Source organism: Schistocerca gregaria, chromosome 1 (assembly GCF_023897955.1).
Source record: "Schistocerca gregaria isolate iqSchGreg1 chromosome 1, iqSchGreg1.2, whole genome shotgun sequence".
Classification (NCBI taxonomy): Eukaryota; Metazoa; Arthropoda; class Insecta; order Orthoptera; family Acrididae; genus Schistocerca; species Schistocerca gregaria.
The window spans coordinates 420,433,184-420,547,551 of record NC_064920.1 but is presented as its reverse complement, the minus strand read 5'-3'; the positions used below and the strand labels follow the sequence as shown (position 1 = coordinate 420,547,551).

The 114,368-nt window shown below is 39.8% G+C and overlaps 1 protein-coding gene across 1 annotated transcript; it reads right to left on the bottom strand.

Annotated features, from left to right (window-relative positions):
- Window positions 1-45,393: 45,393 nt before the first annotated feature.
- On the bottom strand, window positions 45,394-108,905 carry LOC126350334 (actin-binding protein IPP). Its single transcript, XM_050002506.1, has 9 exons — window positions 108,386-108,905; window positions 108,029-108,264; window positions 107,806-107,950; window positions 107,235-107,373; window positions 98,512-98,677; window positions 86,441-86,590; window positions 65,694-66,234; window positions 55,379-55,599; window positions 45,394-46,512 (listed from the first exon to the last, which is right to left on the bottom strand). The coding sequence occupies exons 1-9, from the start codon at window positions 108,408-108,410 to the stop codon at window positions 46,282-46,284; spliced, it is 1,854 nt and encodes a 617-aa protein (XP_049858463.1). The 5' UTR covers window positions 108,411-108,905; the 3' UTR covers window positions 45,394-46,281.
- Window positions 108,906-114,368: the final 5,463 nt, after the last annotated feature.

Sequence of the window (114,368 nt, the reverse complement as noted above, 5' to 3'; positions counted from 1 at the left end):
CTACCAAGGAGAAAAGAAGGAAGGAATAAAAGAATGAAGGAAGGAATAAAGAAGGAAGATTGCATTTAACATCCCATGGACACCAAGGCGATTAGAGACAAAGCACAGGCACAGATTGTGTGAAAATTGAGGAAGGAAATTGGCTGAGCCCTCTCAAAGGGACCATCTCGGCATTTGCCTGGATCGATTTGGAAAAATCATGGAAAACCCAAATCTGATGGCCAGACATGTGTTTGAACCATCATCCTTCCAAATCCCAAATGCGAGTCCAGATGAAAACATCATCAAGTGTGGGCCTGAGGACTATAAATTCGGATTACCAAGTCATTTGCAGCTCAAAGCTTGATGGGCGAGCCAGCTGGCATGTGGGATGATAAACAGGGTTGTGAATTTCTGACTTCTGAGACGGAACCAACCAGATAGTGTTGGCCACTGATGTGTTATTTGAGTACAAAGGATCTGCTGTCGTAATGAGAGCAAGGCGGATGAGGCCAGTCACCATCTTTGCGAATGTCTAGTTGGCTTAGATATTTGACACGGTTTGGTGCACCTTCTGTGAACTGTGCAGTGAGGTTGGGAAGTCACCTGATGAATGACAGTTGCAAGCTGGTTCACCAAACGTGCATGGTAGCATCAGAAGCAATTCTGCACAAGTGTAGTGTAGTGTGGTTGGTAGGGCTCTGTGCAGGTTCACATGCAATTTGGTTGGCAGTTGGGTGGGAGTTTGTTGTGGTGGTGCAAAGGTCAGGCAGAGTGATGTAGGGTCAGCAGAGATTGGGCAAGATTGGCTCAGGTCGTGGTAGGTGAGAGGTCGGTTGTGTTCCCAGTGTGGCTGCCAGTCACATTTGACACCACTATTATCAGTGTTGTTAATACATTGCTGATGTTGAATGATAGAAATATTCTATCTACACTTTTGAGTCGCACATCTAGTGGTTCTTGCTTGTGGGCAACCAGGGCCAGTTGCACTTATGTGGGAAGCTTGATGACTCATAATGCCCATAGAATATGATCAGACATGAGATGTAAATTTGAGTGCATAAGCGATGCCATAGTTGTGACAGAGTCCTTTCTTTTAACCGTTCATCGTAGATGACGCAGTCTAACTGTTCCTCTGGGAATGAGTGAGACAGTAAAGGAGTGCCATTTTTGCAGCCTCACATTTATTGTAAGCAGGTGGGGCAAGGATGATACCACTGATCATATCCGTATGTTCACCTGGGTGACCAAGCAATGTGACGAATTTTGACCTACCACTGTAGATACCACTTGAAGCAAAACTGCTGTCCACAATGACAAATTGCAGGGTTGGTTAATCAGGCCAAAAAGGTGACAGCTTGCAATGGGTTCCTGGACCATTGGGTTGTCTCAGTGACATCCATGGAGGAAGAATGGCTGTGTAGTTTCTGTGTGGGGCACAACTTGATATAGGGTAGGCAAATCGCAAAACAATGCAGCCAGCTGCATGTGATCCAGAGTTGAATGAATTTGCACATGGCGTAGATGACTCCTTGGCAAAAGGAAGCAAACACAAATCAAACTGGTTGGATTAATGTAATGTGGAAGCAGCTTTGCTTACAAGTTCAACAGAGTGCATTCCAAAATAACAGAGTAGGCTGTCCAACACACTCCACGGTTCAGCACCATTGTTCATTGTCAGAGTGCTGTCTTGAAGAGTGTCACTATCACTTTTAATAACTTGAGTTGCAAGGACGAGACCACTGCGTGCAAGCACAAAATGTTCAGTACAATTGAGATTAGGCAACAGCATTGTAGTCAAGCAGTATACATAAAAATCCCATATCAAATGCAAACACAGCCATCGTAGGTCATCATTGTTGCACTACACTGCATGGATAGTATGCAGGATAATAATACTGCACAGAGCTAACAGAGCACACTTTTTATTTTGCTTAAGGCTGTACAAGCCAGATACAACTGCACACATAGAAGACATTAAGTGCAATAACTGTCAAAGATTGCATGCATGGTCTTGGTTGACTGCCAGTGATGATTTTTGTAGTTGCAGAGTTGCCAAGTGTTAAAGGGAAGCATATAGCATTAGTATATCCAAAGTACATCTTTTTATATTATAACTATCATTCTGGATGTAGAAAACCTTCAAAAACAACCACCAAACTGGTTGGTAGAACCAACTCTTAATAGTTTATGACTCAACTGAGATGGCCTTCATCTCCGTGGTTAAGCATGTTATTTTGTAGAAATGGCAACTGTATCATGAAATTCAAACTCTGTGATTGGATCTCATGCAGGGTTGCACCCCAAATAGTTTAAAAAGGTCTAAACATCTTTTTGAACTTGACATTTCCTCTCATCAAGTGTGGAAATTTGTATTTTTTCTGTATTTGGGCTCACAAATGAAGTATAGGTGAGTACTCATATATTAGCATGACTGTGTTCTTCACACTCTATTACAATCACTCTACCATGTAAAACTGAATCAATTCCCAGAAAACCTTGATGGATCAAATTCAAACTTCCTATTGAGATTAAGATGTGTGCACGTGAACAAGTTGTTCTTGTGGGAGTTGGAGAGGGGCATTGGGCAGGTATAGTGCTTCCATGTTTCTGCTGGGCTAGGTTTTGGAACTGGTCCTTTCTGTAGCTCATGAACAGCTGTACAAGCAAGCAGCATAGAAAAGACTGGGTACTATATTTTGGCAATGTTCTGTAAAGGTTCACACCCACCAAGTTTGCAAAACAGTGCTGAAACCGCCACCTTGGCAAGAGAACACTATGATTTCCTGTGAACGACCTGACAACCCAAACAACGTAGTATTTACTAAAGCCACAGTGCCAGGCTTTGCATGTGGTTCATTAAAATCAGAGAACCATTTCTGCAAATCTGTGAGAATTTGAAATTAACAGTAACTTTACCACAGACTCCAGGAGGGCACTAATGCCCCCTCTTGCCCCCCCCCCTCCCTTCCACCACCCCCCATTCACATTGAGGAGGTCTATGCCTGTGGCATATGGCCTTCTGTGCACTGTGTACTGTATGGGGAGACATAGTTTTCACATGGTGGGCACACCATAATCTAGCTAATGACTTGGACTCTATCTGTTCTATGATGTAAAATGCATTACCACTAAGTATATCATCAAATTCTGTTTCAGTAGCCAGTTACTACATAAAATTTCAGGAAAGAACACATAGTTACCATAAATGCTCAAACTTGCTGTAATAGATGACGTTTACACACCTACAATCTAGAACTGGCCTTAATGTTTTAAAAATACACTAATGGAAAAAAAAGTCACAACACCATTAATGCAGACTAATGAAATTTCTCTCCCCCCATGAACCATGGACCTTGCTGTTGATGAGGATACTTGCATGCCTCAGCAATTCAGATAGCTGTACCATAGGTGCAACCACAACGGAGGGGTATTTGTTGAAATGCCAGACAATTGTATAGTTTCTGAAGAGGGGTAGTAGCCTATTAAGTAGTTGCAGGGGCAACAGTCTGGATGATTGACTGGTCTGGCCTTGTAACATTAACCAAAATGGCCTTGCTGTGATGGTACTGTGAATGGCTAAAAGCAAGGGGAACCTACAGTAAAATTTTTCCTGAGGGCATGCAGCTTTACTGTATGGTTAAATGATGATGGCATCCTCTTTGGTAAAATATTCCAGAGGTAAAATAGTCCCCCATTCAGATCTCTGGGTGGGGGCTACTCAGCAGGAAATCATTATCAGGAGAAAGAAAACCGGCATTCTATGGATCGGAGCGTGGAATTCAGATCCCTTAATCGAACAGGTAGGTTAGAACATTAAAAAAGGGAAATGGATAGGTTAAAGTTAGATACAGTGGGAATTAGTGAAGGTCAGTGGCAGGAGAAACAATGTTTCTGGTAAGGTGAATACAGGGTTATAAATACAAAGTTAAATAGGGGTAATGCAGGAGGGGGTTTACTAATGAATAAAAAAAGAGGAGCAAGCATGGATAAGCTACTATGAAAGTATAGTGAACATATTCTTGTAGCCAAGATAGACATGAAGCCCATGCCTACCACAGTAGTACAAGTTTATATGCCAACTAGCTTGGCAGATGATGAAGAGATTGAAGAAATGTATTATGTTATAAAGAAATTATTCAGGAAGGAGAGGGAAAGACGAAAGGATGTGGGTTTTAAGGGAGAGGGTAAGGAGTCATTCCAATCCCGGGAGCGGAAAGACTTCCCTTGGGGGAAAAAAAGGACAGATGTACACTCGCACACACACACACATAGCCATCCGCACATACACAGACACAAGCAGACATATTTAAAGGCAAAGAGCAAGGGCAGAGATGTCAGTCGAGGCGGAAGTACAGAGGCAAAGAAGTTGTTGAAAGACAGGTGAGGTATGAGCGGCGGCAACTTGAAATTAGCGGAGGTTGAGGCCTGGCGGATATCGAGAAGAGAGGATATACTGAAGGGCGAGTTCCCATCTCCGGAGTTCAGATAGGTTGGTGTTGGTGGGAAGTATCCAGATAACTCGGACGGTGTAACACTGTGCCAAGATGTGCTGGCCGTGCATCAAGGCATGTTTAGCCACAGGGTGATCCTCGTTACCAACAAACACTGTCTGCCTGTGTCCATTCATGCGAATGGACAGTTTGTTGCTGGTCATTCCCACATAGAAAGCGTCACAGTGCAGGCAGGTCAGTTGGTAAATCATGTGGGTGCTTTCACACGTGGCTCTCCCTTTGTGAAAACACCCACGTGATTTACCAACTGACCTGCTTGCACTGTGACGCTTTCTATGTGGGAATGACCAGCAACAAACTGTCCATTCGCATGAATGGACACAGGCAGACAGTGTTTGTTGGTAATGAGGATCACCCTGTGGCTAAACATGCCTTGATGCACGGCCAGCACATCTTGGCACAGTGTTACACCATCCAAGTTATCTGGATACTTCCCACCAACACCAACCTATCTGAACTCCGGAGATGGGAACTCGCCCTTCAGTATATCCTCTCTTCTCGATATCCGCCAGGCCTCAACCTCCGCTAATTTCAAGTTGCCGCCGCTCATACCTCACCTGTCTTTCAACAATTTCTTTGCCTCTGTACTTCTGCCTCGACTGACATCTCTGCCCTTACTCTTTGCCTTTAAATATGTCTGCTTGTGTCTGTGTATGTGCGGATGGCTATGTGTGTGTGTGTGCGAGTGTACATCTGTCCTTTTTTTCCCCCAAGGGAAGTCTTTCCGCTCCCGGGATTGGAATGACTCCTTACCCTCTCCCTTAAAACCCACATCCTTTCGTCTTTCCCTCTCCTTCCTGAAGAAGCAACCATCGGTTGCGAAAGCTAGCAATTCTGTGTGTGTGTTTGTGTGTTTTGTTCATGTGCCTGTCTGCCGGCGCTTTCCCGCTTGGTAAGTCCTGGAATCTTTGTTTTTAATATATTTTTCCCATGTGGAAGTTTCTTTCTATTTTATTTACATCATCAAAGAAATTATTCAGATAGTTAAGGGAGACAAAAATTCAATAATCATGGGGGACTGGAATTCAATAGTAGGGAAAGGAAGAGAAGGAAAAGTAGTAAATGAATGTGGCCTGGGAGTAAGGAATGAAAGAGGAAGCCACCTGGTAGAATTTTGTGCAGAGCATAACTTAATCAACACTTGGCTTAAGAATCATGAAAGAATGCCGTATACATGGAAGAGACCTGGATACATTGGAACATTTCAGTAGATTATATAATAGCAAGACAGAGATTTAGGAACCAGGTTTTAAATTGTAAGACATTTCCAGGGGTAGATCTCGACTTCAACCCACAATTTATTGATTATGAACTGTAGATAGAAACTGTGAAAAAGTAGGAATTTAAGGAGATGGGACCTGGATAAACTGAAAGAACCAGAGGTTGTAGAGAGCTTCAGAGAGAGCATTAGGGAATGATTGACAAATACAGGGGATTAGATTAGATTAGTTTTTTGTTCCATAGATCCGTGTTGATGAGATCCTCGTGGATGTGGAACATGTCACCTTTTTTTTTTAATTTTTTTTTTTTAAGCTGAAATAACAATACTAATAGTATAAATATATACAACACATCATTTGTTTCTATTGAAAAATTCGTCAATGGAGTAGAAGGAGTTGGCCACTAGTAAGTCTTTCAGGCTCCTTTTAAACTGATCTCTATTTGTAACTAAATTTTTTTATTTTTGCTGGCAAATTATTGAAGATGAGTGTTTCTGAGTAGTGGACCCCTTTTTGAACTAAAGTAAGTGCTTTTAAGTCCTTGTGCAGATCATTTTTGTTCCTGGTATTGTATGTATGAACTGAGCTGTTTGTTGGAAAAAGAGATATATTATTTAGGACAAATTTCATTAAGGAGTAAATATACTGAGAGGCAGAAATCAGTATACCCAGTTCTTTGAAAAGGTTTCTACAGGACGTCCGTGAGTTTACTCCACAAATAATACGTATTACACGCTTTTGGACACTGAAAACTTTTGTTTGACTTGAAGAGTTACCCCAAAATATTATACCATATGACATTATGGAATGAAAGTAGGCAAAGTATGCAAGCTTTTTCACTTTTATGTCGCCTATGTCTGCTAACACTTGAATTGCAAATACTGATTTGTTAAGGCGTTTCTGCAGCTCTGTGGTGTGCTCCTCCCAACTGAATTTATTATCAAGTTGTAATCCCAGGAATTTAAGACTGTCAATCTCTTCTATCTGCTCTTCTTCATACTTTATGTATATGCTGGGAGGAAAGCTCTTACAGGTTCTGATTTGCATATAGTGAAAGAAATACAGTATAAGAAGGATGCATAGCTTTGAGAAATGAAATTGTGAAGGCAGCAGAGAATCAAGTACGTAAAAAAGATGAGAACTAGTAGAAATCCTTGGGTAACAGAAGAGATAATGGATTTAACTGATGAAAGGAGAAAATATAAAAATGCAGTAAATGAAGCGAGTGAAAAGGAATACAAATGGTTGAAAATGAAATTGATAGGAAGTGCAAAATGACTAAACAAGGATGGCCAGAGGACAAGTGTAAGGATGTAGAGGCATATATCACTAGGGACAAGAGACATACTGCCTACAGAAAAATTAGAGACCTTTGGAGAAAAGAGAACCACCTGCACGAATATCAAGAGCTCAGATGCAAACCCAGTTATAAGCAAAGAGGGAAAGCAGAAAGGTGGAAGGAGTATATAGGGGGTCTATACAAAGGTGATACACTTCATGGCAATGTTATGGAAATAGAAGAGGGTGTAGATGAAGATGAAGTGTGAGATATGATACTGCGTGAAGAATTTGACAGAGCACTGAAAGACCTAAGTGAAGAAATGCCGTAAGAGTATACAATGTTCCATTAAAATTACTGATATCCTTAGGAGAGTGAGTTCTGACAAAGCACTACTAGCTGGTGAGCAAGATGTATGAGACAGGCGAAATACCCTCACACTTCAAGAAGAATATAATAATTCCAGTACTAAAGACAGCAGTTGTTCACAGGTGTGAAAATTACCAAAGTATCAGTTTAATAAGTCATTGCTGCAAAATACTAACACGAATTCTTTACAGACAAATGGATAAACTGGTAGAAGGTGACCTTATGGAAGAACAGTTTGGATTCCTTGGAAATAATGGAACATGCGAGGCAATACTGACACTACGTCTTATCTCAGAAGACAGATTAAGGAAAAGCAAACCTATGTTTCTAGCATTTGTAGACTTAGAGAAAGCTCTTGACAATGTTGACTGGAATACTCTCTTTCAAATTCTGAAGGTGGCAGGGGTAAAATACAGGAAGCAAAAGGCTATTTACAATTTGTACAGAAACCATACTGCAGTTGTAAGAGTCAAGGGGCAGCAAAGGGAAGCAGTGGTTGAGAAGGGAGTAAGACAGGGTTTTTGCCTATCTCTGATGTTATTCAATATGTATATTGAGCAAGCAGTAAAGGAAACAAAAGAAAAATTTGGAGTAGGAATTAAAATCCATGCAGAAGAAAAAAAGACTCTGAGGTTTGCTGATGACATTGTAATTTTGTCAGAGACAGCAAAGAACCTGGAAGAGCAGTTGAACGGAATGGACAGTGTCTTTAAAGGAGGGTATAAGATGATCATCAATAAAAGCAAAATGAGGATAATTGAATGTAGTCGAATTAAATCAGTAAGGGAATTTGATCAGAAATGAGACACTTAAGGTAGTAGATGAGTTTTCTTATTTACGGAGCAAAATAACTGATGATGGTCAAAGTAGAGAGAATATAAAATGTAGGTTTGCAATGGCAAGGAAATAATATCTGAGGAAGAGAAATTTGTTAACATCGAGTATAGATTTAAGTGTCAGGATGTTGTTTCTGAAAGTATTTGTATGGAGTGTAGCCTCAAATGGAAGTGAAACATGGATGATAAATAGTTTAGACAAGAAGAGAATTGAAGCTTTCCTAATGTGATGCTACAGAAGAATGCTGAAGATTAGATGGATAGAACACACAACTAATGAGGAGGTATTTATTGAATAGAATTGGGGAGAAGAGGAAATGTGGCACAACCTGACTAAAAAAAGGGATCGGTTGGTAGGACATGTTCTGAGACATCAATGGATCACTAACTTAGTTCAAAAATGGTTCAAATGGCTCTGAGCACTATGGGACTTAACATCTGAGGTCAGCAGCCCCCTAGACTTAGAACTATTTAAACCTAACTAACCTGAGGACATCACACACATCCATGCCCGAGGCAGGATTCGAACCTGTGACTGTAGCAGTAGCGCAGTTCCGGACTGAAGTACCTAGAACCCCTCAGCCACAGCGGCTGGCTCAATTTAGTATTGGATGGAAGTGTGGAGGATAAAAATCGTAGAGGGAGATCAAGAGATAAATACTCTAAGCAGGTTCAGAAGGATGAAGGTTGCAGTAGTTACTCAGATATGAAGAGGCTTGCACTGGATAACCCTGCATCAAACCATTCCCTAGACTGAAGACCACAACAACAACAACAAGAAAAATGAAATTTCAGTAATACATTTGTCTAGGTAATATATTTAAATAATTAACATTGCAAGATCACAAGTTAATGTAAGCATGAGATAAGCCATTGCAAATGTGAAATGCTGGTACACTGATAACTGGTGTAACTGCCAGAATGTTGAATGCAAGCATGCAAGTATGTGTCCATTGTGTTGTATGGGTCCTGGATGTCAGTTCGTGGGATGCAGTTGTGTGCTTGTCGCACTTGGTCAGTCAATACAGGGACGGTTAATGCTGGTTGTGGGTGATGCTGGAATTGTCATCTGATGATGCCCAATTGGAGGTAGATCTGGCAACTGAGCAACCCAAGGGAACACATTAACACTATGTTGGAAAACAGCCCCTGGAACACTGTTCATGAGTGGCAGCACATCAGGTTGAATCACCAGACTAACATACAAATTTACAATCAGGGTGCATGGGATGATACTCGTGAGAGTGCTCCTGTTGTCATACAAAACTGTACCCCAGACCGTAACTCCAGGTGTAGTTGGTTGCTGGCCCTCAACAGGCCTCCTTCTAATCAACATATGACTATCACTGGCATCGAAGTACAAGCAACTTTCATCAGAAAACATAACAGACCTCCATGCTGCCTTCCAACAAGCCTCTTACTTGACACCATTGATGTCACATGTGGTGGTGGTTTGGGGTCAGTGGAACACACACTACAGGGTGCCTGACTTGGAGCTGTCGCTGAAGTAACTGATTTGTAACAGTTTGCTGTGTCACTGTGATACCAGCTACTGCTCAGATTGCTGCTGCAGGTGTAGTACGATGTGACACAGCAACGTGGCCCTCCACATCCCAGTCTTCTTGTGACAGCAAATTCTCGTGGCCTCTGCTGCCAGTAATCATGTACAGTGACTAAATTCCTGCCAAATCTTTCTGCAGTATTGCAGAAGGAACATTGATCTTCTCATAGCCTTTTTGCAAAACCTCATTCGAACTTAGTGAGATGTTGATAATAGCGTCTTTGTTGCCTTACAGGCATTCTTACCTAACTGTAATCACTATTTCCAATTTCAAAGGTTGGGTTGTTTGGGGGAGGACACCAGACAGTGAGGTCATCGGTCTCATCGGATTAGGGAAGGATGGAAAAGGAAGTCAGCCTTGCCCTTTCAAAAGAACCGTCCCGGCATTTACCTGAAGTGATTTCAAAAGTAACTAACCCTCATGACTGTTACAGCACGTATTTAAAACAATCCTGATTTGTATCCTTTTAGTGGCACTACTAGTGCAACTGAATATGAATAGACACTATCTTTCAGATGTAGAAACATGCCTATGAACTTTCATTTATGTTGCATAACTCCTTCTTGGTCATGCGATTTTTTTTCCATCAGTGCGTTTTTGTGCACTTTACCTTTTTAACCAATTTACTATTATATTCTCATAGTTGGTGTTTTTAGTAATTTCATATGCTATTTATTGTATTGTAAAATTCATCCCATAAGAGCAAAGAGTTATTTCGCCATTAATGAACCAAATCCCTACCAATGGGTTGGCGAGATAGGATCCCACCAAGACTGTGGGCACAGATGGGGCACAAAAATTGACAAGAGAAAGAATAAGAAAGGAAGGTGATTTGAGAATAACCTGGAGTGGTATGTGAGTTCTCTCACCCTTTGTATTCCTGTCTTCTACTTCTAGAAGAAGCCTTTCTCTATGACTGTAAATGTAAGCTGTCATTAGTCAAAACTACATTCATGGAGTAATTTATTACCCGATATTCCACTCCCTTGTTTACAATTAGGTTCCAATTGCCACTCAACTTCCATGTCTCCTTCATACTTGCTGTGCTTTTGCATTGTGCAGGTTTGTGCTAACTGGCAACCATTAGTTTCATAGATACATACCAGTTGTGGTTGAAATCTACTCCTTATTTGTCATCACAAATTGTTTTCATTTGTTTTAGACAGAATGGGGGAACATTTGAACAATGATCAAATTTTGTAGTTATTGTTAGCAAGTGAAGACTCCTGATTCTTTGGATACACCAGATTCCTTTCAAGATGCAGCAGAGTTTAATGACAATGAAACAGAAACATCAGATCATGAAACAGAAGGCAAAATAAAGGATGATGAAGAGGTAAAAGAGGGGAATATTCACAAAGAAAACCAAGAAAAAAAGACAATCTGGCTATTTTCATGGAAAAAAGTTATAAATAAGAATAGCAAGATGGTGCATCTAGATTTGTAAAATAACTTGGAATGGCTTTAATCAAAGCAAATGTGAAAGAGGGGAAAAAGAATTCCAGGAATTTTTTAGGGACTTACAGACTGCAGTGGACAAAGTTGACAAAGTTCTTTGAAAAAATTTTGGAAATGATAGCAGGGTCAAGGAATCTGCAGTGCAAGTCCAGGTAGGACCAAGTCAGCCAGAAAAGTCAAATGTCAGATCTTTCCATGCATTAGAGACACAAAAACTACCACAACATGTTATAAATATTGAAACTACAGATGAAAAATGATTTCCGTTAACAAAAAGTTATTTATAGATTCCAATGACAGAAAATAAGTGCAATACTGATTTGTTCATGTACCTATTGTCATTTTTATTGAAAGTCATTGTTTACTTTTTCTTTATAGTTTAGCTAAATGATTATTATTTGATGTGAAAATGTGTTCCTGAACACATTTAAAGTAGTTTTCTTTGTTTTTTTTTTATGTTAATTCCAAAAGCTCTGTTTAAGAGGCCATTGTTAATGTAAAAACATTAATTGTAGGTAAAATCATGTTATATTTTTTAATAAAGATTGATTTTCATAAATACAAGCCTTTGTTGTATTGATTATTTAACAACATGTTAGAGAAACATAGAAGTAAATAAGTTTCTAACAGTTTTTGGTTTTGGGGTTGAAAACTACCCCATAGGTTATTAACATCAGTCTAAATAGTGAATGTACTTAAGGGTTGAAGAATGGAAATAAGCGTACAGCATTGTGGGCTGAGAGTCACCCATTCGGGAAAGTTCGGCTGCTGAGGGCAAGTACTTATTGCATTCGACGCCACATTGGGTGACTTGCACATCAGAGACGGGGATGAAATGATGATGAGGACAAACAACACCCAGTCCCTGAGTGGAGCAAATCTCCTGACCCAGCCGGGAATCGAGCCCGGGCCCCTTGGCATGGAATTACACCACGCTGACCATTCAGCTAACGGGGGCGGATAATTAAGGGTTAAGTTTTTAGGACAGCCACAATCCACAGTCAATACTACCAATGTCAGGGACTATTCTCTGACATCAGCAATATAATCAGCCAACTAGTCTCAACTGTAAATTCCACTGTTTCTGACTATCGTCTTGTTAAAATGAGTGAAACTGGCCAACAAAAAAATATTGACTATGACTTACAGCTGGCTTACTAACTTAATTTCAACAGTCGCTATTTCCCCTAAAGTCAATGTCTGTTCTTCCAAGTTTTTGTCACAGTGTCATTTCGAGCAAGCAGCATCATAAAGAAATGACTACTATCAAACAGATATCTATTGATAATATGGACTTTGTTACAACAGTATGATTTGTCCTCACAGCCTGCAAAGGAACCGAATAAAATAAAAATGTTGTTTGCTAAAATTAAGCTTTCCAACAAGTTGATTTCATAAAAGAATTGTTCTGTATCTGCATGAATAACAAACTGTAATTCAGGTTAAAGGCACTGTTCATAGAGCCTCTGAACATATGTCTGGATTTTCTGATAGCTGGCTATGCTTAAGTCTAGGGACTTACCAATTCATTTGTTGCATTAGCCATAAAAAATTTGGTCTCAAAGTTCAAATAAATGCAGGAAGAAATTTGCTGTGAAGAATAATGTCCACTACTCACAGTGCTTTTGAGATTTAACAAAACTGAGTTTATTCAGTTCACTGTAACACTTATCACAGGCTAATCATTGAATTAATGAATGTCTGAGCAAGTGCTTAGATCAAAGTGGAGCAATATATATATTATATTATATGTTGTGTAAATTTCTAGAAAAGTTTTGGAAAATAATCAAAGTTTGTTTCCTGCAAGTTTAAAGTTCCGCAACTGTGAACCAATTGAATTAAGAGACGAGATTACTCACAAACGTAACTACAGAAAGGTTTTAGAGTTCAGACTAGTTCACCTAATGTGAAATAATCAAAGTCCACAAGTTGAAAATATTTCAGAGTATTCACTAGTGACATGCATGAAAATTATAAGTCCACGGCTCAACACTGATGAGAAATTTTGACACACCTGTGATGCGATCTACTGCCCCACATACACACTCACTCCCTCTGTTCTCAGAACTCTGTTCCAACTGACCTAAACCAAGTGTGTAGCACAAAGTAGCTGCTGCCTACTAAGACATCGCTTTGATGAGAGTCAAGTGCCAACATTTCCAACTTTTGCTATATATGTGAAAACCATAAGTTTAATGTTATGTATATGCAGTTTGTACAAAATTTCCTCACAGTTATACTGCTGTCCTTGGCTTTTCTCCAAGTTAAATAGTTTATTAAAAATAGTGATATTGTCTAAATAAACATTGCCTTAGATTGTTTTGTCACTAATAAATACAGACAATTAAAACAAAGTATATTCGTACATCCTTATTTATGTTTATATAGTAATGTTGCTGCTACTTTCAATATTTCATTTATTATTGAGGTAAAAAATCAGTTTTTGTATGCACAGAATGCACATTTCAGCCTGCAATTTAAAATAAGTATTATTTATTTTTTTTTAAAAATGATTGCAGTCTCCCGGAAGTGCTCAATGAGACCTATCCATAAACATTTTGTTTGTTAAAACTGCTTTATGTGCTGATGAAATATTTAAGTTCGTTTTGTACATGAAACATTTAGCATTAAATAACTTAAAATTACACTTCAAATCAAGGAGGTTTTTTCACCCATGCATTCATCTTATTCCTGTCTTTGTAACCATGTTACAGACTTGTCTATAACTATTCAGATTCCATTTTTTTTATTAGGTTCAGTATTATTTAATATCTGTCCTGGTCACTCAGTTCAGCCATGGCAGTTGCCCTCTCCATGTTTCTCACCAGTCACCAGATGTGCATGTCTTTCCAACCACAAGGCCAAAGCAGACATTTATCTGCTGGCACCTGTCCTGTGGACTTGGTAATTCTCACATTCAGAGTGCCCACCAATCACTAAGGCTCAAAGTGTGCTGACATCAATTGATGACACCATGAGACATGCGTGTGTCACAGAACTCTGCCCAGCCTGGCCAACCCACCCTTTTGGCTATCAAAACACACCCCATCCTGGCTGCACCTGATCTCAGTGTCACAACATGACATGTCTGCCTTTTTAAAGCTTCCAGTCACTCTTACAATACACGGATACTTAACCATGTCCGATAATGGAGTTGTTGTTACTACTTCACTGTAGTCTAGTAGGATCTCAAACGTTGCTGAGTGAATGCCAAAGCAAACATGCTATTTACCTGAAGGCTTCAGATTCTTGCCAATTTCTGTTGTCTGAAGAGTAGAGTGAGACTGTTAGAGCTGAAATGGTTCAATACATTTGATAAATGAATAAGTGAAATGGAAAACAGATTTCACATGCACTAACTGATCAAAAGTATTCAAAGACCTATTTGTGAACATTTATATGGGTCATGTCCATCCTTTGCCTTTGTGATGGCTTGAACTCTGTAAAGGACACTTTCAGTAAGGACTGAATGCCTGTGGAGGAATGGCAGCCCATTCTTCCTAAAGAGCCAAAGCCAGAGAAGGTAGTGTTGTCAGATGCTGGGGTCTGGCGAGAGCTCATCCCAAATGTGTTCCATTGCATTCAGGTTGGGACTCTGGGCAGGCCAGCCCATCTCAGAAATGTTACTGTCTGCAAATAATTTCCTCATACTTGCAGCTTTCTGACAGATTGCAATATCATGTTGATACACATTATCACCATCTCCAGATGTGATGGTTCATCTTCTTTTTTCTTCATTTGTTGCTTCATTGATTGTCCTCAGTGTCGACATACTGGCTGAAAAAATAGCGCGGGGGGGGGGGGGGGGGGGGGGGGGGAAGTGCAGTACTGTCTACTGTAAATGATGTAGACGGCAGGTGCAAAGCTGTGTTTCACAGTACTTTAATTTCACTGTTCACAACCCCCCAATAATACACAGTTATATGGGCAGTGCACTATTATTTAACTTTTGATAAGCCTCATTAATAGTTTGCAGGCAAACCTCCACACACTGCTAAAATTGTTTACTGTTGAACGTCTTTGTGTAGTAAAAACCTAACCACAACATACACAGTTCTTGAAGAATAGAAAGGTACGTATGAAACTTTCTGGCAGATTAAAATTGTGTGCCAGACCAAGACTCGAACTCAGGACCTTTGCCTTTCGTGGGCAAGGGCTCTACCGACTGAGCTACCCAAGCACAACTCACACCCCGTCCTCACAGCTTTAATTCCGCCAGTACCTTGTCTCCTACCTTCCAAACTTCACAGAAGCTCTCCTGCGAACCTTGCAGAACTAGCACTCCTGGAAGAAAGGATATTGCGGAGACGTGGCTTAGAATGAAATATTCACTCTACAACGGAGTGTGCACTGATATGAAACTTCCTCGCAGATTAAAACTGTGTATTGATTCTAAGGTACGTATGGATCAGACACTGCCATTGTTTTCACACATGGCCTAATTGTGTAACACTTATTTCACATGTAAGTTGAAGCATTGTTGTTCTAACCAACACAGGTTTCTCGTCTGAAACTCAGCCATGGAGTGACTGTCTCATGACTAAAAATCAGTCCCATATATCATCACAAGAATAGGCCCTGAAACTACACATTGTTCAATGTTTACTTTACAGAAATTACAATTAAAACTTAACTCATTAAATTAACTTAATACATTGAAAATTTGGTTCTTTTTAACAGTTTCTTCTATGAAAAGAGTTAAGCTGAATTATTTGTTTAAATCATGGAATTAACATATATAGTTAAGCAAACAATACATTTGACAAAACTGTTAATTACTTCGGAATTAATTAAGGCCTGGCTTTGCTAACATGTTTTCGAATAGAGCTAAATAAATACTTAAAGAGTATTTTGTCCTCCAAATGTTTCTAATTATTGTAGAGTTTATATTTGTTTATACATCAACAATAGAATTTAAGTTACGAAAAAATTACTGATTTCACCCTATAACAAAAGATACTAACTAGTTATAGTCAAAATAAATTATCAAATCAACTACATACATAAAACTAAGCCAAAAATTAGATCTGGTGTTATATTATTTAAAACTGAGGGCCAACCTTTCTCTTTTATGGAAATGCAGATTATACTCATGTAGATTAATAGTAATTACTTAAAAGTGAAAAAAAAAGAATTCTAATGAGGCAGATGGTAAAACAAGAGAGGAAGTAACAAATATCCCTGCTTTCTTCGACACACATACTGTTTCTCTACTGTATGTCACTACACAATGTTGTAAAATATACTCATATTCTGCATTTTTTTAAAGTGCTGTTTGAGGACCACACCCTAGCTATGAAAAACACTCCCATACTATAACATCACTTCTTTTGTACTTCACTATTGGCTCTACACATGATGGCAGGTAACATTCTCCAGACATTCACCAAACCCAAAGCCTTTCATCGAACTGATGAAAGGTATAGCATAATTCATCACTCCAGATCACTCTTTTCCAGCTCTCCACTGCCCACTGTTGGTGCTCTTTTACACCATGTCAAATGTTGCTTAGCATTGACTACAGAAATATGTGGCTTATGAGGAGCTGTTTGACCATTGTATCCAATTCTAACTCCCTATATACAGTCATTGTACTAGCTGGACTGTTGGTAGCACTTTAAAACTCATAAGTGATTTCTTCTGCTGATTTCACACTATTTTTAAAAAACACCCTCTGTAATGCTTGCTGGTCCCTGTCTGCCAGCATGTGAAGTCTGAGTTCCAATCTCACAATCACATTACTAACAGTTGACTTGGGGAGCTTTAAAAGTGTTGAAATGTTACTGATGGATTTATGACTCTGGTGACATCCAATTAAGAGGCTGCATTCAAAGTCACTGAGCTCTCCTCTGCCATTACCGCTTCTCTACTTAAAACACAATACTCTCTGCCTCCTTTATACTGTCAGCTCTGCCTCTAATGACATCTAGTGCTCGATCCCATGTTACATGGGGGTGTCTGGATACTTTTGATCAGAGAGTGTATGTCACACTGTTTAATTCTACTTTAATTCTTGGTCAGGATATGCCTTAAGCGCTCTGCATCTTATCTCGAAAGATATGCAGTTTAATTTGGTGCCAAATATAGCAGAAATATTGATACAGTGTAGCCAGTCAGCAAAATAGGTGCTGTCACTTCTGGATGAAAGAGTTGATCAGGAGCTTTGATACAGCTCCCCATTTGGATATTTTGTCTTCTTATTGTCCTCCTCCTCTATCTTTCTCTCTCTACATTTTTTCTGAAGTATGGATTGAGAGATGCTTCATAGCTTTGATTATATTTAGGATAATGTCAGTTACTTGTGAAGACAGTATCAATAAATTAACATCAAATATGGGCACAAGCAACTGTCAGATTTTGTTGTCTTGTTGACAGACGCAGTTGCTAAACTAGACTTCAATGGCATAATCAGTGACTCTGCCTAACTCAAATTAAGGAAATGCAAAGCAAAATTATAATAATAACAACAAAATTCCTGGAAAAGGCTATTTTCTCATCTCTTAATCACAGCCCATTTTCTTTTATTCCTAATCATTAATTCAATCAGTATTAATAATTTATGAGGAACAAATGAAATCTATTCTCTATGAACACCATACTAAAACCAATGTACAGCAGCTGCCCTAAGCAATAAGACATATCTATAGTTTTTTAGAAAGGTTATACAACTTGTAGTTGATATGCTAGTAATTTACTAACTACAGTTAACTAATTTGCTGTGGTCAATATTTTATTCCTATATAGTTTATTTAGACATTCATTGTTCAATAAAGCTTCATTTTTATTAAGCCTAGATACAGTGAAAATTATAAGATTTGTTAACTCTGAGTAGAAAAAATTACCAAAAGATAGTTTTGGAAGGGGGAGATGGGGGGCACAGCTTTAGCATTTCTGCCGGGGTGCTTGATCACCTCAGTATGGGTAGCTCCTGCTGTTAGGTACCCTATACACTGAGGTGACAAAAGTCATGGATAATGAGATGCACATATACAGATGGCAGTAGAATCACCTACACAAGGTACAAAAGGGCCTTTACTAACAGCATGACGGCACCTAAAGTGCCTTCCCTAGGCTCACAATCATATTGGCTGGACCCTAGAAGACGGGAAAACAATGGCTTGGTCAGATGAGACCTGATTTCAGTTGGTAGAAGCTGACAGTAGGGATCAAGTGTGGTGTGGATCCCATCAAGCCAGGAACCGAAGTTGTCAACAAGGCACTGGGCAAGCTGTTGGTGGCTCCACAATGGTGTAGGCTGAGATTACATGGAACTGATTGGGTCCTCTGGTCCATCTGAACTGATCATTGACTGAAAATGGTCATGTTCAACTACTTGTAGACCATTTACAGCCAATTAGGGTCTTCGCGTTCACAAACATAGAAGGACGTTTTATGGATGACAATGCACCTTGTCACCAGGTCACAATTGTTCATGACTGGTTTGAATAACATGCTGAACAATTTGAGAGAATGATTTGGCTATTCATTAACACTTATGGGACATAATTGAGAGGTCAGTTCATGCACAAAATCCTGCACCAGGTAACTTTCACAATTATGGATGACTATAGAAGCAATATAGTTCAGTATTTCTACAGGGGACTCACAGTGCCTTTTTGAGTCCATGCCATATTGAGATGCTGCATTATGCCAGGCAAAAGAAGGTGTGACATGATATCAGCAGGTATCCCATGACTTTTATCACCCCAATGTACAAACAGCAATGATATTACTCATTCAACCGATGTGCAAAGCATTGTGAACATTGCAAACCATATGATTGTATGCATGTGATGAGGTAAGGAAAACATGGGAACAGAGGAGAAATGAATGGTGAATTATTCTAGGATGCACGGATATAAACTTTGACAAAGGTCAATATTGTTACGGTCCAGCTCCTGTGAATGAAGATTTCGGAAATGGTGAAGCTGGTCAACTGCTCACATGTTACTGTTACAAGTATCTATGAAAAGTGGCTGAGGTATGATGACAGTACAAGTAGGTGGATGTTAATTCATTATGGAATGTGGTCAGAGGCTTGGCCACTCTATAAAGCAGGATAGGCAGTGATCTGTAGCTAACCTGATGACAGAGTATAATGCTGGTGCAGGTATGGTTGTTTCATGGTACAAAGTTCGACACACATGGTTGAACGTGGAACTCCACAGCAGATGGCCCCTTGATCTTCCCATGTTGACTCAGTAACACCACTGATTACTATTTCATTGGTTATGCCATTATCAAGAATGCACCATAGATCAATGGAAACATGTCTCATGGTCAAACAAATAATGAATCTTATTAAGATCAGCTCAATTGTCTATCCGAATACACCATCATCCATATAAATTCTGGTCCAAACAGGCATTGCATCACAGACATAGGCCACTGGGGGTAGTATTAACTACATCTACATCCATACTCCGCAAGCCACCTGACGGTGTGTTGCGGAGGGTACCCTGAGTACCTCTATCGGTTCTCCCTTCTATTCCAGTCCCCTATTGTTTGTGGAAAGAAGGATTGTCAGTATGCTTCTGTGTGGGCTCTAATCTCTGTGTTTTATCCTCATGGTCTCTTCGCGAGATATACGTAGGAGGGAGCAATATACTGCTTGACTCCTCGGTGAAGCTATGTTCTCGAAACTTTAACAAAAGCCCATACCGAGCTACTGAGTGTCTCTCCTGCAGAGTCTTCCACTGGAGTTTATCTATCATCTCTGTAACGCTTTCGCGATTACTAAATGATCCTGTAATGAAGTGCGCTACTCTCCGTTTGATCTTCTCTATCTCTTCTATCAACCCTATCTGGTACGGATCCCACACTGCTGAGCAGTATTCAAGCAGTGGGCGAACAAGCGTACTGTAACCTACTTCTTTTGTTTTCGGATTGCATTTCCTTAGGATTCTTCCAATGAATCTCAGTCTGGCATCTGCTTTACCGACGATCAACTTTATATGATCATTACATTTTAAATCACTCCTAATGCGTACTCCCAGATAATTTATGGAATTAACTGCTTCCGGTTGCTGACCTGCTATTTTGTAGCTAAATGATAAGGGATCTATCTTTCCATGTATTCACTGCACATTACACTTGTCTACATTGAGATTCAATTGCCATTCCCTGTGTTTTTCTCAAATTTCCACAAATCATATTACTGCTCTTAATTCCACATTCTTTTTATTGCACTAATTTTTGGGACTCATCTCAAACTAAATACCACACCAAAAAAATATTTTACACATTTGTCCTATTGTAATCATTGTCTTCTGAGTCTTGGTAATGTTTACATTTACTTGATTACTGTGATAACTAATAACATTGTTGTTAATTCCAAAACTGTGTCTGTCAGTACAATATTTCTCTTGTCTCTCTTTATTTCACAATACTAACCAAGTTAAGTAAATTTGTACAGAATATGTTAAAAGAATGGAAAATATTACATGAGAAAAATGGAGATGGCAGCAACTCTACATATACATTAAAATTATACTCCCCTGTCCCCTACTCACATAATTGAGGACAACAGAATGCCATTCCACTCTGCAGTCAACCCTTTGAAGGCAACAGAGTAGCCATGCTTAGTGGGCTTAGTGGTGTCATGGTATCAGTAGCAGCCTGCCCAGGGGCGTACATGACCTTAATGCTGCTGCAAGCAGCTGGTTCCCACATGGTCTCTGATGACACAGTAGGGGGAATATGTGCCCAGATTTTGTCCCTCAAGGATGTTCGGACAGCAAATGCTGCTCACACATTGTGTTGATCTTGATATTCAACTGTACTATGTAGACATCCAGAAACTGATCTATGGGTGTTTGAGTGTTCCAGGTGTTCCAGAGATCACAACTGAAAGCAGTGACACATCACTGTGCACTGTGCCCAACAAGTGCAGCACTCCATAGATACATCTGTCCAGCTTCCAACAGGCCCACAGTGTGACCCTGTTGAATGACATCCTAATCAGTGGGGCATGACTGTATCCTAGAATAAATGTTGCAAACACTGTTCATCTCTAAACTCAGCACCACGCTTGCTGCTTGCAGAGTCAAAACATAAAACACAGTGGGGTGCTCACCACTTATCGACTACTGTCATGAACATCTTTTCTCTAACTTATGTATTTAAGGATGTGAGACCTGTCATTCAAGGAATGGGATATATCACTACAGGGCATACTGAGGGTTGTAGTGTTAGTGACTCATTCGTCATGATCATCGGGGATAAGATGGTGCTCAGGATCCCATACTTCAGTTGACCTATATCGATCAACTGAAGTATGGGATACAAATTTTATGTAAATTTAATGTATGTCACTCTCCCCACCCCCCTCCTTTACATAGTTAAACTGAGGAATATGATGCTAGTAGTAGCAGAGGAACAAAGCAACATCTGTAACATTTGATATAGGTCAACTGAAGAATAGGGTGCAAATGCTAGCATAGGCAAAGAAGTCAACATACATTAAATTTGCATCCTGTACTGCAGTTAACTTATAAAGATCAGTTGAAGACGGTGATACAGCTCATATATGCCAACTGAGGTACTTCTGTCCCTTATTTGTTTTTTTCCTTTTTTTCCCACTAGTATCCTGTTCTACAGTTGAGCAGGATTCAAATAAGTGATATACTTAACATTCTGTTCCAAATATGGGTGTATGTGATACATGTCTGCCATCTGTTTTCTCTGTCCTGCATTCTTTTGTTTCTCAGTATTCGTCTTTGCTGTTACATCTGTGCAATACATAATCTGCGGTAACGTCTGACGTCATTGGTCAAAACTGACAGGCTGTATCCCATTCTACAGCAACCCCTAGTTGAATATAGGCCCGTATAAGAAAAAATTTATAGCTATTACCAAAATTGTACCATAACAAAATTGGCTATTAGCAGAAGATGAGTGACAGAGATGTATCAAAAATACAAAACCAATAGATGTAGGTACAATAAACAATTTTGAAGTAAATGTATACATACACTCAGGAAGTGAAATTTCCGTTTTGTCAGAATCTTTATTTGATTTTTTAAGACAGAAAAAAGTTTATCCAATGTTTTCTGTAACTGGTATACATGTAGCACACACTATAGGAATTAAAGCTAGACAAATTAAACAAGAAGTACAATTATCAATAACACTGAATAATTTTACGTTTATGCAGACCTTGTACTGTATCTCTGGGGTGTTCATGAATTTGAAATTTGTAAATGCCATGTAGTGACAATTATTGTATGAATAGCTGCTGATGTATGCCAAAGAATAAACAAATGCATTGTGTTGCAATATATTCCATGGACATTCAAGATTCTGTGTCTGAACTTTCTGTTCTGTTGTCTTCTTCTGTCCATAGACTTGAAGAGGAAAGAATGATTGTCTGAGGTTCATCTTGCTGTAACAGTCTATGTAAGATGCAAACGAAACTGAAATATAGTTGTTCGTGACTTCAAACTTGTGTTTGTTACGTAATTATTTGTAATCCTAAACTTTGCTTGTCCTTATTATACAGGGCCTTAATGGAACATTGACCATTGTTAGGCATCATATTAGAAAATAATTAGTAATTTTCTTTCAGCTCATCTTCGAAACATGCCGCCGATTAGAACACTAAACCTTGTTTCAGATGCCACCAGCTATGCAGCCGCTATGAATAATTTAATATATTTCACTTTCAGATATTCGCAAGGTTGCGAGATAACATTCCAGGCAGAAAGGCCTGGTCACAGGATTCAAGTTCTAGTATAAGATTTCATCTACAAAAGATTATGCTTGTTATCTCATATTGGTATTCGAGATTAAACTACGTCCTGGAGTTACGAGTTTTATTACTTCACATTGAACTGACATATGAAATATTATCTGGTATTCTAAGCACATGAATTTTAACTATACCTTTGATATATATTGAGGGATATCCCTGATAATTCAAGAGAGAGACAATTCATTATTTATAATCCCCTAACCACCCTGAGTACTGAGCTAGTTCGCTGATTGCTGATCAGCTTTCGGCTAAATTAAATTACATTACACTGTTCATAGTATTATTAGAGTTATTTCTCTTTTGTTTTGATGTCACTTTATTAAAAGCTATCAAAGCATAGATTTTTTTATTAAATTATTGCTAAGATAATCCTTATCATTACAGAGATGGTTTTCGTCAACACAAACATTGTTTATGTTTTGCATTTATTCAGCTTGATTCATATACACCAACAGCTGATTGCACTGAACACTTGCTTGTGGGGCCAAAATCGAAACTAGAATCCTGAGACCTAAACTAGAATCCTGAGACTTAATTTCATTGTTTTCATTGATTATATGTATGTATAAAAGTATATAGTGAATAGTAATTAACGAATAAAATGTTTCCGTTACATGTATTATACACACAGGAACGACAACAAGCTGACTGAGAATCAGGATGAGGGATCGCAAACCCACACTGTTCCTTATATCGAAGATAGACTGTGAGGTAAGGAACCGAATGCACACAACCAGGTTTCTAAATGAAGCTAGACAGTAGTATCTGGGCACATGCAATTAATAACAAACTTTCCACATAGTTACCTTCTATCATTTCGATTGTAACTATTAGTGTAGAAAGTGTTATTTATTTATTGTCTGATTTTTGCGTGTGACACTATTTACATCAGTTAACACCATGGTTAGACCAAGTACAAGATGTAACCATTTGGAACTCGAAAATTATGAAACCGATACTTACTTACTTTCCGTGCCCGGAACTAGAATTCAGACTACCAAAAATCAGCAGCCAATATGGCCTTGTCATTTGCCTCCCATAAGTCATTCATTGTGCAGGGCTGGTCTAAATATGGACAGATAATCAGCTGTTAAGGATCCTGGACAGAACCACACAGACAGAGAGTGTTCTCATTCACTTTTAGGAAACCCCATTGCTGCAGGTTTGTCTTGCACTTTGGCACTTCTACCCTCCTATGGTTTAGGGTTCTCCAGACTGTGTATGGTAGCTCTCCACCAGGCGCTAGTTCTTCTTTTACATCTTTATGGGTGTTTTTCAGGTCGATTTCCCACCTTTTCAAATGATTTTCTGCAGCCTACCCTTCCAGGGCTCAGGTACGTGACAGGAAACTCTTCCTCGAACAAAGCCATCGGTCAGCAGGCTGGTGTCCATATAAAGGGTGACGCATGTCCTTTTCTTGCTTGGTTTTTTCGGCTTTGGCAGCGATGTCATGTTGTATGTTAGGTGGTGCGAGCCCCATGATTAAGTACATCTTGTGCACTGGGGTTGGCCTCAAGCATCTGGTAACAATCCGTGCCATTTCATTCACCACGATATCAACTTTTCTCGCGTGTGTTGATGCAGACCATACTGGAGCAGCGATTTCCATGGCTGACATACTGAGTGCAAGGACTGAAGTTCTCAGGACATTTGGGTTTGCACCCCAGGATCCGCTGGTTACTTTCCTGGTGATGTTGTTTCTAGTTAAGACTTTTTCCCTTGTGGCATTATGATGATGTTTATAGGTCAGTGTGCGATCCAACGTGACACCAAGATATTTGGGTGTTTTACAATGCTCAGGATGTTCTCCTCTCCATATTACATACAATTCACAATTTGTCTTCCTGTTCTTTAAATGGAATGCACAGACCTGCGTCTTGGAAGGGTTTGGCCTTAGGTGGTTTGCCTCGTAATACTGGGAGAGAGCTTCCAAGGTACTGGTTAATTTCTCCTCTACATCCATAAAACTGTTACCTTGGGCTGCAACTGCAGTGTCATCAGCATACATAAATTGGTGCGTGATGTTTGGCACTGGTTGGTCGTTTGTATATATATTATACAGAGCTGGGCTGAGGAAGCTTCCCTGAGGTAGGCTATTCCTCTGATTTCTCCACCTGCTCACCTTGCCCTGGAGACAAATGAAAAATCTCCTATTATGCAGGCAAGTACCTATCAGTGATGTTAAATGGTAATCTCTTGTCACATTATATACTTTCCTAAGGAGCCTCCGATGGTTTACAGTATCATATTCAGCTGAAAGGTCTATGAATGCCACTCCCGTGATCTCTTTCCTCTCAAACCCATCCTCGATATGTTGGGTCGGGTTCAGGACTTGACAACAGCATGATTTGCCTGGTCGGAAACCTGCCTGCTGTGGGATGATGTGTTGTTCCAAGACGCTTCCTATGCGACTTAGCGTCAGGCGTTACAAGATCTTAAAACAGTGACATAAAAGAGACACAGGGTGGAAGTTTTTTTAATTTCCAGAATCCTTTCCAGCTTTCAGAAGTGCAACCACTTGGGCTTTCCTCCACATCTTTGGAATATGGAGCCTTTCTACACATGTGTTAATTAAATATAGCAGGCACTGTAGGATATTACTGCCAAAGTTTTTAATTTGCTTGACTCTAAGTTCATCAATACCAGGAGCTCTGTTAATCTTCAAGCTGGAAATGGCTGCAGTAAGTTCTGACATTGTAAATGGTGCCTTGAGGTGATGATTTTCCTCTGCCGGATCACATGCTAATGGTTCCTGGTAATTTCTGCTGTGGATTTTGCCATTCATAAGGAGTGTAGTGGCGACTTGGTCTGCCGTGACGTTAGTAAATTTAACACTTGACTTTTTGGCATCACCGTTTAGGTTGTTTAACAGTTGCCAAGCCCACCTACTGTTCAGTTTCATGTCTAGGTTCTCCATGAGGTCACACCATTTGGCTTTGCGGTTCTCAGCTATGACTGACATGAGTTCATCGCCTGCAAGAAGTGTCTCATCACCAACTGGGTCATTATCGAAGAGCCTCTGTATCTTTCCAGTAGTGGCTTTGGGTCCTCAGATAGTCCTGTAATATACTGTGTTCTGCATCCTCATGGTATTGTTTTCCTAGACACCTTCTGAATGAGTTTGACAAAAGAGTCAGGTTGTGGGGGGATTTTTGTTATTTCTACATCAATGAGCTCTCTAACATTCTTCCAGTTGGCCTTTTTAAAATTGAACCTTCTTTTGAAAGGAACTTGTTCAGGCTTAACAACTGCATTGACCGTGCATATTATGGACTGATGCTGCATATATGGGAATTGGCTCCCCAATCAGTTTTCCACATTGGCCAGCGAATTTCTTGCTAACAAAGATGTTATCAGGATTGTACCCTTTCTTCCATCTGCCACTATTAAAGGAGCTTCACAGTTTCGTGTCATGTATGAGCAGTAGATTGTACACCTCAGCCCAGGTCTCTAGTTCCACTCCGCTGCTGTTAGTTTCTTTATAGCACCATGTAGTGCTCTGGCAGTTGAATTCGCCCAATACAAAATTAAAGTCTTGGTAACTGAAATTGCAACGCTCAGTGAAAACAAAATCTGATTCTGGGGGTTTATACACAGAGGTAATGTTATACTGCTGAGTTTGAACAGTTAATATCTCAATGTCTTGCCTGTCAGTCAGTGATGCAGAAGTGACTCTAATTCCTGGCCTGACAAAGATGGCTCTACCGTACTGTTCATGTGGTCTCTCCAAGTTCATCTTCATTCCATCTATTTTGGGTGTAGGTCTTGTACTGCCCTGATTAGTTTCTTGAATCAGGAGGAAGCCACATTGAAATTCTTTACACAAGTCAGATAATAAAACTTCTTTGCCTCTCGATATTCCTTCAATGTTTATCGACATTGTCACAAGTGGCCTTAGAATAGACCGTTTGGGTAGGGTCTTATCAATCTTCATTTTCTCAGAAGTCCATTCAGGTTGTTGAAGGATTAGCTGCTGATAAATCAACGTTGCCCAGGGTGCACCCGATTGTGGTTCCCGTTTGTATCTTGCTGTCGCAATCTTTGGGTAGGCAACTTCATTGCACCCCATGAAACCGATGAACAGGTGGAGAATATTCCTGGATTGTTGGCAGGAGGGACTGTAGTTAGTGAAACTGAACGAACTATGACCCCACATGACAGTGTAGAATTGCAGACTGATATTTGTCAACAGAGTTTACAATCACTGAGGGACAAGAGACTGTCAGACCCGCGGTTGAAATCAGTTGTGATAGAGTAGCCGAAAGTGAACGAACACAGGCACATCTTTCAAATCTAAGTGATATGCTTGTGTTACTATTCCAGAAATTGGAAATCATGGAACAGCAGAGAAAAAGAGAGTGTGAGGAAGATATCCAATGACAAAATGAGTTTTTTGAAAAGGTTGAGACTACCATAATCGTTAAAGTGGACAAGATGTTAATCAAATGCGAACCAGCGTTAGTAAAGAAGTTCAATCGTGCTCTAGGTGTCAGGGATCAGCATATTTTAGAACACATTAATAACAAAATAGGTAAGGTAGAATCAGATGTAATTGAAGTTAAGAAAAGTTTGAAGGATGTACCATACAAAGTAAATAATTTGGCTGGAGAAGTATCGAGGTCAAAGAGGTACAGGAACCTCTCAATGCCAAAGTCAAACAACTAACCATGGGCATTGAGGAGATTTCTTTAAACATAGAATGAAAGGTAGAAGCTGAAGTGAAGTTAGTAATACTTGACCATGTTGGACATAAGAGTCATGAAGGTACAAGCATTAACCACAAACCTTTAAGACCCGAGATTATCAGAAAACCATTGGGTGACTGTGATCATAGAATTATGAACTGTGCCACACCTATTCCAAGCTGCAGTAGTTCATTTAATGTACAGCAGGGTGGAAATAATGTATCAAATCAGGACACATCGGAAATTCACCAGCAAATAAATTGACTGTCAGTCCATCAGTCCATACACAGTAAATGCATGCAGAAATAATCTGATAGATGTGCACAATGATGTACCCACTATTACTACACTGAAACATGAAGAGTCACTGTTGAACCACAGACAATTTCAGGTGTTTTTCAAAGAAAAGAAATCTATTGATCCGGTAATATTCATAAAGAATTTTAAGAATGTGTTACCTGCATCCTGGCAGGAAGGGCAAAAGATACAGTTTGTTATCTCATATATTACTGGAGGTGCCACATTATGGGCATCAGAGATGGCAGAGAACTGTCATTCTTTGAGTAAGTTAGAGCAATATTTTTTGGCCAGGTTTTGATCAGTTAGTATACAAGAAAGACTATGGAAAAAGGTATATAACCCTGAGATCTACAATTTCAAGCTAGGAATGCTCTGAAAATATTTTGAGAAGTATGTCAACAAAATGAGGTACTGGTCAGAGCCGATCACCACACGTGACATGCTTAGGATATTGGAATCCAAGCTGCCTATCTCAATATGGAGAGAGTTTATACATGTACCCGACAATGATTTAGAGACATTCATGTTGGTCATGCACTCTATGGATTTGACACAAGAGGACGCACAACAAAAAAATAATGGTGAAGGAACAAGTAATAACCACAAATGTAGGAATAATGGTTATGGAAACCGACACTAGAATAATAACTAGGGATATGAATGTGTTGGTAATAGCTATGAGAGATCGAACGGACAAAAAGGAGGGAATGGAAACATAGTAAATGGTACATCAAGCGGTAACTGCTCTCCCAATGAAAATAGAAGCAATGTGATGAATTGGAAAAGGAGGAATGAGGAGAATTACAGAAGTAATTTTGAGCTCAAAAGTATGAAACAAGGAGGTGGCCATTGACGGCAGATTATGGCTGCTAACTGGTCAGCACCATCAAATAGACAGGAACACGAAGTCCCCATCAATAATGTCGAAGCCATTCCCATGCCAGCAAATACTTCGATATTGAAATGAGTTAATAACTGTGTCCCACACAAAATAATACTAATAGACAGCACAATGTGCAAATAGTAGAAGTTGCAGATGATAAATGGCCAACAAACTACAGGGGGTCAACGTAAGCCATCAGCACTCGGCTACTAGGAATGGAAGCAAAAGCAGACTAGAAAACGATAATAATCAGATTGCATTGCTGTGTTATAATGACAGCCAGGATTTGTGGCAGGAATTAGTTACAGAACTGCGTAAATGTTCTGACCAACAAACCAAGACCATGCAAGCTGCGGTACATGTAAAAGTGACAGTTTTAATTGACACAGGAGCGTCTGTGTCGGTGATGTCTGAGAATTTCTTTCATGTCATTAACAAAAATAAAATACTGCTTATGTTACTGGTTCAAAATTGTAAAATTACGGGGACAATAAATGGAAAGTCGCAAAATGTCAATGCTCAGGTGTAGGCAGGAATAGGAATAGGAAATGATGTGATATTATGCACGTGCCTCATTGTTTAGAATTTAACTGCAACCTGCATCCTGGGATGGGACATACTGAGGGAAAAAAGTGCCATGATTTACATCCATCAGGGCTTTTGCTTCCTACAAACACCTAACAAGGATTTGCAATTACCCTTGATAAAAACAATGATAAAGCACAATAGGTATTGTTGGTGGTTCGAACATGTAGAAGTGGAACCCTTTGTACTTAATATACAGGATAATGTACCACTGAGGGCATATCCTGAAATAAAAGAACAGTATGATGAAAGAATTGCTAAAATATGAGTTTCAAATTGAAGTAAGGGAGTCAAAATACACTCCTGGAAATGGAAAAAAGAACCCATTGACACCGGTGTGTCAGACCCACCATACTTGCTCCGGACACTGCGAGAGGGCTGTACAAGCAATGATCACACGCACGGCACAGCGGACACACCAGAAACCACGGTGTTGGCCGTCGAATGGCGCTAGCTGCGCAGCATTTGTGCACCGCCGCCGTCAGTGTCAGCCAGTTTGCCGTGGCATACGGAGCTCCATCGCAGTCTTTAACACTGGTAGCATGCCGCGACATTGTGGACATGAACCGTATGTGCAGTTGACGGACTTTGAGCGAGGGTGTACAGTGGGCATGCGGGAGGCTGGGTGGACGTACCGCCGAATTGCTGAACACGTGGGGCGTGAGGTCTCCACAGTACATCGATGTTGTCGCCAGTGGTCGGCGGAAGGTGCACGTGCCCGTCGACCTGGGACCGGACCGCAGCGACGCACGGATGCACGCCAAGACCGTAGGATCCTACACAGTGCCGTAGGGGACCACACCGCCACTTCCCAGCAAATTAGGGACACTGTTGCTCCTGGGGTATTGGCGAGGACCATTCGCAACCATCTCCATGAAGCTGGCCTACGGTCCTGCACACCGTTAGGCCGTCTTCCGCTCACGTCCCAACATTGTGCAGACCGCCTCCAGTAGTGTCGCGACAGGCGTGAATGGAGGGACGAATGGAGACGTGTCGTCTTCAGCGATGAGAGTTGCTTCTGCCTTGGTGCCAACGATAGTCGTATGCGTGTTTGGTGCCGTGCAGGTGAGCGCCACAATCAGGACTGCATACGACCGAGGCACACAGGGCCAACACCCGGCATCATGGTGTGGGGAGCGATCTCCTACACTGGCCGTACACCTCTGGTGATCGTCAAGGGGACACTGAATAGTGCACGGTACATCCAAACCGTCATCAAACCCATCGTTCTACCATTCCTAGACCGGCAAGGGAACTTGCTGTTCCAACAGGACAATGCATGTCCACATGTATCCTGTGCCACCCAATGTGCTCTAGAAGGTGTAAGTCAACTACCCTGGCCAGCAAGATTTCTGGATCTGTCCCCCATTGAGCATGTTTGGGACTGGATGAAGCGTCGTCTCACGCCGTCTGCACGTCCAGCACGAACGCTGGTCCAACTGAGGCGCCAGGTGGAAATGGCATGGCAAGCCGTTCCACAGGACTACATCCAGCATCTCTACGATCGTCTCCATGGGAGAATAGCAGCCTGCATTGCTGCGAAAGGTGGATATACACTGTACTAGTGCCGACATTGTGCATGCTCTGTTGCCTGTGTCTATGTGCCTGTGGTTCTGTCAATGTGATCATGTGATGTATCTGACCCCAGGAATGGGTCAATAAAGTTTCCCCTTCCTGGGACAATGAATTCACGGTGTTCTTATTTCAATTTCCAGGAGTGTATTTAACTAGTGAACAACAGCATGAGCTTTCTCGATTATTGAGTAACTATACAGGCACATTTTCGGAAAAACCCGTACTAATTCAAGGATATGTGTACAACATGCACATATATCCATACCAGGCATTCTGTCATATTTCCCACTCCATGCCTTGGAGTAAACACGAGACTGTGTCAAAGGAAATAACGAAAATGCTGTATTGGAGAATAATTGAACCTGATTTTAAAATGTACATACAGGGAAGGATAAACAGTTAAGAAAAGTAATGTTTGTACCTGAAATGTCATGTAAATAGTAAAATACTTTAGTTTTATATTCATGTGTTAAACTATCCTTGATAGTTTGTAGTTTTATAATAGGGGATTGCATTAATAAGACCTTCAGCCTTAAGGATGACCCTGACACAGAAACAAAGTATAATTGGCAAGAAATAATTGCATTGAAAATATAACTGAGAGAGAGATTTCAATTTTATGTGTATATAGTAGGATAAGAGATTCAAACCATGGCATTTTTAGGGTATAGAGGAAATGACTACACTTCAACCCCAAACAACTGGGCCCCTCTATGTTTCACAACCACAGTTGTAACCTGGAGCTTGCTCCACATAAGGTTGAACACCTTTGACAATCAACCATGGAAGGAAATCTTTTAAGGAAAATTCCACCACTTGGCAACAGCCAGGAAAGACTGCATTCGGATACGGTGGACAGTCACTTGAAAGATAACCTAGATGAGTCGGAGCATCTGAAAATACCCAAAACTGACAGCAGACTGAAACTTAGACTAAAGGCAGGACAGATAAGTAACATAGTGATGCACAATATAAATTCTCTCATTCAACAAGGTAAACTGAAAATTTTGACAGATGAAATGGATAAACAGGGGATTCTGATAACCAGACTTCAAGAAATGAGAAACACTGATCAACAACCAATGGAATTACAAGGATATAGACTTTACAGGGGAATATCAGAGAAAAGAGCAATGAAGCAATGCTTGCAATTTGGAACAGGATTTGTGGCAAATAGAACATACACAATAATAAATGCCCATGCCCCAACTAAGACTGCAGAGAAGATGTGGATGGATTTTGGGAGCTTTGGATCAGACAGCAATGAACATCAACAAAAATCACATCAAAATTTTAATTGGAGACTTTAATGCCCAATTAGAAAGGGAAGAGAGATGCAGAGATGTAATAGGGAAATGGCCAGCACAACAAAGAAAAAAACAGAATGGCATTAAAGTGGTGGAATTCTGTAGAAACCGTGACATGATCTCAAAATCAACATACTTCATGAGAAGACCAAATAAACCTTGGAAACACCCAGACTGGACGAAAGGAGAATGGCAGTTGGATCATGTCTGCAAGGATAAGAACTACCACAAGGAAATCTACAATTTGAAAGTCCTGAGAGAAACTGACACTTGATCAGATCATTACTTGATAAAAATAAAAATTAAATTCACCCCACTGAGAAAGGAAAAATCCCACCCAAAAAAGAAGAGAACCAGTGACCCTCATAAATTGATAAATAAACAAGGAATATGAGGAACAAACTAGAAATATAAAAATAACAGATGATCTGGATGAAATAATTTCCCAATTGAAACAAATAGCTGACAAAGTAGCCCCAATAAATCCAAGGAAAAAACACCAGTCGTGGAATGACAAATGTGATAAAACAGTGGAAGATAGACACCACACCTGGTTAAGGTATCAGAGTCAAAAAACAGAAGAATCTTGCTTGGAACTCACAAAACAAAGAAAGATGACTCAAAAAATATTAAGGAGGGTTAAATGTCAATATAAAAAAGAAATACCTTCTATGATAGAAACAAATAGTAAGAAAACAAATTCGTGATATTACTGCAAAACATTTAGCAGACAACTCCACAGATATGATCCCCCAACGTTAATGCTAAAATATAAAAACAATAAGAGGGCCTGTAGTGAAAAAAGAAATTCAGAAATTTTTGCAGAAACATTTAATGAACTATTAAATTGCGAGGATCCTTCTGAGCTTCTTGAAATAAACACAGAAACTCCAATAAAAACCCCACCAGTAAATATAAACCCACCAACAATTCAGGAACTCTACAAAGCTTTGAACAAGCTCAAGAACTACAAATCAAGTGGAGAAGATCAAACATTTGCCAAACTCTGGAAATATGCAGCAGAACCTGTGAAGATATCATTACACCAATGCATAGTTAAAATCTGGATCGAACAAGACCTACCAGAACATTGGACTACAGCTATCATACAACCATTACACAAAAAAGGAGAAAAATAAAATCCAGACAACTACAGAGGGATTTCCCTATTGGATTGCACATATAAAATATTGTCAAGAATTCTCTACAATCGCTGTAAAGATCAACTTGAAAAGAAGCTAGAAGAATATCAACGAGGATTTAGACCCTGGAGAAGCTACCCAGAACAGATCATCACATTAAAATTAATAATGGGTGCCTACAAAAGGAGACAGAGGCAACTAGTCATAACCTACATCTACATCTACATTTATACTCAGCAAGCCACGTAACGGTGTGTGGCGGAGGGCACTTCATGTGCCACTGTCATTACCTCCCTTTCCTGTTCTAGTCGCGTATGGTTCGTGGGAAGAACGACTGCCGGAATGCCTCCGTGGAGGCTCGAATCTCTCTAATTTTACATTCGTGATCTCCTCGGGAGGTATAAGTAGGGGGAAGCATTATATTTGATACTTCAACCAGAAACGGACCCTCTAGAAACCTGGACAGCAAGCTACACCACGATGCAGAGTGCCTCTCTTGCAGAGTCTGCCACTTGAGTTTTCAAAACATCTCCGTAACGCTATCACGCTTACCAAATAACACTGTGATGAAACGCGCCGCTCTACTTTGGATCTTCTCTATCTCCTCTGTCAATCCGACCTGGTACGGATCCCACACTGATGAGCAATACTTAAGTATAGGTCAAACGAGTGTTTTGTAAGCCACATGCTTTGTTGATGGACTACATTTTCTAAGGACTCTCCCAATGAATCTCAACCTAGCACCCACCTTACCAACAATTAATTTTATATGATCATTACACTTCAAATTGTTCCGTATGCATACTCCCAGATATTTTACAGAAGTAACTGCTACCAGTGTTTGTTTCACTATCATATAATAAAGGATCCTTCTTTCTATGTATTCGCAATACATTACATTTGTCTATGTTAAAGGTCAGTTGCCACTCTCTGCACAAAGTGCCTATCTGCTGCAGACCTTTGTAGACTTCAAAAAAGCTTATGGTTGCATCCACAGATCTTCTATGCAAGACATATTAAGAAATTTTGGGCTTCATCCCAAATTAATAAAAATGATAAAATTAATCCTTGTTGTTGTTGTTGTTGTTGTTGTGGTCTTCAGTCCTGAGACTGGTCTGATGCAACTCTCCATGCTACTCTATCCTGTGCAAGCTTCTTCATCTCCCAGTACCTACTGCAGCCTACATACTTCTGAATCTGCTTAGTGTATTCATCTCTTCGTCTCCCTCTACGATTTTTACCCTCCACGCTGTCCTCCACTACCAAATTGGTGATCCCTTGATGCCTCAGAATGTGTCCTGCCAACCGATCCCTTCTTCTAGTCAAGTTGTGCCACAAAGTCCTCTTCTCCCCAATTCTATTCAATACCTCCTCATTAGTTGTGTGATCTACCCATCTAATCTTCAGCATTCTTCTGTAGCACCACATTTCGAAAGCTTCTATTCTCTTCTTGCCTAAACTATTTATCGTCCATGTTTCACTTCCATACATGGCTACACTCCATACAAATACTTTCAGAAATGTCTTCCTGACACTTTAATCTATACTCGATGTTAACAAATTTCTCTTCTTCAGAAACGCTTTCCTTGCCATTGCCAGTCTACATTTTACATCCTCTCTACTTCAACCATCATCAGTTATTTTTCTCCCCACATAGCAAAACTCCTTTACTACTTTAAGTGTCTCATTTCATAATCTAATTCCCTTAGCATCACTCGTTTTAATTTGACTACATTCCATTATCCTCGTTTTGCTTTTGTTGATGTTCATTTTATACCCTCCTTTCAAGACACTGTCCAAGAATTGCAAGGTCATCGGCAAACCTCCAAGTTTTTATTTCTTCTCCATGTATTTTAATACCCTTACAAACACCAATTCCAAAGTAAAATTCAGAGGAGAAGTATCTGAGCCATTTACGATTAAAACAGGGTTAAGACAAGGAGGTGGTCTATCACCACAGCTCTTCAGCTCTGCTCTTGAATACTTGATGAGAGAATGGTACAAAAAGAATCCTAAAAACATAACAATTGGAACCAAGAAAGATGATATAAACCTAAATTGTTTGGGATTTGCAGATGACTTGGTATTACTAGCTAATAATGTACAAGAAGCTAGAAATCAAATAACGAGCCTGCAAAATACAGATATCTTTCAAAAAGACCAAGATGATGGTAACAGACCGTCTGGTAATAGACTGTGTAACAGTATACAACAGAAAAATTAAAATAGTAAAGCAATTTAAATATCTTGGAGAGATAATAACACAAAACTTGGATGAAAAACCTGCTTGGCTAGAAAGAACCAATAAAATGATAAAAGCTCAAAAACCAACATGGTCTACAAAAACGTCTATCAATTCAAACTAAGTTAAAACACTACAAGACGGTGGTTCAGCCAGAGCTAACATACACAAGTGAGACTCTTTTTAAAGTCACTCAGAGATATAGTGTCGACAGATCACTAAAAGTACAGAGAATAGCTAGAACATCCAAAAATAAAAGTACCAGAAGGAAGGACAATGGCGGATAGTGCCAAAAGAAGTAATGTACAGGGAACTGGAGCTCACCACAGATACAACACATAAAAAATAGGATTTCTTTCTTTGGCCACATAATGAGGACACCAGAAACCAGATTAGCAAGAAAAATGGTGCAGAAACTGTGGAATCTGAAGCAACACATAGGATGGATCAAGGAAATTAAAGAGGATATGGAAGAACTAGATGTAACATCAGATGATCTGCAAAACAAGACAGAAAATCTCAAGAACCTGAAAGACAAGAAAATAAGATTTAAACCAAAAGTAGACAAATGACACACAATGAAAAGGGTCTTTACAGGTTAGGAAAGACAGGAAAGATCAGAACAAATGAAAAGATACTGGGCAGTTAAGAAAGAATGAAACATGCACTTACTGAAGAAGGGGACCAGGAAATGATTAACTAAAGTGGTACAATGAGGCCATAAAAGCAAATATTAACAGTAGTAGTAGTAGTAGTAGTAGTAGTAGTACTTGTAGGATAAGAATTTCTTTTGCATTTTTTGTGATCAAGCAGTTTTATTAAGTAGAAGAATGGTGTGATTTGATAATATTAACAAGTACTTATAGGAGTGCATACAGTGTATCAATACATAGTCGTGACAGTGAATGTAAACAGGCATGTTTTAATTAGAACACTGTTTTAGATCTAATTAAGAGTTTTATTTGCTCCAGTAGTGACCTTCAGCCATGTAATAGCATGTGTCCTGGGGGCACTATCGAGAATTAAAGGAATATATGTTTTCGTGCAGTGAAAGTAACTGTATGGCATAAAGTTTAGAGCCATTATATATAAGGAATGATGCGCGTGAAAGCATGAATTGCACACCTGCAATTGAGACCTAGTTTTCAGGCAAATGATTCCTCACTTAAAATTGTAAATAGTTAAAAGTGTGGATCTGTGATAAGTGATGAATAACACACATGTAAAACTGCTTGAGGATCAGTAGTCCAGATGGCCAAAGGTCTACTTTTGGCATGAAAAGTTGAAGGAAGTCCATGGCATAAAATTTATGCAAGTAACATCAAATCCTAATATGGATTAAATGTTAATGTCATGGCTTGCAAAACTGAAAGATGTAATGTCAATGACAAAGCCAGTACATATAGCAACATAGTGAATAGTGCTTCACCAGAAATCATATGTAAAGCAATTTAATTTGCAAAAGCATCAGCATGTGCTACAAAAGTGAAAAAAGTCTAGCAAACACATAAAGACAGTGAAAGACTATGTCAATGTGCACTTTCTTCAGTTAAAATTTTAAAGAGAAAAGGACTATGAAATCTGAGTATGAAGGCTGGTATAGGAATTATTTTTATTCATGTAAAAAATTTTATGTTTCGTGTATTAAGCTTATGCCTGTGCAGAAAAGTTGACTTTGCAGAATAATATGAATATTAATATCATGTGAAGCTAAAATGTGTTACAGCTAGCGAACACTGTGAACACTATAGTGAGTGTTGACAAAAGTAATTCAACCTTTGGACACCCAACGATAGTGACAGGTAAATAGACTAAGTGAATGTTATACAACTGTGTACGCACGTGTTGTGAACAATGGTACAGAGTTGTAATTTATGTAAAGTGACTACATGAGTTTACAGGACACTCTGAGAGTGCGAAACTTTGCTAGTTATGAACCAACACACTGTGTAATTCTCAAAGGAATTAAACAGAGAATACATCGTGTTCTGAAATCTGGACTAAAGGTTGCTCAGAAAAGTGAATAGATTACAGAACATTAAAATGAACATTCAAGTATGAATATCGGATGAAAGGACCACTAAGTAATTTCATGTTCACGCACCTGCAACGGACACGATACTGAGATGGCATGAGAGCAGAGGTGAATCAGCTGATCAGAGATCCAACTGCCGCCGCTCAACAATCGCATCTGCAGTATCGTTACACCACCATTGTGAGGGTTGAAAATCAGTGATCGATGATGTGTATTACATATGATGAGTGCATGTGTGTTGCAGTAACAAGATTCAGTGGTATCATTCGAAGTGTGAGTTCTACTATAAGTGAAACATGCTCAGCTTATCACCTGCAAGAAGAGGGTTTTTTATTTCCATTTATGTGATCATAGTTTCACTGTTTTCCCCTGTGGCATTCCTTGATGTGGTTCCCTTGGAGAACTTTCAATCAACATGTCCTTGAGTAGAAGCCAAATCGAAAGTGGGATTTTAGAGACACTGAATGAATGTGGCCTTGGTAACAGTCTGATGGCCCTGGGCTGGTTTCTAACTCCTGGATTTCCCATGCCTGCGAAAATAGATAGGGGGTTAACTCAAGTCATTTTCCGGTGAGATTTGTTAATACCTTTCCAGACTGAAACATCTGCCACACGGGTAGGGAAGTATTGTAGTTACCCTCCCTTAGAATTAGGCAAAGCACATATGGTAATTACTATTGTGTGCAAATGATTTTTTAAAAGGTCATTTAAGAAACATACATGAACAATGTTGTGAAATTTGAAACTATAATCGAACAGTACCATGGTCTGACTGGTACGCATAAATAATTTTGTCCCAACCATCCCAGAGGACAATTGCACTGTATCTCCTGGGGGGGGGGGTCATGATATGAAATTTGTAAATGCCATGTAGTGATAATTATTGTTTGAATAGCTGGTGATGTACGTCAAAGAAAAACAAATGCATTGTGTTGCAATATATTCCATGGACATTCAAGATTCTGTGTCTGAACTTTCTATTCCTTTTTCTTCTTCTGCTCTTGGACTCGAAGAGGATAGAACGATTGTCTGAGGTTCATCTTGCTGTAACAGTATATGTAAGTTGTAAATGAAACTATAATATAATTCTCCGTGACTTCAAACTTGTGTGTGGTATATAATTATTTGTAAACTTAAACCTTGCTTGTCCTGATTAGACGTGGCCTTAACGGAACATTAACCATTGTTAGGCGTCATACCAGAAAATAATTAGTAACTTTCTTTCAGCTGATCTTTGAGACGTGCCTCCGATTAGAACACTAAACTTTCATTCAGATTCCATGAGCTATGCAGTTGCTATGAATAATTTAATATATTTCAGTTTCAGATTTTCGCAAGGTTGCGGGATAACATCCCAGGCAGAAAGGCCTGGTCACAGGGTTCTAGTTCTAGTATAAGATTTTATCTGCAAAAGATTATGCATGTTATAAGCTTATGAGTCTGAATTATTGAACGATTTACAAAAAGATGATTTGTACATAATGTTACTAAAGCACATTACAGTATTTTCATATAAAGCTGGAGTACTAGATGATTACATGCATTGTTTTATGATCAAGGATAAAACTCCTTTCTTTTGTAAACTGTATCCTGTGCCCTTGAGTGTATGTCCAGCAGCACATGAAGGAAACAATAAGCTGATTCATGAAGGAATAACAGAAGATAGCTCAAGTCTATGTAGCAACCCATTACTGGTCATGTGTAAAGCCACAGAGGGAGTACGTGTAGTACTGGATGCACGAACTCTGAATAACTTATAGAAAGAGATGGACTGATCAGTACAGATGAGATTTTGACAAAATTTGAACAAGGTAGAAATTTCATTTCATTGGAGCTCACCACTGGGTACTGGCAGGTGAAACTGGACGAGAATTCAAAAAGACTTACAGCATTTCTGTACAACGGTAAGTCATACCAATTTAAAGAATTACCATTTGGACTGAACATCTCAGTATCAGTACTTATTAGAGTCTTGGATGCTGCACTAGGTAAATATTTGTGAAAAGAACTCTGTGTGGACAATATACTTCTAGTATCCAAGAGGTGGGGAGAACATTGTACTTTATGGTCAAGAACACTAACAAAGTTTTGAAGGCATTACTATTAAGCTATCTAAATAATTTTTTTGGTAGGGAGGAGCTAGATTTCTTGGAGACTTAGTAGGTACAAACGGGATAAAATCTGATCCAGAATGAATCAGAGTGGTAAAAAAAATGTGCAGTACCAAAGAATACCAAACAGTTAAACGCCTTTTCAGAATTAACAGTTTTTTTATCGGCGACATATTCGCGGTCAACTGGAGAATAACCCAAGATTGTTAAACTTGTTGAAGCAAAGATCAAAATGGATTTGGAAAAGTGAAGAGTCTAATGCTTTAAATAAATAAAGTAGCATTGGTAGAAGCATCAATTTTAAAACATTCACAATTTTTTAATTTAAAAAAAAAAAACTTGGATTGAAATGTATTATCGTAATAAAATTTTGTGAAGTATGTCAAAGGATGAAAGACAGTAATCAAGTAGTGTTGTAAAAGTTGTATCCGATAATACTCAAGGGACTGCACGACGACACAGCAGTAGATCTTTTTGGTGGGTAGTTGACTTACAAATTTGTAGTAGTAGATTGTTGGTCAAAGTATGCTAAGCTCTATCCAATCAAACAAGCTAACATTGAAACATTAGGTGTTTAAAGGAATACTTCAATGATATAGGAAAACCTTGTAAGATATTGACAGACTATGGACCATCGTTTACCACTCAAGCCTTTAAAGAATTTTTAGGATGGGAAAACATTAAACACATTGCTATTTAAAAATATTGCCCGCAAAGTAACCATTGTGAATGAATAATGAAGGACATTGCTTGGCTCTGTAGAGCCTATTGTTCAAAGCAACATACAGATAGTGCACAACTGATTCCAGAGTTTAAGATGATTATTAATGAACTGCCACACCTAACTACAGGCCTATCAACTATACAAATAATGGAAAAACAGTTTATAGGAGAACCTTTGTTAAAATTCTTTAGTTGGTCAAACATGAAACATTGCCAATATGAAAAATACATTGCCCATAGGAAAAATACATCAACAAGTGACAAACAATCTAATAGACAGTGCAGATCTACGAGTCCAACGATACAATGAGCAAGCGGAAGTGCCACTGTTTAATATTCGAGGTCTAGTGCTAATCATTGATCGTTACATGAGCTAAAATACTAAAACAGACTAGTAAATTTTTTCGTAAGTATGTTGGAGCTGAGTGAGTTCCTCATCCAAAAGCATTATTTCTAGTAGAGCCAACTACAGGAAAAGAAAAAGGACATACGAGATGATAAGAATATTTAAACAATAGAGTATCAGACTGCACAAACCCACTCAGGCATTGTTTTTTACTCTGAACAACGTGAATTAGCTAATTTTTTTAACTTTTTATATTTAATTATTGTCTTGTGGGTGGTTTGTGTTCATTTTGGTGGGATTTGCAGACATCAGAAGTCACACAAACACAATTAACATAACGCTATTGTTGACTCTCCACAGGCATTCCATAGCAGGGTGTTGGACTCACCTTTCAGGGCCTGGGACATTGCCATTCTGTACGGCATATTGACCACTCTGTGTCCTAATGAAGAACCTGGCACAGCTGCTGCTCACCACTCAGAGACAAAGTCCCGCCATCCCAAACAATGCGAAATTTTCTAAGTCATTTCCCTTCCTAGCTGCCTAAAGACTGACTGTCTGCTTTCACGTCTCAATCCAAACTGTATCCTTTGGTGTCCCCAGCCGAACTGTACACTTTGGTGTCTAGACCAGAACTGCCCTCTGCTCATTTCCGACAGCATTCCTGTGTGCCAAACATCTTCGCTCAATTGACTAGTGTAGTTCCCTTTCCTGAAGCCGTCCATCTGATTGGTTACATCTTACATTACTTTACCTTTCAACATATCAAAATAATCAAAGCTTGACCACTTTCATGTTCTAAATAAAATAACATCCGTTACATAATAAACGTTAAACTCTTTTACATAAAATCAGTACAAGTTCCTTCTTAGCTTTGAATGCCACGGCCAGTACCCTTGCACCAATGTGCTTTCTGATAAATAAACAAAGAACAAAAGTAACTATTATGCACTAAACTTTACAACAAATATTCTATTACCTAATGATTCAATAAGGTGTCACGCTGTCGTCGTTCAGTGTGTTTTGTGTGGAGGAAATGATGATTGGATGCTTAACTGAAAATAGTGATAATTTAAATTTACTATATCTTTTAAACAAATAAAATTACAAAGCTGATATTTACCACATTTGTCATTTTAATGATGCGCTTCTATATGTAATGTAGAGCTTTAAGACTGACTAAGTGTTCAGATTCTAGCATTCAGGTCTTTGTTACAAAACTTGTGAATCTCTCTTTAACAGTAAATCCTAAACTATTATAGATATGATCAATATTCAAGTTTCATTGGGTTCACCATGAAAATTTATGGACGATGGCAGATTAAAATTACTATGGCTCGATTTCCTGCACTACTACAGAATTAAATAGTTTTCATAAGTGTTTCCCTTTATGGCCAATCTTAGGCCTGCCATATTTAAGACTGCTAAGTATGCCTGGGCACAAAGCCTTCTACAGGGTTTCCCTATGATGTAGGTTCTCGTCTGTCTCACTCGCACGCTTAGGCCTCAAGAGACAAAAGACGCCTGCGAGTTTCCCCATCTCATGGTGAATCTGGCCCTTTGTGGCATGTGGTCCTGGACAACAGCATTCATTTCACAATTCCTGTCGATTGACTATTTCGGCCATATATTTAAATGAGAGCGCAATGCTCGTTAACTCACAATCACAAGTATCATGAGCAGAGCTTTCGCGGGAATTACTCAATGGATCCCATACCAATCATAACTCCTAACACACCTTATTACTATTAAAATCAAATGTGCCTTAAATTATGTTTCATGCACTAGCTGCTCTACTTGGGATTCAATTTTACTAAATGACAATAATATCTCCTGTCGTGTCATTCTTTCCTTTCTCACCTGCGTGATAGGCTAATGCGTTTCTACAGTCTGCAACAAGTTTATAGAGTTATTGTGTGTGGGTGGCACTTATTATTCATAGCAACAAAGACAAATACACATTGATAAATTAACCTTTGGCAGCAATAGAGACGAACAAAGTAGTATATCTCTATTATTAAAATGCAGAATGTGGCATCAATAGTGTCTCAGCACAAAGCAGACTTAGATGTGGGTAGCATCCCAAACACGACTTGCATGGGTTGGCTTGTGCAAGTACACAGACCATATACTTGTACGCAATTCTTTGCGCACATCCCTCACTCATGCGAATAACTGCTGGTATATTGCTTTGAAATGTCATGCAGCAGAATTAAAACACAAATACACTGTGTAGCTGCATTTGTGTTATATATATATATTGTTTCCTTCATTTTAATGTCTGCTTTTAATCTGGCCAATGAGCTGTTAAAGGACTTCTTAGATCACTACTTTATTCATATGTTATTTTGAATATACTATCCATGTTTTGTGTGTGTCACTCAACTGTAGTTTACTTTGTTTTTGTCTTAATATGCATATTGTCTTTATATAGTGTGGTGATACGGGTCTTTTTTTCTTTTTTTAAGTAAGCACACAATTTTTGAGCATTAAACTGCTTGTATAGCCTTCTACAACAAACCCCTGTTAAGTGTAAATGTGTAGTGTAACAATTTTTTGTAGACAGTGATATATTTTCATGTAGAAAATGAATATAATAGGCCTGGGGTATAATAAGTGTGCCAGATTACCATAACTTATCCAGTTTGTGTCATAACTTAGAGAATCATGCGAAGAAGTGATGCAGTGAACATCAAAGCATAACAAACAGCATATGAGAGGAGTGCAACAGGCATTATACACAAAAGGAACTGCAAAGTGCTTGTTGGTAGTTTATAGAAATTCTTTCTCAAAAGTCAAGTGATTGGCATTATGGACGTGCAAAAAAGATCACTGCTCCCACTGCAGATTTTTTTTTTTTTTTTTTTTTTTTTTTTTTTTTTTTTTTTTTTTTTTTTTTTTTTTTTTTTTTTTTTGTGAAAGTTTATGATTGAAGAGGGAACTTCTAACCAGCTGGTTTTCTGTGCTAGAGAAACACATTCTTCAGCTAAAACAGTGCCCCTACGAGAAACATTGTGGGGCAGTTTACCTTTCTGCAAGTGTGTGACCACTCTGAAGCCACTTGAAGTCTCCTTGAATGGGAAGCTTGTTTAGGAAATGCTGGGAGCTGTCATCCAGCTGGTCCATGAGAGTGTTTACTACATGTGTGTATACAAAAATCCATCCACAATGACTGGCCACCAATGATATATTTTACGCACTTACAGGACAGTTAAGCAGAATGTTGGGCAGCCTGGATCAAGAAAACAAGAGGAGGAAAACTGACCAGGAAAACTAGTGTACTTGCTGAAACTGATACATTGTCAGCCAATGATAAGATTTTACAACAAAATTTTAGCACTCTGGAAGTACAAGAGTGGGAAGACCTGGATCAAACCCAGAGACTCTCTTCAGTAGGGTTATGAGATTTGGTGATCACAATTGGTGGACTATTTCGGTGGAGACACTCAGCGACGGATGAGGCTTCATGGTGATTCTTTTGAGACACTTCATATTGACACTTCATCTTGGTACTTGTAAGTCAGGACTTGCCCTTGGTACTGATCTGATCCCTGTGATGACTTCAGTCTACTTCATGTTGTTCTGATTCTGCTACCACACTTTGATGGATTTCATTCCAGTCCAGTGCTTATTCTTACGAGCATTTGACTTTGTTTTCTGTCTCTCACTTGAGGCTGCTTTTTGCATTCCGTTTCCAATACTGACCTGAGTTCTGAATCTCCTGCCACAGAATCATCCTCATGACCACTTTCATCTGGTTCAAACCCGATTCCTTGGGTGACTATTCTGTAATTCAGCCACATGCAAACTTCAACCCTGCAAGAGATACGACTACTCGTAATTTGATGGCAGCATAGCCCTAACCAGAGGACCATGATTCTTAATTCTCCTGGGCTGCACAAACAGAACAGGCTATTCAACTACCGATAGCTGTCAATCATCCACTGCACACTGCCTGGTCACAGAGATGATGTACAAGACACATGCAGCGCATATCAACGGCTGCAGACAGCCGAATCTACATTGTCAGTGGCAGATCAAAGACTTTGGTGAGATCTAACTGACAAGCAACCTCTCAGAGAGCCAGTTGTACCATGTCTGCCAAATCCAAACAGCTTGAGATACTGTATCTAATACATTTCTTGCTTTGTTGTCTGAATATTAGTATTCGCGTTCAACTCTCAGTCACTCTGATATTTTGCATACATGCAGTGAAGATGTGGCTTTCAATTTGGTTAATGATGATCAATTTTGGCACCCAGCAAACAAGAAATCACTTAAATTTTCCCTACACCCCTGCTGAAAATTCCCATCTACATTGTACAGCTTGACATTAGTTAATATTGGAGTTTAACTGCTCACTGTGACTGGTGACAGTGACCGTATATGTCGGTCTATGCCTGTCACATTGTCACCACTCCTCTTAACTCCAGGTTCTAAAGTAATCTCATCTAAATTAATTATGGTTATTACATTACATTATGAATCAATTATAATGGTGACATCAAATATTTTATTTTTACAGACATGCATAGATCATATAAAGGTACTTCAGTGAAACTGTGAACACTACAGTGTAACTGCATTCACAAAATAGGACTTTTTCTACCATTGACTTCTTACATGTAAATGAATGAACACACACAAGAAATAAACAGTAGAAAATATTACTTAACGTAAACAAATAATTAAAATCTCTCTAATAATTAATCCAAAGAAAGAAGATAATACAGTGACGTTTGTAACAATGTTATCAAACTTTTCAGTGAGATCAAATTAAAAAATGTTATGGTGTTAATACACACTTGCTCTCAACTTTCCAAAGGTCATTCATTCATGGGAACATGAAGTATGAAAGTGTAAATTTACAACAAATGTTATTCACTTTCCAAAAATATATAAAATTTTGTGTGCCACTGGTTATTAGTGTTTGAATATTTACAGCAAATTTCAATAAGAAAATCAAGATAATACTTCATCAATTGAAGTTACATAGCAGATCTTACAACATAGATGATTGTACCTACATTCAAAATTTGCTCCAACATAATTCTCGTTGTTTTTATACAAACACAATTAACAGATAAAATAATTACAAATGAAAATACTGCAAATTGTACAGGTTTCCAACTTTTTAACACAATTCCTTAGAGTCACAGCTCTAAAAGTAGTCTACAGCACCAACTATGCCCTCTAAGACATTCCAGGAGCAATGCAGAAGTGGAAAGAGAATAGGCAATAACAAGTTTGCATATCAGAATAAGATCCAAGCCTAAATGCAGAACAGAATACCATTTTCCAGTCTGTCATAAAACAATAAGTTCCAATTCTTGTCACATTCACTCGCTGGGAAATACTCAATAATTGCATGCTTGCCACTATAAAACCACAGCACCAGCTTCACTACGACTTTCTGGCAATGGAGAGCAGTTGCGCCATGTATCTGATAATGGGTCATAACACTCAACTGATGTTATTGAGAACTGGGCACGGTAAAAATGTACTTCATGAAGCTGGTCGCCTCCAATAACGTACAGAAGACCATCTGCTGCAGCTACTGCTGGTGTAGCACGCCCCACCCTCATTGGTGGTACAACAGTCCATTTGTTCTGAAAGAGGGAAAAAAAAAATACTATAATTTCAGATATGTGCTTTGAAGTCATTTGAGTAAGTCATATTTAATCAAAATGGAAAAATGTAACATGAAAGTCTGCAATGTGGATAACGACAGGCACTATGGGCACATTTACAAATTATGATTTTAAGTCACAATCTGAAATGGGAATACCTCCATTTGCACTTCCTTTGTACCATTCACGATGGCTTCCCATCAAATAATATAGTCACATCCGAACACCAGATACACATATAACATCACTCACATAAGTTTTTCAACGAAAAACTCACCCATGCCAATGCCTCCAATTTCTAAATAAAGGAATTTACCCAAAAGGACACAGTTTCCACCTTCACATGTCACTCCACCCAGTTGTCTTGAGTCTAACCCTGTCTCTTCCTCTCTGCATTTTTTAAAAAAATAGGCTTATCCATATCACTTTATATTTTGTAAATAAAATAGAAAGAAACTTCCACATGGGAAAAATATATTACAAACAAAGATTCCAAGACTTACCAAGCGGGAAAGCGCCGGCAGACAGGCACAATGAACAAAACACACAAACACACACACAGAATTACTAGCTTTCGCAACCGATGGTTGCTGCTTCAGGAAGGAGAGGGAAAGACGAAAGGATGTGGGTTTTAAGGGAGAGGGTAAGGAGTCATTCCAATCCCGGGAGCGGAAAGACTTCCCTTAGGGGGAAAAAAAGGACAGGTGTACACACGCGCGCGCGTGCGCGCTCCCACACACACACACACACACACACACACACACACACACACACACACACACACACACACACACATATCCATCTGCACATACACAGACACAAGCAGACATATTTAAAGGCAAAGAGCAAGGGCAGAGATGTCAGTCGAGGCGGAAGTCCAGAGGCAAAGAAGTTGTTGAAAGACAGGTGAGGTATGAGCGGCGGCAACTTGAAATTAGCGGAGGTTGAGGTCTGGCGGATATCGAGAAGAGAGGATATACTGAAGGGCGAGTTCCCATCTCCGGAGTTCAGATAGGTTGGTGTTGGTGGGAAGTATCCAGATAACTCGGACGGCGTAACACTGTGCCAAGATGTGCTGGCCGTGCACCAAGGCATGTTTAGCCACAGGGTGATCCTCATTACCAACAAACACTGTCTGCCTGTGTCCATTCATGCGAATGGACAGTTTGTTGCTGGTCATTCCCACATAGAAAGCGTCACAGTGCAGGCAGATCAGTTGGTAAATCACGTGGGTGCTTTCACACGTGGCTCTCCCTTTGATCGTGTACACCTTCCGGGTTACAGGACTGGAGTAGGTGGTGGTGGGAGGGTGCATAGGACAGGTTTTACACCGGGGGCGGTTGCAAGGGTAGGAGCCAGAGGGTAGGGACGGTAGTTTGGGGATTTCATAGGGATGAACCAAGAGGTTACGAAGGTTAGGTGGACGGCGGAAAGACACTCTTGGTGGAGTGGGGAGGATTTCATGAAGGATGGATCTCATTTCGGGGCAGGATTTTAGGAAGTCGTATCCCTGCTGGAGAGCCACATTCAAGGTCTGATCCAGTCCCGGGAAGTATTCTGTCACAAGTGGGGCACTTTTGGGGTTCTTCTGTGAGAGGTTCTGGGTTTGAGGGGATGAGGAAGTGGCTCTGGTTATCTGCTTCTGTACCAGGTCGGGAGGGTAGTTGCGGGATGCGAAAGCTGTTTTCAGGTTGTTGGTGTAATGGTCCAGGGATTCAGGACTGGAGCAGATTCGTTTGCCACGAAGGCCTAGGCTGTAGGGAAGGGACCGTTTGATATGGAATGGGTGGCAGCTGTCATAATGAAGGTACTGTTGCTTGTTGGTGGGTTTGATGTGGACGGATGTGTGAAGCTGGCCATTGGACAGCTGGAGGTCAACATCTAGGAAAGTGGCATGGGATTTGGAGTAGGACCAGGTGAATCTGATGGAACCAAAGGAGTTGAGGTTAGAGAGGAAATTCTGGAGTTGTTCTTCACTGTGAGTCCATATCATGAAGATGTCATCAATAAATCTGTACCAAACTTTGGGTTGGCAGGCTTGGGTAACCAAGAAGGCTTCCTCTAAGCGACCCATAAATAGGTTGGCATATGAAGGGGCCATCCTGGTACCCATGGCTGTTCCCTTTAATTGTTGGTATGTCTGGCCTTCAAAAGTGAAGAAGTTGTGGGTCAGGATGAAGCTGGCCAAGGTGACGAGGAAAGAGGTTTTAGGTAGGGTGGCAGGTGATCGGCGTGAAAGGAAGTGCTCCATTGCAGCGAGGCCCTGGACGTGCAGGATATTCGTGTATAGGGAAGTGGCATCAATGGTTACAAGGATGGTTTCCGGGGGTAACAGACTGGGTACGGATTCCAGGCGTTCCAGAAAGTGGTTGGTGTCTTTGATGAAGGATGGGAGACTGCATGTAATGGGTTGAAGGTGTTGATCCACGTAGGCAGAGATACGTTCTGTGGGGGCTTGGTAACCAGCTACAATGGGGCGGCCAGGATGTTTGGGTTTGTGAATTTTAGGAAGTAGGTAGAAGGTAGGAGTGCGAGGTGTTGGTGGGGTCAGGAGTTTGATGGAGTCAGGTGAAAGGTTTTGTAGGGGGCCTAAGGTTCTGAGGATTCCTTGAAGCTCCGCCTGGACATCAGGAATGGGATTACCTTGGCAAACTTTGTATGTAGAGTTGTCTGAAAGCTGACGCAGTCCCTCAGCCACATACTCCCGACGATCAAGTACCACGGTCGTGGAACCCTTGTCAGCCGGAAGAATGATGATGGATCGGTCAGCTTTCAGATCACGGATAGCCTGGGCTTCGGCTGTGGTGATGTTGGGAGTAGGATTAAGGTTTTTCAAGAAAGATTGAGAGACAAGGCTGGAAGTGAGAAATTCCTGGAAGGTTTGGAGAGGGTGATTTTGAGGAAGAGGAGGTGGGTCCCGTTGTGATGGAGGACGGAACTGTTGCAGGCAGGGTTCAATTTGGATAGTGTCTTGGGGAGTTGGATCATTAGGAGTGGGATCTGGATTATTTTTCTTCGTGGCAAAGTGATATTTCCAGCAGAGACTACGTGTGTAGGACAGTAAATCTTTGACAAGGGCAGTTTGGTTGAACCTGGGAGTGGGGCTGAAGGTGAGGCCTTTGGATAGGACAGAGGTTTCGGATTGGGAGAGAGGTTTGGAGGAAAAGTTAACTACTGAATTGGGGTGTTGTGGTTCCAGATTGTGTTGACTAGAATTTTGAGGTGTTGGGGGGAGTGGAGCTGGAAGTGGGAGATTGAGTAGATGGGAGAGACTGGGTCTGTTTGCAATGAGAGGAGGTTGAGGTTTGTTGGAAAGGTTGTGGAGGGTGAGTGAGTTGCCTTTCCGGAGGTGGGAAACCAGGAGATTGGATAGTTTTTTGAGGTGGAGGGTGGCATGCTGTTCTAATTTGTGGTTGGCCTGTAGGAGGATGCTATGTACAACCGGTGTGGATGTGGGAGAGGAAAGATTGAAGACTTTGATTTGGGATAGGAGTTAACGGGTGTGTTCATTGGCCGAGTCGATGTATAGGTGAAGGATTAGGCGGGTGAGGGCTATGGATTGTGCTGTTTGGAACTGGTATAAGGACTGATGGAAAGAAGGATTGCAGCCAGAGATGGGAACTTTAAGTGTGAGGCCTTTGGGAGTAATGCCAAATGTCAGACAAGCCTGAGTAAATAAAATATGGGAGCGTAATCTGGCTAGGGTGAAGGCATGTTTGCGGAGGGAATGTAAATAAAATTTAATGGGGTCGTTGTAGAAATGTTGTGAGGTTGACATGGTATTAGAAGGTGGAAAGGGTAATATGAGGTTAAAGTGAAAGTAAATAGAAATTTAAAAATGAGAGATCCATCACCTTTCTTCATTAGAGTCAATTTAAAATCTCACCTCTCTCTAATCATTTCTTTGCGCCACGATTTTTATGTATTACTCTACCCTCCCAGTCCATTTAATTTTTATATCATTTTATACACCATCCAAAACCAATTTACCATGGCATTGTTACACTGATGCTATTATCATCAGCATTACTATAACAAATAATTAAATTATTCAACTTTATTTGTTTGCATTTGTTCATGGTGCTGTTTTTAGGTTATGTAACTACACAGAGTTCTGAGACTGATTTTATTCCTGGTGTATAAACAATGTCAACTCAGTAACTAGATGGCATCTTGAACAAACAATGTGCATTCAACCAGTCAGCTGTGAGCAGACAGTGTTCAGTAGTGGATGTGTAGCCATAGTGTGTCAACATTATTGTGTCACAAAACACAATGTAGGAACAACTCTAAATCAAGTTTTCAGGGCATTCCCCAGAACGTTTAAAGAAGAAACAAGTTTACAAACCTTTCACAAAACAATAAAGTGCACAAATTCATGAGACAGGGTCTACACTTTGATGACGTAACTGACATCCAAGCCAAAGTGACACATAAATTGAACAATCGTAAAGAAAGGCTTTTCTGACAGTTTAGCATGGTTGTTAATGTTTGGGTGTTACACTCAAGTACGGGGAGAGGAGGGGGGGGGCAGAGGAGAGGGTGACTATTTAGCAAACCTGTACTTGTCTCTACTTTTTTAATAATCCACTCTTGAAATTTTCTGGGCTATCGGGGCATGTATCTCACCTTTATTGGTTCTAGTTTCTATGTCCAGAACTTTGGGTTAGTTTTATCAAACAGCAGCTCCAGCTGCACAACACATAGTCCTTTCCCAAGTGTTAAATCACAGCAGTGGCCTTGTTATATGTGAGAATGCTGAGGGCATACATCTTCGTGTCAGTACTGCACCAGAAATGAGTGATACAGCCTGCTTCATATTTGCTGTTCTGCCTATGAGCAAATCCTATCCTCCATGAAATAGTGAGATATCCTTACGATACACCCCCGTCCCCCCAACTCTGCACAATCTCCCAAATGTAAAAGATAGTGTTGTGCACATGTATCTCTCTTCCGCTTCCACTGCCATCCTCTTTCTAATTAGTTCAAAGTTCTGTAAAAGAAGGATTAAGCATTAATTTTACAGCATTTATTCAACCCTTCCAATACTTCTGTCACATTTCACAAACACTCTTTCTTATGCAGTCATTGTTCTTTCTATTAAATTCCAGTATTTTATTCAACTTTTCAATGTCTTTGAAAGACAACTCAAAATGACTGTGTAAGTTGTTCAAATATTTCTGAAATTTGCATTTTGCTATTGTGTTTTATATTTTATTTGCAAGAATTAAGTACATGCAATTACTGCAAGCATTACAACCAAAATACTTATAAGCCAGCAATCTACAACAAACAGAACATGCCATTTTTCCCATACAACTACTATGTTTTTCAATCTTTCATCAGATCATCGTAATTTGTATTTGGACGTACAACAACTGTTTTCCCAAATTAAAGAGGCTCTGTACAGATGTATTTTTAATTCTCTTCCAGAACAGTTCCAATGCATAAACAAAAACAGGCTCTCAAGTCACACGACCTTATTCCTTGTAAGTAACTTAAGAGGGGACCACTCACTAAATAGCAGAAGCACTGAGTTTCAATAGGTACGTACAAAAGAGAAGAAAAACTCTCTCTCTCTCTCTCTCTCTCTCTCTCTCTCTCTCTCTCTCTCTCTCTCTCTCTCTGATCACCACATTTCATATTTATTATTCATTATTTAATATTGTGTGAAAGAACTGCAGATTACATACTAATTGATACTGAACATAATGCATCATCAACAAAATCACAAATTTTAATAATTTGTAATATGGTAACATGTTTCCAAGTTTATAATTAGCTAAATGAAAATTGTCAAAAGTAAAAGAATGTTAACTCAATTTTGTATCAAGTATTTTCATATAAAATAATCAGTTTTAAAGTTCTAGGGTATTGGCATTAAAATATAAAGACTGTTTAGTAATGTACAACAAAGTAGAAAGTAACTTGCTGAACTAAAAAATTTAGTGCTTATGCAAGAACATGTGTAAGTGTTAGTAATTGAAAAATTGTAGAAAACTAGACATTTTGGGAACTAATTTTCATATTTTTACAAAATTTTGAATGAAAACTAGATCATTTAAGAAAATAAACTGTGTCATAATTTTCCTCATTACTGTGAAACATTACGTTGCACTCAGGTTTTCATGAATATGTAATTTTTTGTTTTAACTTTACAAAAGTAATGTTTCCTGAGTTTAGCATTATGGATTATTATGTTTTCATATAAGGTCTGGTGCAAGGTCAAACAAGTAAAATTCAGACACTATATCACAGTTGGCTACAGCATAAACAAATGAGAACTTGGAGCATACACAACACACAGTGAAGTGCACAAAGCATTTGCTAACTGCTGCAGAGACATTCCTTCTTGGGGCTGGTAGTGCCATAAACATGGTAGTTTAAGCCCACCCTCTACCAGTATCATAACCAACCACAGATTGAACCACCCCCCCCCCCCCCCCCACTGTCTATATAGTGTTTGAATATTAGTTGTTAGATACTTCTTTTATTTCGTTGTGTAGTGTAATATAAAACAACTGCATTTTAATATCCTATATAGAATTTGAATTTTTCAGTAAAGTGGAATCAATGATTATGAGAAATCGCAAATTTATCTATTCCATCAGGAAAGAATAAATGGGAAGAATATATTCACATATTGTCAACTTATTATTTATGATAAAGACACTTGGACCTCTTTACTCAATGTGGAAGTTAATATTATTTTTGCTCTACAGATATCCGATTAATTGGTTGTATGTGATGATACGTTTTGGGTTGCTGTACCAACAAAATCACCTGCTAAATGAGACTGCGATATGTATTTTTGCAAAAGACAGATAATTTTCCATTGAAGTAATCAAAAGTTATTCCAGAATGTCCATCCTGAAGAAAGATAAAATATTTATACTGATATTGCTACATATTTCATTATAACACAGTCAAAAGATTTTAATTCTCTTGGAAGATTGGATTACTTGCAAACTACAGATGATACCTGAATACTGAAGTGAAATGTGGCAAACTGCACTGCCATTCCAGAAGAAGGCCAGAGAAAATAAGTTTTGGATAAGATCTAGATAATTCAGTGGGTGAGCCTGGTGACTGAAGTCAGACATCTTGATTTCAGAATTTGGCACACATTTTTTAATCAAGAGAGTCTTAAAATATAGATGTAATTTGTTTGTTTATTTATTAACCTATCTATGAAATCATGTTCACAATGTGCGACTCTGTCAAGGAGGCACCAATCTGAAGTTGTAGCCAACCTAGCTTTTTTATATATTTTTCTTTTTGGTAGTCTAACAGTATCATTTAATGGACATTTTTCAAGTTCGGAACGCAGGAAAACAATGGGTATAACGATACACTTTCATCAACTCAGCAACTTACCAGGATGATTTAAATAGTAATAAAAAATGATTTAGCCAGCATAATATCTTGTCTCGCATAAAAATGTTTTGTATTCTCCATCGTGACAAGAATGTGACAGTTGCTCATCCATAATGAGGCAGTGTTATGGCTGTGAATGTGACCATAGAGACACACTGCTAACTTTTGCGGGAACTTATGCTGCATATCAATGACAGCATCCATTTTCAATCTCACCTCCTTGGGATGAAAATAACACACAGAGTTTCACAAACTTAATACCTCTAAAATGGTGTTAACAGTGTGACCACCCTCTATCGTCCTATCAACAACAAATTAATGTAATCATTGTTACAAACAACCTTGCAAGAGATTTTAAGAAGAGAGCATTTTGAAACAAAATACAAATCCTAATTATTGAACTGGTGTGAATATTATTATTTACATACAACTTTCATCTCAGCCATTTGTAACCACATGCAGAGGGATAATTCACCTTGTTAGTAACTACTCTGCAAGAGTGATTTCTGAAAATGAATTTCAGAGACGTGAGACCTTAACTTTTCCCGGCGAATCGAATGTTCAAATAACTTATGGGTTTTGCTGCCGGGTGATGTCACCGAATACTGCCGATATTTCGACAGGAGCACACCCTGCCATTCTCAAGGCACAAATGCAAGGAAGAAACAATGTGCAAGCAAATTTAATACCTCGGTTCACAGAGGAGAAACAAGGAAGACACCACACACAGAACAAGTGTCAACACAACCAAAGATAACCAACATCAGAAATATCGATAGTTACTATTAATTAAACAGGTGAAGTCGCACTAATTCTGTCCCTCTGTTTTTTTGGTGAGAGACAGAGCTGGATTCCAAGCAGCATTTAAACAAAATCCACTATCCCTGTTAATAAGGTTGCTTGATAGTCTGATTTCAACAGCTTCCTTAATAATTTGCTCGAGCAAATCCGCTATTGCAGAACATTGCCTTGACACCGGTCACCAGTCATCCCATTGAATACAACAACACGGAGATTCTGGCTTGCACGTCTAGCTATTGGGATAGTGTTATTAAGGAAGCTGTTGAAATCAGACTATCAAGCAACCTTATTAACAGAGATGGTGGATATTGTTTAAATGCTGCTTGGAATCCGGCTCTGTCTCTCATAAAAAAAACAGAGGGACAGAATTAGTGCTACCTCACTTGTTGATTAATAGTAACTATCGATATTTCTGATGTTGGTTATCTTTGGTTGTGTTGACACTTGTTCTGTGTGTGGTGTCTTCCTTGTTTCTCCCCTGTGAACCGAGGTTATTAAATTTGCTGCACATTTTTTCTTCCTTGCATTTGGGCCTTGAGAATGGCAGGGTGTGCTCCTGTCGAAATATCAGCGGTGTTCGACGACGTCACCCGGCAGCAAAACCCATAAGTTATTTGGACTTCAGAGACTTTTGAAGACTCTTTCAGGTTATAAAGCTGGTAGTTACCTCTTGGAAAGAATATTTTTCCACCGACTGCAGCACTTCATTATGTCTATTAGTGCCCCCTACAATATAAAGATGGTCATTCAGGACTGCAACACCCATCTGACTTCGGGGAACCGACATAGGTCGCAAATTTGCCCATTCCTTAGTTACAGGATTATAGCTGTAGAGCTCTCTTCCATGGCGGCTACGATGTGTACAACCACCAACCATGTAGATCAAACCTAAGGAGAAAGAAAAATAGTGAGTTTAATAGTTTCTAGAATAACAGGAAACAACAAATGCAAAACCATTAATTTAGCATTCATTAGAGCAACAAATCTAAATCATGGCAGTGTTTCACTAGACACAGATCCTTGGATTAACTATGTAAGTAGTAGGTGACACACTATAATTATCAGTACTGTATTACCTGTCAGTGAGTTTTATTACTAATCATGGACATCTAAATGATACTTACCTTCAAAAACATGAGTGTATAACTAGAAATTTGCAAAAATTTCCAGTGTCATCTAACAATGTAAAGCATTGTGCTACAGTATTGGCTAAAAAATGGCATCTGACAAAACAACAATGTGATTCTGTAGGAGGACAGAGGAGAGGTCATGGAAAGTACGACAATGAATTTCTACAGAATTGTCTAGAAACAGTTACAGAATCCACATTTGAAAATAATATAAAGATTCTCTGTCAGAAGAATAATATTAAATAGATTACAGCATAATCAGAGCTGTGTGTAAACATCCCAGCATGGAGCTTATAGAATCCACTCATTTAACAAAACACCACACCATTTAAATTAGAAGTGTTGGAACATTATCTGACCTTACATTCTGCAGAATGTATACTTCTCATTTGTTGTCAACAAATAAAATATATTCAATGGTGATTTGCAATCATTACACCACCAACATAGTAAACTGCAAGACTCATCTATCTTGAGGCAATTCAAAGAACTCCACGTAGCTAAAGTAACCAAGAGGTAGCTGGGCATTCCAGCCATTTTTCACCACAGTGGTAGAAATGTGTTACTTGTGATTAATATGTGTATTACTTAATGCAAAGCTCACACAGGTGAAGAAGGTTCCGGGATCTGCTGCTGGATCACATTGAGTACATTTCACAATATTTCACCAAGGCAATAGTTTGACATCATCATTGTGGGGAGACTGGCACTTGCTACTTGCCTGTGGTAACCAGTTGCAATTACCTGGTGATGTCAAGTAGTTGTCTTGAAGAAAAATCATGATCCAGTGGCAGTCCCTTGAGCACATTTGGAACAAATCAATCTGTATGTAATGTCACAAATCATAATTTCTCTTGTCTTATTCTCACAATCCTTATATGAAATATACGTATATTACACATATCCATATATTACACAGTCTTCTAAATTCACCAAATAAGGTGTCATGAGAATAAAGTTACCTCTCTTTTTGGAATTACCATGAAAGTTAACGCTGATCTGCTATAATCTTATCAGCATGGGTTACGCTACAATCCCATCAGCTGAATTTTTTGTATGTCTGCTGCGATGCCTCCTAGGTTAAGTACCAAATACTGAAGTGAAATTACAGAACTGGTGACACTAGTATCCTAATGGAGCATATTCTGAAAGTGTGGTCATTTGTTTATATTTAAATGACGGCAGCCCAGAATAAAGTAACATGAATGCAGTACCTTCTGCTGATCATTTACGAAACAGTAGCAGGCACTGTTTTGATTTGGTTGTTGTTTGAGTGTGGGTCAAACCAGATAACAATGATGGCTTCAACAATTATTGCTCCCAAGAGTTGCTAAGTGTGTGACGCAACTAAATTTGTAGGGGCAAAAGGATCTACCACTGCCAAAATTACTCAAGAGCTGGCCTACAGTAATGGGTGAACAAAAGATTAGACAGTATTCAAGGCTAAAACTGATCATACAAAGTGAATTATGAACAACAAAGCACATGATGAACAACAAAGTGCATGGTGAACAGCAAAGTGGCAGCCCAGTATCCAAACTGATGAAATCATGAAACAAGTGGACCAAAACCAGGGATCACCCTAGTGTAGATATGGGCAAAAATGGGAAAATCCATTGACATAAGCAACTACGCAAAGCCTGTGAACGAGTAATTTGAAAACAGTAAAAACGGTACATGCTACTGTCACGAGCATCTATGGAAAGAGGTAGAAGCACAGTGAAACTACCAATAGGTGCTAAATGGTTGGGTGTCAGTGGTTCTTCACTCGAACATGGGATTCAAAGGTCTGTCTGCTCTGTGAAGCAGGATAGCTGGTAATCTGTGGTATCTGTGCTGAGAGCACAATGCTGGCACATGCAGAAGTGTTTCACAGCACATTGGTCATGGAGTTCCGTAGCAGATCACTCCAACATGTTCACATGTTGACCCAACAACATCATCAGTTACAACTGTGGTGGGCATAGGACCATCGGGATTCAACCATTGATCAATGGAAAAGTGTTGGCTGGTGAATCTCATTTTTCCTACACTAGGTTGATGGTCATCTCCACAAACGCCATCATCGAGGTGACCAGTAGCTCAAAACATGCAGTGTGCCATGGACACAGGCAGGTGGGAGCAGTATTATGCTATAGGAGACATTCTGTTGTGCTTGCATGGGACCTGTGACAGTAATCGAAGGCATGCTGACAGCTACAAACCAGCTACATCTATTCATTTTTGATGTCTTCCCAGATGACAGAGATGTCATTTTCCATCAGTGTAATTGTCGACGTCTTGGAGACAGAATCATGGTAGAGTGGTTTGAGGAGTATTATAGTGAACTCATCTTGATGTCTCATGACCAAATTCACTTAATGCAAATCCCATGGAACCCATTTGGGTTGCTATCGGGCACCATCACTGCCTACACATATTAACGGCCTACTATTTGCACAAATTACATGACATGTGCTTAGACATCTAATGCCACGTATCTCCACAAACCAACCAAGAAACTGCCAAATCCTTGATGTATTTTATTCCAAAGACAGACAAACAAGCTATTAAGCAGATGGTCATAACGTTTTGGCTCATCAGTGTGTGTCCAAGTGAGCAGCACTTATATAAAATAAACAGCAAATTAGGTACGAAAAAATTTATGATCAGTGCGAGAAAATGACACAGATTCTGAGCTACCAGCACAATCCCGCAATGAGGCAGTTACCTATGAGATAATTGGTGTTCAATAAGCGGTTGATCAGGGATCTGATGCAACTGCACTATTTAATGCTTTGAGTGGGTCTTTACTGTGAGGTACCACCTGTATGTGGCCACAGAGTGATACAATGAAAAGTTGATGTTATTGCTGTTTTATTCAACAGTGATTCTGCTCTATATGTTTATCCTGATAACAAAAAGACTGCTATTCTTTCTGTGTGTAATGAAAAACAGTGCATCTGATTGAGGGTTAAAGATAATCTTGGCCTGAGAGCACTGGGAATTTATAGTATTCCTTGCAAGTGTGACAACGAACCAGGTGAAAAAAAACTATGATCAGTGCAAAAAAAATGACTCAGATTCTGAGCTACCAGCACAATCCCACAATGATGCAGTTACCTATGAGATAATTGGTGGTCAATAAGGGACCAGTGATCTGATGCGACTGCACTGTTTAATGGTTTGAGTGGGTCTTTACTGTGAGGTAACATCTGTATGTGGCCACAGAGTGATACAATGAAAAGTTTATGTTATTGCTGTTTTATTCAACAGTGATTTATCTCATACAATGAAGTTTATTTTATCGGTGTTTAGTTACTATAATACACTCCTGGAAATTGAAATAAGAACACCGTCAATTCATTGTCCCAGGAAGGGGAAACTTTATTGACACATTCCTGGGGTCAGATACATCACATGAGCACACTGACAGAACCACAGGCACATAGACACAGGCAACAGAGCATGCACAATGTCGGCACTAGTACAGTGTATATCCACCTTTCGCAGCAATGCAGGCTGCTATTCTCCCATGGAGACGATCGTAGAGATGCTGGATGTAGTCTTGTGGAACGGCTTGCCATGCCATTTCCACCTGGCGCCTCAGTTGGACCAGCGTTCGTGCTGGACGTGCAGACCGCGTGAGACGACGCTTCATCCAGTCCCAAACATGCTCAATGGGGGACAGATCCGGAGATCTTGCTGGCCAGGGTAGTTGACTTACACCTTCTAGAGCACGTTGGGTGGCACGGGATACATGCGGACGTGCATTGTCCTGTTGGAACAGCAAGTTCCCTTGCCGGTCTAGGAATGGTAGAACGATGGGTTCGATGACAGTTTGGATGTACCGTGCACTATTCAGTGTCCCCTCGACGATCACCAGAGGTGTACGGCCAGTGTAGGAGATCACTCCCCACACCATGATGCCGGGTGTTGGCCCTGTGTGCCTCGGTCGTATGCAGTCCTGATTGTGGCGCTCACCTGCACGGCGCCAAACACGCATACGACCATCATTGGCGCCAAGCCAGAAGCGTCTCCATTCGTCCCTCCATTCACGCCTGTAGCAACACCACTGGAGGCGGGCTGCACGATGTTGGGGCGTGAGCGGAAGACGGCCTAACGGTGTGCGGCACCGTAGCCCAGCTGCATGGAGACGGTTGCGAATGGTCCTCGCCAATACCCCAGGAGCAACAGTGTCCCTAATTTGCTGGGAAGTGGCGGTGCGGTCCCCTACGGCACTGCGTAGGATCCTACGGTCTTGGCATGCATCCGTGCGTCGCTGCGGTCCGGTCCCAGGTCAACGGGCACGTGCATCTTCCGCCGACCACTGGCGACAACATCGATGTACTGTGGAGACCTCACGCCTCACGTGTTGAGCAATTCGGCGGTACGTCCACCCGGCCTCCCGCATGCCCACTATACGCCCTCGCTCAAAGTCCGTCAACTGCACATACAGTTCACGTGCACGCTGTCGCGGCATGCTACCAGTGTTAAAGACTGCGATGGAGCTCCGTATGCCACGGCAAACTGGCTGACACTGACGGCGGCGGTGCACAAATGCTGCGCAGCTAGCGCCATTCGACGGCCAAAACCGCGGTTCCTGGTGTGTCCGCTGTGCCGTGCGTGTGATCATTGCTTGTACAGCCCTCTCGCAGTGTCCGGAGCAAGTATGGTGGGTCTGACACACCGGTGTCAATGTGTTCTTTTTTCCATTTCCAGGAGTGTATTAAACAGTCGATTATGACTGTATAAGTTTATCTTGTTAACAAAAAGACTGCTATTCTTTACGTGTGTAATGAAATACAGTGCATCTGATTGAGGGTTAAAGATAATCTTGGTCTGAGAGTGCTGGGGATTTATAGTATTCCTTGCAAGTGTGGCAAATGTTATGTGGGCCAATCTATATGGACTGTTGCTGATCACTGTATCGAGCACCAGCGTCACATTAAATACAAGTATTTCTCTGCATCTGATTGAGGGTTAAAGATAATCTTGGCCTGAGAGCACTGGGGATTTATAGTATTCCTTGCAAGTGTGGCAATTGTTATGTGGGCCAGTCTGTATGGACTGTTGCTGATCACTGTATCGAGCACCAGCGTCACATTAAATACAAGTATTTGGAAAAATTGGCAGTAGTTGAGCACATCATGATGTTATCCAGCCAATCAGAAGCCATCCTCTAGGTACAGAAGTTTGGAGCCTCACCAATTGTTTAACCGTCAGACTTAGCCCCTGACAATGATGATAGAGACAAACATAGAAAGCTTGGGATTTTATCTGAATTTGACACTACAAGTAAATCATGAACTTTTTATGCATTACCTTTCAATTTTTAATGCACTATCATTAAATATTTAAACAAAGTGACAAAGTCCAGGAGTTCATCACTGATCTTTTAACTGGATGTTATTGAGTATTTTCTCTTTATTATAAACAATAGTTGACATTTGTCCACAATCAAGGAAAGCTGCAATTCTATATACAAGCGCAAAATCCTAAGTCATTCTGCATTTCCTTGTGATAATTCAGCATGGTACTTAGCTTCAGGCAACCGCAGTGTTGTGTGTGTGTGTGTGTGTGTGTGTGAGAGAGAGAGAGAGAGAGAGAGAGAGAGAGAGAGAAGGGGGGGTGAGGTAGGTAGGGAGTGGGAGGGGGGGAGGGAGGGAGCGAGAGGTGGGAAGGGAGGGAGTGGGAGGGAGAGGGAGAGAAGGGGAGGAAACAAAATGAAAATACACGGAGGAGGAGGGTATGCGATGTTATTTCAATGATTACAAAGAACTAGAGTCCACTTATCAGTATGATATTGCATCCCATCTGGCCTGAGTGAATGCACTGATCATTGGGAAGGATGTCCTAAAGCTGTTGTATCCTCTCCCAAGGCAATCTGGCCCACAACTGTTGTAAATGATCCTTAATATCCTAGATACTGGCACTGGGATGAAGTTGTCATCTGAGCTGGTCCCACACTTTCTATTGGGATAGATCTGGGGATCTCACTGGCCACAGGAGTACCTCAACATCATGCAGACAGTTGATGGTGACACAGCCTAGGTGCAGATTAGAATTGCACTATCAAAAAATAGCACCACAATACTCCCTCGCGATAGGTAATACATGAGGACTCAGGATGTCTGTGACACACTGCTGTGCCATCAGAGTTCTCTCAACCACTCCCAGTCATGCCCTGAAGTCACAGCCAGCCAATGGGTTACCACACCGTGACAGTAGGAGTAAATATTGGAAGAGTGGGGCAGGTCACTGCTGTACTCTTCAATGATGGTCATCCAGGGTACTGCAGAACTGTGATTGTTCACTGAATACCTTGTGATGCCATTCATCTGCACTCCGTGCTTCCCAGTCACAGTAGCACTTCAAATGCTGCAGTTTGTGTTGTGGCAATCTATGAATGGGATGGTAATTCCCTAGACTGGCTGGTGCTAATATCCGAGCAATGGCATGGAATGACACAGAACAATGCAGGAGTCTGTTACCTGTTCTCGGATAGCAAGTGCAAATGTGAAGAGATTATGATGCTTTTAGTGAACAATACACCAATCCTCCCTTGCAGTGGTTGTCCCCAAATCTTGACGATGTGTATGCCTGCAACATTAGGCCACTGTCACATCTGAATACCCCACAAACCTTGATAATGCACGATTTGACCAGTTGGACCAATGGATACCGACAGGCCCTTTCAAACTCATCTGGTGCTGATAATACTATCTCTTATGGCATTGCTGTGTCCTTCAAAGTGATCACTCAACATCTGATGCTGTTCCCACTCCTATATATCCGGCCAAGTCTGGTAACAACATTCAACATGAACAACACTAATGCAATCTGGTTGCCACTCTACCTGCCACACGAAATTGCAGCTCTAATTGTTTACGTAACCACTGACAGCTGACATCCAACCACGTCTTCTGGGTGCTATGACACCTAATTCTAATGAAAAGTAATGTCCCAGAAAATCCTGACAATAGCCTGCAGTTTAGAACTAAGTCATCAGAAATTAGAGATTTAAAAATAATGTGAAATATCACGAGGTACTTAAAGCAATTCACATGAATATTATATGCTTGGATTTACATAAAAAAATTAATTGGAAGGCAGATTTATAGATTACTTAGCAAAGAGATCAAACAGGATTTGCAATTTTTATATTTTTATTTTATCTGATACCCCTCATATGGACATCAGGAAGGTATTTGGTATGTCACAGTGTTCTGAGATAATTAAACAAAGATAATAATATTACAGGAGGAAACGAACACTAAATTTATGTTGTCCACGAAAGAAAAAGACATCAACTGTTATTTTAAAATACTAACCATTATTTCCTTTGTAATTTTGATTTTGTTTTGCAAAATATCATACACTTGCAAATGTTTGCCTGAAGCACAAGATAAAACTTTAAATTTACCACACACCACTTAAAATGTTTCCTCCATACATCACCATCTATGGTGCCTACAATTTGCAATGAAATAAAAGGTAGAAGTATATTTTATGTACAAACTGAATTCACAGAAAATATTAATTAATGTATTTTCAATAGAGGAAATGTATTATTTCACTGAAACTTTCATTGATGACAGTTTTATATACTGAACGAGAAAGTAAGAATGTTAGTCACTATATTACATGAAATTTCTTGAAACTTGTCAATAAAGTTTCTTAACTCATATTTTGGTATAATCACTCTGATTTGCAACACATTTCACCCACAGTTTTCATGAACCAGTGAGAGGAGTCCTTGGAATTTTGATCATTTGGCAGACTTCAACAGTGTAACCAATATGTCACCATAGCATGCATTAAACAAAGGTTCGCTATGCTCCTGAAAATCGATTCACATAATGCCCTTGAAACCCTACAAGACTGTCAGTATGACTTTGGGAATTGATAGCTGTGACTCTTTCCATTCTGTCAATTATCTCTTACTATCCGATTCCTCTCCCACAATTTCACTGGGAAAAGCATCTCTTCCACACACATAATGGTCTGAGTGCTCCTGAAGCTACACGTTTAGTATCTATTACTTGCTCACTTTTCCATATCCATAACTTTAATGAATAATACTGCATGCAGATGAGTGAAACATACTGATTCTGCTGGCAACACAGATCAACTACTTGCCTGGAGTCTCACTGTCTCACACACACGCACACACACACACACACACACACACACACACACACAGACAGAACTTACAATCAAAAATTTGTTGATGAAATAGTTTCTTAGTCCCTTCACTCTTTTTAATTGTTGTTTTTACTGAAACAACTCTCTCCATTCTGAACTTTTGTTCTGCTATAGAGTCCACACACACACACACACACACACACACACACACACACACACACTGACAATGAACAAAAACATCATTTTCTCTTGTATGGTAGCCGGCCGCGATGGCCAAACAGTTCTAGGTGCTTCAGTCCGAAACTGCGCAACTGCTACGGTCGCAGGTTCGAATCCTGCCTTGGGCACAGATGTGTGTGATGTCCTTAGGTTAGTTAGATTTAAGTAGTTCTATGTTCTAGGGGACTGATGACTTCAGATGTTAAGTCCCATAGTGCTCAGAGCCATTTGAACCGTTTTTCTTGTATGGTTAATACTGACCACCATTAGGCAAATGCTACTGGTCATCTGCCATGACACCTTTGCAGCACATTGTGATATAGCAGTTTGCCAGTACTGCAATAATATTTACACTACAATTATTACTGTGTCAGCTATGGATAAGGATTATGCTCTGCAAAAAAAATGGGCAATTACTTTTTATCTTCGTTTGAATTGGAAGCTTCTAAATGAAATGTCATTTTGCAACCAGTGACGTTAACAATGCACACTTGGTACTTACATGTTCCACTTCCACTTACAGCTTAAGAATAAACACACTATGGGAACAAAACACTGAAATCTCACAGTTGTCATTGTTTCAATAAAACAGCTCTACTTTATATTTCATGGCACTGCCTCTCAGAATTGTCTGGAAATTCTCATTTGTTAGTGCATCTGTACTTGGCACTCTGCTTATCTCCATGAAAGCCAACTGACTCTCGCCCCATCCCCCAAAGGGAAAAAAAGAAAAAGAAGAGGAAAAAAAAAGTTCTGAATTTATGAGCACCAAAATGTTTGTTACATCCACTCCATTGTACAGTCTGTCTTTGCTACAAGTCTGAACGACAGCCCATGGGTGCACATTCACTGTTCCATCTCTTCCATCATGGACAAAGAATAAAGCGACAAACAGACAAGATCATCCCATAGACATGACAGTCCTATAATGTTGCAAAAGTTACATAAACTTATTGGTGAAAGATAAACTTGTTGCAACTCATGAAACAGATATATATAAAACAATTGTTCAACAATCCTGAACCTTTGTATGTGCCCAATGTATTTCAAGAAGTAGAGCCATTTTACCTACGAATTCACTATGGACTCTTTTAAAATTATTTGCTTATATTTTACACGCAATTTATCTGGCGATTGTTTCTCTCCCAACAACGCAAGTTGTCCATTTCATTTTTGATAATTCTGAAAATAACTCCAGTATTAAAATATCTGATGTAACAGAGTAACAACTAAATAACACATCTCATCAGTAACATACAGCAGCAGTGTTGGTGAAGTGGGAGGGTAACGGGGAGGGGTGAGTTTTAGCAAACAGTCACAGTTCTTCATCTTTTGTTAGCTGGTTTTACTGTATGATTTCTTTGGTAATGGCAAACACATGAGGTAAACATTTATGTGGTGCTTACATGTTCCACTTTCACTTATTTATTTTTGTAAGCTATTAACCATCCACCTGTAAAGAAATCGAGAAATGTGCAAGAGCTACTTTGACTATGAAATACTCACCTTCATATGATACAACACCCATGCTGAAACGAGCTTCAGGCAGGTTTCCTTCCAGTTGCCACTCATTTTGCATGGGATCATATCGCTCAATGGAGTCACCAATGTCTTCACCAACCCAGCCACCTAGAGCATACAGGTGACCATCCAGAGCACACAGCCCAAACTCACAGCGCGGCACCACCATGCTTGCAATTTTTGACCAACTATTGTCAGCAGGATTATAGACTTCTCCATTTGCCAGTATTTGGGAATCCTGTTCACCTCCAACAGCAAAAATATGCCCATTCAGAGTAGTAACACCAGGAAGGATTCGACTGATGCCCATTGAAGCTGCAAGTTCCCACTGCTGTAGAAATGTGTTGAATTTTGCCACAGAGTTGAAGGTGCATTCTGAAGAACGGGTCCATGACACCTCTAACTCACGCTTTGAGCCACCAATCACATAGATGTCCTTCTTTGCACACATTCGAGGTTGAACATTCAAAGGTACGAGACTGCCTCGTTTTGTCATTAGGTCCTTACGGATAGAACGTAATGCCACCTGCCATGAGATGTATTGAGCATTTCAGTGTGAAAAAATAATGTAAGCAAATTAAGTTATATATAGCACATCACAGTAACTCTGAATAAGAAGAGTTTAGTGAAAAATTGTTTGGATAGCAGGGAAGTATGGGGTAAACTCTAAAGGTGTCGTTTACAGGAACTAACTAAGTAATGAAATGCTAAACAGCATTTACAACAGTAATACTACACTGAAATGAGTTGTAATAGAAATATACATGCAACAAACATAGCAAAAATTTAGGAAAATACATGAATTATATTATAAACTATTCCTGAGAACTTTACAAATGAATATCATAGTAAAAAAAATCCACCATGTCATTTAATACTACAAGCTACATCTGTCATGAGTTCTGATGTTTCCTGCTGGTAATGCAACAGTGCATGTTTACATACACCATTCCTTCATCACTCAATCAAACAGATTAATGCAATCAGTTGCTCCCTAATGAGACCATAGATTATTTCTGCAGTTGTATAATAGCAACAAGGAACAAAGCCACTCTAGCCGTAAGTCATTTCTTTATAAACATCAGCCAATTGTTTCAACCTTCAATGAGGTGCATTTTAAATCATGACAGAACTAAAATTAAAATGGGGACAAGTAGCATCAAATCGATGATAAGTATACAGGAAAAAAGACATACAAAATGTTTGTATTATTCTGTTAAAATACACCATTTAATAACATAAACAAGCTGAGATTGTAAGTTCAAAATACAGTCAAGACATTGTTGATGAATATCTCTGTACTTTATCAAGACAAGGACTGATGTGGAAATTTTTTGTTTTGTATTTTATTTGGATTAGGCCTTTAATTATTACCCCTACTATTAAATTATTTAACTTTTGATCTAGTTCTGTTATCATGTCACTAAATACTGTTTTTAACAGAATTATTGGAATGTTTCATGTTTTAAGTAATTGTCATTTTACTCTTGTCATGTATGTAAATTTCCTCTAAACTTATCACTGATGTCATACTACTGACTCTCACTTCTTATCCACATTCTGTTACCACTGAAAATGGCTTTACTGAAAGCTGAAAGCAATTACTGATATGTAAACAAACCACTTACAACTGGCTTTTATTTTTTATTCATTAGTACACTATTTTGATCAAAAATTTGTGGAGACTCCACTGAAATTACTCTTCTAATGTTATGCTGTGCATAGGAGGGTATATAACTGAAGAGACAACTCATTAATGTCACAGATCTCTTTTCTTCACGAATTAGTCAGCTCGGAGCAATGTGTTTCAACAAAGCATGATTCTTGGGTCTCTCATGATCAGGCATTCTGTCAGAGAGGTTTCCCAGGTATTTCAGATTCACAGGTGCACTGAGACTGAGAATTGAAATGATATGGGAAGAAACTGAATCGAACAGATGCACAAATACTTAGACATCAACACACCTAAGACGGGTATCAGAGAGTGTAGCTTAAACACTGAAATTCTGCAGCTATGGCATTTCATACTATGCGAGGAACACAAGAGCCTAGTCTATTTTCATAACAAAAATAAGACCCAGTTACTAGCAAATAATGGGCTATAAAATTACTTGTCTTGAATGAGATGAGTTTTATATTGGTCTGTCAGGCAGAGGCACAGCAGCTATGTTGACTGAACATGAACACAGTTGGAGAAAGCATAATTGTGATGCAACATTTGCTGAGCATGTACTGGGTGATGGTCACAGGTGTTAGCCACAGACCATCATCATGCACATAACAAACAAAGGCCAATAACTCAACTTGTTGGAAGCCCTGGAAATCAACAAAAATCTGGCCTGGAGTCCAGATTTAACACTAAATGACCAAACACAGCTCAATACTTTCCCCCTTCTAAACTTCCACTTAATCCTTACAGTTTCCCAATGCTTCCTGCACTGTCTGTTCCTTTCTATTCCTTCATTTTCTGTATTTATTTACTTTAATGTGGCTGCTTTTCTACTCAATGTATTCTGTTGTCACAATTGTCAATTCTATCTTTTATTCTGTTTCTGTGTCATTTTCCATAAGTAATACCTATACAAAATATTCTTTAGTCATCTTGTCAAGTAGTAATTTTCCTTTATTAGGATTGTTAATTTACTTTAAAATGCAATATATGCACTGTTTTGCGAGCTTAGAGATACTGTCTTCCTGGTTTCCTTCCTTTATATTTATTTACTGTTCAACTACTTACCTTTTTAACTGCATATACCTGCCACTATCAAAGATGATATTCACTGTGTTCATGCCTAGATTGAGTAAAATCTTTTCCAATATTGTTTGCAAATACTGTCTTTAATGATGACAGACAGTTACAATATGATGATGACCTAGTACACAAAAACTGGTTAAGTAAATAACCGAATCCTGTAGAATAATGACAACATTATGAAAAGGATAGATTGCTGCCCAGCATATAGAGCAGACATTGAATTGCACACAGACACAAGAAAATGACTGCTACACACCTGAGCTTTCAGCCACAAGGTCTTGCTCTAAGGCAGAAAAAACATGTGCATTCACATAAGCACAACTCACACACAAATGACCATTGAGGTTGGACTGTGCACAGCAATGTGCATAATGGGAAAATCAATATGTGGGTGGTAGGGGCAAGGAAGAGGCAGGGCTGGAGAGGAGGGAGAGCAGCACAGGGCTGAGGGAAATCGTAGGGCACTTATGGGAGCAGGCAGTAATGTGGTGCAGACAGAATAGGCCTGCCACGTGTGCCGAGGAGATTTGAGGGTGGGAAGAGGGGGAGGAGGGGGGGGGGGGGGGAGGTGGAAGCTGAAAAGGACAGAAGTAGAGGAAGGGAAAAAGATTAGTGGGTGCATTGGTGGAATAGAAGGCTATGGAGTGTTGGAGTGGGAGCAGGGAAGAGGATAGGTGGATGAAAGACAGGGACTAGCAAAGATTAAGGTCAGTGGGGTTACAGGAATGTAGGATGTGAAATGAGGCAATTTCGAAGACTTGACTGGTTATATACATAGCCTGACACAGCACGTGAAAATTTGTATCAATGTTGAGAATCAAACGCAGTTTTCCTGCTTACTAGATAGGAGTGCTAGCCACTAAGCTACATTAGCACAGCAGTTCACACAACTGCACAATTACCATGGCATGTCTCTCTGCTTAATCCAAAATCTCACGCTGCCCCAGTCAACTTTAAATTCCCCCTTATACACACAGAACTGCCAAGTCTCTCCATGTTCTGGAACAGCACTTCAGCATTGAACGTAAATGTGGGATCTAGCCGGAAACCCAGGTACAGGTACTTTTACAAATGAAATGACACAATTTCAGAGACTTTACTAATCTCATACAGATATGATATTATGTGCATAGACTGAAGAGGTGAGTGAAAATTTGTATCAAGGCTGGGAATCGAACCCAGATCTCCTGCTTACCAGGCAAGTATGTTAGCCATTAGGCCACCTTGACATAGCAGTCCGCACAACTCCACGGATTACCCTGGGACGCCTCCCTCCTATATTCAAATTCTCACTGCTGCCCCAGTCAACTTTGAAATCCCCATTACAAAGAACATGGAGAGCCTTGGCAATTCTGTTCATGAGAAAGGGAGAATTCAAAGTTGACTTGGATAGCAATGAGAATTTGGATCGAAGACAGAGACATACCAGGGAAATCTGTGCAACTGTGACCATCACTGTGCCAAGGTGGCTTAGTGGCTAGTGCACCTACTTGGTAAGCAGGAGACCTGTGTTTGATTCCTGGCCTTTGTACAAATTTTCACTAGCCGCTTTAGTCTATATACATAAAATGAACAATATATTGCAGTGCAAGTTTCCACCTGTCCAGTTCAGGAAAGCAGTTGTTGATAAGAATGATGGTGATTTTGCAGGTTGTGAATCAGACACTGAAGTGAAACACGTTGTGTTCGGCTGCATGGCCAGTATCTAGATAGTCCAGTTGTGTCTTGGCCACAGTTTGCTGTTCGCCAATCATGCGGAGAGACGGCTTGTTGGTTTCCATGCTCATGTAGAGAGCAAAATAGTGGTTGTAGCTTTGCTTGTAGACCATATAACTGACCATACTAGAGCAGGTGGTGGTCGGAGGATGTATGGGACAGATCTTGTGTCTAGGTCTAATGCAGGGATATGATCCATGAGGTAAAGGGTTTGGAGCAGGTTTGGACAAGGATATTGCATAAGTCTGGTGGGTGGCAGAATACCACTATGGGAGGGTGGGAAGGTTAGCAGGGCATTATGAGACATAGTCAAAACCCTGGTGGAGAATATGATTCATTTGCTCTAGTCTTGGACTCGTCCTGCCTCATTCTCAGGCACTTTCATGTGTTCTTTATTGTACTTTCCTGTATCACATAAACTTCTTGAACCTCAATCTACTAACCCCTCCTTTTCTCCCCCCCCCCCCCCCTTTCTCTTCCTTTATTCCAGTACACATGTACTAACCTCACCTTATTCATTTATATCTGCTCTCCCCTCTCTTCACACATATCCACCCACCAACCGGCATCCTACATTATTGTTTTTTATTGATTTTTCTCTTTGATCTCACTGTATTTTTAGATCAGTTTTAGTCCACTTTGACCTAGTACTGTTGGCCCTGCTCCCTAAGGTTTCAGCTTTGTTCCCCACAGTTCAATTGTCCTGTCTTTTTTGAAAATTTTCCCATGCATTTTATATGTTTTGTGCATTTTTACAATTTTTTCACATGCATTTTTATGTAATTTACATATTTTTTATCCTCCACCATGAACCCTTGCTCCTTCCATCTGCACCAACAAATAAAAAGTTTTCTTATACCTAACCACAATCTAGTCCCACATACTGTTTCTGTGTTGTTACCTAGCTCATGGAATCCTCCCATCAAATTACCCATCTCTGGCTGCACCTGCTTCTTCCATAATGAGCTCCATCTGTTCAAATTATGCCAGTCCATAGCCCTCACCAACCTAGACCTGCATAACCAAGTAAACCAGGCCCAAACCACCTCCACCTCATCTTCTCCATCCGTAAAATTCTCCTGTTCTGCAATCCCAAATTCCTGCATCCCATCTCTGACGCTGACACTCTTGCCCTCCAAGAACCAGAGCAGCATGCACAGCAACACCTCAAAAAACCTATCAAACCTATATGCCTCTTACTCCTGCCTTGGAGTGTCACTATCCAGCACCTCTACAACCATGTCCAAACCTCCCCCACATACCCTCACAGCTGAAAAACCCTGCTTCACACACCTATTACATTTACCATGCCCTCAGAAACTCCCTACCACCACCATACTGAATCCAGAACCTAAACAGACACCAAACATAGTCATGAAGCTTTCCCTTAGCAGCCTTCGCCCCACAGAAGCATCAGTCTTTTCCAAAGGACTTACTTTTCGCCCCATTCACAAATTTAATCATGTTGCACTTCTTAAAGATCTTCTTCCTTCTCCCAGTTCCTACAGTGGAAACACTTTTTACCACCAACCCTACCCATGAGTCTTAACCTAAAACCAATGTTGAACCTTGTTTCACTCAGTTCACTACTCCTACATAGACAACAACCATTTCCTCTACACACTCTCCACAGTTTCTGATCTTTTATCATATGTCACCCTGCTTATCACTATAGATGCTACACCCTGTACACCAGAGGTACCCAACATTTTCACTTACCTGGGCCACACAGGAAGAAGATGAATACTTGCACCACACGTAACAGCAAAAATATAAAATGTCGGTCAGAGGAATATAGTTTATGCATTTAAGCCTGTTACAACTATATTTCTATACATTAGATAGAAAACACTGGCAGCAGTTGCAATCCATATGAAGATTTCTAACGTCTGTACCTTGTAGTGATTAGAATTATGGTGAAAAAACATTCTTTATCACAACTGTAAAGAAATAACACATATTTCCTTGTATTTCCGTAAATTAATTTCAAGCATTATCGGGTCTCTTTTTTTGTGTATTATGTACATCAGTGATATAATAATTCCACAAAATTCAAACCTTGTAAATTATGCCGAAGATACCTCCTTCGTAAGCTGAGCTGTACAAGACAAGTTAGCAGTGGAAAATAATACAGGGAACATTAGCCTCGTCACAGAATATCCACCAAAAATGAATTCGTGCTAAATAAGGATAAGACCATTTTGATGGAGTTTCTGCTAAATGGTACAGCAATGGGTAGCCTCATGGCACCATCCTATGCCAACCTATTCATAGGTTATCTAGAGGAATACTTCCTATGCCCTCAGAATCCCAAATCCCTCACCTGGTTCAGATTCACTGATGACATCTTTATCATCTGGAACGAGGGATGGACACCCTATCCACATTCCCCAGAACCTCAACACTTTCTCCCCCATTTGCTTCAACAACCCAACAAACCACTTTCCTTGATGTTGACTTCCACCCAAAAGCATTAGTACCTTCTTCCAAGTCAAACCTACCAATCACCAGCAATATCTCTATTTCGACAGCCACCACCCATTCCATACAAAGAACTCCCTTCCATACAGCCAAGCCACCTTTGGCCATCACATCTGTAATGATGAGCAGTCCCTCTCTGAGTCCCTCTCTGAATATATCAAGTGCCTCACTGAGACCTTCACAGACCAAAATTACTCGTCCAGCCATATACAGAAACAGATCTCCTGCGCCTTGTCTCTCCAATCATCTATCACTTTCCATATTCCCACTGTCTGGCCACAAAGGAGCACTTCCCTCATGAGAGCACTTCCCTCATAAGTCAATAGCACCCAGGACTGGAGCAACTAAATCACATTTCCTTTAACTCTCATCATACCCTGAAATGAGGAATAACCTACTCACTTTTCTTCCCAGCCCTTCCACAATGGGATTCTGCTGCCCACAGAACCTATGCAATATCCTTGTTCATCCCTACTCCACCCCTTTTCCCAACACCTTGCCTCATGTATGCCCACAATAGACCTAGATGCAAAACTTGTCCCATACACCCTCCCATCACTGCTGACTCTAATCCAGTCACAGGCTTCACTAATCATGACAAAGGCGTGCTGCCTGTGAAAGCTGTCATGTAATCTCCAAACTAATATGTAACCACTATGCTGCTCTTTAGATGGGCCTGACAACCAACAGTTGTCTTTCCACATGAATTGCCACAAACAACTATGAGACAACTGGACCACCCAGGTGCTAACCATGCCGCCTAACACAACATGCTTCTTTTCATTGCAATGACTACTTCACACCCTGAACCATCTGGATCCTTCCTATCAACACCAACTTTTCTGAATTGCGCACATGGAAAGTTTCCCTGGAACATATCCCAAGCTTCCATCCCCCTACCCCTGGCCTCAACCTTCGCTAAGCCCTGTCCTTCACATACCTATATCCTTCCCTGCTCCCACTCCAGCACCACACAGTCTTCTATTCCATAAATGCACCCACTAGTCTTTTTCCCTTCCTCTACATCTCCCCCCACCCCCAAACCTCCCAAATGCTCCTAGCAGCCCAACCCTGCCCCCCGCCACATCCTTGTTTGATACCACAAGCAGCACTGCACCTCCCCCCAACCCTATCCTCTGTTCCTCCCCCTCCTCACCTCAGCCTTCTCCTTACCCCCAAGACCGACAAACTGCTTTCTCATCAGGCACAGCTGCTGTGCACAGTCTGGCCTCAGAGGCCAGAGACACTGATTTTTGTGTGTGTGTGTGTGTGTGTGTGTGTGTGTGTGTGTGTGTGTGTGTGTGTGTGAGTTGTACAAGTATGAATGCGTGTGGGTTTCTACTTTAAAGGAGGGCCTTTTGACTGAAAGCTCGAATGCATAGCAGTATTTTTCTTGTGCCTGTCCGCAACTCAATGTGTCCTGTATATGGCGAGTAGCAAACTATCCTTTTCATAATGCTGTCATTATTCCATCCCAGATTTTCCACTGTTTGAATCCTGTAGAACATACACAATATTATGCTTTTTATTTATATTAAACAACAGTGGTCAACTACATTATGTAACCATATTCTTAGGCATATAAGCTAGGAGGATATTTGTAAGTAGTCAGTATATCATTATACAAGAAACCTTTAAATGTTACTACTATACAGAAGACAATATATTATTATATATTGATCTTCTTATGTAAATTTTATGTATACACATAATAAAAGATGAGAGTTAATAGTGATATGACATTTAATCTTGTTTGAGCTTGGTACATATGTTATTAAATTAAGCGAATTAAAGACCAATTGCATCTGGCTGATGACACTGTGTAGCTACTATAGTGTTTTTCTACTATTAAATTAAGCAAATTAAAGACCAATTGTATCTGGCTGATGACACTGTGTAGCTACAACAATGTTTTTCTACAAAATCTCTCTGAGCCAGTCCTGTTATTTCTGTAGCTCAGATCCTTGGTATACACTCCACTTGTTTGAAAGAGACGTAAATGCCAAAACTATCAGTCACAGTTAAGAAGAATTAACAAAAATTAGAAGAAGTGTGGAATAAAGACCTCCTTGCAGAAAACTGGTATCAGCCAACGATCCAGCAGTAGAAAAGCTATTGTAGAGGATTCTCTCTGAAGCCCAGGTACAGGGTTCAGTTGCAGAACCATTCATCAACAAGCAATAGCATTCTTGTTAAGTAGTTTTGCTGCTGCCTAGAATCCACCACAACATGAATGAATGTGCCACATCACTTATGCTTATGTAAACAAAACAATACAAGGTGGTTTTATAGCATAATGAGAAACAGTACATAATGCAACAAGCAAATATATATTTCTAGCGGCCGGAAGAATGTCTGCCCAGTGTTATTAAACCAAATGTTATGTCCCAAAAACGAAATTTGGCAGATATGTAAAGAAGAATGATGAAGATTAGATGGGTACATCACATAACTAATGAGGAGGTACTGAACAGAATTGGGGAGAAGAGAAATTCGTGGCACAACTTGACTAGAAGAAGGGATCGGTTTGTAGGACACATTCTGAGGCATCAATGGATCACCAATTTAGTATTGGAGGGCAGCACAGAGGGTAAAAATCGTAGAGAGAGACCACGAGATGAATACACTAAACAGATTCAGAAGGATGTAGGCTGCAGTAGGTACTGGGAGATGGAGAAGCTTGCACAGGATAGAGCAGCATGGAGAGCTGCATCAAACCAGTCTCTGGACTGAAGACCACAACAACAACAACAATGATATAATAGTCTGTTTTAGTTCTTCTTGCTCTGGAAAAGTGTTAAAAAGTTCTGGACAATGGCAAATGTACTACTGTGTTTATGAAAACATTTTACATGGAAACAAGCTTCCCACACAGTGGCAACCATTTGGGATAGGTTCTTGTCAGTTGTCCACAAGCAAGGTTCAATGTATGAACTCGATATGCCTGACAGGACTGGCCAAAGATTTGACTTGACCACCATGCAACATTTTTTAAATGGGGTAGGGCTTTAGTTTAGTGCTAGACCATTTGAGTAAAACTCTCAATAACAAATTCACCATGGCTCAGAGCTACAGAAACAAATTCTTCCTTTACAGTACCAGAACTCAATGGATAAATTAGCCCTACGAAAAAAATGAACTTGACACCACAGACGAGAAACATAACCTTAAGAATTTGGTTTGTTCTTAAACTCCTACAAGCTGTGACCAGAGCCTCTAAAACATTGTGGTATGAAATCAAAAAGGACCTCAATATGTTTTGGGGGACACTCGGTTTATGTGGCTTGTGAGCAAATCCACAAATCTGGTTGCTATTGAATAGTGACGAACCACGACTGATCAAAATAACTTCAGTGAATTTAATGGGCAACATGTCAAATAAATGTGTATGCCAGGGTGACATCAGTACCTCTCATCTGAATAATGCTTACACACTCCTTGCCACATACAAATAAGCACTGTTCAGATCAAATATGGCATGTGGAGTTGCATGGAGGATGGACAGTGCTTTGGGCTCCAAAACCTCCCTGGTGTAAACATACTTTGCATTTGTTTGTTGTCCCATTCAAAAACACACAGGCTGCCACATTGCACTCACTATGACAGTACCTAATAAATACAGGGTTATCATTGCAGAACAGGCTGAAATTGGTTCAAAAACATTACATTTTGCCATTCAGCATGTAAAATCAATATTCATGTGCAAATTGCAGGCTGAAGCATATACTGTTTCCCAACAATGGAAACTGATACAGTGGCATTCATGATACCAGCTAGATTGTAGCATTGAACCACTGATGGAAATAGCTGTATCACTGCAGTGGTTGTGTACCTAACACTGTGGTGTATGGTCTGTTACAGTCGTGCAGACAAAATGTCAGTTTCTTATGCTGTGGTCACATTGCATTACCCAATACCCACTCATCACAGCATAGGGCCCTCTTCCATACCCCAATCTTTTGCAATGTCACTCACTCATTATTTGTGCGATGTCCTGCACATCTTCCAAGTTCAGAATTACTAGGGTCATTCGTACTGAATGCTGTAATTTTCTTTATGTTACTCTAGCAGCAATTACAGGTTTACATCAAATTAATTAGATGGAGACACAATAACTGGCCAATATTGCCGAAATTAAAGTTTAAAAGTTGTTGTTGTCTTCAGTCCAGAGACTGGTTTGATGCAGCTCTCCATGCTACTCTATCCCATTCAAGCTTCTTCACCTCCCAGTATTTACATCTAAATCTACATTTATACTCCGCAAGCTACCCAACTGTGTGTGGCAGAGGGCGCTTTACATGCCGCTGTCATTACCTTCCTTTCATGTTCCAGTCGCGTATGGTTCGCGGGAAGAACGACTGCTGGAAAGCCTCCGTGCGCGCTCGAATCTCTCTAATTTTACATTCGTGATCTCGTCGGGAGGTATAAGTAGGGGGAAGCAATATATTCAATACCTCATCCAGAAACACACCCTCTCAAAACCTGGACAGCAAGCTACACTGCGATGCAGAGTGCCTCTATTGCAAAGTCTGCCACTTGAGTTTGCTAAACATCTCCGTAACGCTATCACGCTTACCAAATAACCCTGTGACAAAATGCGCCAATCTCTTTGGATCTTCTCATCTCCTCCATCAACCCGATCTGGTACGAATCCCACACTGATGAGCAATACGCAAGTATAGGTCGAACAAGTGTTTTGTGAGCCACCTCCTTTGTTGATGGACTACATTTTCTAAGGACACTCCCAATAAATCTCAACCTGGTACCCGCCTTACCGACAATTAATTTTATATGATCATTCCACTTCAAATCGATCCACACGCATACTCCCAGTTATTTTACAGAATTAACTGCTACCAGTGTTTGTTCCGCTATCATATAATCATACAATAAAGGATCCTTTTTCTATGTATTCACAATACATTACATTTGTCTATGTTAAGGGTCAGTTGTCACTCCCTGCACCAAGTGCCTATCCGCTGTAGATCTTCCTGCATTTCCCTACAATTTTTTAATGCTGCAACGTCTCTGTATACTACAGCATCATCTGCGAAAAGCAGCATGGACCTTCCGACACTGTCTACTAGGTCATTTATATATATTGTGAAAAGCAATGGTCCCATAACAGTCTCCTGTGGCGCGCCAGAGGTTACCTTAATGTCTGTAGACGTCTCTCCATTGAGAACAACATGCTGTGTTCTGTTTGCAAGAAACTCTTCAATCCATCCACACAGCTGGTCTGATATTCTGTAGGCTCTTACTTAGTTTATCAGGTGATAGTGTGGAACTGTACCAAACGCCTTCCAGAAGTCAAGGCAAATAGCATCTACCTGGGAGCCTGTATCTAATATTTTCTGGGTCTCATGAACAAATAAAGCAAGTTGGGTCTCACACGATCGCTGTTTCCAAAATCCGTGTTGATTCCTACAGAGCAGATTCTGGGTTTCCAGAAACGACATGATACGCGAGCAAAAAACATGTTCTAAAATTCTACAACAGATCGATGTCAGAGATATAGGTCTATAGTTTTGCGCATCTGCTTGATGACTTTTCTTGAAGATTGGGACTATCTGTGCTCTTTTCCAATCATTTGGAACCTTCTGTTCCTCTAGAGATTTGCGGTACACAGCTGTTAGAAGGGGGCAAGTTCTTTTGCGTACTCTCTGTACAATTGAATTGGTATACCATCAAGTCCAGTGGACTTTCCTCTGTTGAGTGATTCCAGTTGCTTTTCTATTCCTTGGACACTTATTTCAATGTCAGCCATTTTTTCGTTTGTGCGAGGATTTAAAGAAGGAACTGCAGCGCGGTCTTCCTCTGTGAAACAGCTTTGGAAAAAGGTGTTTAGTATTTCAGCTTTACGCGTGTCATCCTCTGTTTCAATGCCATCATCATCCCGGAGTGTCTGGATATGCTGTTTCGAGCCACTTACTGATTTAACATAAAACCAGAACTTCCTAGGATTTTCTGCCAAGTCGGTACTTAGAATTTTACTTTCGAATTCACTGAATGCTTCACGCATAGCCCTCCTTACGCTAACTTTGACATCGTTTAGCTTCTGTTTGTCTGAGAGGTTTTGGCTGCGTTTAAACTTGCAGTGAAGCTCTCTTTACTTTCGCAGTAGTTTCCTAACTTTGTTGTTGAACCACGGTGGGTTTTTCCCGTTCCTCACAGTTTCACTCAGCACGTACCTGTCTAAAACGCATTTTACGATTGCCTTGAACTTTTTCCATAAACACTCAACATTGTCAGTGTCGGAACAGAAATTTTCATTTTGATCTGTTAGGTAGTCTGAAATCTGCCTTCTATTACTCTTGTTAAACAGATAAACCTTCCTTCCTTTTTTATATTCCTATTTACTTCCATATTCAGGGATGCTGCAACAGCCTTACGATCACTGATTCCCTGTTCTGCGCTTACAGAGTTGAAAAGTTAGGGTCTGTTTGTTATCAGTAGGTTCAAGATGTTGTCTCCACGAGTCGGTTCTCTGTTTGATTGCTCGAGGTAATTTTCGGATAGTGCACTCAGTATAATGTTACTCGATGTTCTGTCCCTATCACCCATCCTAAACATCTGAGTGTCCCAGTTATATCCTGTAAATTGAAATCTACACCTAAGACTATAACATGCTGAGAAAATTTGTGAAATGTATTCCAGATTTTCTCTCAGTTGTTCTGCCACTAATGCTGCTGAGTCGGGAGGTTGGTAAAAGGAGCCAATTATTAACCTACCTTGATTGTTGAGTGTAACCTCCACCCATAATAATTCACAGGAACTATCCACTTACACTTCACTACAGGATAAACTACTACTAACAGCGACAAACACGCCACCACCGGTTGCATGCAATCTATCCTTTCTAAACACCGTCTGTGCCTTTGTAAAAATTTCAGCAGAATTTATCTCTGGCTTCAGCCCTCTTTCTTGACCTATAATAATTTCAGCTTCGGTGCTTTCTAACGACACTTGAAGTTCCGGTACTTTACCAATGCAGCTTCGACAGTTTACAATTAAAATAGCAATTACTGCTTGGTCCCCGCATATCCTGACTTCGCCCCACACCCTTTGAGGCTGTTGCCCTTTCTGTACTTGCCGAGGCCATCTAACCTAAAAAACCGCCCAGTATACGCCACACAACCCCTGCTACCCCTGCAGCCGCCTGCTGCGTGTAGTGGACTCCTGACCTATCCAGCGGAACCCAAACCCCACCACCCTATGGCGCAAGTCGAGGAACCTGCAACCCACACAGTCGCAGAACCGTCTCAGCCTCTGATTCAGACCCTCCACTCGGCTCTGTACCAAAGGTCCGCAGTCAGTCCTGTTGACGATGATGCAGATGGTGAGCTCTGCTTTCATTCCGCTAGCGAGACTGGCAGTCTTCACCAAATCAGATAGCCGCCGGAAGCCAGAGAGGATTTCCTACGATCCATAGCGACACACATCATTGGTGCCGACATGAGCGACCACCTGCAGATGGGTGCACCCTGTACCCTTCATGGCAACCGGAAGGGCCCTTTCCACATCTGGAATGGCTCCCACCGATATGCACAAGGAGTGCGCATTGGTTTTCTTCCCCTCTCTTGCTGCCATATCCCTAAGGGGCCCCATTACGCGCCTGACGTTGGAGCTCCCAACTACCAGTAAGCCCACCCTCTGCGATCACCCGGATCTTGCAGACTGAGGGACAACCTCTGGAACAGGACAAGCAGCCACGTCCGGCCGAAGATCAGTATCGGCCGGAGACAGAGCCTGAAACAGGTTCGCCAGACAAATTGGAGAGGCCTTCCATTCAGCCCTCCGGAATGTCTTTAACCCCCTGCCACACCTCGAGAAGACCTTCCACTCTACCACTACTGACACCTACATCCTTCTGAATCTGCTTAGTGTATTCAGCTCTTGGTCTCCCTCTGCAATTTTTACCATCCACGCTGCCCTTCAATACTACATTGGTTATCCACTGATGCCTCAGAATATGCCCTACCAACTGATCCCTTCTTCTGGTCAAGTTGTGCCACAAATTTCTCTTCTCTCCAATTCTATTCAATACCTCCTCATTAGTTATGTGATCTACCCATCGAATCTTCAGCATTCTTCTGTAGCACCACTTTTCGAATGCTTCTATTCTCTTCTTGTCTAAACTATGTATCGTCCATGTTTCACTTTCATACAAGGCTACACTCCATACAAATACTTTCAGAAACAACTTCCTGACACTTAAAGCTATGCTCGATGTTAACAAATTTCTCTTCTTCAGAAACACTTTCCTCGCCATTGCCAGTCTACATTTTATATCCTCTCTACTTCGACCATCATCTGCTATTTTGCTCCCCAAATAGCAAAACTCCTTTACTACTTTAAGCGTCTCATTTCCAAATCTAATTCCTGCAGCATCACCCGATTTAATTCGACTACATTCCATTATCCTCGTTTTGCTTTTGTTGATGTTCATCTTATATCCTCCTCTCAAGACACTGTCCATTCCATTCAGCTGCTCTTCCAGGTCATTTGCTGTCTCTGACAGAATTACAATGTCATCAGTGAACTTCAAAGTTTTTAATTCTTCTCCATGGATTTTAATACCTACTCCGAATTTTTCTTTTGTTTCCCTTACTGCTTGCTCAATATACAGATTGAATAAATCGGGGTTAGGCTACAACCCTGTCTCACTCCCTTCCCAACCACTGCTTCCTTTTCATGCCCCTCGACTCTTATACCTGCCATCTGGTTTCTGTAAAAATTGTAAATAGCCTTTCGCTCCCTGTATTTTACCCCTGCCACCTTCAGAATTTGGAAGAGAGTATTCCAGTTAACATTTCAACGGAATCCAAACTGATCTTCCCTGAAGTCGGCTTCTACCAGTTTTTCCGTTTGTCTGTAAAGAATTCATGTTAATATTTTGCAGCAGTGGCTTATTTAACTGATAGTTCGGAAATTTTCACATCTGTCAACACCTGCTTTCTTTGGGGTTGGAATTATTATATTCTTCTTGAAGTCTGAGGGTATTTCGCCTGTCTCATGTTTCTTGCTCACTAGATGGTAGAGTTTTGTTAGGCCTGGCTCTCCCAAGGCTGTCAGTAGTTCTAATGGGATGTTGTCTACTCCCGGGGCCTTGTTTCGACTTTGGTCTTTCAGTGCTCTGTCAAACTCTTCAAGCAGTATCATATCTCCCATTTTATCTTCATCTACAGCCTCTTCCATTTCCATAATATTGTCCTCAAGTGCATCGCCTTGTATAGACCCTCTATATACTCCTTCCACCTTTCTGCTTTCCCTTCTTTGCTTAGAACTGGGTTTCCATCTGAGCTCTTGATATTCATACAAGCGGTTCTCTTCTCTCCAAAGGTCTCTTTAATTTTCCTGTAGGCAGTATCTATCTTACCCCTAGTGAGATAAGCCTGTACATCATTACATTTGTCCTCTAGCCATCCCTGCTTAGCCATTTTGCACTTCCTGTCGATCTCATTTATGAGACGTTTGTATTCCTTTTTGCCTGCTTCATTTACTGCATTTTTATATTTTCTCCTTTCATCTATTAAATTCAATATCTCTTATGTTACCCAAAGATTTCTATTGCCTTCATCTTTTTACCTACTTGATCCTCTGCTACCTTGACTATTTCTTCTACTGTATTTCGTTCCCCCACTCCTGTCAATTGTTCCCTAATGCTCTCCCTGACGCTCTCTACACCTCTGATTCTTTCAGTTTATCCAGGTCCCATCTCCTCAAATTCCCACCTTTTTGCAGTTTCTTCAGTTTTAACAGTTCATAATCAATAGATTGTGGTCACAGTCCACACCTGCCCCAGGAAATGTCTTACAATTTAGAACCTGGTTCCTGAATCTCTGTCTATCTGTGACCTTCCAGTATCTCCAGGCTTCTTCCATGCATACAACAGTTTAAAAGTAGCAAAAACTACTCACAGTCTTCAGAACTTCTTCAGACCTTGTATGATGGTCTTCTCAACCTAGGGTCTGAGTAATACGCTTCCTCTTCACTAACATTCCCCAACCAATCCCTCTTTCATCCCTGAAGAAGGGACAGACAAGTTTCAAATGCTAGTAACAAGTTTCAAATGTTAGTACAAATATTTTTTTTTTTCCTTTTACCTGTTTCTATCAACAGAGCTTGGAATTTCACCTCCTTAAGGTAAGTAAAGACCAAGCATTCTGTTTTCTCAAAATGTAATAGTTTTCTCAACTGAATTCTCCAGCTGATTAAGTACACAGCTGGACAATTTGTAACAAATGGTACTAGGTTTCTTGGAGACTTTTGGTCACATAGTGCATTATGTTTTGCTGTTATTTATATCCAGAGAATAATTTTGGTTACTTTATTGCTTATTGTTAAAATTTAAATTTGGCTGGTAAATTTTGGCAAATCAGGCTGAAAACCATACTTGACAAAAGATTATTTCAATATCATTTCCTGGTACAATTTGTGGTGAATCTGAGGTAGAAAATCATTAACCTGACTTGATGCTACTGTATACCTATTGCAGTTACTTTCCTACCTACCCAGCTAGCCTAGTATGAGTTTAAGAGATCACAACCAGGCCAACAGGAACTTTATATTGCAAATTCACTATGTGGTCCTAGCTGCACTTCTGGTTTCCATTTAGCCATAAACAGCTAAATAATATGTACACAATTTTTTTAAAAAAGTCCATTAGTCTACATTTACAAATTTAATCTATCACATATACAAACAAAAACCAACACACAACACCAATAGCAGCATTTTTCATCATAGCCACTTATAATGACTACTTACAACAGTACCAGAAATAACGAATTTACTTCAGAAAATTAATTATGCTAATGGTCATAAAAATTAAATAAAGGCTTACAATGAATACATGATGTATTACTTGCTGCTTATTCTCTCGGGACTTTTTACCTTCATGAGCAACTGGTACTGTCACAGACTCACATTATATTGCTGGTAATGAAATGGAGTCAAGCCAATGGCCAGAGATACAGTGTATCTGATTGGTTTTTGATACACACTATGGCCCAAATTCTCCCTGTCCCTTGTAACCAGTACTTCTACAAAAGGTTGATGTTAATCCTTTTCTGCAACCATAATAAATGTAATGTTGACATGGAGACTGTTCAGATGTCTTGGGAAACAACCAAATTGTTCCTCACCAAGGCTCCCCACAAGATGAAGGTGTTGTTGACATAGCAGTAAGCACACCTTAGGTTTATAAGGTGCCACATTCAGCACTTGTTGTTTGAAATGCTCCACTGGACTAAATGGACTAATCATACAGAAAGTTTGTAGAAATTTCCATTACACACACAAGAGCTCCTGATAAGACACACTCCTGTGAGACACGCAGAACTAGCTCAACTATTACACCAAGGGACAGAAGAAAAAGTATGAAAGATGCAGAAAGCACACCGACGAGCGGATTCCTGACATGCCAGGAACTGTGCTCAATCTCAGAGAACAGTCAATGCATAGGAGGAACACTGTGTTCAAAAAAAGGGAATCCATAACCATACAAAAATTTTATCCAGCACTGAAGCAGCCACTTGGAACTTTCCATGTGAAAAAGCTGTAAAAATACACATTGAAACCAAACAGATATTGTGTCAAGCAACCTGAAAAGAGAAGAGTCTCAATGCAGACAGGAGCACACTGGTTCTGCTTGCCAATGAGAGAAATGTGACCACTGTAATGAAGACTGAAGATCGTGATCAGAAGATGTGTGACGTGCTAGGCCCAACAACATTATAAAAGCCTAGCACAGGGCCAATACAGGGGATTGCAAAGAATAAGAATCAGTTAATCAAGGTGTCTTCTCTCTATGACATACAGAGGAGCCTGTACAACACAAAAGCCCTACCATCTTGGTTGTATTGGTTCCCAAAAATTCCTAAAGATGGTGTACCATTAAAGCTGACCATTAAGTGCTCCAGGCTTACTGATGTATAAACTGGATAAACACTTGGTCTTTCTACTTCAGTCACATTTGGGAAATGTTGCAATATACATAAGGGACTAGGACAGCTCACTGAGAAGTTGAAAAACTAAAGCTTGGACCAAACACCCTTCTGATCAGCTTTTATGTTGCTTCTTTCTTTGCCAAAGTGCCACCTAATGACACTCTGGAGCATATCAGTTTCATTATTCCTGCTGGATGTCATCAGGCTCTCACAACACGTGTATCTTACTGTGAGTTACTTTCCAACAATGGTGATTTTTACAAAAGGGCTGTAAGGTACACTGATGACACCTTTGTTAAGTAGAGCCATTGTGAGGAACATTAGGGTGACCTCCTAAGATATCTAAATAGTCTCCATGCCAACATTAAATTTACAGTGGAAGAAGAAAAGCATGTACAGCTACATTTTTCCTGATGAACTGGTTACAAGTAATTGTGAGAACCTCGGCCACAGCAAGTATTGTAAACTGATAAACTGATATACACCTATAGACACCTGCATGAACTTTCATATCATCACCCTTGTCAGAAAAGAGGAATGGTTAATGTACTTACAATGCATGCAAGATAAATGTGTGAGGTGCAGCACCTCAGATGCAAGATGAAGCACCTGGATTGCACTCTGATGAGTAATGGATACTCCACCAGTTGCATAAGAGGTGTCACACACCTGGCAAGGTAACACATTGGTAGAAGAAATGTTGGGTACAGCCTTTGACTCATACAGTCCCAGGATGACACAGAATGGCAGCATACTGTGCAAACATGGCATTAAAGCCCCATTTACAAACAGAACAAGAAGATCAAAGAATGTCTCAGATTGGCAAAGAACAAAATGGACTCACTCCTAACATCAAGAATATACAGTATAAGTTGGTATGTTGGAACAACTGGGTGATACTATGATATCAGGACCACCGAACAACAACAGTGCACGTTAGGACAGTTGGAAAAATTGGCATGTGCTGTGCAAGACCAATCACATCATAAAATTCACTTACACACAGGTTGCAAAGAACTGCCATGACCATTTGTTCAGTAAAGCATAAGAAAGTCACAAATATGACAATAACTTTAACAAGAAATAAAAAGACTCAAAGTAAGTGGATCCTGGATTCCCGTGCTGAAGCTAACAACTGTTGCGGGTGACAAGGGGAAGAGCCATCAGATGTCAATGTGACAGGTTGCAGTTTGTTACAAGCAACAGAGTGCAAACCTTTAACAATGCCACCCACTTATGCAGCCAAAATGTCAAAAAATTTGTTAACAAATGTTGGCCTAAGATGAATGCAAAAGTGAAAAAAAATTCTGATTATCACTGAGCATATGCTGAAATGGAACTGGTATGTCTCTTAATGGATCACAGTTATTATCAGCATACAAAAAGAGGACTTATTCCATTACAAGAAAAAGAAGTAATGTAATTAATGAGGCTAGTACTATTTAACTTCTGATCACACTGCCAAGAAGGGCTTTAGCATGTGATTTCTCGTGTTTTTTTCACTATTGTTTACATTATTGTTTAATTATCAGTTCAATGTCATCTAAGACAGACAACCGCTGTTCTCTGCTAATCCCAACACAATATTCATACGCAGCACATCCACGGAAGTACATAGTTTGACATGGTTGCCAGATTTGATCCAAAGTTAATGAAGGCATAGTCCTGGACAAGTTAATTATTTCCTTTCCCTGAAATGCTTCTTTATTGAATCCACATCAATGCTCAAAATCTACACCAATGATCTATCACTTACAGAAATTTGTCACTGCACTTTTCTCTATATTATTTGTAAAAATACTATAACAAAGTACATTAAAATTGTTTACCTCTAAGCTGCTGTCAGTGCACTCTGAAATAGCACGATCTAGAAGACACAGGGAAAGCAGTGGGAGGCGCACTTTAGACAATATCTCAAACACGTAACATCGTCGCTGTACAACATCATGCATGATCCAGCGCATTGCAGCTTGAAATACCTACATAAGAAAAAGTACAGTCTATAAACATTTTATGCCCTCTTCTGGTATATGATCATAGGATTCACAGACAATCTTTTTTCTTGGTAAAATGGGCATGTTTGACTTCAATCTGCTTCATGAGTATTTATCTGCAATTACTCCAAATAACAACAATATTGATTAATATTGTACTTTTTCAGAAGCTTTGAAAGCTAGGAATAGTATTTACTAAGTTTAAGTATATACTCATACCTCTCAAATATCTTGAAAAGTGAGAAAACAGTGTGCGCACACTTACATGTTCCACAGATCCTGATTTCCAGAAGCATCTTCAAGGATGAATGTGATGCACAAAAGCAAAATGGAAAACTACTATAAATGGCATCTGTATATATCTCAACTACGGTCCATCAATGGTGAAAATGCTATTTTTAAAAATCTCCACATATTATTTTCTATATCCATTTATGTGTGCAGAAAATAATTAGCTTGCTCTGTACTCCATAAAGCCACTATGTCACCATAAAAACCTGCTGATTTGCTGTTTGTAAGCATGCTAGTGTTGGAAACTTAATTACATGGTAAGTACAGAAGCTTATTTTATTGTCTTTGAACAGCAGCATAAAAACTAGTGTGTGAATTTTGTGTAAGTGAGACCTGTAAATTTTTGGATTACCTATTCTACAGGCTGAATAGCTCATGGGTTTTTAAATTTAATTAAATAACAACAGTTATGGCAGTAACGGCAATGCATTTGAGAGAAAGGTATGTAATTGTATGATACAGATACATCTACCAATTAATTGCCTTAAATAATTTGAGGAGATAGGATAACAACTCAATGATTATTGAGCTGCTGAGCCATCAACAGGAACACAAACAAGACTGAGAACATTGTTAGTTCTGCAATGTTCTCAGGCTTGTTTGTGTGTCTGTGACAACTATATGGTTAGTTTTTACCTTTACTTTAGTCCTTTCAGGCTTTCTTTTTCATTTCTGGGAAGAAAATTGTGTAATTTAGTGTCCAAGAAGAGCTTAATTAGAAACTTTTTTCATATAACAGAAACCAAACTGGGCCATCGAAATATATCTTATGATTTGTCCAGTACAGAGGACACTGGGACTTAAAGGTATAACACAGTTATCAGAATATTTTATTGCATACATTTAACCTCTAAATTTATTGTGACATCTGTTTTTAAGGGAGTGGAATGTTTAAATAATATTATTGTAAAATACTTATGAAAATTTAATCTTTCCTCGCTCCTCCCCTTTTCTGCTCGGTTTTCCCCACCTCCCTGCCCCACAGCCTCCCGAGACTGCACCTGTTGGCAGTCTAGTCCCTGCACACTCAGCCAAACAGCACTCCTCTCCCCCCCCCCCCCCCCCCAATACACTGCATTCCCTTCCTCTTTCCCTTCCCCATCCCCTCCAGATTGCTGCGTCCATTCCATGTGACAGCTGCATTCTGTTCTGAGCTGCCAAAGTTGGTGGTCATGTGTGTGTGAGGGGTGCTATCTCGTATGAATGAATGGTGTGTGTTTCTCTTTCTTTTTCTGGCTAAGGCTGTGGTTGAAAGCTAATGTGCATGTGTCTTTTAATTGTGTATGTCTGCAAATTAATGTGTCATCTTTAAAGAAAGTAGCAATCTGCCACTTCCTTACATTGTTAGTTATGAAAATTTATAAGAAAAAGCTTTACAAAAGTGAAATTAAGCTGTTACACTGTGTTTTCATGCAAAGATTATTTTGTATGTAATTTTAGAAAGCAATTGTGCCCTCTTGCTATACAGAGATAGAGCTTGAATTTGGCATACTGCATATGTGTTATAGCTCTCCACCCAAGATTTTTACATCTAGATGCCCATTTCTGCTGCTCAAAGGATGGTAAATGGTCCATAGAATCATATCTCATATCCTCTACAGTTTCCATTCATTTCTACACTTTGCTTAAACATATTCTGGGGTAGCTTGATTTCAAACTCTGACTCTCTCCTTCATAGTCCACTTTCATGTCATAATCCACAATTCTGTGATACATTCATGGCAGTTGCCTGGATCCAAAGTTCTCTCTTCAGGAAGACCAAGACATTTTACTGATAACCTCCTGCAAAAGTACTCCTGGTTCATTTTTCTTTGTGTATGCATCAGTATACGAAAATCAGGCCAATCATCATGATTATCTTCATCTCAACTTTCCTCCTTGACACAACCCAGTATCTGGGAAAGCTCGTCATAGCTGTCAGTCACTGAAGAAAAACATCCAAGTTCTTCAATAGTGAATATGTCACTATTTTGCAGAATTTCTACACTCTCCTCCACAATGACTTTCTCTTTATAGTTCCTGATCATTGTTGAAACAATGCCGAGTAGTTACTTACAACACACTATTGTAAATATGAGCGAAAACATTTCGAAGCAACACACAAGCAAAACATTGTCATACCAAACCAAAGTTGATGATGGTGTTAGACATTTTGTCCACTGTCGCTAACAATTTTTTGAGACTTTGCCATGGGAACCGTTATTTTGCTAACTTCTTGTTGATGTTGTTGTGGTCTTCAGTCCAGAGATTGGTTTGACACAGCCCTCCATGCTACTCTATCCTGGGCAAGCTTCTTCATCCCCAAGTAACTACTGCAACCTACAGCCTTCTGAATCTGCTTTGTGTATTCATCACTTGGCCCCTCTACAACTTTTACCCTCCACACTGATACTAAATTGGTGATCCCTTGATGCCTCAGAACATGTCCTACCAACTGATCCCTTCTTCTAGTCAAGTGGTGCACAAATTCTTCTCCCCAATTCTATTCAGTACCTCCTCATTAGTTACGTGATGTACCCATCTAATTTTCAGCATTCTTCTGTAGCACCGAATTTTGAAAGCTTCTATTCTCTTATTGTCTAAACTATTTATCATCCATATTTCACTTCCATACATGGCTACACTCGATACAAATACTATCAGAAATGATTTCCTGACTATCAGCTGATTTAATTTGACTACATTCCATTACCCTCATTTTGCTTTTGTTGATCTTCATCTTGTATCGTCATTTCAAGACACTGTCAATTCCATTCAACTGCTCTTCCAGGTCCCTGGCTGTCTCTGACAGAATTACAATGTCATCAGCGAACCTAAAAATTTTAATTTCTTCTCCATGAATTTTAATCCTACTCCAAATTTTTCTTTTGTTTCCTTTACTGCTTGCTCAATATACAGATTGAATAACATCGAGGATAGGCTACAACCCTGTCTCACTCCCTTCCCAACCACTGCTTCCCTTTCATGCCTCTCGACTCTTTATAACTGCCATCTGGTTTCTGTATAAATTGTAAATAGCCATTTGTTCCCTGTCTTTGACCCCTGCCACCTTCAGAATTTGAAAGAGAATATTCCAATCAACAATGTCAAAAGGTTTCTCTACATCTACACAAGCAAGGAACATAGGTTTGCCTTTCTTTAATCTATCTTCTAAGATAAGTTGTAGTGTCAGTATTTCCTCCCATGTTCCAACATTTCTACAGAATCCAAACTGATCTATCCCCAAGGTTAGCTTCTACCAGTTTGTCCATTTGTCTACAAAGAATTCGTGTTAGTATTTTGCAGCCGTGATTTATTAAACTGATAGTTTGGTAATTTTCACACCTGTCAACATCTGCTTTTTTTGGGAGTGGAATTTTTATATTCATCTTGAAGTCTAAGGGAGGGGGAGGGGGGGGGGGGTTGCTAACTTATGATTCTAAATGGTTTTGAAATTATTGAAATGATTTGCTAACTTATGGTTCTAAATGGTTTGAAATTATTGAAACCTCTTTCAACAGGAAAGAATACCAGACTTTCACTGAACATTTAGAAAAAGATGTGCAGAATTCTAAAATCTACGTGGTCACATTTAGCCACGATCTTTGAACAACCAACACTTTGTTCACATCATGGATGTTCGAACATCGGTGAACAGGTGGCAGAAGCATGCAGACGTTTGGAAGAGAAAGTCCACTACAAAGTATGCTTTGCCCAGGGCCTTACAAAACTTTTAGAAAGTGTATACCAACTGAAAGCGAAATCACCCACTACAGTGGACAAATACGCTGAAAAATTAAATTATTTATATTTCACCAAGGGCTTTCCATTCCCATATTTATTCAATACCTCATCCACAGACATCACATATCTATTGTACAGTCTTGGCACTCATCATCTAGAATCTAATGCAAGCAGTATTTCCAGAAAACTAAAAAAAGTTGTATAAAATGTGATTAATCATTCGCTTCCTAATTTAAATTTAGTTCCAGCACTGATAATAATTGGTGAAATTAAATAGAAAATTAAAAAGGAAGAACCAATGGAAACCTTCAAACCAGGGTACTACATTTGGTGATTATTTACACTACCATCACAACAGATGGCTTACTGGAAGTCCTGAACTTAGCCACTGGGACACCTCAGGGTTAATGAAGTTATATTTTTCAGTAAGACCTTGTTATGGAATTGTATAGCTATGACCTATGTTAGCATTTCTTACATTTACTCAAGTGGGTGCCCAGTTTCTGTCAACAACAAGCTAAATTTCTAGAACTGGAGTTCCCACTGCACATCAGCCTTGAGACGAGAACTAATGGTGAGGTAGTGCAATGATCTGCAGTCCCAGTGGAGCCCACCAATGTGACTTAATGGGTCCCCCCTCCACAGCCTGTTCTTGCTGTGAGATGTTCTAAGATTCTACAAAGAGCAGTCTTTTGTTTAAGGGTTGTATAGTAGATTATGGTTGAAGAGACGCTAACCTAGCTGCCAGGTCAGAATAGAATTTTATGGGGATTCCATCAGATGGGAGAGCTTTGTTCAGTTTTAGTATTTCAGCTGTTTCACAATGCCAAGGACACTAATCTTCTTCAGTGAAACAATTTTGGAAAAATGGAATTAAGTTTTCTGACCTTATCTTTAAGCCTTTAAGCCACTGTGGTCACCAGAGGTCTGGACAGATGGCTTACAGCTGTTCGTTTATACCTTAAAATCACACATAATCAATAAGAATGTCCTATGCCCATGTGGAGGTAAGAGGCAATTGTGTTTTTTGAGTAAACAAAGTTTCAGAAATGTATCTTCCTTTGTTGTTGAAAACTGCCATGAACAATTACCTGGAATCTTTTCTATTCTTTCAGTTTCCTGCAATGATTAAACCAGCTTCTGTGTGTTTGAAGATGATAGATCATATGCTTCACAGCTCGGTACTCATCCTTGATATGACATCAACCCATGGCCAAGTCGTTTATCAAGTTCTCCACAGACAGTTCTTTTAGTCCTGAAATCATCCTGACATCAGTTCATGCCAGTCTTTGTCAAACATCTACCTCTGTCACTGTTCTCATCCTGCCCAATGTTACGTCAACACAGCAGCTTTTTCAGTTCGTCCTTCCCCCACTTGAGTTATGGTAGGCTTATAGGTCATGGATCCTCATCCACACTATTCATACTAACGGTCTCTCTCACTCTTGTACGCATCAAGCTCTTCTTCCCTGGTAAGTTCATGGGAATCATACAACTACTGCTGCTTGCATCTGGGTGAGCATTCTTTGGCACCATATTCCTACCGTATTCCCTTATGTTCCATTCTTCCCTTAAGTCTAACCATTCCTTTCCTTTCACCTTTTCTATTCCGTCATCTATTCCATGTTCACCCCACCTACGCATATATGCATGCAAAAAATTGAACTATTTACATGTCTTTTACATGAATGCCATGTGCTTTACTCAGTGTCTTCACTATCCACAGTCAGTTGTTTATTTTAAGTAACAAATTGAATGCCTAACCACAGTACAAAGTACCAAAGCCTTTGAATAAAGCTCAAAAACATGATTCCAACACTGGCCTTTGAAGGAGACTGGTGACGATAACTTAAATAAATCTTTGAAGTCATGTTAAGAGTCACATTTTATTTTATCTCAAGAGATAGGTTTATACATCTGACCATGGCTGTAAAGCCACAACTGATTACTGGTTCAAATCAAATGTGACTGTTAACACTTTATGATTAAAGGACACCACTCACCAATACGCAGAAGTGTTGAGTTTGTTGACAGGCACACACAAAAGTTTTTAGATTTTATCCTTTGACAAACTAGAGTAAAACAAAAAACACATACATCTAAGCCCCTGCATGGTACAAGCTAGACTCACAGTGCCAATGCCTTTTTGCAGCAGGTAGACTGGTTGTGGTGGGGGTGGTGTTAGGTGGGGTAGGTGGAGGGAGGAGTAGGCAGGAAGCAGGGAGACAGACTGGGAGTGGCTGGTTAGTGGCAAGGAGGGAGACAGCCCATTAGCTGGCTAGGAATGGGCGCTGGAGAGGTAGCAGGTATATGGACAGTTGATGAGAAGCAGCGTACACTGAGGCTAATGTGGGGACATGAATTGATAGGGGGTGACAGGACGAAGGAAGGGGAAAGTGTCGAGTGGAGGGTGTGGGAACAATGGGTTACCTTAGACTGAAGCCAGGACAATTGTGGTAGCGGATGATGTGTTGTAAGGATAGCTCTCATCTGTGAATTTCTCAGAAGATGGTGGTGGAGGGAAGAATCCTGATGGCTTGGGCTCTGAAGCAGCCACTGAAATTGAGCATGTTGGGCTAAGCAGCATGTTGTGCCACTGGGTGATCAACTTTGTTCTTGACATCAGATTGACAGTGATGGACAGTTGGTCAACAGTCATACCAACATACCAGGTTGCACAGAGTTTGCAGTAGAGCTGGTATATACAATATAGCTGCTTTCACAGGTAGCCTGGCCTCTTAAGGAGTAGGCTAAGTCTGTGACAGGACTGTTTGTAGGAGATACTGGGTGGGTGGATTGGGCAGGTCTTGCACACTGGTCTGCCACAAGCATGTGGCATCTGTGGAAAGGGGTTGGAAGAGAGGCTGGCATAGGAATGGACTAGGATGTTGTATAGGTTGGGAGGACGATGGAATACCACTTAACAAGGGATGGGAAGGATCTTGGATAGGCTGTCCCTCACTTCAGGGCAAGATGGGAGATAATCTTTGTGCACTTCACAAAACAAAAAAAGTAGTATCGTATGACTATAATATCAATGTGTCACCGTTGGAATCAATCAACTCGTCCAAATACCTGGGTGCAACACTTTACAGAGAAATGAAATTTAATGAACACACAGGCTCAGTCATCCGGAAAGTAGATGATACACTTTGGTTTATTGGTAGAATACTGGGGAAGTGTAGTCAGTCTACGAAGGAGATTGCTTACAAATCACTCATGCGACTGCTTCTAGAATACTGTTCAAGCGTGTGAGACCCCTACCAAACAGGACTACAGAGAAAGGCAGCAAAAATGATCACAGGTTCGTTTGACCCATGAGGTACTGAAGGAACTGAACTAGAAGGCTCTTGAAAATAAACAACTAGCCCAAGAAAGTCTATTAACAGAGTTTCAAGAAGTGGCTTTAAAAGAAGTGTCTGGTAATTATTACAACCCTCTATGTATCACTCACATAGGTTTCATGAAGATAAGATTAGAATAGTTACTGCACTCACATAGGCATTCAAACAGTCATTCTTCCTGCACTCCATACATGAATGGAATGGAAAGAAACAATAAATGGTACAATGGGACGTACCATCTGCCATGCGCTTCACAGAGGTTTGCAGAGTATAGCTATAGATGTAGATGTAAATCAAAGCCCTGGCGTAGGGCTGCTCCAGTCTGGGGTGACACTGGATGACAAGAGTCGCACTCCCTTGTAGATGATTCTTATCTGTGGTGGAAGGATTGGCCATGTATGAGGATATAGCATGGGAAATATGTTTGTGGACTAGGTTTGGGAGGTATTGCCTGTCTGTGAAGGCCTGTGTGAAGTCTTTGGCAAGGAAGTTATCATCACTGCAGATGTGTCATCCAAGGGTGGCTAGGCTGTATGGCACAGATTTTTTGGTGTGCCATCCCTCATCATCTTCAAATAACTATTGCAACCTATTTCCTTTTGAATCTGCTTAATATATTCATTTCACGGTCTCCCTCTATTATTTTTACCCCACACTTTCCTTCAATACTAAATTGGTGATCCTTTGATCTCTCAGAATGTGTCCTACCAACTGATCTTTTCTTTTAATCAAGTTATGCCACAAATTTCTTTTCTCTCAATTCTCTTCGGCACCTCCTCATTATTATGTGATCCAACCATCTAATCTTCATTCCCAAGCAAGGCTACACTTAATACCTTCATAAAGGACTTTGTAGGCCTTGAATCTGCCTTCAATTTTAACACATTTTGTCTTCTTCATAACGCGTTTCTTGTCATTGCCAGTCTACATCTTATATCCTCTCTACTTCAGCGATTATGTTATTTTACAGCCCAAATAGCAAAACTTATCTACTACTTCAAGTGTCTCGTTTCCTTATCTAATACCCTCAGCATTACCTGATTTAATCTGACTACATTCCGTTACCCTTGTTTTGATTTTGTTGATGTCCATCTTATATCTGCCTTTCAAGGCCCTGTCCTACTGCTCCTCCAAGTCCTTTGCCGTCCATGACGGAATTACAATTCCATACACAAGCTCAACATTTTTATTTATTCTCCCTGGCCTCTTACTTTCTTTTACGGTTTGCTCAATGCAAGGATTAAAATAACACTGAGGATAGGTTACAACACTGTCTCACTCACTTCTCAACGACTGCTTCCCTTTCACGCCCCTCGACTTTCATAACTGTTGCCTCGTTTCTGCCCAAGTTGCAAACTACTTTTCACTCCCTGTATTTTACCCCTGCTAGCTTTAGAATTTCAAAGAGTGTATTCCAATCAACATTTTCAAAAGCTTTCTCTAAGTCTACAAATTCTATAACATCAGTTTGCCTTTCCTTAACCTATCCTGTAAAAGAAGCCATAGAGTCAATATCGCCCCCATGTGTTTCTACATTTCTCTGGAATCCAAACTGATCTTCCATGAGGTTGGCTTCCGCTAGTTTTTCCATTCTTCTGTAAATAATTTGTGTTAATATTTTGCAACCATGACTTATTAAAGTGATAGTTGTGTAATATTCACAACCTTCAGCACTTTCTTTCTATGGAATTGGAATTATGTTCTTCTTGAAGTCTGATGGTATTTCACCATATCTTGCACACCAGGTGGAATAGTTTTGTCATGGTTGGCTTTCCCATGAGTACCACTGAGTCTGAGGAAATGACACCTGTTACAGGTGCCTTGTTTCAACTTAGGTCTTTTAGTGCTCTGTCAGATTCTTCTCACAGTATCTTATCTCCTATTTCATCTTAATCTATATCCTCCCAATTTTCTATAATACACCCCTCTACATACTTCTTCCACCTTTCAGTGGTTGGTTTTTATCTCTACCACAGCTATAAAAGCTCCTATAGACTTATATTTGTCCTCTAACTATTCCTCCTTACCCATTTTCCACTTTCCCATTTTGCACTTTTTGTCAATCTCATTTTTTAGATGCTTGTATTTCCTTTTATCTGCTTCGTTTAGGATATCCAAGGATTTCTACTAAGCCTTGTCCATTTCATCTCTCAAAGCTACCCATTCGTCTTTTACTGTATTCCTTTACCCTATTGAAGTCATTCGTCACCTACAGCTCACTCTGGAACTCTCAACAACCTCTGGTTCTTTCAATTTAACCAGGTCCAATCTTCCTAATTTCCTAACTTTTTGCAATTTCCACAACTGTCGCTGGAAATATCTTAGTTTAAAACCTGGTTCCAAAATCTCGGTCTTACATGCGATTCCTCACATACTGGCAACACAAAGATGTCTCTCACAATATTTCGTCCTGCACATATTTCGAGCAGTAAATTAACATTAAAGAGTGACAATCTGGCAGCACTTAATCACACCTATGATAACTGCCTCTGTCAGCAGATAAGAGCAGTGCTGAGCAGTTGGCACAGTGGATAACACTTTAGATTAGCATGCAGGAGGTCAAGGGTTCAATTCTGGGTCGAGGTTGACTTGCTTTTATTTGATAAAAGTAGTCTGCATGGTACGATATCTGGCGTCTTAATAGTGATTACAGTGGGCCTTCTACAAAACATTTGCAGTTACGAACTACAAACACAGAAATGGAACACAATTGTTTTCACTGGTCAACTTTTAAAGAAGCCTTTTGCATGTCATGGACCAAATTGTTTTGCGCCACTGCACCTACTAAATTGCAAACCTATTAACTGTGTAACCTCCCTCAATGGTCCAATCAAAATTATTTGCAAACCAGTTTGCTAGCCCTACTGGTGACCTTGTAGATGCTGCGGTGCAAAACAATTTGCATCCACGGCATATGAAAGGTTTCTTTAAAGGCTGGCCAATGAAAATGACTGTATTTTCATTTCTGTGTTAGTAGTATGTAACTGCAAATGTTTTGTAGCTGACCCACTATAATCACAGTACAATGACAAAAGATGCCAGATACCACACTACACAGACCACTTTTAACAAATAAAAACAAATAAGCCTCGACTCAGAATCAAACGCTCAACCTCCTGCATGTTAACCCAAAATGCTAGCCACTGCACAGCACTACTGCTATATCCTGACAGCAGTACTTAGTGTACACATGGTTGTGGTGTTAACAGATTGCCCATCTTTAACGTCCATTTACTGTTCATAATATGCATAGGACAAAATTGTATTGGTAGGATTTGAGGAATCATGCTGTGAAGTCCGAATGTGACGATTTTTCTTTGCTCTACACAGTCAGTCTGATATCTTCTAATGTCTCCACATGTCCTCTACGCAGATGACCTCTTTTCATGATTGTTAGAGCACGTATTAGCAATATTTAAAATTAGACTGTGTGTAAAATTCTGCCAAGCAGTTTGCTCTTTCATTCCATTCCCCTAGTCCTTATTCAATCTACTAACTTTACTTCTCTTCCTTTCCTTACTACTGAATTCCAGTCCCCCATCACAATTAAATTTTTCTTTCCCTTAACTATCTGAATAATTTCTTTTATCTCAGCACACATTTTTTCAATTACTTCATCATCTGTGGAGCTAGGTGACATACAAACTTGTACTACTGTGTCAGATGTGGACTTAGTATCTATCTTGGCTATGATAATGCGTTCACTAATGTTGTTCATAGTAGCTTACCTGCATTACTATTTTCATATTTATTATTAGATCTACTATTGCATATATTCCCCATTTGCTTTTTTATTTATAATCCTGTACTCACCTGACCAAAAGTCCTGTTCGTTTTGTTAACTTCACCAATTCTCATTACACCTAACTTCGACCTATCTGTTTACCTTTTGAAACTTTCTAATCTACCTGCCTGATTAAAAGATCCAACATCCATGCCCCAACCGACAGAACACCAGTTTTGTTTTTCCTGATGACATCATCTTCTTAAGAAGCCCCTGCCCGTAGATCCAAATGGGGACTATTTTGCTTCTCGAATATTTTACCCAAATGGATGTCATGATTATTTATCTATACAGTAAAGCTGCATGCCCTTGGGAAAAATAATGGCTGTAGTTTCCCATTAGTTTCAGCTGTTCGCAATACCAGCACAGTAAGACAATGTTGACTTATGTTACAAGGCCACATGAGTCAATCGTCAAGACTACTGCCCCTGAAAATACTGAAGAGGCTGCTGCCCCTCTTCAGGAGCCAAACTTTTGTAAGACCTCTCAACAGATGTCCAGCCACTGTGGTTGCATCTATGGTACATCTATTTGTATCATTCAGGTACCACGGCAGGGTCCATGGATCATGGGAGAGGGAGAGAGGGTATGGAGAGGGGGGAAGGGGGGGATTTGATTAAGACTGTGAATTGCCCAATTTGCATTATTCAAACTAATTTACAAGGAAAACTGTTCCTTGCAGCTCCTTAACATATGATACATGACTAAGGTGACTGAAATGCACTGTGATTTTGTGAATTTTCTTTAAGTGCATTCTTGATTACCTGGAATTCTGTGTCAACTCTTAAAAGTTCACTGGACAAGAACTTTATCAAGTCTTCTTTTGGTAGTTCAGCAAATTCCTCTTCACAGCACACTTGTGGGAAATGACACTGAATAAAATCTACTGCAAACCTGGTCAGTTCCTCAAAGCTGTGTCCTTCAGCAAACCTGTACATTACATAAGCACCATCAATTAAAAATGACAAAACAAACAGCATTATAAAATGATTAATAAACTGAAAAACAAGCCACATCAATGATACAGCGAAAAAACACACAATGATTAATACTGAGTATCTGGAACCAGGGTCCTTCTTCAAATCAACAAAGGAAAAGATATCGAGTCAGAAGCAGCAGTGGCATGACAATGCACCAGAAAGTTTCACAGGTAGAGTGTCCAGCAAATTACCACTTTAGGAGAGCTGGATATGTTTTGGAAGGTATTGCACATTTCAGGGGACTGTGAAGGGCAAGAAGTCATAGAGTATAGGCAAGAAGTCAGAGTATAATGTCATTCACCCACCACAGGCTGGGATACTGAAGAGTACACTCCTTTGAGGCTGGTTAAGCAATGTTGTTGAATATTAGGAGTTTCTTACTTGTCACTACCTCACTCCAACCTCATTCTGATTTGGCTTATATGTTTATGGATCCTGATCCACATGGTTTCCCCAACAACCCCAAGTCCCTTCAAATCAATATATAACATCTTACGCATGCTCTTGCACTTTATTCCTCCCATCTTCTTCTGTGTTGCAACACTCCTCTAATTATACCTGCTCCACTCTTTCATTCACCTGTTCTTCCTTTAACACCTGCTCCACCCAGGACAGGCACTTTAGTCAGCTTATGGACTCCCTCTCCGTCTTACAAAAAGTAGTAAATGATGTTAACAATAATCAATCCATTTTCCTGATTGTTGAGCCTAATTGGTTGTGGATTATATTATTTTAAGAAATGGCAGTAACCAGCCACTTTTTATGTGCTTTTATTTATGCCAATAGCATTTCATGCTTTCATCCAGCTTCAACAGGAGTAACTGAAACAAGTATTATACCCACTGAAGATGGGTAAAAGGCTGAAAAGGGCACAGGCATTAATACAAGTATGTGGCAGAAAGTAATGCCTCTGAAGTTTTTACTCTGTTCCCAATATTGGATTATGTATTGCACGCCTTGCATATTACTTGGTCAACTTCCCTGCTTTGCGCATGTAATGTGGCAGAGGTGTAACGTAACTATGTCGGTGCGAGATAGATCCTCAGAAAACTGAAAGTATAAATTCGAAGAGTTCATCCATACACGCAGCAACCCCTCCTTTAGCATGACGAAGCCAGACTGCTCACAAGGATTGCGACATCTGCAATAATTGAATGCCTTGGGCTCATTGTTATCGATCATCCTTCATACAGTCCTGACTTGACCCATTCTGTTTCCATAACTTAAAGAATAACTTCGAGGACTTCTCTTTGATAGTGATGAAGTGTGAAAGCAGAGGTGAGGTCATGGCTGTGTCAGCAATGTCATACATTCTACAGTGATGGCATCAACAAACTGATATCTTGTTGGCAGAAATTTGTTCGTTGCTGGGGTGAGCAGTTGAGAAATCAGAGTTTTCTTATAAGAAATTCAGAGGTCATGAGCAAACACACGGTGCATCACTGGTGTAGGCAATTTTCTGTAGATCACAAAGCATCCATACTGAAGAGGGCACTGGGCAACCATCCGTCATCACTGACAACCCTGTGGACTGACATGGGAGTGCACTTTGGAGAACCATTGTTCCCAATCTTGCTCCCGGTGATTTCCAAATTTCCTTGGACTTTATGACATTCCTGTCCTATGGTCAGCATTTTCACAATGTCAAAAGGCTGGAGGTGACTGCCACATACTGTTTCCACTGACCTGCAGGAGACACGAATACAAAAGTTGCTCCCACAATACAGTAAGTGATTATATCAAAAAATAGCTGAGACATTGCTGTATCTGTTGCCAAAAGAGTTTTTATTCAAAAGGTGTTTTCTTTAAGAAAAGAAAAGTGGAAAACAAATTTTCTGGATTACGCTCATACCTCACACTCATGAGATAAATATGAAATCGTGTGTCTGGTCTTATATTAAGCTGTTTATAACTTTCTTGATCACATTAATGTTGATGATATTATTGTGTATCACTTTTATTTTTGAGTTCATTATAAAGTTTTTATGTGAAAAATGCTGGTGTTAGATACATGGTCTGGGGGCTCTAACAGGTTATAATTTATTTCAGCATGGGGGATAATTGCAGCTTAAAAATAAGTAAATAAAAAACTGCATTCATTCAAACAGCCAAAATCTGAAAAAAGTTAAACTTTTTGTCTTTTCAATACCTACGCTATGGAAATTCTTCCACAGATCATATGGCTCATATTGCTGCACACGCCAAAATAAGCATGCCTGATTTTGACTTTGCAAACATACTGATTTACCCTATTTCACATCTTTGCATATACTTTGTAATTGTTAGGCATCAGATTTGACTTGAAACATCTGTGAGCTGCATACCTGTTGTTTTTAATTTCATGTTATTCAATTGTCAGTCAATAAGCAGGTGTTTTTTCTTGCCCCAACTGTATGTACAAGAGCATGACTGTCATAGAGAGCCATGACCTTATTGTCATTTAGTTTCTATGCAGTCTGCTATTAGAATACCACAATCTATATGTTTAATGTTTCTAAAAATTATGTTGCATGCTCTGAGCTTTGTGTAACTGTGAGAGTACACCACAAATATTATGTCAGGTGCTGAGAGGCCCAGAGCCAATCTCTAACCAATATCTCTTTTTTTGTCAATATTTTTCATTGCAGTTAACATCTTTGTGGGCATTACCACCAATCACATGGTGTGTGGGTTCTAGGCAAAGAATACTTATACTGTCTGCAACAAAGTATTCTTCTCAGACATACTGTCTCCGTAACTTCCTTCACAGTGACATGCCCTTGTTGTCAATGAAGAGATGTCACCATGTTGATCTTTTAGCTCTGTAGACTATGAACATAAATTCAACCTGTTTTTTTCATTAGGATTCAACACACTTATGACTCTAGGTTGTATGTACAAATGTATAAGCCCTATAAAGATGCACACCATCACCATTCTACTGTGGCCTGTCAGCCATAAGAAACTTATATCCTGGCAGGCAAACAGATTTGGAGAATATACTAGCTTCAGCCAAGTTTCAAGTAGGAAGCTCTGGTGAAATTTTAGTTGATAAAAAAGGTGACTCATTAATTTGTAATGCGCTTAAAACAACTGGCCATTACAATGAGCACATAATATCTTTTGCAAGTACATCTGAGAGGCTGACAATGCCCACTCCCCCCGCCTGTTTTGTTTTTATTTGAACAGCAAAGCAAAGTCATGTAGTTTCTATGGTTTTATGTGAAATACTGAACTGTACGAACTGAGCCTGGTGACGATTTAATGATAATCATTTAACTTTAACATCTACTGGTATAAATACTGGACACAACGGCTTACTGGTTACTTACCAGACTGGAGTTCTATCCCAAGTCAATTCTAGGATTTTTATCTGTCACTAAACACTTTTTTGATATCTGGCAATGATTTTTTTTAAGTGAAAATGTTGAGATGCACTGTGGGTCAGACTCTGTGAAAAACTGTAGGTTGCCATACAACCAGCTACGTAAGATAGCTCAAATTTTGGAAGAAGGCAAGGGCATACCAACAGGACACGGCCTAGTAAAGCATGGTAGTGTTCTAACCAACTTTCAGATTGATCACACCTATGCTTTCCAGTTATTTGTATAGTTTGACAGAGGGTGGTAGGGAGGACATACAAAAAAAATTGCATATCCCGCCAATGTACGGTGCAGTTCATTTATCTACTTTAGTAACAACAAAATTGAAACCTATGGTATACTGTGTCTGCACCAAATACAGAGTGCCTACTACTATGGTATGGAGATGGAACTGATAACACTTATTACCTTTGTGCTATTAAGGTAAAAATCATTTGCCTATTATTCTGTAATATTTTAACATTTGCAGGTGTTCACCATATTTCACACAATCAAAAACCATAGCTAAATCATGTCTGTCAAGCTAAATAAAGCCTCTTCTATTGACAAGCCTTTTTGCAATCCAATCTGTTTGCTGCAGAGGACGATTTTTGTGCACCTTGTGTTCACAAATTCTATTCAAAATGACCTTATTAAGAATGATGATGATAATCAAAAGGATCAGTACTTCTTTAAAGTTGCTCAATTTTCTTTTTTATCAAGTGGATTGGTATCAGCATATGTATGTCTGACTTCAGAAAATACTAACATGAAGGGATTTTAATTGCAGCTTGGCCATAATAATTGACCTTTCAAGTTTGGCTGTCAGTACTGGCAGGAAGCATGCCTTGACCCCACATTAGGATTGCCAATGTGAGAGGAGCAGAGAGGGGAAGAGAGGGGAAGTCAGTGTCACCTGCTTCCTGCAATACTGGTACCATTACACTTAACAGTGTGTACAGTAACACTTAGCGTCTAGGAGCAGCTTGACGTTGCAATAAAAAGGTCAGTTTATTGTGGTCGAACTGTACTTAAAGTACTTAGAATATTATAAAGCTCAGCTCAACAACAACAGGTTACTTTTTTATTGACATCATCATAATCACTAGTTCATTTTTATCGCAAACAGTACTTGCTTAAATTTACTTCCACACACTGTAACACTGTTGCTGAATAAGCTCCAATTCATAACAAGCTCATTTACGAAGTATGATGTTCACCAATGAAGGACAAAGTGGAAAGAAAAATATTGCAGGATAATATTTTTATGCAAAAATTTATTTCAATTCACAATAACAACATAAAAGTTTCTGCAGCAAAACTCACTTTATCAATATACAAAATACAGTACAAATACTGTAAAGAAAGTTTTTGCTTAAGGAGTGACTTATTGAAGGTAGAAATTTGAGTTGTCAACAGACACAAAAGGAAGAACAAAAACTTTTCTAGCTTTTGGATGAATCCATTAACAAGCAACAGGATGCACATGCACATGTGGGTTGGGGAAGGGTAGCTGATGGTTTGAAGGAGGCAGTTGGCTTGTGGAATACAGATTGGGAAGGTGTGACAGGACAGAGGACAGGGAGATTGTAGGATAGAGGGTGTGGGTGCAGTGGTTAGTGAAGATGGAGGCTAGGAGGTTTACGAGAGTGAAGGATATGTTGCAAGAATAGCCCATGTTTGTCTAGTTCATAAAAGCATTGATTGTCAAGCAGCCAGTGAATCTGAGCATGTTGTGCTCAGTAACGTGTTCCACCACTGGGTGCCAAGTTCTTGCCCACAGTTTTTTGGTCGCGACTCGTTCTTGTGGACAGCTGGTTGGTGGTCATATCCACATAAAATTTCACAGAGCTGGTATATGACACGGCTGCTTTCACAGGAGGCCCTGCCTCTGACAGGATAGGACTGATGTAGGATGTGCTGGGTGGGTGAATAGTACAGGTATTATATCTAGATCTTCCACAGTGATATGATACCTGTGCCAAGGGGCTGGGAGTCGGTTTGGCACAGGGTTGGCCAGGCTGTTGTGTAGGTTGGGAAGCATGTCCCTTATTTCTGGGCATGATGACACATAGCTGAAGCTCTGACAAAGGACACTGATCAGTTGTTCCAGTCTGAGTTGGTATCTGGTGATAAGGGAGGTACTCCTTTCCATCTGGTTCTTGGGGTGGTGGAAGTACTGTGAGTGTGTGAGGCATTGCTGCCAACCTTGAGAAGGGGCTCTCAGTAATTGTATGACAAATACATTAGGGGAAGGGATCAGTCTGAGGTCTTCCCCCAGAAAATGATGAAAATTACAAGCATGATTAAGTACTATATTTCAGATACTCTCTGTACTAAATAAAGAAGATTTTTCAGGAATAAAAACAACTGTAAATAAAACAATCAATGTTATCATTTGGGTTAGGCTTATCTTTACAAAATTGTTACCAGTTGCCGAAGGAACAAAAAAGTTGCATTTTTTTGACAAAGTGAATAAAAAATCCTTACCAGCTACCACTATGTATACAGTGTATTTGAATTCTAAAAGGAAGAATAAAACCACTGAACAATCAGTCACAAAATTACAGAAAATGCCATTGGTCTATAATAATTTACTCCTGGCACAATGTAAAAAAAATTAAAGGAAATCTCCAGTATTATAATATGTGGTGTGTGTCATTAACTATTGGTAAATCACCGGGTTATAAAAGTGGCAACAATTTACAGAGGAATATCTTGAAACTTCCGTAATTTTCATTCGAAAGCAGCTTTATTCCTATACTTTAAGCTGATATGCACAGAACGAAAAACGTTCATCACTCAGCATAATCTAAATGAGCCATGGTAACGAAATCATTCATAGACAGGTTTTACTGTGTTCTCAAAAAGGAACTCATTACAGTCTATAAAACATTTTAGGAGCATACAATTAGCAAAATGTAAACAGTACCTGTTCCAATATTTTAAAAACATCACACTGTAAAATGCTTATTTCCATAATTTTTAGTAACTTCCTGTAACTCCAGAAGTTTGGTGATAAATCCATAACAAGAGAAACCTCTTTGAGGACTAGCTTGGGGGATAGTGCCTGTCTGTAAAGGCCTCAGTGAGAGTTTCAGCATAGTGGGCATATATGCTGTCAGTTGGTGGTGCTAAGTGGGAGCAGAGTTGTTCACCCTGTGGCAGACCAAACTGTTGAGCATAGCATGTTTGAGTTCAGTAGCTGCTTCACAATCTGCACCATCTGGATCCTTCACCACAGCACCAGCTTTTCTAAACTAAGGAGAGGGGGGTTATTCTTGCAACAGATCCTTCATTCCCATAATTCTTCTGACTTCAGTCTCTGCTGATCCACTGCACCCACACTTTCTGCCTCTCCTTCCTCTGCCCCATCACCCTCTCCCATTTAATTTCTCCACATCATCACGACCATTGTTCACCACATGAACTTTTCAGCACTGGTGCCTATGCACCCCTATTCTACGCACCTGCTGCCTCTCTCTCCTGCATTCCTACACTTCCCTTCAAGCCATTGGCCACCCTTTCCTAATGCCTGTCCCCACACCCTGCCTCTATCTCTCTCAACCCACACTCTGTGTACTCCTATTTTCTCTCCCTCTCTCCCTACACGTGTGAGTGGGGGGAGGGGGGGGAGGAGGAGGGAGTAGTAGGTGGGTGTGTCCTTTAGTTTTAAAAATATTCCTTCAACACAGAAGCCATTAATAAGCCTTGTTAAGGTGATTTACAAAAACATCATGAAATCTTAATTGTGAAGGCATGGTCGGGATTTGAGTCTCACAGGTCACTGGAGGCATCCAATTCCACTCGTCTGCTTTGACACGTGATGTAACAATGCTGCCATGTGTGACTTCACCATGGTACAGTGTTTTTGAGTTGGTTTGTGTTTGTAGATGTTGTGTTGTTATATTTGATTGTGCATTATGTTGGTGGATGTTGATGAGTGAAGTTGTTTATGTAATGTGCAATACTGGGTCATTTGAGTTTTGGTAATTATTGTGTTAGTGTGGACTTGAAAGAGTGTGCTTTGTTTGCAGTGCATTGTTATAATTCATTGGTTTCTGTGGTTTATGGGTTTGGCACTTTTGTTAGGTATGGTTAGTTTATTTTTTGTGGGTGATGCATACGACCAATAAGTTTGCAAATTATTCTTTGCTTGCGGATTTGGACGAAGACATATTGTCAATCGTTAAGTTTTCAAAGCCTTGTCGGTTGATTGAGGAGTATGTCCATCACGTGTCCTGTTTATGGGCGGTGTATGGAGTTGACCGAAGTCCCAGCATTTTTGATCAGGGACCTAAATGTGTGAAGGAGCTGTTAGAGTAACATCTGGCAATCAATTCGGCGTGGAACCTGGTTCAAGAAATCTCAGTTGTCTTGCTTACGTGTTATTTTTGTTAGAATTCCTCTTTAAGTTTACGTGCCTATGACACCAGTGTAAGTGTGAGCACTGTATTAGACAGACTTTCTTCTTTGCAGAGAGGTATCTTTGGAGTATGTGAAGTATAGTGGGAAGTTGGGTGGACCTGGGGTGGTATTTGAAACTGATGAGTCTGAATTTGGTAAGAAATAGTAGGGGAGGGGTGGTTTGCATGTTGGTTTGTGGGTATAGTTTTTGTGTGTGTGTGTGGGGGGGGGGGGGGGGGGGCGGAGTACACAACATTTTGGATTGTTGTAGTGAGAGGGAACTGGTGGGCCTATCAAGGAATACATTGAGGAGAGTAGTACTGTGATGTCAGATGCATTTTCATCTTACAGGGGTTTGGGGAAGAGGAGTTATGAACATAAAGTGGTTACCCATAGCATTCAATTTAAGGATAATAACACTGAGGCTTGCACTAATACCATAGATGGTTTTTAGGGGCCATTAAATCTGGAGTTGGCCAAACGCTCTTCAAACCGGCAACCTCATTCACATGGGAAGTGCCGGTGGAAGTGTCCCTCTGAATTTATTTATTTAGCAGTGGGTAGGATTTATAGGTTGAGGGGCTTGGTTCTCGGGTTTCAGTTTTTTCCCCCCCTCGTGTGTGTGTGTGTGTGTGTGTGTGTGTGTGTGTGTGTGTGTGTGTGTGTGTGTGTGTGTGTGTAAACATGCAAGTACTGAAGAGAGATAAGATAAAATCGTTATTAAAAAGCCATAAATTTCTTTTAAGTGGTCAAACATACCTATAGATGCCAACAGCATTAGACGTGTGCAACTCCCTTTTCAGGAAATCTGTGCATCCTTGCACTACCTCTCGAAGCTGCAACATGTCAGCAGCTGCCATCAATTCCTGCACATTTTCTTGACCAATGCTCACATCACCTGGAAAGATATATATCACTAAATTGTTAGTTCAGAGTGTTGTGTGTAAAACTTGTGGTCTAAAGTGGAATGAAGTGAAAAAGTAGAAAGTGAGAGCACCACTGCTGAGCTTTACACCATAAGACAGTAACAAATATCCAGCAGGTAGCTTGCAACAGACTTGATGTACTTGAAGTATGTATATATCTGTTACATCAAATGCTGTAGTGAGTGAACTTACTGCACAATATAATGTAAAAGCACATTTCTTTAGTAGAACACACATCTTTCCACCAGTGACTGACAAAATAGGAAGGTCTGAAGAAGCTTATGATAATGCATGATAATCACCTTATTCAGCTCATGCCAAACCAAAGGTCTCATATAATTTAAACAATATGGCACAGTGCATGTAAACTATATTGCTCAAACTGTCACTGTATCACAACACACCTGTGTAAATGAAGTCAATAAGTGTGTGTAGAATATTTGGTGAAACATCATGCAATTCAATGGTTTCTTGCTGCTCTTCAGATAATCCTGCAGTGAACATGGCTTGAAAGTATGGGCTACTAGCTGATAAAACAGCTCGATGAGCCTTAAAATGAAAATACATATCATAAACAACCAACGATAGGTACAACTAAAATCCATTTTGCTTCAATTGTAAGCCTACCTTCAACACTTTTCCCCCTGCCACAATTGAAATATCACAGAATCTACTATTTTGCCGCAGAAAATTGAGATTGAGCAACACTTTCTTTGCATAATCATTGCTACAATGATATTTATTGGTATTTGGCATGTCTTGAGATGCATTGTTTTCAAATGGCGATACTTTTAAATGTATCTGGCTGCTGGACCCTGCTGTCAAATCATTAGGTTTACTGCTCTTCAGCGGGGGCATTGTTGCTGTATCCATCAAACACAAAACAGAATCAACGTAAACTCCAAATCTTCCCTGTTCATACTAGCTGTGATCTGTAATATTTTTGCTTATTCACATTATATAGTTTCTGTTACGATACTCTACCATAGCAATACCATACACAACTCATGTTTACAGGAACAGTTGCTAGATGAAATGCGACACTACGTTATATTATTTTATTGTTGTACGCTCGTCATTCGCCTGATGTCAAACAGCTGACTAGTGTCAATCACATTTAGGTCAAGCTTCAAAGGATATGTAAACTATTTTGTTTTGATTTAAACCTATAGCTTTTTTTAAAATTCAAATCCTGCAGAAACTAATTTTATACTAAAAATGTAAAGGCGTTAGCGTTACACATGAAAACAAAATCTGACACGGTACATTAAACATTCATAGACTTCAGATACACTTATACACGGAGATCGCCAGAGAGACACAAAATAAACACAAAGAAAGCACAGTGTTGCGCTCCACACAGCAATCTAATAAAATATTTAAAAACATTGTTATTGAATTATTTTTGGCGTTTTGAAGTAGTGTGTTGCTATTAGGGAAAATGTTGGTCAGACAAGTAGGGCCTTTAATGTTCTAACAAGGCATCGATATGAAACGATTCAATGAAGACTGAAACAGAATAATGACGTTGTTCATAAACATAAAAGTTAGCACGATTCAAAAAGAGAAAAAAAGGGAGCATTTTAGCGAGTCCAACACCAAAACGAGAATGTTATTTGTTCCGCAATAACATTTACTCTACAAGTATTACAAAGAGCGGTCTACCCTGTTTTTACAATGGAATCAATTTGAAAGTTTTTACTTAGAACCATTTGCTGTAACTGATATTATCTTTCACTTTTCCCGAAAATGGCTCAATGTGAAACACTCTAAACGCTCGTAAAGGTCATATGCCACCAATTCGTTTTAGGAGACAGCTCTTGTTACGACTTATTGTGTATTGAATAGAATTTAAAACGATCATCCTTATGCAAAAAAGCAATATGTGCTGGAACAGTTTATGGCAATGATAAAAAATCATTGATGATATTAGCGTTTAACGTATCACATCACCTGATACAAACTATCACACTAAAAAACATTCAGAGCTACGTCTGTGCGTTGCCATACAAACAACATAAAGTGCATGGAAGGGACGCTTCTCGTCATGTAACATATCAGAAAATCTTGCAGCTCAGTTCTGAATTGGGCACGGGAAAATGACTGCTTAAATATCTTTGTAAATTCTGAAATTAGTCTAATCCCGTGTTTGTGATTCGGAGAGCAATGGGCAGGGGATTGTAGTACATTTCTAGATTTATATGTTAATACTGGCTTTCAAGGTGTAGTTGACACCTATCTTCAGGCTCCTGTTAGCTCAGGTTTTTCAACATGTCCGTGCCACTCTTCTGTGAGTCAAACAAACCTGAAACCACTCATGCTGCCCTTAGTTGTATATGTTTAATATACCCTGTTAGCCCTGTTTGGCAAAGATCCCACACACTTCACCAATATTCTGGCATGGCTCGTACAAGAATAATTTTTTAAGCATTCTCCTTTGTGGACTGTATTTTCCCAATACATCTACATGTACATGACTAATCTGCAGTTCACAATTAAATGCCTGGCAGAGGGTTTGTGGACCCACCTTTAAGCTATTTCTCTACCATTCCGCTCTTGAATGGCACACGGGAGAAATGAGCACTTAAATAGATCTGTTCAAGCTTTGATTTCTATTATTTTATTATGATGATCATTTCTCTCTACATAGGAGGGCATTAAACTATTTTCGCAATCGGAGGAGAAAGTTTGTAATATAAATTTCACGAGGAGATCCTTCCGTGACAAAAAATGTTTTTGTTTTAATGACTGCCACCCCAATTCACATATCATGTCTGTGGCACTTTCCACTCTGTTTCGCAGTAATACAAAGCGAGCTGCTTTTCTCTGAACTTCGTCGATGTCTTCGCCAGTCTCATCTGATGTGGATCACAGACTGCACACTGCACATCTATATGCCTGCTCCAGAAGAGGGCTTACAAGTGTGGTGAAAACAGTCTCGTTGGTAGTCCTGTTGCACAGTCTAAGTATTCTGGCAATAAATCACAGTCTTTGCTTTGCTTTCCCCCCACAACATTATCTATGTGATTATTCCAATTTAAGTTATTTATAATTGCAATGTAACTATGATGTATTTAGCTGAATATAGATACTTTTGATTTGTGTGATTTATTATGTAACCAAAATTTAGCTGCTTCCTTTTAGTACACATGTGGATAACTTCACACTTTTCGTTTTTTATATGCAATTGCCACTTTTCATACATTACAGATATCTTGCCTAAATCATTTTGGTTTTGGTAATCTAATGACTTTACAAGAGGGTAAATGACAATATCATCTGCAAACAGTCTAATGAGATTGCTCAGATGATCCCCTATGTTGTTTATATCGATCAGGAACAACAGAGGACCTATAACACTTCCACAGAGAATGCCAGATATTACTTCTGCTTTACTCATAGATTTTATGTTAATTAACACAAACTGTAAGCTTTCTGAAAGTAACTCATGAATCCAGTCACACAACTGAGGTGATAGTCCATTGGTGAGATTAGAATTTACTTGTGAGTAATGGTGTCAAAATCCTTCTGGAAATCTAAAAATATGGAATCAATTTGAGATCCTCTGTCGGCACCACTCATTACTTCATGACAACAAAGAGCTAGGTGTATTTCACAATAACGATATTTTCTGAATCCATGCTTTTTGTCAATAAATCGTTTCCTTCAAGATAATTTATAATGTCCAAACATGGTATATGTTTCAGAATATTACTCTAAACTGACGTCAGTGATACGGGCATGTAATTCAGTGGATTACTTCTATTTCTTTTCTTTAGTATTTGTGTGACTTTGCAATTTTCCAGTCTTTAAGTGCAGATGTAACGACGAATGAGCATTTATATGATCGCTAAGTATGGAACTGTGGGGTCAGCATACTCTGAAAGCAGCCTGACTGATATAGAATCTGGACCATAGACCTTGCATTTATTAGGTGATATAAGCTGCTTTGCTAGACCAAAGGTATTTACTTCTAGGTTACTCATATTGGCAGTTGTTCTAGCTTGTGACATAACCATTGTTATGTCTCTCTTTGGGTTTTCTGCCAGGTTTTGAGACAGAGCTTCATTGTGGCATCTATTAAATGCATCTTGTATTGAAATTCGCACTAAATCTTCAGCTTTTGTAAAACTTCGCCAGTCTTGGGGATTTTGAATTATTCTGAATTTGGCATGCTTTTTCATTGTTTCTGCAACATTATTCTGACATTTTTTATGCACTCTGGAGAAATAGAACCAACTCTTATTAATTTATCTGGTTTATACTCTTATCTCACAATTGCCACTGATACTTATTCTTTGAGTACAAACCACATCCATTCTATGCTTACATAGCAGATCGGAAGGAGTGGAGACTGTCTCTTACAAAAGCGTCAAACGAATTTTTATTTTCTTTTTTAAATAAGTGTACTTTGGGTTAATTTTTGCTGGGTTTGGACGTTACTGTGTTCAGTCTCACTGCAACAACTTTGTGGTCACTAATCCCTTTGTCTGTCATGATGCTCCCCATTTGACCATGATTGTTGAATGCTAAGATGTCAAGAATGTTTTTGCAACCATTTGCAATTCGAGTGGGTTCCTGAACTAATTGTTCAAAATAATTTTCTGTAGAAGCGTTCAGTACAATATTGGATGAGGGTTTATGCCTACTGCTGGTTTAAACAAGTAGATTGAAGTCACCACCAACTATAACTGTATGAATTGGGTACTTATTTGAAATAACACTCAAGTTTTCTTTTAACTATTCAGCAACTGTAACAGCTGAGTCAGGGGCTCAGTAAAAGGAACCAATTATTAATTTATTCTGTTGATAAATATAACTTCTACGCATACTAACTCACAGGGACTGTCTACTTCAGTTTCACCACAAGGAAAACTACTTCTGCACTTCTACATTCCACCGCTAACTGTATTTAATCTATCCTAAGTTCTTTGTAAAAATTTTGGCCGAACTTATTTCCAGCTTCATCCAGCTTTCTGTTCCTATAACGATTTTAGCTTGAGCGCCTTCCATTAGCGCATGGAGCTCTGGTTCTTTCCCAACACAGCTATTAGGATTAACAACTATACACAGGCCCCATCCCTGTGTTACCACTATCTATGTGTAGTGAACTCCTTACCTATTAGGCAGAAACCAGAAACCCTCTAATCGATGGCACAAGTCGAGGACATTGCAGTCTCCATGGTCACAGAACTGTCTGAGCCACTGGTTCAGACACTCAACTCAGCCCTGTATACCAAAGGATCATAGTCGGTTCTGTTTATGAGTCTGTAGAAAATGAGCTCCACCTTCATCTTGCAAGGAAGACCGACAGTCTTTCCACTTCAGCTAGCTGCCTGAAGTCAGACAGAATCTATTCTGATCCAAAGTGACACACTTAATACTAATGTACGCCACCACCTACAGTTGGCTGCATCTTGTCCTCTTCAAGGCATCTGGAAACCATCTCTCCACATCTGGAATGACTCCTTTTGGTACGCACACAGAATGTACGCTGCATTCCTTCCCCTCCTTTTCAGTCATAGCCCTAAGGGGCTCAATTATGTACCTAATTTTGGCGCTCTGGACTATAAATAATGCCACCCCCTGAGTGAATGCACGGACCTTGTGGGCTGAGAGGCTTCCTCTGGAATAGGGTAGGAGGCTGCATCTGGCTCAGGAATTTCGTTCAACCATGGGCAGTGCTCAAAACCTGTTTGTCAAATGAACTAGGGAAACCTTCTGTTCGCCCCTCAGAAGGTCTTTTCCTGCCCGCCACAACTTGGAACGACCTCCCAACTACAGATGGGGGATCAACCTCAGAGAAGGTAGTACCCAGGGCAGTCACAGTGGTGGACCGATCAGGGACACAGGGGATGTACTGTACGTCTCTAGGATCTCCTTGTCTGGTCCCCATGGTGGTGCCCATTGGTAGCAGCTTGTGACTGAAGCCAATACCACCTGGAGCTTTGAACGAAGAGTCACAACTCAGCTCGCATATTATCTTTACCAAGGACTGCGAAAATATACCCTAGACAGTTAGTAAACAAACACTCACGATATTAATGAGCAGTTCAAACTGTGTGACTGAGGCCAATACCACCTGGAGCATTGAGCGAAGTGTTACCAACTCAGCTTGCATCCTGTTCTTACTAAAGAAGGCGAAAATAGACTCTAGACAGTTAATAAACAAACACACACGATATTAACGACTTTAAATTAAAGAACATGGAGAAAATACAAAATCTGTCGCTTCTTACGAGATGCTATGTCAAACTCACAGACAAAAACAGTGTCTTCTGATGTGCTGGTGCAGTTATGGTAGCAAGCACTCGACTGAGTGAGGGCTGTAACTATTGCAGTGGCTATTCAGATAAAAACTAATGCCTGGCATGATGCAAACAGCGGTACTATGCACTACAAACTAAATAAAATGTGGAACTGTGCTTGATAAATAAACAAACATGCACGAAAGTAATTAGTTTAAACTGGAGAGCATAGAGGATATTTAAAATAAATCGTTTCTTTTGAGAAGCTGTATCAAACGCATGGGGTCTATACTATAAATGGACCAAGGACTGCCACTTTACTTATGTAGGGTTGAGTGGACGTGATCATTCAATTTCATGTCTCCAGAATTGTTAACCAGGATATTTGGATGAGTCAACTGATTGTTGTTGTGACTCACTGACAGTGCCATCGCGTAAAAGTACTTTTCTGCATTTTGTGAAGTGCACAATTTTAGATTTTGGGCGAACATTTAGAGTAGATCGCCAAACTTCCACTGTAATAAAATTTTATCAAGATATGATTGCATACCTGTGTGTATTTTCTGAGGCAGTAATTCGTTACAAATAAGTGCATTATTTTCCAAAAAGTCGGAAGTAAATGTTAATATTGTCTGCCAGCTCATTAATATGCAACATGAATAGCAGTAGTCTCAACACATTTCTCTGGGGCACTCATGAAGCTACTGCTACATCTGTCA

Bases quoted from the DNA above. Each gene is read 5' to 3' on its own strand.
- LOC126350334 (XM_050002506.1), bottom strand. From the start codon at position 108,410: ATGAGTTGTGTATGGTATTGCTATG. The intron at 107,951-108,028 runs GTAGGCTTACAA...TTTCATTTTAAG, and splicing joins CAGGGGGAAAAGTGTTGAAG to GCTCATCGAGCTGTTTTATC. The intron at 86,591-98,511 runs GTAATCAAGAAT...TTTCTTATGTAG, and splicing joins GAGTTGACACAGAATTCCAG to GTATTTCAAGCTGCAATGCG.